The 121,896-nt window shown below is 43.0% G+C and overlaps 2 protein-coding genes across 9 annotated transcripts; one reads left to right on the top strand and one right to left on the bottom strand.

Moving 5' to 3' along the window:
- Positions 1 to 622: 622 nt before the first annotated feature.
- Positions 623 to 2,224, bottom strand: RAG2 (recombination activating 2). The gene has a single exon (XM_065686160.1). It carries the CDS (start codon positions 2,222 to 2,224, stop codon positions 623 to 625), a length of 1,602 nt encoding a protein of 533 aa, XP_065542232.1.
- A 346-nt stretch (positions 2,225 to 2,570) lies between these two features.
- Positions 2,571 to 71,375, top strand: IFTAP (intraflagellar transport associated protein). Of its 8 annotated transcripts, XR_010613585.1 has the most exons (11): positions 2,572 to 2,674; positions 3,272 to 3,347; positions 14,752 to 14,904; positions 29,405 to 29,562; positions 30,968 to 31,039; positions 32,480 to 32,534; positions 38,200 to 38,327; positions 47,692 to 48,377; positions 55,839 to 55,897; positions 59,038 to 59,125; positions 59,214 to 60,377. XR_010613585.1 is itself a non-coding variant. In XM_065683483.1 (9 exons), the coding sequence occupies exons 3-8, from the start codon at positions 14,799 to 14,801 to the stop codon at positions 45,607 to 45,609; spliced, it is 540 nt and encodes a 179-aa protein (XP_065539555.1). In that variant the 5' UTR covers positions 2,571 to 2,674; positions 3,272 to 3,347; positions 14,752 to 14,798; the 3' UTR covers positions 45,610 to 45,645; positions 47,692 to 47,781. The 8 variants fall into 8 exon arrangements, 3 of the variants coding, with proteins under 3 accessions (XP_065539555.1, XP_065539554.1, XP_065539556.1); XR_010613584.1 differs by having other exon boundaries at positions 59,038 to 60,377; XM_065683483.1 differs by lacking the exons at positions 55,839 to 55,897; positions 59,038 to 59,125; positions 59,214 to 60,377 and adding an exon at positions 45,589 to 45,645 and having other exon boundaries at positions 2,571 to 2,674; positions 47,692 to 47,781.
- Positions 71,376 to 121,896: the final 50,521 nt, after the last annotated feature.

Below are 121,896 nucleotides of genomic sequence, written 5' to 3'. Positions count from 1 at the left end.
CTTCTTCTGAAGTCAATAGGAGCATAGGGTGGATGTGAAGCTAGACCACTTACCAGGCTTCAGATGGACCTCCTAAGCACACATGCTGTCCTTTCGTATATTTTGGGATTTACAGTGCTTGATTTACCCGATGTGTAGGTGAAAAAAATGCAATAACTTGTATTTAAACTTTATTAGCTTACTAGCTTTTTAAAAATACAAACACAAAGCAGTTGTTGAGCACAGTGGTTTAAAAAAAAGAGTTTGATTTTTATTATGAGATGATATTCCACAACTGTAGTCAAAACTGACATATAATCTTTCAATACATGGGGTAATATCTTATCCTCCCAGCAGTTCCATTAAGCTCACTGGGGATAATGAGGGGGTAATTTGTGCCATAAAACACAGAACACAGTTACCAGCATCTGGCTGTGTGTTTGCACAATGCCCTCTGTGATGGGGTTCCTATCTGGATGTTATAAAAATACAGACAAGAGACAAAATAAATTCATGATCTTTGAAATGCAACTGAAATATTCAGATAATTGAAATCAAATAACCAGTTCTATTTCAACCATTATCAGCTGTCTCTGCGATTTCATTTCCTTCCAGGTGAATACAAACCAGCAAAGTAAATCTATTAAAACAACCTCCGAAGAAAGGACTTTTTCGCTGGTGATGTTAACTTCATGGTTGTCTTTTTGTGCAGTGGTTTCATGGATTGTTTTTTCAGGGGCACCACCTTTTTGGGAGTTTGTAGCCCTTTATTAATGTCAATGTGCTCATTGCAGAAGTACTTGATATTTGCTTCTGAGAGATGCAGAAGCATGGTCTCTGAGAGATCCATACATTGAGCATGGACCCAGTGGCCAGCCCCGCTGGAACACAGGATCATAGCAGGCTTGTTGAATTCTGTTGAATAGAAAGGGACCCAGGTGTTATTGTCAATATTGCAACTGGCAGAACAGGTGATCCAGTAGCCTGTTTCTGATTCATCTTCTTCATCATCTTCATTGTAAGTGTCAGTATTATCAACATCAAATCTATTGGCTTCAGCACTGAAACAAAACTCTTCAGAATCTTCAAATGGAGTGGAGTCTCTCGGGTCTTCAGCTGATGTCTGACTGCAAATTTGTGCTGTCAGTTCTTCTTCCTTGTCCTCTTCTCCTTTGCATCTCAAAATGTAGAAGTAGTTTGCATCTGAGATTAACTGTTTGTTGGCCCCTGGAATGCCCAGCAATACAGACCCTTTGCCCATATCACTGCCAAACCACATCCTGCAGTGTTTAATATCTGGTGTCCACTCTGGGCTCTCCCTTTCAACAATCTGTATATTATTGTCTTCCAGAACTATGGTGTTACATACCAACCGTTTCAGGTTGTCAGACTGGTATCCCCCAACAAGGACAAATTCGGTATCACTGGTTTGAGTCACTATAGCACTCGACACAGATATCCCCCCTGGCAAGATGGTGCAGGTCACAGCTGGGCTGCCCAGCGGTAGATCAACTTTTAGCTTGTACAAGCTGGGGGACCTGGTGTTATTTTGAAGTGAATGGCCTCCCAGAATATATATTGTGTCATTTCTGGCAACTGAAACATGGAAAGCAAGTCCTTCCTGAAGCTCTGGAAGTATGTATGATGTACAGCATCCAAACTCAAAATCAACCAGAAACACAGATGGCAAACAGTCAACTACACTGTTCCATTTTTCAGTGGTTCTTTGTGCAAGAGGGGTATACGATCTCCCTCCAAATATAACGCTCATGCTTTTTCCCTGGCTATGAACTATGTTAATTGTATGCCCGTATCTAGCTTCAGGGACATCTCCATCCAGGTCTTTCTCAATACATTGAAATGTGGTTTTCTTACTATTTTTGCTTATCAGACTCATAACGTAAATCTTATTTGAAAGGTCATTATTAGGCGTTTTTCCACCATGGATGATATACTGGTACTCATCAGACTCTGCATTGCCTCTGAGCTTGCAAATAGCAGGGTAGCGGAGAGGGGGCAGGTAACAGGAGTCATTAGAGAAGAAGGCAGGTTTCATTTTGAGCTCATTCTCCTTTATATCGAGGAGAAAAACACCAGTAGGACAAGACCTCTTCGGCCATCCTTTCTGCCCAAAAAGGAAAGTATGCCCATCAAAATTCAGGAGAGAGAAGCCTGGCTGAAGCAGTGATGAATTACTGACAGCTGATACCACCTCCAGCGACATTTTGTCTGCTGACTGGGCCATATTCGGGTCAGTTGCTGAAGAAAATAAACACAAAGAAGCAGATTAAATATGCTTTAGACACTGTTGTAAGAGTTGTTTAGCAGCGCTTGAATAGTGAGTTGTTTAGCAGGACGCAGTGTTGAAGTTATCAGTTCACACTTTGAGGCCCTAAAAGACACCCCTTCCTACGATTCACGGCATGAATCAAGGTGAGACGTGCAGTTCCGCAGGATTTTGTAGGAACTACAGCCCGCTAGCCCCCAACAGTCTAATGCCGCAGAGCCCGCCGCCTCTGCCCTCCCCTCGCGGCTCTGGGACGGAGAACCGCCCCTCTCCGGGCCCGCCTGCTGCCACGGAAACGGCGGCCCCGCGGCCTGCTGGGGCTGGTAGTTGTCTGAGGCAGCTGGCGCCTGAGGCCGGCCTGGCTGCGGTCGTCAGGAAACGAGGCTGGAGGCGGTTAGCGGGCAGGAGGTGGGTGAGTGTGGCCCCGGAGCGGAAGGATTAAAAGTCTGGTGGGACCGGTGACACAAGGCGGCTTTTCCCTGCCTTCTCTCTCCCCGAGGATGCCGGCGAAGCGGGGAGGAAAGGCGGGGAGGAAAGTTGAGCAGGACCGCTGGGGCCGTCTGTGCTCCGCAGGCTGTCTCAGCAGGCAGCACAGGATCTGCAAGGGAAAGCAGCCGGGGTTGTTGTTGAGCCTGGAGAAGAGAAGACTCCAGAAGACTTTAGAGCAGCTTCTAGTGCCTAAAAGGGCTACAAGAAACCTGGAGAGGGGCATTAGACAAGGGCCTGTAGGGACAGGCCAAGAGGGAATGGCTTTAACCTGACAGAGGGGAGACTGAGATGAGCTCTTAGGCAGAAGCTCTTCCCTGTGAGGGTGCTCAGGCGCTGGCACAGGGTGCCCAGAGAAGCTGTGGCTGCCCCATCCCTGGCAGTGTTCAAGGCCAGGTTGAATGGTACTTGTAGCAACCTGGTCTAGTGGAAGGTGTCCCTGCCTGTGGCAGGGGGTTGGAACTGGATGAGCTTTAAGGTCCCTTCCAACACAAACCAGTCTGGGATTCTGTTTTGCAGGTTTACAAGAAAGATACTGAAATTTACTGAAGACATGTAAGAGCAGGCAGTGCTAACTGTATTTCTAACCACATAGGTAGGTATTTTGAAGCAGCAGCTTTTAGTGCTGGCGTGAATCTTGCACACCTATGCTGAACTGCATGTTTGAAGTGAATTTGTTGCTTGGGAGTCTTGCTGGCAAGTGTTTTGAGTGTGAACAAATTCTGTATCGTTGATATTTGCTGTTCACTTATGCTTTCATGAGTAGGTTTCAAGGGGTATCTTTTACCTTTTTTTACCTCTGTTCAAAATCTGAAAGAGTTTGTAGTAGTCAGCCTGGATAATAACACTGGAGGAGCTTCGGAAAGCACATACACAAGGGAGGGAAACAGCTGGCCGTTGGCACAGTCTGATGGTGACAGCTTAGTTGTGCCTTTTAGTAAATGTCCAAGTTCACTGTCCCATCCTTTGCCAAATCCCTAGAACTTAAAGACATGCACTAGCTTTCAAATACAGTATTTGAAAACAAACAAACAAAAAATCCCAACAATCCTCACATTTTAAAATACAGTTCCATGTTTTGAAATCTGTAGGATTCATATTTTCCTTGCTCCTGCTTTTCATTTTGCTCTGACAACAAAAACAGGGCACATAGTGTTTCTTTTTTGAGGCAAGATCGATGTCTTCTACTTAAGTGACATCAAAACCTGAGGACTGTGGAAAAACAGTGTACAGTGTAAAACCATGAGAGCTCAGGACACTGACTATATCAAATTGCCATCAGTGCATGTTCTTGTGCACAGCAGGAACTATTGTGCCATGTTCCTGTGCTGCCTGCCCAGAAGCTGACATGCAAACTGCTGTGCTAAAATACAGTTCTGTCAGTATACATGTCAGGTTTTGTTTTTATTATTTGCATGAAGAAAGATTTGCCCAGTTATTTACTGTCAGGTGATATGCTAAACAGAAATCTCTGCTGCTTGTTTCTTATAAACCATTAAAAAATGGTGTTGTTAGAGAATCTTGCACTAAATTTGTTTTGCTGAGTTATATTTTCTTTTTCTCTTCTTTCATACCGAGTGATTACTTAGCTTCTTTGTGTTTACAAGACCTTTCTAAAAAGTAATATATCTTCATGCTGAAGATGCCACAAGTGCATGTGTAAATTAGTGCTCTGTGTTTTGTAATACTAGTATTCTACATTTGACGGCTGGTTTATATTTAAGGTCTAACAAGAGTATTACAAATGTCCAGCAATTTAATTGGAATGCTGGCATTCATCTTATATTCTTACAGATATATAAATAATCTCCACATATGACAATTATTAGTGTCCACAATGTCCCAAACTATTTCCCAAATCTAGAGCAGTACTCAGTCCAGAGTATACTGTCTGAAGAGACTGATGCATATAGACAGTGGAGAAGTGACCCGTGAAAATGGTGTTGGGTTTGATAAACACACAGAAGTTGCTGGTTACATAAATTTATTTAAACACACTTCCTCCTTGCCATCCCTTAGTATTTCTTGAACTTTACATAAGCAAGCAGTTCAGTAAATAAAGGAGAGAATGTTTATCCTAGATTCTCTGACAGGAGTAGCTCCTTAGGCACTTGCTGGAATTGCTTTATCTTCCCAGGTTGTTTCATGCTAATTATGGTGTATTAATACAGTGTGGTTGATACTTGGTTATGCTGTCCTCCACCTCTAACCTTCCAATACCACTGTTTCCTCATCTGACCCTGAACAGCTTCAAGGAGGCCAAAAGGTGAAAATCTAAATTTAAAACAAAAAAAAATTAAAGTTTTTTTTTGGTGGCTTTATGCTCAAAAGCATGTCATTGTGGAGTCAGATTAGCATAAGTTAAGACAGAGGGGAAAAGCCACTATCAGAATCAAGGATGGATAAATAATGGTGGAGTTACATAGACAATTACCAGTTAAAGTGACTTCAGTCATGCTTCATCATATTTGTTATTTTTATAAAAGGCGAAGCTCCAAGGATTACACCAATAAGTGAGAATTCCAGCATTGTTTTTAAAACCTCCATATTTGAGAAGTGAACTGTAGAGATCTGACCTGAAAGCTAAGGTTTTTTAAACCGAAAGAAGAAACTTAATATTCACCTTTATCTTATTTTAAAATCAAACATGATTTTGAGCTGGGTGTTTTCAGGTGATAGTTGTTTGTGCGGCAGGAAGAGATTACAAGGTATTCACATTTAGATGAATTTGTTGAGAGATTTACTTACAGATTGATCGGATAAAGAGAGGTGTTTTTTAAAGGCACTAACTAATTTAATTGAAGTGTGCTTGGTATGGAAATAGATGGATGTACTTCCAATTTTGTATGTAGGGTATTATTTCAGAATGTGTTTTATAGGATGAATGTGTTTTAGAAACAAAGGGTAGGATTCAGGCACCTCAATATCAAGTGACATTTCATATGCCAGGGGATATTCTTATCTTCTATGGAAGGCAACAAGTCTCCCATAGGTACTGTCTCCTAGGTCCTAGTAAATTTAAGGCTTATAAATGTCACTACATTACTATGTTTTGGCACTGAGTCCCTCCCAAACTGTGTTTACTACTTACTGTTCTGGTTGACCCTTTGTAATAATGTTGACCTCTGTGCTGTGGCAGTTACCTTATGAGGCAACAAAATAATTTTAACCAGGAGAGCAATAAATAATCAGGTCTGTTGTATAGCACGATTTTTCATCTTAATATTTGTTACCAATATGAAAAAAAAGCTATGTTCATTGTAATTTCACAGTAATCTGAATGCTACAAAATAGTGAATGATTTTATCTTATGAACTGTAGCAAAGCCTAACCACATTTAATTTACACAGAGATAAGGTGTTTGAAGAGCACTGATTGGACACTGAGAGAACGGATTACAGGATAGCACAGTCATACTTGCTAAATGCTCACTGCTGACCATTAAATTCTGTCATTAGTTTGCAGTTATTTTTAACTTGGCTTAAACACAGATATCTACAGTAGAATTAAATTTGTTTTGCAAATTAATTTGCAGTGTTCTATATATATGTAAATTTTTTTCTTTTACTGATCTGCAGGGTATCCCTTTGCAAAGTGAAAAAGCATACCCCTGAAAAGCAAGTGCTGTTCCCAACTTATGCACAATGAAAATAATATTCAGACACAGAGTTTTGAAGTCCTCCTTAATCAGACTTAGGAAAAGAAATCTTTACGTAGTATTTCTGAGAACATTTGCTAAGTGTATCAACCAAGTTTGCTTTGGGCAAAACAATAAGTTCAACGTACCTGGCTGATAGGGGTTTATGCGTCCTCCGAAATCTTTGTATGTAATTTGGATTCAAATGTGAGCACTTTGAGGAATCTTCTCAGACAGCACAGGGAGCTTGTGGCATAGAGACACAGCCTGATGGAGGGGAATCTATCTGCTGAATTTGCAGATGTGCTCTTGAGAACTTGGTCTGCTGTGGCTAACTGGCTGTGGCAGGTTTTTTTTACCTCTTTCCTCTTGTCTTCAGATGGAGCAGCAAGAAACCCATTAGCCTCTAGAAGTTTTAACTCTTTGCAGTAGAACCAGACCAGAGTGACAGTAGATCCCTGGTAGTTAGATTGTAAATGTATGCATCATATGCTGCATTTGCTGCATTATAGTTTAATTTTTTACACTGTCAACCTCATGATCTTTTGGGGACTTTTCAGTGCTATTGTAATATAAAAATGTTATCTTTAGGTTAAAAGATAAAATAATATCAATAGCTAGTAAAATAAAACAACTCCTGTTGATGGACATACTACTGCTTTTCCCAGGAATGCTCCACTGCAGGTGGGTAGTGACATTGAAACAGAGCAAAGGAAATGACAAATATATGCAACCTGTTGAGCGAGGGCTGACTCGAAGTCCAATTCACAGTCCACTGAGGTAATTAGAAATGTCTTTTTTCTCCTTCAGTGGCCTTCTCATCAGACCTTAAAAGACTAATAAAATTTTGCACCCTTCTGTGGCATTCTTACCAGTTTCCCAGTGCTTTTCTCCAACAAAAAATTCTTAGACTCCTGGGAAGTCCTCTGGGAACAAATCCTTTCAACAGCTAGCAGTGCTGGGGCACAGAGGATAAGCCATTTGCATAATATAGCACAGCAAGGAAACAGAGAAACCTGGAAAACAATTCACTCTTCATAGCTCCCTGCTTTTGTTTTCCTGGCCTTACTTCACCCGCTCCCGAGTTAAAACATCTGCTGCAGAGTGTTCTAGAAATACCTCATCTCCCATTTGAAACTGCTATGAAATAGAAAGAGCTTGAAATGGAATTTGGTTAGTACAGCAAAGGAAACATACCGAATATTTGCAAAAATTGCCTTGAGACACTGAATAACTGTGGTGCAGAGAGGATGTTTCTCATCTGAGATACAGCAGCTCTAAGGCACTGTGCCCTGTAGCATCCGTATGGGCCTATTACTTCTCTACTGAAACAAGGATGAAAGACTATGCTGCAGAGTTGAATGCTGAAGAAATGAGCTTGCCCCAAATTTAAGAGCATTCGGATTACATCGATTTCTGTCTTCAGTAGCACCTAGATGATATATGACAGCTTCTTATTCGAGTGCTTCTTATTCATATTCTAACCATCGTTTGGGTCTGTGATAAAAGATCTACTGGCAAAAGAGGTATAAATGTTTATGGAAAATGTCCAACCCCCACAGTTGTGTCTCGCTGAATATTTCACATTAATTTTATTCTCATTTTGCCAGTTGACATGCCTTATCTTTAGAAATTCTTTTTGCAATTACTGTGGTTGAGAAGATGGAGAAATTAAGTTTTTTGACAACAACATGTTGGTTTTGGAGGAGGACATGGTATGTACAAGCCGGTCTTTTGTAACTTTCAGTAACAAGCTGCTTTGGAGGAGCTGCAGCAAGTAGCTTCAGAATAATGTATGTACAAGGCAGGAAAATAGTGTTTGGAACTGCCCAGGTCATAGCAAGAACATCTAGGATTTGCATTCTAAATTTATTTGGAAGAGAACTTGTGAAATGAGTAAGTAGACTTTTCCTTCGTAATTTCTTTTTTAATAGCACTGACATAGGTAATATGTTTTCAGCAGATTGCTTGCTGCTGTGGAAATGCTTTGTTCTACTTGATTTTCTTCTTCCACAAGTAATTACTTAAAATAATTTGTGGTTTACATCTTCTTCATATAATTCAAAATTGCATGGAGTTTTTTAGTCAGACTTTTCAGTGTATTTTCTGCCAGAAAAACACAGTAATCTCAGAGCTGGAATGTAGCTCACTCCCTGTGGGCTGCAATAATGCATTCCAGCAGGGAAAGGGAAGGCTGCCTTACTCATTTGTGCAGGGTTAGCCAGCCAGAATGCAGATATGCTGGATATTTAGCCAGGGTGCAAAGGCTGAAACCTATGGAAAAATGGCACAGGGAGTCCAGCATCCCACAATCTGCGATTTTATGTCTCACCTAAACCCATCAGTAACCAGTATTTAACATGTGAGGGACAGGCCTTGCCTAAAATAGTGGATTGAGTCCAGCTGTGCTTTGACTATCAAATGCAGGATAACTGCATTGCAGGCTGCGATGTCTGGGAGGAGTGTTTTGTGCACAGAAAATGTTACCATTGTCAGAGGCCTCCAAGTAGTCTTTAAAGGGACAAGCCAATGGAAATGCATTGTAAAATACTTGTGATCATCTATGGGGCTGATACAATAACGCTGAAATCAAACAGAATCAATGTGCTTGCTTGCAGTTAAAGCCCTTAGACATATATGATGAAACCTCATGGAGTTCAGCAAGGCCAAGGGTAAGGTCCTGCCCTAGGTCAGGGCAATTCTAAGCAAAAATACAGGCTGGGAGACTGGATGGAGCTGCCCTGAGGAGGAGGACTTAGGTATGTTGAGAATATATGAGAAGCTTGTTGAGAATATATGAGAAGCTTTCCATGGCCTGGCTTCAGTGTGTACTGGAGCCCAGAACCATCCCCCATGTCCTGGGCTGCATCCCCAGAGCATGAGCAGCAGGTTGAGGAAGGGGATTATCCCCTTCTGCTGCGCTCTGGGGATACGTCCCCCTGCAGCTCTGCATCCAGCTCTGGGGACAGCAGTACAAGAGGGACATGGAGCTGTTGGAGTGAGTACAGAGGAGGCCACTGAGATGCTGCAAGGTCTGGAGCAGCTCTGCTCTGCAGCCAGGCTGAGAGTGTTGGGCTGTTCAGCCTGAAGAAGAGAAGGCTCCTTAAAGGGAGACCTTAGAGCAGCTTCCAGTGCCTAAAGGGGCTACAAGAAACCTGGAGAGGGGCTTTTGACAAGGGCCTGTAGGAACAGGACAAGGAATGGCTTTAACCTGACAGAGGGGAGACTGAGATGAGTTCTTAGGCAGAAGTTCTTCCCTGTGAGGGTGGTGAGGCGCTGGCACAGGTTTCCCAGAGAAGCTTTATTTGTCCCCTCCCTGGCAGTGTTCAAGGCCAGGTTGGATGGGGCTTGTAGCAACCTGGTCTAGTGGAAGTTGTCCCTGTCCATGAAGGGTTGGAACTGGATGAGCTTTAAGGTCCCTTCTGACTCAAATCTATGATTTATGTGATTCTATGGTATGTGCCTTAAAAGCTTTTAAAAGCTGAGGACTAGAGGCACGTGTTTTCAACCATTGCCAAGGTTTGCTCTGAGGCTCAGTAATGCACTCATGCCAGCAAATGCAGCTTCTACCCATGCAAATTGCTGATGCATTAAGTGTGTGCCCTTAAAGTGTCCTGCTGAAGGCAGTGGCAAACATCCAGTTGATGCAAACAGGGTTAGCTGTTACACATCACATTGAATTGAGAAACACTTCAAGGAACCTCATCTGGAAGTTTCTTACTCCTTTGTAATTGTCTTTCAGTTTGTTTCCCTAGTACAGTTGACCCACACCTGTTTGTGGCCAGAGCTTGGTGCTGTTGAGTTTGCTGTAGGAGCTCTGTCTCCCTGCAGGTGGTGAGGAGTGGGGAGGATGAGACAGAAACGTAGGGCAGGGTAGTACGGAAAGCACAGAGGGCTTTCTTTTGTAACTGTAGCTTTGCAGATGTGTGAGCAAGAAGGAAACGGTTGACTGCTTTCTGGAAAGGGGGTAACCTTCCATTGCTGTCCCACTGCAAAAGTGTGTCTTTCTGGGAGCAGGAATTCCCAGAATCACTCCGGTTGCTAGGCCCACTTTCACAGTGCCATCCTGGGATATTTGTTAAGGTAGTGACCGCAGTTGTGTTTAGCTATACCACAAACAGAGGGGAGATGTGATGAAGTATTAGGAAAAAGTCCTTCCCTGTGAGGGTGGTGAGGCGCTGGCACAGATTGCCCAAGAGAAGCTGTGGCTGCCCCATCCCTGGCAGTGTTCAAGGCTAGGCTGGATGGAGCTTCGTGCAGCCCGGTCTAGTGAAAGGTGTTCCTGCCTGTGGCAGGGAGTTGGAACTCCATGAGCTTTAACATTCCTTCCAACTCAAGCCATTCTATGTTTCTATGAAATTCTTTTGGAAAAAAAAGTTGTGACCAGTGTAGGTACTGTGTTAGCTCCATAAGGAAAAAAAGGATTAGACATTGTCTAGTGATAACAGAGTATAAGATGTAAAAATAATGTGCTTATGTTCAATCTTATTTTTGCAGACATGCATTATAAAATCTAGAGAACAGGTGTATCTAGTGATGTTTTCCATGAGACTATAAGTGATCTGTTGGGAGAGCAAATTTATAGTATGGAAACCTGACTTAAACCTATGCCAGAAATACTAGTAAAGTTGTTTTTTCCTGCCTTAAAATAAAATTATGCCAGGTTTTTGTGAGTTTGTAGAGAGGATTAGCTTATTGCTCTTTCCATTTAAAATTTATAATCTTGATTTTTCTTTCACTGCCTATATTATAAATAACCAAAATAAAGTCCTCAAAAATGCAGTGTAAACCAGGAAGCCTGTATTCCACCACATTTTTTATTGTTTAATAGAACTAATAACTGTATAATTCAAATCATGCTGGTACTCACTTAACCTGCATCTGTGATTCAAGGCAGAGATTTCTCCTTTGGCTTAAACTGATGGGAAGAAGACTGTATTTGGAGAAATAAAACTGTTTTTTCACAGTCTGCTCATGATCAGCAAGGCTTAGTGAATGATCGCCTCAAGAAACCTCATTATGGTATTTTGGATGGAAAAGCAAGAGATGCAAGAAGAAAGTACAGTTGTTGCTTGAATGCGTCACTTACTGATATTTGACTCTGAAACCATCCAGAGCCAGCATGGGGAAAGGATCAGATACCCTTGCCTTACTTGCCTTTTTGAAACCTCCAAGTTAGTTTCATGCCTTTTGGGAAAAAGAAGATGAGTTTTGGTGTCAGGATTAGTTACTCTCTAGCAGAGCAGTACAGTCCTTGCACTCAGAGAGATGTGGTGTTATCCAGTTCATAAACTGTGAGTGATTCCAATCAATTATTGTACCTTTTTTTTTTTTTTTTTTTTTTTTTACTCATGACAGTTCAAAGAAGTCGTTGCCTTGAGGCTGGGAATTAGGTGGTTGCTGAAACCTTTTACTGAATGTAGAACCTACCAGTTAGATCTTTAGCAAGCATAAGAGTCTTCTGGTCACCCTGGCTTCAGCTGTTCACATCACCAGACTTCTTTGCAGCTCACCTAAGCATGGTGTTCATTTAAGAGATACTCAGGAATAAAATAGGTGGCAAGCAGCAGAAAATCAAAGTGGAGTAAAAAGGAAAAACTCAAAAACCTTGATAGGTTTCAATAAGTTTCTGAACACCTCTGTTGTACCATGAATCATTGAGTCATAGAACCATAGAATGGTTTGGGTTGGAAGGGATGTTAAAGCTCATGTAGCTCCAGCCCTTTGCCATAGGCAGGGACACCTTCCACTAGACCAGCTTGCTCCATCCGCTGTCAAGCCTGGCCTTGAACACTGACAGGATGGGGCAGCCACAGCTTCTCTTGGGCAACCAGTACCAGCGCCTCACCACCCTCACAGGGAAGAACTTCTGCCTAAAGTCTTACCTCTGTCACATTAAAGCCATTCCCCCTTGTCCTGTCCCTACAGGCCCTTGTCAAAAGTCCCTCTCCAAATTTCTTGTAGTCCCGTTTAGGCACTGGAAGCTGCTCTAAGGTCTCCCTGGAGTCTTCTCTTCTCCTGGCTGAACAAGCCCAGTTTTCTCAGCCTGTCTCTATAGCAGAGGTGCTTCATGAACTAGGGAATCCCCTCCCTTGAGCTGCTGCTCATGCTCTGGGGATACAGCCCAGCACACAGTAGGGTTTCTGGGCTCAAGTGCACACTGCTGGGTCATGGGGAGCTTCTCATCACCCAACACCCCCAAGTGCTCTACTCAGGGCTACTCCATCCAGTCTCCCCAAGCCTGTATTTGTGCTTGGGATTGCCCTGAACCAAGCGTAGGACCTTGCACTTGGCCTTGTTGAACTTCCAGAGGTTCACACGGTGCCACTTCTCCACCTTGTCCAGGTCCTTCTGGATCCCATGCCTTCCCTCTAGCATGTTGACTGCACCACAAAGCTTAGTGTCATTGGCAAACTTGCTGAGGGCACACTCAGTCCCATTGCCCATGTCACCAGCAAAGATGTTGAATCATGCTGGTCCCAACACCAACGCCTGAGGAACACCACTTTTTGCTGGTCTCTACTTGGACATTAAGCTGCTGACCACAACTCTTTTGAGTGTCACCACGTGGTCCATCTGTCAAATTCATGCCTCTCCAGTTCAGAGACAAGGATCTTGTGCAGCTCAGTGTCAAAACGCCTTGCATCTTGATGCCATCTATCCTACCTGAAGCATATGTTCAGTTTCAGGGATAGTAGGTGTTCTCCAAATACCTTCCTCTGTGCTTACTTTTATTTAAAAGGATGCAGCAGAACCCTGCAGTTCTTCAAAATAATTAAAAACAGGGGGAACACAAGTAGTTCCAGCTGCCAGTCTCTCTGAGTGAATGCTGTTCTTCTGACAGAACCTAGGCTTTCATTAGAATGTGGCTGTTTTTCCTTTCCATGAGGAGATGATTCTGTAGATGTCAATAACAGCTGTGAAAGGAAGATTTCAGGGCGGTGTTGGAGTAGCACCTCTCTAGTCCATTTGGCGTTCTATTTCCTGCTTTAGATTTTTGAAGCAGAGCCATGAAGTTCTTATAAAAAACAACACAAGAGGGATGTAGAGCTGTTGGAGCAAGTCCAGAGGAGGCTTTGGAGATGCTGTGAGGGCTGGAGCAGCTGTGCTCTGGGGCCGGGCTGACAGAGCTGAGCTTGTTCAGCCTGGAGAAGACTCCTTAAGGGGAGACCTTAGAGCAGCTTCCAGTGTCTAAAGGGGCCACAAGAAACCAGGAGAGGAGCCTGTAGGAACAGGACAAGGAGGAATGGCTTTAACGTGATGGGGTATTGAGATGAGCTCTTAGGCAGAAATTCTTCCCTGTGAGGGTGGTGAGGCACTGACACAGGTTTGCCAGAGAAGCTGTGTCTGCCCCATCCCTGGCAGTGTTCAAGGCTAGGTCGGATGGGGCTTGGGGCAAGCTGGTCTAGTGGAAGGTGTCCCGGCCTCTGGCAGGGGCTTGGAACTGAGTGAGTTTTAATGTCCCTTCCAGATCAAACCGTTCTGTGATTCTATTATTTACACAGCTTTTATAAGTGAGGGGCAAGTTAATTTCAGTATATTTTACTGAGGGCCATGTCAGGACTGTTAACTGTTTCTCTTAGAGTCTGGTAAAGTGACGGGGTTAGGCTAGAAAACTGCTGTGTGACATGGACAGTGGAGCTTTCAAGTCCAGAGAAGCTTCTATGGGATTCCTTCAGCTCTCAGCATTTGTTCCTTTCTTGAGAATGTCCGTTGCATTCTTATGTGGCTGCCCAGTCCCATCCTACCCTTCCTATCCTGTGTGCTGTTTCAGCATACACACACGTCGTCGTGATTTAACATGCCCTCCAAAATCTGGGTTTAGTGGCTTTGATGGTGCAGAGATGTGCACCTGCAAAATGATGGCTCCAGTCCAAGTTTTGAATGTACGGGTGTCACTGTTGTGAAATCCATCATGCAAGTGACTGTTGGCACAGTTTCTGCAAAGAAGGCAGGTGTTGTAAGACTAAACAACGCCAGGTTGGATGGGGCTTTGAGCAACCTGGTCTAGTGGGAAGTGTCCCTGCCTGCGGCAGGTCATTGGAACTAGATAAGCTAAAAGTTCCCTTCCAACCCAAACTATTGTGTGATTCTGTGACTCTGTGAAAATGAGAAGGAGTGAGCACCATCAAGAGAGTTTTTCACTTCTGTGGCTCATACTTCCCAAGGACAGAAATTTCAGGCATCAGTTTCTCCCTTTGTGTTTAAAAGTACTATGTTCACTTGAATTTTGGGGGAAATGTTAGCAAGATCAGAACTTCAAAGGAGAGGATAAAACGTGGACATCCTGGTGCTCATCTATTTGAGTTAGGTACTCTTGTTTTCTGCCTGCAGATTCATGCGGCTTTTCTTTCTTTTGCAGAAACAGCCTACTAAAGCACATATACCTGTTCGACTGTCAAGGTGTGGATGATGGGAGGACAACTGTTGAACAGCAGCATCCTTGATCAATTCATTAATAGCCATGAGCAGTCATATGAAGAGTTTCTAAGCACATTTACTTACCTTTTGGAAGGTATGTAACTTTCCAAAGCTCCCATTAGAAATCACAGCCAGAAATGAAGGCAAGAAGAGAAGCAGTAGTATTTAGTGTCATTCTGCTACCCACTTGTTTTGTGACCTTAGGCAAATTCTTGTGATACTTTTGTTTCTCCTATCAGTGGAATCCCTAAGGATAACTTTCCTTAGCTTGGTTCACAGACTGCTAAGTTAGGTCTCTGTGGGTGGTGAACCATGGTTTTCTTGTGCTATTTGGACGCATAGGCTTTTCCTAAGTATGTTCTGCATTGTTTTGATGGAGAAGTTTCCATAAACAAAGAAGAGTCTAAGGGAAGTCCTTAATAGTATCAGATGGCCTAAGATAAGGGCTATGCAATTTGGATACTTTCACAGGTTTACTAAGACTAGCTTGCTGTGCTGTGCTGTTGTGTGTGCCAAACTAGCAGATAACTTGGATGAAGGCACATCAGGACATCAGATTAGGATGATCAGTCTGAAAAGGTTTCATACTCTGCAGATGAAATTAAAGGTGGGGCTTAACACTGATCTGAGCATTGCTGAATTGCAGGCAGTTTAGAGCTGGGGCCAAAATCTGTAGCTAAGGTTCATTTCTTTTGTTCATGTTAAGTCAGGTGCCATAAAAATAAATGCTAGCTACATACAACTCACTTACAATTCTCTTTACCACAGCTTTGCATTAAAAATGATGTCCTTATGCTACTGCAGTAGCACTGTATTTTTCATTTACAGCATGTGGCATGCTCCAGTGATTGGCACTCAGAAATCTGTTGTGTCCTTCAGGCAGAACCAAGTTACAGGTGTTGAGGAGAAAACTGATTGGGGGAGTTGAAGCTGCCATTGAAATAATCTTGTGGCAACCTTTTGTCTCTCCTCCCAGTAAAAAATAGAAGAGAAAAGAGACACTGGGGGATGAGACAGGAGGACTGAAAATCAGGTTCTGGTCTTCTTTATGTGTGATGGATATACTGGAGATGATAGCTCCTATCTTAGACGCATGCTGCATATCATGATGCTACTTGCAAAAAGCCTCAGCATGTATTTCAGTCACTTTCATTGTCACTATAGTGTCTGCCACTAAAACTGCATAAAAGCTAGAGCTTCAGCTGAATCAAATACTTAGAAATGCAGTTGCCTATGCTGGTATAAACAAAGCAGCTCAGCTTGTTTTCCTCCCGCCTTCATTTTCCTTAAAAAATACCACAAGGTGCCGGTTTGCGTTATGAACTAATGACCCGTGCAATTCCACTTAAAGCATGAGGCATTTTAGCATCAGAACAGTGCAAAATAGTTTATAGAATATCACATTCTCAGTTTATTAGACCTTAGGGTCTTCTGCTGATGAAAGAGTTCCGTTGTTGTAAATAAGGGAAACAGTATTACTGAATTTTTGCATTCCTGACTTCCATTGACTTTTTAAGGATTTCTAATATACTAATCAATAAAATTGCATTTTTAGAATGTTGTCTTTTTATGTCTGAATGTGTGATATTATCTTTGGCTAACTCCTATTCTTCCTTGTGCTATTTGAAAAGATGCTGTCTTAGCTCAAGTAGAACAAGATTTGCAGTCAAAATAAGGTCTTTCTAAATTCTTTGTAGTTGATTTAGTGATATGTGTATAACTTAAATAGCACACAGATACCTTATAAATTAGTTGAATCATAAAATTTTATCTTTGATATAGGAATTTGATCTTCCTAATTGTAGTATTCCTGAAACCCCCTAATGATTCTCTTTTTAAAACTGTGCTTGATGCTGTGACAGAATGAGAATTCATAGGCTAATTGACAAGTAAATCCTAGAGTAAGGCTTTTACTTCACTTCTGTGATATCTGATGGGACCTAGATAAACATACTTCTGTGTAATTTTAAAACTCTGAGCTCAGCTTTTAAAACCTATATATACTCTAACAAACAGGGCCTATATATCTTAAATGTATAATATTTAAAAAGTATCTAAGCACTTATTCCATAACTGGAAATTTTTAAACCATTTGTATTGATTCTGTAATGGATGGATACTTGGGGCTAGTTTAAGATTCTGTAAGTCTCTTAGTTTTCCTACTTAGAGCATCCAAAGTAGGTTTGGTTTTTGTGTTTGTATTTTTGGTTTGTTTTTGTTTGGTTTTTTTTTTTTTTTGCCAAAAGAGTAATATTAACAAAACTAATAGATAGATGAAGGGCTTGGTGAACCCACTGGAATGTAATTTAGTGATTAGAGCCCCGGTCCAGAAATGAAACTTTCATGCTCACTGTAAAGTTTTGCAGAAGTTTTCAGCATTTGTGAAAAAACAAACCCAAAACCACCTCTTGTGCAAATCCAAACCAAACGTGTTGGTTAGAGGAATCATTTCATTAGTCATTTATTTTAATACATTCATATATGCTGCATTTAGAATCACTGAACCCCCTTATGCATATGCCCAGTTAATATTTAGTTTTTTTAGCTTGTTCTTTTACATTTGAGTATAAAACCAAGAAGATAATAGAACAGGTAACCAGTGCTTGCTTTGAGGTATTTGCTGTGTTTTATTAAGTCCAGAAAAAAATCTTAAGAGTCAAAGATTTCTTGACTGTGCAGTTGAAGAATCATAGAATCATATAATCCCAGTCTGGTTTGGGTTGGAAGGGACCTTAAAAGCTCATCCAGTTCCAGTGCCCTGCCACAGGCAAGGACACCTTCCACTAGAGCAGGTTGCTCCAAGCCCCGTCCAACCTGGTCTTGAACACTGCCAGGGATGGGGCAGCCACATCTCTGTGCAACTTGTGCTGGTACCTCACCCTCACAGGGAAGAAGCCTTAGAATAGTTTGATTTACCAAGGAATCTATGACACAGACTTATATAGATGTGTCCAATGTGTGGTCTCTTCAGAACTAAACACTTTCTAGAACAACTCTGGATGAAAATCTCATGGAAATAAATCGAATCCCCACTTGCCATACAGGGCAAGAGACTCTTTTAAATCTTAGGAAGAGTGTTCAAAATCTGGTGGAGAGAACTACAATATCCAGAATTAGAAAGCAGCATCTGCTTGTTTTTCTAAACTCAGAGGAACATTGGGAAATTCCCTGGAGCATAAAACATCTTATTTGACCTTTTACCAAAAAGGAAAAAAGAATTGTCCAAGCTTCAAATTTTTCATCTAGATTTTTGATTAGTCCTCTCCCACTTCTAAACATGCAGGATCCTGGATCAATCAGCTGCATAGAAAAATGCTTCCATGAGTAAAATTCTTACCCAAACCCAAGTTTAGATACATATTTTTTTCCATGGTCTGGGACATTTGACCACTGGGATTAAATTCAGTCCATTCCTGCTGTTAGCTGTGTTTGATCTCATATACCTCATACTACATGGCAATGCCTTAAAGCCTGAGGATGGTGATCAGCCCCATCTCTAAGCAAACTGAACCTTGGATATATACTTCATAGCCTCAGTGCAGTTGTTTTGATGCCCCTGTGCCAAGCAAGCTGTCAAGCAGAGGAAGTTGGAAAGTGGCCGACCATGTCTCTGCTTCCAGGTGGCATGCAAAATCTGTATTCTGGGTTGTTATTAGACTAAGTGAATTCCCCAGTGAAGGCTGAGCAACATGTTTAGTTCACAGTCTGTTTGACAGTACTTATCTCCTTTTTTTTTTTCATTAACCACATTTAGGAAAAACAACAACTTTCAACTTCCTATATACGTGTCAGTGGGGGCACTTTCACTTTACAAATGTGAGTCTTAACAGCAAAAGCATTGCAGAAAACTATATAAGAAATGACAGTAAATTTGCTTTTATTTTAAAAATGGACCGGTAGGACAATGCTACCTGAAGAGGAATTTGCAGCCTTTTTCCTATGAATGGATTTGTCAATAAAAGCAACTATATAATTCAATATAATTAATGAACTGCCAGAGAGGGACTCTTCATCAGGAACTGTAGTGATAGGACAAAAGGTAACAGGTTTGAACTTAAACAGGGGAAGTTTAGGTTAGATATAAGGGGGAAGTTCTTTACTGTAAGGGTGGTGAGGCACTGGAACAGGTTGCCCACAGAAGTGGTAATTGCTCTGTCCCTGGCAGTGTTCAAGGCTGGGTTAGACAGAGCCTTGGGTGACATGGTCTAGTGTGAGGCGTTCCTGCCCATGGCAGGGTGGTTGAAACTAGGTAATATTAAGGTCCTTTCCAACCCTAATTATTCTATGGTTATATGATCCCCTGGGAATTTGAACAGGGCATGAAATAGGGAAACAGCATCAATTCAGAGCTTTTTATTACTGTGTAGTGCTAGATCACTGGAAATAATTGTTTGGGGGAAAATATTGGCATTTTTTTCTATTGATCATAAATTTGATAGTTATTTGTATGTAACATTCACTTAATGTAGTATGAAATCAAATATTGTACAGAGCCCCTAAATGTAGAAAACCGAACAGACATAGGAATGCAAACATAATAGATTATTTTTAAATAATAAGAGCTGATCTGCTTTATGGATATTTGTTGTCCTTAGATCTCAACAGTATTTGCCATGCAAAGTCCTTCATCTCCATTGTATAGACAGAAAAAAAAATGAGGTGTAAAGAAGGGAAATAATTTGTGTTTGTGTGCACAGCAGCTCACTGGCAGCAGCAGATAAGGATAGTCACTTGGACTCCTGGAAATGCTGACAGCCCTTGAACACCAGTGCTGCCCTGAGACATTCTTTTCTGTGATGCCTTTATTACAAAACCATTTCTAAAGATTGTTTCCGGTGGAAAAAAACATATTTTCATTCTGTTGCATAATGTAAGATTTTCTAGAATGTAGAAAAAGGGAAATATTTACTAATTTTGCTCCTCATGCTTTGGTACAGATTTCATCCTATTGGATGAAGTGGCCCTAGCCACATACTGGCTATGGCTGAATTCTGTAGTACTACACAAAGCAGTAACACAGAATGAACTCTTGCTCCAGCTTGTCACTTTGCCTTGAAAACATCCAAGGGTACTAAATGCAGCTGTTGGCTACATTTCGTGTCATTGCACTGAGATGAGGAAGTCCTATTTTCCAGTGATGGAAATGACACAAAGCAGTATAAGGAGGAATGGCTTTTAAGCTGAAAGAGGATAGATTTAAATTAGACATAATGTCAAAGACGTAAGCTGTGTCTTTTCTGAGCAATCTGTGCCAGTGTCTCACCACTTTCACCGAGAAGAGCTTCTTCTTAAGATCTTAACCTCTGTCAGGTTAAAGCCATTCCCCCTTGTCCTGTCCCTACAGGCCCTTGTCCAAAGACTCTCTCCAGGTTTCTTGTATGTCTCTTTAGGCATTGGAAGCTGTTCTAAGGTCTCCCCAGAGACTTCTCCTCTCCAGGCTGAACAAGCCCAGCTCTCTCAGCATGGCTCCAGAGCAGAGTTGCTCCAGCAGAATCTCTGTTCTGGTTTGAAGAGCAAAGAATTCCTGAGGCAGGAGTGAGTTACAATGAGGAAACACTATAGTGAAGGAAACACTGCAGTGAAGGAAACACTACAGCAAAAATCCTCTTAAGTGGAGGTGAAGTGTAGAAAGGGAAGGCCACAATGTTTGACATACTGGACTTTCAAGATGTGTTACAAAGACTAATTTGCACACTTACGCAAGTAAGTTCTTTGCTGTATAGATCAAGGTATGTTGGCAGAAGAGTTCTGCTTGTTCAATGCTATTGCAAGATTACTGTCATCGGAAGTAGTGAGGGTTTTGATTGAGTAAGATTGCACAAAGGACTTCAGGAATTCAGATAACTAGGGGTTAGACAATTGAGGTGCTTAAGGTTGGCAGATAGGGTATGGTATCTATGGAACATACACTGTCTTTGTGGGTGGCAACAAGAGGCCATGTAGTATGCCCTAAGACTCTTAAAGGAGGACTTATATAACGAAGTTCAGGTGCATCTGGATTGCTCTTATGTACTGGCATGTAGGAGTCTAATACTGAAATCCTTCAGATACTTACTATTGGGGATACTTGGACTTTTTGTCATGAAAACTCGTCAAATGGCATTCATTTACAGAGATTCATGGCTTTTTAATACATGGAAAAAGGAAGATAGCTTGAGAATTTAAATCAGAGTAGGTTTTCTGGACTAAGTAACTTGAAAACACTACCTACTATTATCAGCTGAGCAATACACAAGCAGAAGGAGGCTGTAAGTTTTGATTGGGTTACTGCATCTGGGAGTTGGTTTGATTCAATTATGAAAAAGAAGGCTTTAAAAATTATCTTCCCAAACAAATTGTATTTTCAGCCTTTAAATCTGTTTTTTACGCTTACAGCTTGTCATTTATGGTACATGAACTCAGCATACAACAGTGTACATAGTTGTAAATATGTTGTAATATAGGTATGTTTTCATCTTGTGAATATGGCACAGTGATATTTTATGGAAATATGTCAGTGATAGGGTTTCATCTGGTTTTAAAAGGTGTCTGCTGATGATTTGCTTGAAGAATGGAGATGGTGAACGAACAGGAGATTTGTACTCATGATCTTTGTGCAACACAGTTACCATGCTACTATGAGTAGAATAATTTTTTGTTTGGGAGTCCTGCTCTAAGTCACTGTATTATTCTTCCCCACTACACTGCTCTAGTGAAACACCTGCTGCAAATCCTGCTTCCAGCTCTGGGGACAGCAATGCAAGAGGGATGTGGGGCCTTTGGAGTGAGTCCAGAGGAGGCCACTGAGATGCTGCAAGGGCTGGAGCAGCTCTGCTCTGGAGCCAGGCTGAGAGAGCTGGGCTGGTTCAGCCTGGAGAAGAGAAGGTTCCTTAAGCAGGGAGACCTTACAGCAGCTTCCAGTGCCTAAAGGGACCACAAGAAACCAGGAGAGGGGCTTTTGACAAGGGCCTGTAGGAACAGGACAAGGGGGAATGGCTTTAACCTGACAGAGGGGAGATTGAGATGAGTTCTTAGGCAGAAGTTCTTCCCTGTGAGGGTGGTGAGGCGCTGGCACAGGTTTCCCAGAGAAGCTTTATTTGCCCCCTCCCTGGCAGTGTTCAAGGCCAGGTTGGATGGGGCTTGTAGCAACTTGGTCTAGTGAAAGATGTCCTTGTCAATGGCAGGGGGTTTGAACTGGATGACCTTAAGGTCCCTTCCAGCCTAAACCAGTCTATGGTTCTGTGATTATTTGAATCCCAGGTTTTCCATCAAAGCATAATTTGGAAGAGATTTAAGAGGTTCACAGGCCTTCTGCTAGCCCTTCCCTAGTCCAGCATTTTGAGGACAAAGGAGTAAATTGGAACTTAAAATAGCAGCTTTGCTGTATTATTTTTTCAGTACGTAGTTAAAGGGGCCTATTTTTTATTCTCACATGATTTGTTTTTGGTGGGGAATGAATTCATTCAATTTAAAAAGACAGGAAATACGTGGTAATTTCTATTGTTTTGCCCAGTGTTTTCTGTAGGCTTTTGCGGAAGATCAACGGACAGCATGCTGATTAATGTGATCAGAAACTGACCTTTATTCACTTCAGAGCACTGCCTTTTATAGTTTCCAAGCTTGGTCACGCGCTTAAGATTTACAATGATTGGTTTCTACACATAATGCAAAGACAGCTGATTGGTCCCTTCTTCAGCATCCGGGAGGTGTTGCCCTCCTGCAGAACTTCCGCATAAGTGGCCACAACTTTTCCCTGAAGTAACCTGAACTAGGCCGTTAATCCTTACTACAAACTCTAACTGATGGCAAGAGTCCTGGATGCTCACATGCCCATTGTTTGTTAAAGAGCCCTCAGCAGGCTTTTGTTATTGTTGTGTGTGGTCTGGCTTTGAAATGTTTCAGACCATGAGACTTTTATCATTCCTCTGGGGCTACTATTTCATCTAACAGATTTCACTGATGGGATTTTTTTTTCTGCTAATCCTGGTAGCAGTTTTCTCTGGCTTTGTAATAAGTGAGTTCATTATTCTTTGAAATATGTGGGTGATCAGTGGACATTTTCAAAAGATTCCCTTCCAAAATGGAAGACAAAGGGAATTTTAATCAATATACAGGATACATAGCAGGAGAGAAAAAAGATTTATCCAGCTGGATATACTTTCTGAGAGAAATATTAATACGTGGGTTGACTCCACAACTCGTTAAAGTTGTAAACTAGGTATGCTTTTTATTCAGCGCTGAGGTGCATGGGGATAGCTCCTCCAAAGTATGCACAGCCAGGGTAGTTTTTCCCTTTACATTTATTCTCTTAAGGTATACATATGCATTGGATTACTGATACGCTTATACATATTTAGTATCTATCCCCGCTTCATATTATAATGAGCTAGAAGGTCCTTTGCGCCTGCGCAGTGCCCCCTTCTGGTCATGGGCAGGGATCTCAAGATGAAGTAAACGAGTCTTCCTCTTAAACTTTTCGCCTTTTAATCTTTACGCATGGCCTCAGGGTTTGGTCGGTATCCCAGCCCTAAACCATCTGCTTCTCCCCCTTATCAATAGACTCAGGCATCCCCTTTTCCTTGTCAGTAGTTGCTTATCAGTAGAACCAGGCCTCTGCTTCCCCCCTTATCAGTAGTTTGTGCCTTATTCTGCTTAGTAAGCGTCATAGGTGTTTACAACAGACAATACTTTTGTTTAAGCAAGTGAATTCTTCTAACCCCTTTATACACTCCCCTGTATATTAGTCAGATTTCCCTGTATTATTCCCCTTGTACATTTGTTAACCCTGTATCAATATGTTTCTGAAGTTTGCAACATACTTTTCAGTGACACACACTTATGATAGATAACTAGTGTTGAGGAGCTCAGGTATACTTTTCTAGAGACCTAAACTAGATTATTTCATTGTAAAGGTACTGACAGTGGAATTTTTAAAAAGTAAGATTGAAAAACTCTGTGCAGCCTGAATATGTGAATCTTTCCGTCCATCATTTCAACCTCCTTCTTCTGCTACTTTTTGCTGTGTTTGCATACCTTATTTTGGACATTTGTCACATATTGTAAAGACCAGTGTTGTACATCTGGGTCCTGGTGGGTTGAGAACTGTGACTAGTAAATCAGTTAGCAGTTAGGCAGGGGGAAGGCAATGATCCTCTTTCTGGCTTGAATGTGACCCTCCCTCCTTTTAAAAGTAAGGACAGAAATGATTGAACTTCAGAACTCTGTCAAAGGAATACAACTGTTATATTTCTCTGCACATTGTAGTTTCTTTAGATTTAGAACAATTTATGTGTGTTAGTTTTGATAGTATTTTTTAAGATCACGACTGTTACTACTTCAAAAAAGCCAGTTATGTGGCATGTGGATTGAGAAACTACAGGTATCAGTAGTTACTTTGGACATCTGAAGGTGGATCTTACTGGCCCTAAGGGACGTAATGTTTGATTCTCCTTTTGCCTCCATTTTATGTGGTGTAGCCTCATTATGCACATGATCGCATAATTGATACTCTGTCCACAGAATCAATTTCAAAACTGCTTTGGGTTTAGACTTTTTTCCTTAATTTTTCTTCACTTGCAGTCATGAATCTAGTATTACATTTCAATTGTGAATGTTTCATCATCAAATACAATGTTTATTATTCTATAACACAATGACTCTGCAATGGTCTTAAGCAGAGACAAGTTTCTGACAGCAGTTTATGACTGATCTCTTAGGAAAAGGGATAGTGCTTCTAGCTATAGTCTGAGATTGTTAAATGACACATAAACTTTCTCAGCAAGGGCATTCATATATTTAAGAGGGAAAAAAGAAGCTTATAAAAGGTGGAAACAGGGGCAGGTAGCCTGGGAAGAATACAGGGATGTTGTCTGGGAAGCTAGGGACCGGGTCAGGAAAGCTAGGAACCAGGTCAGGAAAGTTAAGGCCCAGATAGGCCCAGAGTCTGGCCAGGCATGTCAGGGGTAACAGGAAGGGCTTGTATATGTGTGTCGCAAGCAAAAGACAGACTAGGGATAATGTAGGCCCTCTCCAGAAGAAAATGGGAGAACTAGCTACCCTGTCTTTGGGGAAGGCTGAGTTTCTCAATGATTTCTTTGCCTCAGTCTTCACCAGCAAGTGAAGGAAGTGGTGGATCAACATGCTAAGCCACTGTCATATTTGAAAAATCACAGCAGTGAGGTGAAGTTCTCAGCAACTGGAAAAAGGGAGATATAACCCCCATTTTCAACAAGGGAACAATAGAAGACCCAGGGAACTACAGACCAGTCAGTCTCACCTCTGTACCTGGCAGAATCATGGAGGAGATTCTCCTGCAAAGCATGCTAAGGCACATGAAAAACAACAAGGCGGTTAGTGACAGCCAGCATGGCTTCACTAAGGGGAAATCCTGTCTGACCACTTTGGTGGCCTTCTATGATGGGGCTATAGAAATGATGGACAGGGTCACAGCAGTTGACATCATCTACCTGGGCTTGTGCAAAGTGCTCAGCACTGTCCTGCATGACATCCTTGTCTCTAAACTGGAGAGACATAAATTTGATGGATGGACTAATTGGTGGATAAAGGATTGGCTGGATATCTGGATGCAGAGAGCTGTGGTCTACTCCAGTGTTCAACTAGAGTTGGGTGACAAGTGGTGTCCCTCAGGAGTTAGTGTTGGGACCAATCTTGTTCAACTTCTTTGTCGGCAACATGGACAGTGGGATTGAGGTGCCCTCAGCAAGTTTGCCAATGACACTAAGCTGTGTATTTTGATTGATATGCTGGATGGAAGGGATGCCATCCAGAGGGACCTTGGCACACTTGAAAGGTGGGCCAATGCCAACCTCATGAAGTTCAACAATGCAAAGTGCAGGGTCCTACACCAGGGTCAGGGCAATCCCAGGCACAGCTACAGGCTGGGAAGAGAAGAGATTCAGAGCAGGCCTGCGGAGAAGGACTTGTGGGTGTTGGTTGTTGAGAAACTGAACATGAGCCAGCAGTGTACACTTGCACCCCAGAAAGCCAACCGTATCCTGGGCTGCATCAAAAGAAGTGTGACCAGCAGATAGAAGGCAGCGATCCTGCCCCTCTACTCTGCTCTCATGAGACCCCACTTGGAGTATTGTGTACAGTTCTGGTGTCCTCAACATAAAAAAGGCATAGAGCTCTTGGAACAAGTGCAGAGGAGGGCCATGAGGATGAGAAGGGGGGATGGAGCACCTCCCATATGAAGACAGGCAGAGAAAATTCGGGTTGTTCAGCCTGGAGAAGAGAAGGCTGCATAGAGACATCATAGCAGCCTTCCAGTATCTAAATGGGGCCTAGAAGGATGCCTGAGAAGGACTCTTCATCAGGGACTGTAGTGATAGAACAAGGGGTAACAGGTTCAAACTTAAACAGGGGAAGTTTAGGTTAGATATAAGGAGGAAGTTCTTTACTGTAAGGGTGGTGAGGCACTGGAATGGGTTGTCCACAGAAGTGATAAATGCTCCATCCCTGGCAGTGTTCAAGGCCAGGTTGGATCAAGTCTTGGGTGACATGGTCTAGGGTGAGGTGTCTCTCACCACAGCAGGGGGTTGGAACTAGATGGTGTTAGGGTCCTTTCCAAACCCTAACTATTCTATGATTCTATGATTTCTTATTAGCTCCTTTAATCTATCCAGGGTTTTATCTATGACAATAGCTCAGCTGTCCAGAAAATACATAACCTCAGAAAATAAGTTTGCCAGCTCCTGTGTGCTATCTAATTATTACTGCCCAACTATGTGTCACAGGTCTTTTGATGCTAAAAGTGATATTTTATTTGGAGAATTCAGAACCTGTATTTTGGAGAAGGATGACATGATTTATATCCCAGAAGAATGAAAACAGTGGTATCCAAGATAGGCATGGCCTTGTGCGAAAGTATCATGTTTATTCAGAATTTTTGGCCGTATGAATTATGTTGCTGATTATGCCAGTTGATGATGCCTTTTGTCTCTTTGTTGACCTGACTGAGGAAAGTGTATGGCTTCCAGAAACCTTTCCTCACTTCTCATGCACAAAGGCTACAGATGTGCACAGGAAGGTTGGGGGGTCCTCAGTCCCTGTTTTTACTCTGTAAGTCTGCACATGTTTGTCTGCATAATTTGCTAATACATACCTTAAAATACAGTAAATATCCTTTTGTGTCTTGTCATTCCTAAATATAAAACACTTGTAACTTCTTTGTATAAAACAGGAAGCCCATCCTGTCCTACTAACACTAAATAACAAAAGATTGAAGCTTTTTTGGTTAGTAATCCAGTTTTCCTATAGAGAAGGCTGTCTGTAAAAATATCGTCAAATAGTAGGTGACCATGTTACCTGTCAAGAATTTAAAAGAGGGTTTCTTGTGTAATACTGCTTCATTTCTGTGGCTTGACAAAGAGTGTGTAGGAGGAGGAGCAGCTTGCCCATATGTACTGATGCTTCCAAATGCTGTTATAAGAAAGGACGTACTGAAAAGGGAGGTAGAACCCAGAAGTTGTAGCAAGAGACCTGTAATTTAGGGATTATTCAGAGGATCCATCTGTGGTCTGAGCGTTAAAATCTGTTTGCTCTATTCTGGTGCAATTTACTTTCTATGAATCTCGACTCTTTTGAGTGAGGACTTGACATTACACCCAGACTGCGAGCCTTTCTGGGTGTCAAAGTGACTGCAGCACAGAGCAGTCCCTGGGGATTAATAATTCTTTAGTAGATAGCTCAATGTAGTAATCCCAAGAACATCATTGAAACTTTCCACATCAATCACTTCAATGCCTGTTACATATAGTTACGCTTTAGAAACGCACTGCAGTGTTTCTTACTGCTACAAAGTAGATTTTTGAAACTAAGCCAAAGAAACTCTGTTAAATGAGTATTTATTTTTCATTAAGAACATGTGGTGTGAAGTTCATTTGAATGATTTGTCCTATAGCTGCTTCATATTTGATAATGGGATTTTTTGAAATAAAAAGTCCTGCACTTTTATTTTTCATAATTATTTTGCATAATTCTTGTAGGTCTCCTTTGGGTACTGGAAAGTCTGCTATAAGGTCTCCCTGGAGTATTCTTTTGTTCAGCCTGGAGAAGCAGCTTCCAGTGCCTAAAGGGGTCAACAAGAAAGCTGGAGAGGGGCTTTGGACAAGGGCATTTAGGAACAGGACAAGGGGCAATGGCTTTAAACTGACAGAGGGGAGATTGAGATGAGCTCTTAGGCAAAAGTTCTTCCCTGTGAGGGTGGTGAGACACTGGCACAGGTTGCCCAGAGAAGCTGTGACTGCTCCATCTCAGGCTGTGCTCAAGGCCAGGTTGGATGGGGCTTGGAGCAACCTGGTCTAGTGGAAGGTGTCCCTGCTCGTGGCAGGGGTTGGAACTGAATGAGCTTTAAGGTCCCTTCCAACCCAAACCAGTCTGGGATTTTATGATTGTGTGATTATGTGATGCTGTGATTTATTTTGGTCATAATTGACATACTTTTTGGCCTGTTGTGGGAAAATAAAACCCTAATAACATTCAGCATAGGTTTGGAAATCTCTGACAAGAGCTGCCAAGGTTCACTTCTATCCTAGGCAACATGGACATTTGCTCTAATGGTTTTGAGGTTTCCTGATGGTCTAAACAGGGTGACAACCAAGATGTTGAGATAGAAGATACAAGAACTACTCCAATTTTGGACCAGGTCATTGCTGTACTGTGATCAAAATCATAGTCCTGTCTTGTGCTTGGTAAGAAAGTACACCACTGGTTTGGTAATGTGAAGAAAAGGAAGGTCCAGAGAGGTTGTGTGCCCATGGAAGCTGTGGCTGCCCCATGCCTGGCAGCGTTCAAGGACAGGCTGGATGGGGCTTGGAGCAGCCTGGTCTAGTGGAAGGTGTCCCTGCCCATGGCGGGGGTTTGGAACTGGATGAACTTTAAGGTGCCTTCTAACCCAAACCAGTCTGTGGTTCTATGATTCTATGAATATGTGCACCTGAACTTCTGAAGATATCAAGTGATTTTATGAGGAGAGATTCCACATAAGCACAATTGTTGGACTTTTAAAAGTAGACACAGAGTGTTGAATGTGTGTGTTGGTTTTGGGGAATGAGGGGGAGTTTTGGCTTTAATTCTAAAAATGTGTAACTGAAATAGCTGTGCTGAGCATGTGCAGGTGCTAGGGGGTTTGTAGTGGTGTTGCAAAGAAGATACTTTTCACATGTCTGGTGTTTGCAAGTTCCAGATGAAGGCATGGGCAGAAATGTTATGTGCCATTTTGTGCAGATTTCAGAAAGTGATTAAACAAAGTTTTAAAATAAAACCTGATGTGTAACTTTCCTCATTGTCTTGATTTTTTTTTAGTTTTCAGCTTTCATGTTGTTTTGTCAAGTTTTCTATATATTTCATAAGCTTTTGAGGCAATGAATTGTTAAATATTGAGGAATAGGTGATACTCTGCACTTGAAGTTCAAACTGCGTATTCGGTTTTGTGATAAAGATTGCAAAATGCATGTATACAACACACACAGAAGCTCTGAGCATGAGAGGAAAAGTGTGTGAAATAAGTTAATATTAGATTTAATGAAATTCACATTTTTCTTTTTCTTGGATAGTGCATTATATTATCTGATCTGGTATGGTTCTCCTTGCAGAGGAAGAGAGGAAGACAATTCATGGAAGTAAAGTTGACTCATTAAGGAAAATATTTTATACTTCTGAATTACCAAACAGAAATAAACGGGATGGCTCATGTGGAAGAAGCAAGAAAGTTGGGGTGTCTCTTCTAACACAGCTGCCAAATGAAAATAAGGTAATGAGTTAACATTTATCCATGTGAACAAGCACCATATTCAAACAGATGGAAATATGTGGAGATACACTGTCCAAATATTAAAGGCTAGTGGTATTTATCCCATCTGATGCAAATATTTAAAATGCTACCTTGATGTGTAATGCTTACAGAGACACCTGCAGGGATCACATTTGCCTGTGGCATTTGCTCTACTGAAGAGCTGCCATAATCTGACTAAAAAATAAGGCATCCTGCAAGGACCTTTGCTATGCTTTCACTGAAGACTACAGTTAGTTGTAGGGTTGGCAAAAAGGAAAAGAACTTGAGTGTATGAATGCCAGCATGCACAGATTTATTTTGATTTTGGGGGATTTTAGCAGGTCCTGAGTTCTGTGTTACTGAAGCTGGATTGCTTCAGCTACCTAAGGTAAAGAGTAGGCAGGCCAGCAGCATTTTTAATCTTCTGAAACATATGAGATTAGGGATTTTACTGTGTAGGTTCAGGAAAAAAACAGACATCATCTGGAGAGAGCAAGGTGGAAATCTTCGTCCACTTGTTAAGGACTTCTGATGTCCTACCTGAATGACAAATAGCTAAGCTGTGATCCAGCCTGTACTATTCCCTTCATTAAACTTTTTATTAAAAAAGAAGTAGTAGCTGATTTTGTGCAATACGCAGAGTGATATACTTAAGTGCCTTCAAGTGATGGGCCTGACAGGCCTCATTTTCCTCACTACTAGCATGTGTGTTTGAGATGGAGTCAAGTAAGGCTTTTAAAACAATCACATTCTGCCAATTGATTGTATAATAAATAAGAATCTTTTTGCCATTCTTCTCATGAAGAATATGGTTACCTAATTGGGATAGACTGCCTTATTGTCTTGTACTTTGGCCCCTTTGAATTGTCTTTCTACCCCATAAAGCAGTGGGTAACTTCCCTTATTCTTCATATAATGGAACATCTTAATACTTTGTTGCTATAGAACAAAAAAGTTTCAGGCATGGCTGCACATTTTTGTCACATTAGCAGCTTTAAGAAACAAATACAGTTATAGTAGAATACATTAGAAAAATTGCTAGCAGGAGGAGGTTGTAACACAGTAAGTTGGCCAGTGGAACCTTTAAGCCTGCCCTGAGGAAAGAGGAAAAAAACCTGCTATTGAAAACAATGATTCTGTTCTAAATGCTGCTTTTTAGGTGTATTATGATTTCTCGCACTGTTGTTCCAATTGATTCAGTCTAATCCTGTGTATGACTTCAGAGGGTTACCTGCATCTGTTCTATTTTCAGGAACATTGCATTCAATTAAAAAAAAAAAAAAAAAAGTACACTGTAGAAGATCTGTATATACTAAGCCAGGATCTTTGACTGTGGTATGGTTTTGTTTCATGAATGTAAGTATTTCCACCTGTCTATCTACAGCCAGTGATGAACAAGAGCTGGAAAGCTGGTAGCCCTGATGGAACCAATCTCAAATTGTCTGAAAGAGTGAAGGTTAGGTTTTCTTTGTTTTTCTTCAGAGTGGAGAAGATGAGCAGAACATGCCTGATTTTTGCTGTATTCATTTACAAAGTACTTGCAATTCTTTGATGGGTTTTTTTCCACAGGTGGGAAAGAAGAATGAGCGCATTACCATCCAGGATTTCTTTTTCTCCCCAGTGTGAATGAGTATGTAAAGGTTATGTAGGTGTGGATGAGAATGGTGTCAAATCAATTCATAAAATTATCTAGGAGCATTTCTAATCTATGGAAACACAGCATGTAGTAAGTCTTCCATGTTCACATAGGCAGGGAAAGGCCTTTGGCTCCCACCTTACACATCAGTTCAGATTGCTACCTAAAATAAGAAACACGGAATCAGAATCACGGACTGGTTTGGATTGGAAGGCACTCTAAAGCTCATCTAGTTCCAGCCCCCTCCCACCACGAGCAGGGACACCTTCCACTAGACCAGTCCTTGAACACTGCCAGGGATGGAGCAAGTCACAGCTTTTCTGGGCAATCTGTGCCAGCACCTCACCAACCTCGCAGGGTGGAACTTCGTAAGAGCTCATCTCAATCTCCTCTCTGTCAAGTCAAAGCCATTGCACCTTGTCCTGTCCCTACAGGCCCTTGTCAAAAGCCCCTCTTCAAATTTCTTGTTGGCCCCTTTAGCCACTGGAAGCTGTTCTAAGGTCTCCCTGGAGCCTTCTCTTCTCCAGGCTGAACAAGCCCAGCTCTCTCAGCCTGGCTGCAGAGCAGAGCTGCTCCAGCCCTCGCAGCATCTCAGTGGCCTCCTCTGTACTCACTCCAGCAGCTCCATGTCCCTCTTGTGTTGGGAACTCCAGAGCTGGATACAGTCTTGTGGTACATTTTAGATAGTTTAGATCTTTTTCAAGGGACTGAAATCAGCCTGAGAAAAACAGTGGTGCAATGTCCCAGATGAAATATCAAAAATGTAATAATTCTTAGCTTTTTTGTTTTCCATTCTGTTCACCATTAGTAGCAAAAGCCTTTCTTTGCCTGCAGCATGTGTTATCTCTGTGCCATATGCAGTGAGCTTGCAAAACTGCAGAGTAACTTGTCATATGTACTTTATTTCTCCATCTTCCCGAAAGTTCCTGAAAAAGTTGATGTACAGCTTGAGGGTCTTTCCCATTGCAGTAGTTGATATGCAGCAATTTCAGCAGCAGTTCTTTGCTTTTACAGGTAAAATTATTTCCTTTGGGCTACACATTTCAAAGAAAATTTATATGCTTTCTTGGAAAAATGCAGGGGAGAATGGAGAAGATGAAGCAGACTGTACTGCTTTTTTGCTTTGTTTTGGATTATAGAATCATAGAATAGTTAGGGTTGGAAAGGATCTTAAGATCATCTAGTTCCAAACCCCATTTCATATATTATGAAATTAATACATTAATCTACTTTCCTTTTTTTTTTTTTTTTTTATGACAGGTAGACAAGGCCGTATATTTGGAAGATACTGACACAGATGAAGAGACGTACAGTGGTAGGGTCCCTCCCCTCACTTCATATTTACTATCATTGTCTGTCTTTGGATGCAAGTGTATGGACTTCAAAGAACTTTTTCTCCTCTAAAAAAGATATTCTTCCTCAGTTCTATTGTTAGAAAATTCTCCAAATCAAAGGCTTTATTTACTCACTCTAGGAGGTAATGAGATAATAAATTATAAGGAATATTTATTATACTGTGTTTGTCCTGGTGAGCAGAGCTGGGGATTTTTTGTTGTTTTTTGGCTTTGTTTGCTTGGGTTTTTTTGGTCAGGGTTTTTTTTTTTTTTTTTTTTTTTTTTGGGTTTTGGTGCACTTATTTTTAGCATCATTTCCACATTTTTTCTGCACTTCTATTTTATATTGAAATTATTTTGATTACGAAGATTTCTCCACAAAGTATTGTGGGTGCTAAGAGAGTTCTATAAAGTGGAAATATTTAATAAAAATGTCTCTACCTATTAAAATTATTCTATCCTGGGGTTAATAAATGAGACTTATTTTGAATTTACAGTGAACTCTAAGAATTCCAGTTAGGAGCATTTGGATTTCTGTTCAAGTGTTCTGTATATCTATAATAATTATAACTCTCCCACCTCTAACAACTAAAGAGAAACCTAGTGTCCGTAGTTATTTGTCTGTCATAGTTGCTTGTGTGGTCTTTATTACCATCAGCATTGATGACCTTTTAGTGATTAAATTAATTTTCCTCATCTATAGCTGTTACTGTTTGTGCAACCAAGTTACACAGATGGAGGGATTTGCTTAAGATCGCTGAAAGAAGCTGGTACAGAACACGACTTTGGTCCTTAGTTACTGCTATTTGATGAGTCTGTCTAATATATTAAAGATTTGTTTAGTCTTTCCTTGCTGTAGGTGCAGTCAGAGGGCTTAGAGATTTTTAAGCCCTCTAAACTTCTAGTTGATGTAATATTTGGAGTTTGACTATAACTCACAAGAAAATAATAAATCAGCGTGTCAGGTTTGCAGCAAATATTTTCTCCAACGTGGGTATCTCAGGAAGGAAGAAGTAAGGTAGGAGTCCTGTATCAGGTACAAAGATTTCTTTTGACTGCTGTGTTCAAATGTACCGATTTTTCCCTTTGTAGGACATTGTTTTGTGTTTATGCTTTAATTTCTGGTATTATCTATATTTTCCCAGGTCTTACTAGTGGAAGAATAAACCTACAGTTCACTTGTATTGTAATGAAATGAGAATTGAATCTGTCTAGTTCGTGAACGTATAGTTAGATAGCTCTAGTTCAAAACAGGCCAAAAGTTGGATCATGAGAAATAAACCCCACGCTAAAATATCAAGCAGGGCAGTGAGGAAAGAAGAGCTCTGCTTGAGCTTGGTAATAGCTCACCACTATCTGGACCACGTTTCTCTCTAGGCTTTTCAGTCATCTCCGTGTACTTTTTGTCTGCAAGAGTAAATGTTAATCACATTTAGAAACTCCTAGTAAAACAGACTGTGTTTGAACAAGATGAGAATTACAAAAATGATCCTCTGCTTGTAGTATCTGAATAGCACTTTATGCAAGCCACACTGGGAAAACTTTTCAGTTAGTGCTTTTATAGATGATTATAAAAACAATAAACATAACATTATACTACCACTACTGTAGATCAGTGTGCTAACTACTCGCTTTTTATGTGAAATTTGATTTGGCTTTGAATCTCTGCTCTCCTCAGCTCTTCTAGGAGACAGCACTCCCTGCACAAACTCTGCACAGACTGCTTCAATGCAGAAAGAAGCAATTTCAGAGAATCATAGAATCCCAGACTGGTTTGGGTTGGAAGGGACCATAAATCTCATCCAGTTCCAACCCCTTCCACTAGACTAGGACACCTTCCACTAGACCAGGTTGTTCCGAGCCCCATCCAGCCTAGCCTGGAACACTGCTAGGGATGAGGCAACCACATAGAAACCATAGCAACAAAATGCTAATCAAAATACAAAATGATGTTGCTTCTATTGTTTGTAGTAATAAAGTAATATAAAAAAATTATCCGTACTAACCACTTCAGTAAAGGATTAATTCTGAGTAATTCCAGTTAATTTATTAGTGAAGCAAAGTGTGACAGAATTTGAAAGCCATTCTGTTGTTGGCCTTTTTAAATGCTGCCACCTGTATGTCAGAACAAATGGTAGATTAAATACTTCTTATTGAGAAAACAAGCTAGGACACCTAGCAAAAAATATCTTACCTGGCTAGTATAATTACAACAAGCTTTTATCTCTGCTTGTCATTGGCAGTAGTTGAGTATCTTAATTTTTCATTTAGCTCTAAAGGGCAGATCAGTAAGCTTAGTCAGCAGTTGTACATTAGTACAATATTCACACTCAAGGGTAAGTGGCTCAAAGTTTACAGTGTGAGAAGCATGTTACAAAACAGAATCATAGAATGGTTAGGGTTGGAAGGGACCTTAAACCTCATGCATAGGCAGGGACACCTTCCACTAGACCAGGTTGCTCCAAGCCTGGGAGAGGGCGTTGGAACTAGATGAGCTCTAAGGTCCCTTCCAACACAAACCAGTCTACGATTATATGATATCAGTTTCATCCTAATCCAACTTGGAGTGCTGATGTACTGTAAACTTTTCTTTTCAAGGTTTCAGTTCTCTGTTACCCTGCAGAGGTTGCGGAGAATCATAGAATCATAGAATAGTTAGGGTTGGAAAGGACCCAAAGATCATCTAGTTCCAAGACCCCTGCCATAGGCAGGGACACCACACACTAAAGCACGTCACCCAAGACTCCGTCCAACCAGGTCTTGACCACTGCCAGGGATATCCAGAAAAATCATGTTGAGGAAGAGGATTTAGTTAAGTTATGTGAATTTTTTTTCAAGTACAGGGTCCCCTTCAACTGGTAAATCTCTCCCTTTTTTATTTCTCCTTTCTTTGCGATCATTTAACACTGCCTTGTTGATTTCACACTAGGTAGGTCTTTGGGGCCAACAGCCTCTGAGAATCAGAGGAGACAAGAACATTTAGCTTTTAAGGTTTTTTCTTTATCACTGCCTCTGTCCTCAGCTCCCCATCAACAGCATTTTCATGCAATGTAGTGTCTGAAGGTGGTAAGACCAGTGTTTTACCAGTTGAGCATCATTTGGCTACAGTAAAGCTAAAGATACAAACAAAACTTTGAATTTCACTCCTGAAAGTTCAAATCAGATTTGTGTCAATAGATTTATGTTCCTATACTTGTAATTAATGTCAATGGTACAAAATGAGGAAAAAACCCCAACTGAGTAGTGTTCACACATTTAGTAATCACTTCTTGTGGGTCTGTTTTGTGTGTGTGGGGGGAAGGGGACTGAACAGAAAAGAATTGCTCGGTTTCAAAATATGCCCTCATTAAAGTGTGCTGGACATGGGCAAACCATTGGAGTTTGCTGCTGTGTCACCAGGAAGTTCATTCTTCATGGTGTGAGAGGTGTGTTCCGAAATCTCAGATTTTTGGTATCGCTGCCCCCTGTTATCTCTGTATGTGGTGCCATTGGCAGTATCCAAGGCTTTCCAAGGATTTAATTTTCCTTTCACCTCCACAGAGAACATAATTAGCAGCTTAATTAGGATCATCATCCACTAGTGCTGTAACATCAGGCTAAACCAGCTGTGAGGTACTGGCCAGAACTTACAGTAGTGTACAGTTCCTTTAGGAGCTTCTGCTAAGAAGGAAGAGTGTCAAAACTCCCTAATCTTTCTGAAGGAGTTTCTTGATTAAACATTATCAGGGAAAGCAGAATTTACCAATTAGACTTTCATATACTGTCATGCAGCCAGGGTAGAGAGATAAAGTTCATCTCTAGCATGTCTGCTGGCAAACAGAGATTGATTACCACATTCTTACGGGGTGATTGAAAGGAATCTGAAACATTGTTTGCTAATGAGCCTTAAAATAGTGGAGTTGACATTCTGAGTATGACAAGTAGTTCTTGCTAAAAGCAAAAATACCTTTCCTTCTGTTGTCCTAATTTTTAAGGGTTGTCTTTCTGAGCCATTGCCAGCCTGTTGTGTAACAGTGCTTCCTCCTCATTTTCTCTCCACAGGTTGGTTTGTTGAGGGGGTGAGCCCTCTCAGTAAAGAAAGAAGTGTTTATATCAAGAGGTGATACAAACCTCCTGATGTCCAGGCTTTCCTTCCTTCAGTGGTGGTATATATTTATTTGTAAACAGCAGTAGAGGATGCAGTTGCCTTTAAAGGAGCATTTAAATTGTCCTTCTGTCCTACAGATAGTTTTGGCCCAAGTTATAAAAGATGGAAAAAAGGAGTTGAAGAGCGTGTGAAGACATAGCATATATACTTGTGGGCTGCACTGTTCTTTTCAGAAAGCTTTCTCATATAACTGATGCAGGGTAAGATGCTATGCTGAGAACAAGGACTGTAAGCACATATGTGACTAGAGATAGATAAAAGCAATCAGCGTAATAGGGATGAAAATGAAACTACTTATACATGAGTCATGAACTAAAAGACAAAACCCCAGGAATGGAATACCCCAAGGAATGAATTCATTTTGCATGAGCTCTATTTTAAAGAACATTCTACTATGCAATTCCAAAGCCCTGCTGGCTTTGAAATACTGTGCAGTTCCCAGAAGAAAACTAAATGAAGAATTAAATAATGGATTTTTTATGAAGGCCTAGCTAGGAAATCATTATGGTCAAATGCAGATTTATAGGAGAATGAGAAGTGTGTAACTCCGCTACTGTGGTAAAAGTGTGCAGGTAAAGGTAAATAGCCATTTCTTCCTTTTAACCCTGGATCTATGTACCATCTTACTGCTTCCTTTAACTAACATTTAAGCAACACTTTGAAAATTTATTCTGAGATTTCAAGAGGAAATCAAGCTACTAAAATGTACTGCAAAGCTGTAAAGAAACTGGTGTATCAGCCAGAAAAAATAGTAGGTAGTTTTACATAATTCTTTGAATAAATTGCAAAACATACGGTCCTCTGAAGTACCTTCATAAAAACATTACTGAGACAAGATAGACACATCTGTTCTGTAGCAGAGCTGAGATTGGTTCATGTTAAAGGATATTTCTAAACCTAAGGCATATCCCTCTGAGCTGTCACAGAAAGCAAACCCACTGTTCCCAGTAGACACATTTTGCTTAAGTATGTAAAGAAAAAGTGATTCAGAAAGTCTGTGCATTTGTAAACAGTGGACCAAATCCTGACTGTGTGGGAAGGTTATGTGTTCCCATGTCCCAGGTGTAGGGAAGTCCTCTCAGGTACCTCTTTTTTTTTTGACAGCTCTTGGAGGAGCAAACATCCATGAAATATCCTTGGACAAAAGAGTCATCCAGCACTGCAGTGGAGAGTATTAGTAGTTCCACCAGTGGAACTGGTGTCTACATCCTGATTTTTAATTCAGTGTCCTCAAGAAAGAAAAGCTACCTGCTTATTTTCAACCAAGTTTGATTTTTCCTTAGCATAGTGTACTTTACTGTCTAGCTTTTAGCTCAGGACTGCATGGATCTGTTTTAAAGATAGCTGCCTATATTATGCAAGAATAAGTACAGCACACTTTGAATAACAAGCTGCTGCCTATGTCTGAGCACTACAGGCTTTTACATAGGATTTTGAAAATTATACATTGAATGGAAGGTTAAAATTGATTTATTATTTTTTTTTTTTTTATTCAACAGGGTCATTACTTCTCCCAGGAGAGGTGGAACAGACAGTGACTTATTGTACACCCTTTTTTGATAAACCCATGCAACTGAAGTCCAGGACATTGTCAGTTCCCCAGCCATCGGACAGCAAAACCCAGGAGGTATGAGGTCAAGTTTGTTTATTTAAATATTGGCTTCTAACATTATTTCCACAAAAACAGAGAGATAAAGATGGAGGATGTGGAACTGCAATAAGTTAACAAGTCACATTATTGATTTTTTGCATTAAGAATGAATTAAAAAATACATTAAGAACTGAGATAAAAAACTCTTAACAGAAAGGTACTATTTTGTCTTGCACAGTGCTACTGTACAATCTGACATTTTCAAAATGTGTACTTCAATACTTTAAACTGTGTGTGGGATTTTTAGTATTTAGTTGGTGCAACTCACAAAATACTCAAGTAAACTCTTGCACTTCCTGACTTTTTAACAAATCATTACTCATGTAGAATGATGGGCCATGTAATTTTCCAGTGATCTCATGATTTTATGACATAATACAATTTTCATTGGCCTGAAGATAGGAAACATATTTTGCAACAAGGAGTTAACGAATAATCCCTTTAACATGACATTTAAAAGTAAAGAAGATTTTAGAATATATTGTGATCAGAATTGGTCATTTTCCTCTTGGAGATGAACAGTAGGAAGATGCTGCTGAGAATCTGCATTGTCTAGGTCTGATGTGGAGAGGTTTGCTTTATGGAGTCTAAGTCTTTTAATCAGTCACAATCGCTACGTGAAAATGGCCATTTTTCCTCATAACTTCAGTTCTCTCCAAGCTTCCAGAAGGTGTGGATGGCTTACAGGCTGATTTTAAGTCATTAAGTTTCCTATTCAAGTAGAGTGTGAGCATTAAGTTTTGGGGATTTCTATTGCAGAGTTCTTCACCACTCTTTTTGCCTGCCTGATCATTGTAATAGAAGCTGAAGTTAGGTGCTGGCTGAAATGGGCCAGTTTTGATAGTTTCATATGCCTATTGATGTCCCAGGAGGCTTAAATCAAGTTTATAAATGCTACATGACCAGTGAAAGTTCGATGTTACAGCAGTGCATATGGTACCTCCTTTCCTGAGCTCAATTGCATTTAGTTCTTTGCAATAAACTCTTTACTATAAGGAAGAAGTCTGCTTTGGGAAAAAGTGAATGTTCTAAAATGACCTTTCAAGCTTTAATATCCACCATTTTGTGAATAAAAATGCTGACCCTTTTCCCTAAGGACTGGCATAATTAAAGGTTTTTACCTTGAGAAGTATCCTTTGGCACACAAAAAAAGCAACCCAGAATGAGGTTTTATAGTTTTCTTATCTGATAACTTCTGTATAAAACCAAAGGAGGGTTATAGCAGCCTGCAGTGTTCATAAAGGATTGCATGTGACCCTTTAAACTATAATTCATGAAAAATGGATGAAGATCCCACTGCATGCAAAATTCCTTTGCATTTGAGTAAAAGTTGCTTTATAAAAGAGAAACTGAGTACTATTACATTGCTTAAAGTTTCATAGAATCCTAGAATCACAGACTGGTTTGGGTTGGAAGGGACCTTAAAGCTCATCCAGTTCCACTCCCTGCCATAGGCAGGGACACCTTCCATTAGACAAGATTGCTCCAAGCCCATCCAACCTGGCTTTGAACACTGCCAGGGATGGGGCAGCCACAGCTTCTCTGTGCAACCTGTGCCAGTGTCTCACTGCTGCATTTTTCAGGATGAAGGACTTAAGATTTCATAACCATTTGGGTGGTGCCAAGCTGCTCAAGATGAAAGCAGTCTATTCCCTAAATAATACATGTATTTGTGGGTTCATTTAGATGATATAACTGTGGCCTGATTTTTAGAATGTCAAGGCTGAAGAGGTCCATTTTAAAATCATTCTGTGCTTTAAATTGTCATTGCCTTGGAAGTTAAGGTTTGTATTGCTTATGGCAGGACTAGTTTAGAAGGAGAAAAATATTTTCCCTGGAGACATTCCTACTTTGAAATGAGGCTGTTCTCTGCCCATCAAAGCAAATCTGTTAGGGAAGGGCAAAACTATTCCCTATGAAAAACAAACAGGCTTCAAAAATAGTTTAATGTAGGATGTCAAATGTCTGTTACAGATGTATCTGTAAAGGACTTTAGGGCAAGGTGTGTATTGCTGAATGTATTGCTAGGGGAAGTTTAAAAAAAGAAGCTCTGCTAAGACCCAGTGTCTGACTTGGCTAATTTTTAAAGAACAAATTGTCTCCCTGAAAATGTTTTTCTGTCAAAAGCAGTTGAAAAGAGGCTTAGTGAATGACACAGCAAATTATTTGTGTTGTTCACCAATGTTGCTTCATCTTTCTTCCCTGGTTTTAGCATAAATATATTCCTGAATTTCAATATCAACAGTGCAATATTCATGACTTTCCACAGGCCACTGAAAATTCAAACAGCATTAACTCCATTGTTGAAGTACGTTATCACAGAACATTTACGTTCCCTACCCAGATATTTATTGTGTCCTTTATTTCTACTTAATACTTTATTTCATAAAACACATTAGAGTTTTTGCTTGCTAGGGTCTGGATTTGTCCTTATTTTCCCTCCACCTCCCATACATATGAGTGCCGTTGAATGCGTATTTTCCATCCACTCATTATAAACATGCATTCAAATTGGGGTTCATCTCACCTACCTTCAGCTTTAAATGTAGTCTAATTTAGTCCTTCTGTCATCAGGGAGATAGGCACTTCCAGTGAGTGATTCATCCCACTTGCTATAGTTGTTTGTGCTATGATGGTAGTATGTATCTGTCCACAAGCTGACTCTCACCTGAGTCTTTTTTTGCTAATTGGCCATCTTAATCTGGAAGCCTAATTTTTATATGGCTGGAATTAGGAAAAATTAATTCTACCCTTCTACTATCTTTTGTTTGTCTTTAGTTTGAGCTTTTAAAAAAGTATTTACCATGCCTATCATTTTATCTTTTGACCAGACTCAGAGGAGTCTGCTGCCTCCCTGGGTCCAGGGTAAGGGACTTCACCAGAAAACTCAATCATATGGTATGGCCCTCCAGCTACTATCCTTTATTAGTCTTCCAGGTGGGCAATGAGGAAATCTCTTCCAAGAAGCCTGAGGGGACTCAAGAAGGGCTTCAGAGCCTTGGGGCAATTGGTTCACGGTTCTGGAGCGCAGGTAGTGTTCTCATCTCTCCTGCCAGTCACAAACAGTGACAATGATAACATCGGAAAAATGGCATTAAGTAATTCCTGGCTCCATGACTGCTGTCAGTGCCAGAATTTTGTTTTTTTTTGACCATGGGTCAGTTCATACAGCACCAGGCCTGCTGGTGGCAGATGGGTTATGCCTGTCCCAAAGAGGGAAACAGGTCCTAGCCCAGGAGCTTGCAGGGCTTATGAAGAGAGCTTTAAACTAGGTTTGAAGGTGGAAGGGAATAGCACTAGGCTCACTAGACATGAGCCACAGGGTAGCATGCTGCTGTTGTAGTCGAGATCCATAGGGCAACTTAAATGCATTTCTGTCAATGCCCACATCATGGGCAACAAACAGGAGGAGCTGGAAGTTCTATGGAGCTGGATGGGTTCCACCCAAGAGTGCTGAAGGAGCTGGCCGAGGAGCTTGCTAAGCCACTCTTTATCATTTATTAGCAGTCCTGATCTAGTTGTCAGGTCCCAGAGGTGTGTAGGTCAAAAAGGGCAGAAAGGAAGACCCAGAAACTACAGGTCTGTCAGCCTGACCTCACTACTGGGAAATGCTGTGGAGCAGATGATCCTAAGTGAGATCATAAAGCACGTGTGGGAAAATGGAGGGATAAGGCCCAGTCAGCATGGGTTTATGAAGCAGGTGATGCTTGACCAACCTGATCTCCTTCTATGATAGGGTGACCTGCCTGGTTGATGAGGGAAAGGCTGTGGTTGTTGAATTTGGACTTAAGTAAAGCATTTCACACAATTTCCCACAGCGTTCTCCTAGAGAAACTGGCTGCTCATGGCCTGAATAGGTGGATTCTTCTCTGGGCTGGAAACTGGCTGGATGGCCAAGCCCAAAGAGTGGTGGTAAATGGTGTCACATCTAGTTGACAACTGGTTGCTAGTGGTGTCTCTCAGGGCTCAGTGTTAGGGCCAGTGCTGTTCAGTGTCTGCATTGATAACCTGGATGAGGGGATTGAGTGCACCCTTGGTGAGTCTGCAGATGACACCAAGTTGGCTGGGAGTGTTGATAACCTGAAGGATAGGAAGGCTCTTGCAGTATGATCTGGACAGGCTGGATTGATGGGCTGTAGCCAGTGGGATGAGGTTCAACAAGGCAAAGTGCAGGGTGCTGCACTTGGGCCATCACAGCCCCATGCAATGCTACAGACTTGGGGAAGAGGGGCTGGAAAGCTGCTTGGTGGGAGAGTGCCTAGTGGTGCTGATTGACAGAACTAAACATGAGCCAGCTTGTGCCCCAGCAGCCAAGAAGGCCAACAGCATCCTGGCCTGTATCGTAAATAGTGTGGCCAGCAGGACCAGGGCAGTGATCATCCCCCTGTACTTGTCACTGGTGAGGCCCCATCTTGAATCCTGTGTCCAGTTGTGGACCCCTCATGACAAGAGAGACATTGAAGTGCTGGAGTGGGTCCAGAAAAGGGCAACAAAGTTGAAGGGTTTGGAGGAAGTCTTAGGAGGAACGGCTGAGGGAACTGGGGCGTTTAGTCTGGAGATGAGAAGGCTCAGGAGGATCACTCTCTACAACTACCTAAAAGTGAGGTGGGGGTTGGTCCCTTCTCCCATGTAGCAAGTGATGAGACAAGAGGAGATGGCCTCAAACTGTGCCAGGGGAGGTTTAGACTGGGTATTAGGAAAAATTTTTTCATAGAGTGTTCAGGCATTGGAACAGGCTGCCTGGGGCACTGGTGGAGTCACCGTCCCTGGAAGTGTTCACAAACTGTGTAGACGAGGCCCTGAGTGACCATGGTTTAGTGGTGGCCTTGTCAGTCCTGAGGTGATGGTTGGACTCGATGATCTTAAAGGTCTTTTCCAACCCAGTTGATTCTGTGACTCTGTGGTTCTGTCTTTCTGTGCGGAATGGCAGTACCTATCACCTGAAGTACAGCTTCCATTGAGTTTCTTTGGCTTAAGGTTTTACTTACAGGCCTCAACTGAGCTTTTTTTCTGCTACATGCTATGCATAAATGCAGTAAGAACAAGGAAAAACTGAAAGATAGGGTTGACTAATAGCAGACGTAAGAGTTACATCTTCTCAGAGGTCAGTAAGACACAGAGATCGAGTGACTTGTCCAGAATGATGAAGCAGAAGTGAAAAATTGGTCAAGATTTATTGACTCCCAATGCAGTGCCCCAAGCTCAAGACATATATTAATTTTATTTTTTTTTTTTAATTCTTACTGATTTAGTAAGTTTCCCCTCGAGTATACAGTGAAATCATTGGTGAGTATATGTGCATACTTCACATAGTTTGAACAAGTGAATCATAGAGTGCCATAATTACACAGAAATAAAAATTCTAGGACAGAGACAAACTGTTCAGTTAGCTCTAACTCTGCACAGATTAATAAAGAGAACTGAGTTGCCAATTATCAATAGACTTTTGAAAGTCTCAACTTTAAGGTATTTTATTGACAAGATTACTTTGAAAACCAGCCTGTAGCAAAATACTTTAGTTATTAATAGGAATATTACAGTCTTCTGCTTTAACTTAGACACCCACAAACTGTTAATGAAAATTATTTGTTTTCTTCGAGTTAAATTACTAGAGCAATCTTAAGCTATTGTCATTTTTCTAATAGAGCAAATTTCTGTTCCCAGAGAGCTCTCAAAAGGATTTCAATTAGATGTTAAATTAGACACCTGAAATTCACATATTTCTCTCAGCTCCTTAGGCAAAAGTAACAAGATAATAACTTGATCAGCTCAGAGTATTCAATGTTCTATGGCAAAATGTCTTACTTTTGAAATAGATCAAAATTGCAGTTTGCAGTATGAAAATTTTAGACCACTTGTCTGTGTGGAAGGTTGAAATGAATGGCTTTTTGGGAAAAAAAGTGAAAAAGAGACTCCCTAGTGCACTGAGCACTCATTTGAAGGATGAAGCACACTGGTAAATATGCAGTGTGAGCAAACTTTTCTAATGTGCAATGAGTGGGTAAGAGAAAATTGTTAGCAGTGAAGTTGGGTATGTTCTACTTTGGCATCTAATTTCTGTAAGCATTTGGGGGTCAAGTTTTTAAACAAAGGTTTTTCTACTGTTTTTCAACACATGCATAAAGCGTTCCTGGAATGACAAGGTCAACACAAGGGCATAGTGAATGTGTATACTTTCGGTAACTGTGTTCGTAGAGGAAGCGTAGATTTGGTTTTGTAGAACCCTCATGAAGACTTACTGTAGTTTAACCTCTTCTTAGCTTAGTTACCTATAAATGTGGTAACAAATGTTCATAGAATCACTGCATGGTTTGGTTGAAAGAGTCGTTTAAAGTTCATCTTGTTCCAATCCGCCCTTCCACAGGCAGGGACACCTTCCACTGGACAATGCTGCTCCAAGCCCTGTCCAACCTGGCCTTGAGCACTGCCACGGATGGGGCAGTCACAGCTTCTGTGGGCAACCTGTGCTAGTGCCTCCTCACCAACCTCGCAGGGAAGAACTTCTGCCTAACACCCGATATAAATCTCCCCTCTGTCAGTTTAAAGCCATTCCTCTTGTCCTGTCCCTGAAGGCCTTCTCAAAAGCTCCTCTTCAGCTTTCTTGTAGGCCCCTTTAGATACTGGAAGCTGCCCTAAGGTCTCCCCAGAGCCTTCTCTTCTCTAGGCTGAACAAGCTCAGCTCTTTCAGCCTGTCTCCGTAGCAGAGGTGCTTCAGCCCTCAGGGCATCTCCGTTGCTTTCTCTCTAGACTGTCCAGGGTTCTCTGGATGGTTTCCCTTCTCTCAGGTGTCTTGACTGCACCACACAGCTTGGTGTCATTGGCAAACAACATTTGTTGTTGTTACAACCAAACAAACCAAAAAATATTTGCACCTTATATTGTATTTTATAAGAGTGTTTTGGATTTCTGCTAGGGAAAGACAGGTAGTGACGAACCAGTTGCTGGTACCATTACTAGCAAGGAATTTTAAGATGTTTTGCCTGTGGAAAAGATGAAACTGGACATGAATATGGTGAGGAGGTCGAGGAGTTGACCTTAGCCGTAATAGGAAAGAGAACTTGTTTTCAGGCTTTGTCTCACATACACATTTCTTGACCATGCTATTTCTAAAAGTTAATGGTGGCTTACCTTTTATTGTCTATGGACATAAACAGGATAATATTTGCTTTCAGAATGAATACTGTTTTCTAGACCAACTCTTATCTAAAGTTTGTTTTTCTCATTTATAATTGCCTAGGGTCTCAAGGTCTGCATCTAAGATGGTTTATATGATCCAGCAACTCTCGAAGCCAATGTAAGCCAGGCCTGTAGTACATTAAGCCATTAAGCAATACAGATGATTAATAAAATTGTACAAAACTGGGAAAATATTTCCTGATCAATCAGGAACTATTAAAGTTTATTAATAAAAGATGTAGATACTTGCAGGGCACTTGCTGCCATCTCTGTCAGGTTACTGGTCACTGAAGAGAAATCCCACTACCACTTCTCTGATTTATTAGATGGCATTAACTGTGTCAATGCAGCTTCTTAGAAAATGTTACCAGAAACTGGGCCTTCTAAACTGGGCGGTAAGATGCTTAGTGTCCTTCTTGCCTTTCAGAAGAAAAAGAAGTGTATTTTTAACTTCAGATGTGTCAGTAGTCCTTGGCTTCATTGAGGATTTGTCAGAAGTTTATAAAAATAAGCATGTGTTTAAATGTTTTGCTTACTTGGTACTCAAGACTGGGCAAAGAAGAGATTCAGAGTGGCCCTGCAGAGAAGGACTTGGGGGTGCTGGTCGATGAGAAAATGAACATGAGCCGGCAGTGTGCGCTCGCAGCCCAGAAAACCAACCGTATCCTGGGCTGCATCAAAAGGAGCGTGACCAGCAGGTCGAAGGAAATGATCCTGCCCCTCTACTTTGCTCTTGTGAGACCTCACCTGGAGTATTGTGTGCAGTTCTGGTGTCCTCAACATAAAAAGGACATGGAACTGCTGGAACAAGTCCAGAGGAGGGCCACGAGGATGATCAGGGGACTGGAGCACCTCCCATATGAAGACAGGCTGAGGAAGTTGGGGCTGTTCAGCCTGGAGAAGAGGAGGCTGCATGGAGACCTAATAGCAGCCTTCCAGTACCTGAAGGGGGCCTATAGGGATGCTGGGGAGGGACTCTTTGTCAGGGACTGTAGTGACAGGACGAGGGGTAACGGGTTAAAACTTAAACAGGGGAAGTTTAAATTGGATATAAGGAGGAAATTCTTTCCTGTTAGGGTGGTGAGACACTGGAATCGGTTGCCCAGGGAGGTTGTGTGTGCTCCATCCCTGGTGGTGGTCAAGGCCAGGTTGGATGAAGCTTTGTGTGGGATAGTTTAGTGTGAGGTGTCCCTGCCTATGGCAGGGGGGTTGGAACTAGATGATCTGGAGGTCCTTTCCAACTCTAGCTATTCTATGATTCTATGATTAAGTACTTAAATCTTTGAAACACATAGCCCTTAAGGAGATGCGCTGTTTTTCATGGTTGAAATTTCTAGACTTCTTGAAGGATAGGGGGCATTCCTGTCCATTTTGGGCAGCAAGGTTGTGTCTCCTGTGTAGCTCTGGAATTAATTTTATGTAACTGCTGCCCATAAATCTTATGCCCCTTATACAGCCTGCCACAGTTGTTTTCATTATTTTATTTTATAGGCAGATTGTTTATTCTAAATTATTTCAATAAGAAGCAATAAGGAAATGCTTTACACTATGTCAACAAAGCAAACATTGGCAAATGCAGTACAACTCTTACAGTCATCATGCAAGAAATCCAAACCAGCCAATTGCATATTTCTGAGATGGTGAAAAGAATTACAGTTTGAAAATTGATTATGTGTCATTTTGCTCATTCGAGGCATTTCCTTTGTTGAAACTGTGTTCTGGGAAGCGTGTTACATTAGTATCAGATGCATGTATACCCAAGCTCTGTGTGATGTTTGCTCAAATTTTAGGGATATGGGGTCTGTCTTTGAAATTTAACATAGCTGTATGTAACTGTCCGTATCCCCACAGCCCTGCCAGTACTAGTGTCAAGAATGTAATAGATATGTGCAAGGGAGGTTTTTAGATTCTTTGCCTTGGGCAAAATTGGCTAATTATATTAATTCAGATACAGTGCAGTACAAATGGAGCACATTAAATGGCTTAAATTAGGTCAAATTGAATAATTGAATTTATTCTTTTACTTAAAAAGAGCTTAATCAGCTGACAGTGCTAGAGTCAGGAAATATAGTTTAATTAAGTATTAATTAGAAGTTTGTATTTTGAGCTCCCTTATCTTCACTTGCAGCAATATTACTTACGTATCTGTTTCTCTGCGTTACAGCTACTAGGAGATGATGTTCACCCATTCTCACTTGATGAAGAATTTGATTATGACAGTGTGGCACTGACCCCGAAGTTCTCTGAAGCTGAGCTCAAGGCCATTATAGACTTGTCTGAAGAGAAGAAAACAGGGACAGATGTAAAGTCGGCATGAGCTGAAGACTGGGTTGAAGGCATTCTGAGCAGTGCTGCTAAATAACATTTTAGGGGGTAAATCTAGCACTTCACTGTATCCTTATTTAGTGGTTTTATCTGTGTGGCCAGTAAATGGCATCCTCAATACTTTTTTGCCTGTTGTACCAATGTGCCTTGGAGCCTTTGGTTCCTTTCCCCTGTATCTCCTCCTTCCAAGTCCTCATGAGAACATGGAATAGGAAGATGGTGCTTGCTCAGAGTTCTTGTGTAATAACCATTCAGCTACTATATTATATGTCTGTACAATGATTTGCTTAGGCATTCAGGTTGACTGAAGTCTGCATTTGTTCCTAACCCAAACAGGATTTTTGTATAATAATAATAATAATGTATAGAAAATATTTATATAGATAATATTTTTAGTGTACAGTGTTCAGCTATGATGTTGTTTTCCAGGTGGTACAAGGCATTTGGAAGGATGTATCCAGTGACAACCATGAATTCCCTTTTGTAGAAAAATCCTTGAGCAGGGTGCATCCTGTATTGTTTCAGGTGAGGTATGCTGGAGTAATTGCTCCATAGGACCAAAGCAAGCTGGTTGAATTCAAAATAGCACTATGGCTACTATTGCTTCTCTTTGGTACAGACTCAGGTCCTGACTAGTGCTAAGCTAGTCCTAGAGCTGCCTTTTACCTACTTCTTTCAGTAATGCATATAAGAGCTTTCTGCAGCTGACAGATCAGTCTATATAAACTCTTTCACTTCATTATAAGGTTTAAATGTACAGAGTTACATGAGTGGATAAATATGGGAATCTTGTTTTGTTTTTTTTTTCTCTGTTTTTTGAACTACTTCAGTTCTGCAGACAAATAAATATTCCTGTTTCCAATAAACTTGTTGAGTTCATCAAAATTGACGTTGTACAACTCCTAACAATAGGAACACATGCCTTCCACACAAAGTAAAAAATAATCATCTCATCCATTAAAAGAATTGGCATTGAAAAGACAAATTTCAGTTGACATTGAAAATTGGCATTGAGGTGATTCCAAATTCCAGCTTATGGCTTACACCAAGCATCACTGAAATACAGCATATTCTGGAGTTGAGTAAAGGTCAGGTGGTAGGGGTGGGAGAGAAGAGTGTGTATCTTTGGCACAGGGTAGTATGTACTCTTGCTATGAGGTTTTTAGAATTATTTTTTTTCCAGCTTACTGTGGAAGCTTCGCCATTGACGTTTGGTTTAACATCACTGCACTGAATTGTATTATTCATTGTTTTCTGGTAAAACTACATTAGCTAAAGTCTGTTGACCAACATTTTGTCCTTGGCCTATCTATCTCCATTACTTCTGAAGTGGGTGAATATATGTCGTGGTTTAAACCCAACCACAAACCTCTTTTGCTCACTCCCCCCCTTCTTGCCCTCCCCCTGCTTCTGGAGGGACGGAGAGGAGAATCAAAAAGAATGCAACTCCCACGGGTTGAGATAAGAACAGCCCAGTAACTAAGGTATAACACAAATCACTACTGCTACCACCAATAATAATAGTGCTAAAGGAAATAACAAGAGGAAAGAATACAACACCTCAACACCAGCCGACCAATAACTCACCCCACTCCCCCCAGCCAAGCACCGACCGATACCTTCTCCAACCCTGCAGTCCCTCTACCCCTTCCGGGTCACTCTAAGTTACATCCCTGGGCATGACGTGCTGTGGTATGGAATACCTCTTTGGTCAGTTTGGGTCAGGTGTCCTGTCTCTGCTTCCTCCCGGCCTCCCCTCCTCCCTGGCAGAGCATGAGGCTCACAAAGTCCTTGGCCAGACCAAACATTCGAGCAGCAACTGAAAACATCCACGTTATCAGCACTGTTCCCAGGCCAAAAGATCAAAACACAGCACTGTACTAGCTCCTAAGAAGGAGAAAACTGACTGCTGCTGCTCAAACCAGGACATTATCCACCCCTTATTCCATACCATTCACGTCATGCTCAGATCCCACATCTTCAATATGCCATCACTCTTACATATATATATACATCTACATACACACAGAGAAAAAGATCATTTCTTAGTGCATGGACCTATAAAGCTGCTGAGTCCATCTGGTCCATGATGTCAGGCGCCATCTCTTGTAACAGTCTCTCAGAGCAGGAGAGGCTGTGTGCAGTGTTCACACTAGTGAATAACCTGGGCAATAGTGTCCATTGCTAAGTCCACCCCTCGATCATGAGTCCGTCTCTGTGTCGCATCTCTGCCCTGATGGCCTGAAGTGCCATGGGCCCACCAGGTTCAAAATAATTCACTGTCCCCTTCAGCAGTTTCTGCAGCTTGTTGCTGGGGACTCCATAGAGCTGCCTTCCATCTCCAATGCTTCCAAAGCACTGGAGGGGCCCAGTGGACCAGGTACTCGCTCATACTGTCCCACACACCCTGCCACTCATGGCTGTCCAGCCTTGGGGAAGATCTCTTGTTCCTCCCATATTGTTGTCTAACCCCAAACAAGAAGCAAACCTGACTCTGCTTAACTTCTGAGATCAGACAAAATGGTCGTGGGTAGAACACGCTCTGTGTGTGTGCCAGCATGCTGATCCCCATCACAATCAGCAGGCAGGTCCCAAGGGTACCCACAGGCCATTCAAACCCTTCAGAACTCTCCAATGACGCTGCTGTGCTTGTCCCTGGGGCTGGTGCAGCTGCTGTGCTTGCCGGCTCTCCCACCGCCAGCTTCTCTTTCCCTGGGTGCAGCTCTTCCTCCTCTGCCTTGCTGGGAAACGCTGCCTGGGCTCCTGCATCCTCCTGCGGCTCGGCGGGCGGCTGCCGGGGGACGCTCTCGGCCGCCACGAGGCTCGGCTCCTCCGCGGGGCTCGGCTCCTCCGCGGGGCTCGGCTCCTCGGCCACCTCCTCCCGCTGCTCAGCAGCCGCCTTCCTCCCGGCCTCGTGCCCCGCTCCCGCCGCCGCCTGGTCCCCGGGGCCGCTCTCCCGGGCCGCTTCGGCCGCCGCCGGCTCCCGGGGCCGCTCCCCCTCTGCTCCCCGCAGCCTCACGAAGACGGAGGCGAGGACAAGGGCCAGGGCGGTGAAGAGCAGCGGGACGGCCGGGTACAAGTCCACGGCCACGTCCGTCTCTCCCTGCTGCTGGAGCCCACCCGTATTACAAGCCATTGCCATAAAGTACAGTGAAACAAAAACCTTAGCCCAAGCCCCACACTTGATAAACACTACCACAGGGAATACCGGCTCTAAGTAATGTACTACATTCTGAAGCTCTGAGAGCAAGAGAAACAACTTTGAGAGCCAATAAATCAGCACTGTGACGACTATTAATCTGATCATCTCCGTCGTTATCTCAACCCTTTGTGCCCCACGTTGGGCACCAAAAAGAACTGTCGTGGTTTAAACCCAACCACAAACCTCTTTTGCTCACTCCCCCCCTTCTTGCCCTCCCCCTGCTTCTGGAGGGACGGAGAGGAGAATCAAAAAGAATGCAACTCCCACGGGTTGAGATAAGAACAGCCCAGTAACTAAGGTATAACACAAATCACTACTGCTACCACCAATAATAATAGTGCTAAAGGAAATAACAAGAGGAAAGAATACAACACCTCAACACCAGCCGACCAATAACTCACCCCACTCCCCCCAGCCAAGCACCGACCGATACCTTCTCCAACCCTGCAGTCCCTCTACCCCTTCCGGGTCACTCTAAGTTACATCCCTGGGCATGACGTGCTGTGGTATGGAATACCTCTTTGGTCAGTTTGGGTCAGGTGTCCTGTCTCTGCTTCCTCCCGGCCTCCCCTCCTCCCTGGCAGAGCATGAGGCTCACAAAGTCCTTGGCCAGACCAAACATTCGAGCAGCAACTGAAAACATCCACGTTATCAGCACTGTTCCCAGGCCAAAAGATCAAAACACAGCACTGTACTAGCTCCTAAGAAGGAGAAAACTGACTGCTGCTGCTCAAACCAGGACAATATATTACTTCTGAAGTGGGATCAATATAGAAAGAGAGCAGACATATTAGAGACCAAAACACAAGTTGCTTAAAGGCTGTGAATGAAATCCCCATGCCTGGTTGGCCGATCCATTATTGGCAATTTAGAAGAACAAGGAAAGGTGCTTTGATTCTCTAAAGCAAATGTTCTGGATCAGTAATTTTGTAGATCATAATCACACACCACTGAAATCTGAATAGCATTTGTTTTGAGAAATGGTGTTTACCTTGATTAGGGGGATATAGTGCAAGAGTGAGATTCATAGACTCATAGAATCACAGACTGGTTTGGGTTGTAAGGGAACTTAAAGTGCATCTAGATCCAACCCCCTGCCACGAGCAGGGACACCTTCCACTAGACCAGGTTGCTCCAAGCCCCATCCAAACTGGCCTTGAACACTGCCATGGATGGGGCAGCCACAGCTTCTCTGGGTAACCTGTGCCAGCATCTCAGCACCCTCACAGGGAAGAACTTTTGCCTAAGAGCTTATCTCAGTCTCCCCTCTGTCAGGTTAAAGCTATTCCCCTTTGTCCTGTCCCTACAGGCCGTTGTCAGAAGCCCCTCTCCAAATTTCTTTTTGGCCCCTTAAGGTACTGGACGGCTGCTGTATATATCCCCAGAGGTTTCTCTTCTCCAGAAAAGAAAGGGGTCTCAGACAAGATATTTAAAGAGAGTGATATAAAACTGCCAGCGTATTGTATAGAAAAACTAGTCTGTATAGGTTCTTGCTTGTAGGAGATAATGAGAAATTAATTTTTCAGATTTACACTAATAAAGATGCCTGTGCTGTAGTTTTTGAGATAATTTGCTATGTAGCAGATTCTACTGTTGTTTGGGAAGCAACTTTTATTATTTTTTTTTCTATTTACAGTCTTTTCTAAACATTTATCCTCTTTTCCAGAAGAATTAAAGGCAAAACTCACACATGGAACAGGAAACTTAAAAGTGCTACTTGGTATCAACTTAGGAGCTGGTGCAGTAGGGAATGTGATTTTATCCCTAACACACTGGCAAGGATTTAGAACTGCATAATCTTTCACATTGTGTCAACCCCTTGGAAGCGAAGGCTGGGTGATGCATCTCTCTAATCCCTTTGTGTTCGTGACTTCATTGATGTCCAAAGTGCAACAGATATGCATCCATATAATTCAGAGAGCTCATCTGTAGGCAGGCAAAAAGAGCTGGGCTTGTTCATCCTGGAGAAGAGAAGGCTCTGGAGAGCCCTAAGAGCAGCTTCCAGTGCCTAAAGGGACGTATAAGAAAGCTGGAGAGAGGCTTTGGACAAGGGCCTGTCACGATAAGCCAAGGGGTAATGATATAGCGGAAGGTGTTACCAGACTGTTTCTTTCCACAGTCTTGATGGATCCTGAGCTGTGGGGAGGAACTCCTGGAGTTTTATGGAAAGAACAGTATTCCTTCCACTAGGGTAGGAATCTGAATGGTTGTTACCTTGGCTGGCTGTGGCACAAACTTAGATATTACTGATGCTCAGAGTTACTTGTGGGCGTAAAAGGAAGAGTAATTATTTGCTGAGATAATGGTTGTGAAAGAGTAAGATAAAAATGGAAGAAATTAAGAAATGCAGACAAATCTGACTCAGACATGGTTCTAAATATATTTCTATTAATGCACAAAGGTATCACTACATTACATACAATACATACATAATTTTAGTATAGAGAGTACTCACCAGATAATTCAGAACCTCTTGAAGAAGATGGCATGGAAACAAATCCCTGCTCTTATGGAGGGGACCCTTTGATCCTCTGGCCTTGATTTTCTGCTGCTATAAACTGGCAGAACTCCACTGAGGCCATTTGTATTCATACAGAGCAGATGGGACCCAGGTATTTACAGTCTTAGATGAAAGAGTGTGGAGCCAAACCAGTTCCTGATTTAACATTACTGAATATATAGCTATGTATATGACCTGTTATCATGATGGGAAAATATTAAAATGCACAGCCAATGCAAATATGAAATATTAAAAACGTATCTTGAAATGTAAAAATCATCTTTAACAATTCAGTTACTAGTTTTACACTGGTAATTTTGGAGTTTCTGTAGTGGCCTGTGCTTAGAACATTGCTTTTTTGCTTTAACAAAAATATCACATGTATTTTCAAGTCCTGTTCAAATTGCAAAACTTGATTTCACACATTAATAAAGTTTACCACCTGCTTTAAAGTTTGTTTGGTTTGGTTTGGGTTGTGTTGGGTTTTTTTTCTTTTTTCCCTCTGCATCTTGGCAAGGCTTGGAAGTGAACTTTGCTTTGTCTTGGAATTAATTTAGAAAAGTCTGATATTCTTTGTGAACACATATACATTCTTATAAACGCAGACTTTTATGGTTAGTGATGCAGAAATAAGAAATAACGGCTGACAAGAAAGCTGGAGAGGGGCTTTTTACAAGTGCCTGTAGGGACAGGACAAGGGGGAATGGCTTTAACCTGGAAGAGGGGAGATTGAGATGAGCTCTTAGGCAGAAGTTCTTCCCAGAGAAGCTGTGGCTGCCCCATCCGTGGCAGTGTTCAAGGCAAGGTTGGATGGGGCTTGGAGCAACCTGGTCTAGTGGTAGGTGTCCCTGCCCATGGCAGGGCACTGGGACTGGAGGAGCTCGAAGGTCCCTTCCAACCCAAACCATTCCATGATTCTGTGATTTTATGACCTCATGACTTTCTTGGACCATGCTGAACAAGTGGCTTACTACCCCCCTTCACAGGCTGAAGTTCAGACTTGGTGTTTTCATGCCACCCAGTGAAATGAGGAAACCCATGATAAGGGTTCCCTCTGGCCTCAGGAGGTGTGCTCCCTTCACCACAGAGCTGAGCACTTGCAATAGCGCATGGTATTCCCATCATGGTGTGCTTTCATGTGGCAAGGTGTCAGTTAGCACAGGTGGGTATGAGGTATCACATGTGTCCTGGGCTCTTCATGGAGGGATGCACCCTCTCACTAAAAGGCAGCTGCCTTTGCCAGTCTTGGGCATATGCAATTCGCCTGGGTGCTAAATGTCTGCCTATCCCTTGGGAAAACAAGACAGACAGTTTTCTCTGACATAGTATTAAGTTGTACCTCATCTCAAAAGGTGATGAGTTTGATAAGTTTGGGACTGCTGGCTGTTGGAGGTGACACCTTATGTTTTGATGCCAAGGTACTCTAAGCCGATTTTGCAGGTGCTGTGAAATGCCACAAAGTTAGACTGAAGATAGTTTTAGTGCTTGTTTATGACAAGTTTGCAGGAAGAAAAGCAAATCTTAAGAGGTGCTGTCATTTTTATAGACAGGTTACTTTATTTGCAACTGCAGTGCTCCACATTTAAAATGGAAATCAATTTTAATGCCCTATGAAAAATTCAGAAATATTTGTCTCATTTACAGCACTTCCAAAAAGGACAGGTAATAAAATTCCCCTGATTAATCATCTATAATTTTTTGTGCTCTGGGGTGTCTTGTTCAGTACACCTATCCACGTAAATGTTTCCAAATAATAAGCAAAGATAAATCTGAACAAAGTTCCTAAATCTAACTTCACACTGAATAAAGCCCTCTTTTTCTGAATGTTCCCAAAGTCTGGGGAAGCAGATACTCTACTTGAAAAATCTCTAACCAAACCTTTCTCAGGCAACCATTTAGTACCCATCTGGACTGCAAAATACAAAGCAGTCAGGGACCTGCCCATAGAAAAAAACTATGGAACATGACAGTTGGAATAACTGTATAGGAAGATAATGGATAAAAGGATTCTAAAGGTAGTACCATTAAGTGGAAAAATACATTTTTTTAGAGAATAAACCATACTAAAATATTCTGTTAACTTCACACAATTCTTGAGAACCTTTGAATGCCCAGCTGAAAAATTAGTGTAATGATTTTGTAATTCAAGTGGATTTACAACCCAGTTATCTCTTGAGCCATTAAAATGAGATTAAAAATTGTATAGGATTCTTCAGTGTATTTTGTGGCAGTGCTAACACTATAAATTAAAGTTTTAGCCTCATTCTATCATCTTTTACAGCAGACTTCGTTCTTTTGTGGCTATTGTGGTTGAGGAGTCTGGTAGCACTTTCTGGAGTGCAGGTGTGTACTTGCAGCAAGTAAACCTTAATTTTAATAAGTTCTATTGGATCCATCTGCTTTCTATCTGTATGTATAAATCCTTGTAATGTGCAATATGATATGCATAATTCTTAGAAAGAGGCAAGTGTCATTTGTCATGTTCCTTATACTCTTCAGACTGACTTAGCTAGTAGACAAATTTTACTGATTACTTGGAAGTGTTGCTTCTGCCATTTAGATTTGCTGCAGGTTGCACATTTGTTCTTTGAGAGAGAAATGTTGAGATGCATTTTTTCATCCTCTTTTCCTTATTTTTGTTTTTGTCTTTCCTATGTCAAATTTGCAACTAGCTTTCCTAAACTTAACAAGACACTACATTAATGTGATGAGCGACTTTCCTGATGGATAAATTTTTCAAGTAAAAAAGGTGGAAGGCTGCTGCCTGGGCCAGGAAACATCAAAGCACCGTTAGAATTTCATGCACAAGCTTAGCATTTGCAAAGCCATTAAAAACAATCATTCAGGAAAATACAAATACTGGCCAGCGTGCTTACTGAATGAAAATTTAATTACAAGCTGCCTGTGCTTAAGTCAGCTGCTTACAATTCGACCCCTCTGCCCACCAAGGGTTCTGGTAACATATTTCAAAATCCAGACTGTCAAAAGTACAGACAGCTCTCACTAGCTGAATAGCATTTCCCAGAACCAAATTGGGATCCATTTAAGACTTTTTGTTTTGGATTTTGAAACACTTCTGGAATTCCACAGATCTATTTCATGTTCATAAACATTCATAAAGTAAACTGTACTTGATAATGTACATTATCAGTAAAAAAGATAGTGGCCCAGTGAGTATCTTTCTGCTGACAGCCGGAAGAAGGGAGCTAGTGGAAGGAGAGTTTCGCTGAGCAGCCAAATATTGCTTGTGCTCTGAATGTGGCACTTGATTTTTTCTTTTGATTCTTTTACAATAGTTGTACAAGAATATTCCTTGTTAAAAGAGTTGGCTGAATAAAACCCCACTACCAAACCCACAAGTATGAATGTGCTGGAAAACAAGCTATTCAAATTTAATTGCCTACTGTTCCAAGGGTAATAGTATTCATTACAGGGTGTGTTTTGCAAGGTGCTTGCAATTAAGAGCATTTCTGATCAGAAATGTTGAAATAAGTGTTTATCTGGTACTGCTTGGAATCCTCTACTTGTCCAAATTTCATTTTCGAAATATGTTTTCTTTTCATACTTTTCACTCACTGCCTCAGAACCAACAGATTAAAGTCGTCCTTCAGAGATGATACTGAAAAAACATAAATTAGAGTTCTCGTAACAGAAGTGATGAAATAAGGAGCGAAATAAAATTAACTTATGTTAAATTTAGGAAAAAAAACAACTTTCTGAAATTCAGATATAGAATCATAGAATCACAGTTTGGTTTGGTTTGGAAGGGACCTTAAAGCTCATCCAGTCCTAACCCCCCCCCGGCCTTGAATATATATTATTCTCTGTTGTGAATATATGCTATTTTATATACTAGGCTCTGGAACTACCACAGAGGTAAGTTGGTGGGCTAAGGTTAAGTAAAATAAATCTGAAAAAAATGGTGAAGAATATGCTATAGGAACAAAGCACTGCATCAGCTAGGAGCTGGATTTGATTAATATTTTCCCTCTAAGATTAAGGCATGTGAGGACAAATGGTTGAAGTCTAGAGAATTTTGCTTGCTATGATTGTTATTGTCTTGGGATTCCAGTTCTGAAAGTGGTAAAAAGGATGGTACATTTTAGTGATGTAGGTTTAGTCTGACTTAGTTCCAGGGCATCTCTATAAAATCTTGATTTGTACACAGGATGGCAACCCATTTATGAAGCATCACTGCCAGCATCTGCAAAATTCAAATGATGTATTATTTAAATATTCTGCTTTTTTGAGTAGTCTAGTTGTATTACATTTGCACGCTAGTATAGGAGAGATGGCTTTTATTTTTTTCTGCTTTTACATAAACTCCTTAATTCAGAATTTTGAAGGGAAATGTTGGATTGGAACCACATTAGGGCTTTGAGAAAACCTGTGTCTGTATGTAGATCTGTGGCTCATGACTTATAGCTCAGCCTTGAACTCTTTGCCTGAGTAAATTACATCACATTTGATCTTACTTTGGAATATATGGAGTTAATTTTTTTTTCCAGAATTCAAAACCAGTAACAAATCTGTATTTGTAGGGCATGCTTCGTGTACTGTTTTTCCTCCTTGCCTTTACTGGTCTTAGCAGCCACACTATACAGCAATAAATATAATCAGAGAATCATAGAATGGGTTGGGTTGGAAGGGACCTTAAAGATCATCTGGTTCCAGTGTAATATACAGATAACAGGGTGTGGGATTGCTACATTTTTCAATGGGAAAGGGGAACCTTCTCCACATCAAGAGCCTGAGAGGCTCCCTTTGGATGGCCACTTTTCAATTTAAATAGATGTGTATTACGTTAAGCCCTTATTTTTAGGAAGCATTTGTATTACCAAAGTCAGGGAGGTGCTGCTGGTTGAAATAGTTCAGAAGAAAACTCACTTCAATCAACTTCAAAATAGTTTTTCTTGTGGTCACTATAAGTTCCTCTTGATACTCCCATCCCACAGTAGCTCATAATCAGCATCCCACAGTAGCTCGAATCAGCATAGGAAACATGCTGACTTTCACTGCCATCTCTTGCGTTTCTGTGGGAGCTTTCCAGGGAGCTGCAGCTTATCAAGAGGCTTCCCAGGGGAGAGTGTAATTTTAATTTCTTTTCTGTTCCAAAACATGCTTCACCCTCACCTAGGAATAGCTAGGGGAGAATACCAATGCCAACTGATGATGATGATTATGATTATGATTATGGTTGTGGTTATAGTTATGATTATGAGGCTGGGCACCGGTTTCCCATGGAAGCTATGGCTGCTCCATCCCTGGCAGTGTTCAAGGCCCAGCTGCACAGGGCCTCGGACAACCTGGTCTAGTGGAAGGTGTCCCTGCCATGCAGGGTGTTGGAACTGGATGAGCTTTAAGGTCTCTTCCAACCCAAACCATTTTGTGATTCTATGATTATCACTTGTTGGTTTAACTGAGCTTTCGATTTTTTCAGTTTCAAGCTTTTCAGTTGACCTTCCCTAACCTTTCTTTTCCAGATGGAATTTTACTTCTGGTGCCAGCACTGAGAAAAAAAACCAAACCCATGTGTTTCTTCAAACCACCCCCATCAGTAGCTACCTCACAGTAAAGTTTCTCTGTTTAAAACATCAGTTGTTTTAGTTTAAGCATTCTGGATTTTTCTGTGACCTCAGGTCATTTTTTTTTTTTAAAGAACTATTGATACAATCTCTCAGAAGAAAAAGAGAAAAAGAAGTACTTTCCTGGCCTAGTTTCAGGTAACCTCTAAAAGTTCATGTGGACCAATTACACATAAAAGAACAACAAGCTTTTGTAAAGCTCTATTTGAATCGCAGAGGGGAAAAATGATAGAAAATCAATTAACTTTTCACATGAAAATATAGCTCATATTGCTCAGCTTTCCTTGCACAGTTTCTTGATTATGTTTGTAAGCAAATTGCTTTGATTATACCTTTGACAGGGAGGAAAGCCTTTTAATTAATTCAATACATGCTAAATTGTATCATGGAACAGTTAATTGGGCCTATATGGATATTTTTGTCCTGTTGAAAATGGATATTGCTCACTTAGTGAGTCATGCTCTTGCTGGGTTGACGGAATTATCTGTTAATTGCAGAGCATGTGACAGAAAAGTTATTAGGGCCTTATATACGGAAGAGAGGCTTAAATGGAGTAAAAAAGGCAGTTTCAGTGAAAAGTCTGAAATGTCTCCTCTAGTAAAAAAATTGGTGAAATTTGAGCTGAACTTCAGAGTCTGTACCCACCCTGGGGACTGAAGCAGCCCCCCACACCTTAAGGCAGCCACTACTTGGGGAATATTCAGGCTTCAGATCTATTTTCTATTGGTTCTGTACTGAAATGAGGAGTGGAAGTGATTCTTTGTTTGTTGTGTACTGACAGGTGATATTCAAACTCTTGTGCAACTATGAGCTATTGGTAGCACATCAAATTTGCAGTAGCATCTACAGTAGCTGCTGCACTAGCTGCTGCTTAAAACAATTTTTGCCTCAAGCTCTTAGCCAAAAACAATTACATTTGTTGTGTTTGCTGGGAGTATGATTTTAAATGACACTTATCACTCAAATGTTCTAAATATAACAAGAAACAACACATTCAGATTCTTTTTTTTAATTATTATTAAGAATTCAAATAAGCAATATGAAGAATCTTCTTGATTTATCTCTGTTGATAATGTACATTTTCTTGTCTCGCTAAACTAGTACAAGTGGGTCTCTTGACTTTCCGTGATGGATCTTGCCTGTTGAGAATGTATTCATCTCCACCATGTTTTTCTGTCTGATGGGTCTTTCCGGGTGATCAAATATCCAAGAACTGAATAATAAAATTAAAGAGTCCATCACCAGAGAATCTGTCTTACAAATTCACTCAGAACTGTCTAAACTCAGATAAAATTTTATTACACATTTTTCTAATATCCCAAGGCCATAAACAATGAAAACTAAAAGCCTATATATGTGAGGAACAATACTCTCATTGCATGCTCCTGATTTCTCAGAGAAGGACCTTAGAAGTCCCTTTCTTAAAGAAGTTGTTTCTGAAAGGAAGCTAGTAACTATGGTTAGGGGAAGAATCAAGATGGGAGAGGAAGCTTTCTTGCAGAAGTGTGAAGATGAATCTATACTAGAAATGAACCTCATAGGTGCAGAATTGTGGCTGTGAGTGCTATACCACACAACTGGTATGTTCTGAGCTAGTGCATTCTTCATTTTTTAGGGATTGAATTTAATTAGAAATCTTAGATTTCATAATTAACATTTTGAATTATGACAGAATTGGGCTGGAAAACATAAGTATGGAAGGAGCACTGTCATATGTGCTCTCTAGGCTTGCGTACCAGTAAAAATATTGAGTATGACCACAATGGCAAAGCCCAATAACCAGAATGGCTGCATGTCATGTTACCTTGCATTGGGTGCAGTTTACACCACCTAATTCAGTGAAGATTGGCTTTCTTAAGGGTAGGTTTCCAATGTGCTTGTGGCTCACTGAGGGAACCAGTGTGATGAACAGAGTAACTCAGTAGTAGCCCCTCCAGTCTTTTGGACCAACTGGGGACTGTAGTTTCAGTGACCTTTGTGGGGAGTGAAGGTGATACAATTTGCGTGAAGAACAGTTTGGGAATATGCTCTGAGGCCTTGGTGCTTTGACAAGCCCTGGGGTGATGAGTTGGGGTATTGGAGGCCAGAGGATGTGGGGGTTGTGAGAGGGTCTGCAGCATTGTGATTGAACTATTTACCTGGAGAGTTTTACAGGGGCCAATGAGATTGAGATTGAATGTTGTATCTATGTGGAGGTTGGGAAAGTAACTGAACAGGGGGATGAAAAGGGCTTGGTTGCAATAAAGCTGGATTTGAGTCTCTGTATCAACTTGAGTCCATGTTGTGAAATGCCACAACCTTGACTGTGATGATTAGGCTTAACTGACTCAGTGCAGTCAGTAAACATATCTTTGAAATTAAATGTATTTGTTTTCCACACTGCTGGTACAAACACACATTTGCTTTGCACATGTGTGGCATGAGTGGTTCAGTATAGCCCACAACCTTCCCATCCATAGGCATTACACAAAAAAAAGACTTTTTCCTGGTTTTGTTATTTCATAGAATCATATATTCATAGAATAGTTGGGTTGGAAGGGACCTTAAAGCTTACCCAGTTCCAATTTAAGTTTGTCTTTCCTATCATCACAGGTGCCATACATTTGTGTACTTTTTAGTTCTTCAAAGTGAAAAATCACAATCATATGCATTCACAGTACTGTATTCTGCTTGCATTAAGGTTCTGATTTTAATGTTTAGCATTCTTCATCAAGAGGAAAAAAATACATTCTGATCTTGTCGAAAGGCAAAGACAGATGGTTTAGGAATTCTGTTCGTGCTGGGACCAACATCACAGATAGCCAAGACCTACCTCTCCGAATGACAGAAGAATGTGTCAAAGACGGTTGAACATGTCACTGATACATAAAGGCAGTCAGCATGCATAGCATGTATAGCAAATCACTCCCACTTTAACTGGAATGTGATTTCCATTGGGTTACTTTAGGAAGTATGCTGTTTGACTGTTTCACAGAAGTGTTAAAGAAAGACACTATTCTTAGGAAAAAACCCCAAACAATCCTGATCTATTTCAGTTCTTGACTTTTCCACTTAGGCCTCAGGTTATTAATTCCTGACTCAAGTTTTACTCCACAAGAACAAAAGACCAGTAAGAGACTCTCAAATGTGCTGCTAGCTGGTTGAATCTCTTAAGAGACTAATGTATGATATGCAGGGTTTGAGAGAAAGCTGACAAAGGGAGAGATGAAAGGTCACTAACTAAAAAGGTTTTTTCTCTTGGAGAAGAAAGACTAAAGGGGTGATAGCAAAGGCCAGGTTGGACGGGACTTGGAGCAACCTGATCTAGTGGAAGGTGTCCCAGCCCGTGGCAGGGGGTTGGCACTGGATGAGCTGTAAGGTCCCTTCCAGACCAAACCATTCTATGATTCTGTGATTCTATGAAATTTATGATTCAGTTGTGAAATGGGATTAAGAAGATCAGTGTAGGATTTGCTGAGCATCATGTAATAGTTCCAAAATAATGCTCCAGGTGCTGTTTCCCAGTACCTAAGTCTACAATAAGAAAATGTTTTACTGGGGAGAAATCGTTCATTTACCTTTTTTTTTTTTTTCTCATTTTTCTAAACTAATGGGCAAAGGAGGGTAGCGGTATTGACACCGTAAAACAAGTTCTCGCTTCAGAACACATGATGGCAATGTTGCACAGCTCCTGAAGAACTGTCATGTGGCACTTACCCAGCCAATATTAGTTTACTGAGCAATAAACAGGTAGATGCAGTAGAGTGATGCTTTACCCGGGGAATACTATACTTGCACATGGTAGCACTGATTGTGTTTTCTATTAAAATAACAGAGTAAACTGTAAGAAAAATACTCTTTTTCCTTTCCTTTTACCACTCTTATATTGTTTATATGCATCCTAAGCACTGATACAGTTTAAGTTTTGCAGAAATAATGTAGCTGATATTGGAAAAAGATATGACTATTTAGTTTTATTCCGTAAACCCAAATACATCTGCCTTAGAGGAGCACTTAGATTAATAAAAACCTCTACCCATTGTGCACAGAGATAACACAAGAGCTATGAAGCTTTCTCCTTCTCAAATTTGAGCTTTACTGCTCAAATAAGCTAGCCATGAACTTTCAAAAAGATCTCTAGCCTAAATATAAGCTTCCCTAAATGTCTACAAAGAAATGCTGGCATTGCAGAAGAACTTAAGAGGGAAAAGCTTCAGGCACATGTAAGTGTGGATGGCTCTTGACACCAAACTCCATGAAGCTGGTGTTCTTTGATGGAACCCTTCAGGTGATCACTGCAGCAGAGCAGTGTCGTGGTTTAAGCCCAGCTGGTAACTCAGAACCACGCAGCTTCTTGCTCAATTCCAACCCCACCCACACACCCCCCCCCCTTCCTCCCCCTGCTCTGGGAGACATGGGGACGAGAGTCAAAAGAGTGTAACTCCCATGGGTTGAGATAAGAACAATCCAGTAACTAAGGTATAACACAAACCACTGCTGCTACCACAAGTAATAATAATGATAAAGGAAATAACAAGGGAAGAGAATACAACTGCTCACCACCTGCCAACCGATACCCAGCCAGACCCAAGCAGTGATCTATCCCTTCCGGGTAACTGACCCCAGTTCATATACTGGGCATGACGTGCTGTGGTATGGAATACCTCTTTGGCTGGTTTGGGTCAGGTGTCCTGTCTCTCCTTCCCCCCGGCTTCCGCTCCTCCCTGGCAGAGCATGAGACTCAGAAAGTCCTTGGTCAGAGTAAACATTACTGAGCAGCAACTAAAAACATCGGTGTTATCAGTGCTGTTCCCAGGCTGAAAGTCAAAAACACAGCACTGCACCAGCTACTAAGAAGGAGAAAAATGAGTGCTGCTGCTGAACCCAGGACAGTATCCACCCCTTATTCCATACCATTCACGTCATGCTCAGATCCCACATTTTTCAATATACAATCACTCTTGTCTCATATATATGTATATATATATATATATATATATATATACACAGTCACACATACACAAAGAGAGAGATACCATTCCTTAGTGCATGGACAAATCCCTATAAAGCTGCTGAGTTCATGCAGTCCATTATGTCAGGCTCCATCTTCTGTAACAGTCTTTTAGAGCAGGAAAGACAGTGTGCAGTGTTGCATTGTTGCCTGCTGATGACACCATGGAACTTGTCACTGCTGAGCTTGTCTGGTTTCATCAAAGTTCATTCTTCGTTGGGATGATGGTAAGAGGGAAGTCAGGGCCTGTCACTGGTGACTTGAAGACATCTAGTTTAAGTTTTAACTAACTCGTTACCCCTTGTCCTATCACTACAGTCCCTAATGATGAGTCCCTCCCCAGCATCCCTATAGCCCCCCTTCAGATACTGGAAGGCTGCTTTGAGGTCCCCACGCAGCCTTCTCTTCTGCAGGCTGAACAGCCCCAACTTTCTCAGCCTATCTTCATACGGGAGGTGCTTCAGTCCCCTGATTCATCCCTGTGGCCCTCTGCACTTGTTCCAACAGTTCCATGTCCTTTTTATGTTGAGGACACCAGAACTGCACACAATACTCCAAGTGAGGTCTCACGAGAGCTGAGAAGAGGGGCAGGATCACCTCCTTCGACCTGCTGGTCACGCTCCTTTTGATGCAGCCCAGGATACGGTTGCTTTCTGGGCTGCGAGCGCACACTGAAGCCGGCTCATGTTCATTTTCTCATCGACCAGCACCCCCAAGTCCTTCTCCGCAGGGCTCCTCTGAATCTCTTCTCTGCCCAACCTGTAGCTGTGGCTGGGATTGCCCCGACCCAGATGTAGGATATGGAAGAAATGTATGTTGGTGAAATGTGATCAGTACTGGTTTGAAATGTCAGCAATACAAACGTGCACCGTTTCTTTCTATGGTTGTTTCTCTGCAGCTGTTAGAAAAAGACTATTTCAGGAACATTTCAGATAATTTTAAGTAATTGTGTGACGAATTTTCTAACCCATCAAGTAAAGCCAGGTATTTTAATAATTTTGACTGAAGCAGCACAGGGCTCAGGATGTCTCACAACATCCTTTCTCAAATTCCTTTTTTCACTATAGCAGTGTCATGACATTATATTTGTTGTTTCTGCCCATTACAGAGTTAAAAACAAGTTCTAGGAAGTTGCAATTCTCCTCTTTCAAAAAGGATAAAAAAATCTGATTTCTGACCCATCAAGGCAGTGATACAATGGCCATAATTTTTATGGTTCAGAAACCTATCGCTGGCCCTACGCTCTGTCTTGATGGCTTTGGTGGTTGTTCCCTTCTGAGGGAAGAGGAAAGACATACTCTGTCAGAGAGATTTTAAAAGATGTGGAGGGTCCTTTAAGCTGCTCAGGGGGCTGGAATCATTCATTTCTTCACATGCTAATGTATTCTGGAAAAACAGAACGAAATATGTAGAGATATTACTTTGCTCAGGAGTAATTTGTGAGGTACATGTAGTAACTGGTTTACAGTGCATAGACATATGATGCCCAGCAGCTTAGGGCAAAAAGAGAAAAATATCCTATATCCAGCTGAAAGAAACATACTTTAATATGTATATGAAACAGTGTAGTAGCTTCAATGCAAATTTGTCTTTGCTCTTCCTCTTTCTCACAGGCTAAAGAACATAGTACTGTGTGTGCTGAAAGTCATGGCTGATAGTGTTTGTTTATTTACAACTTGGTGCCTTCTGATAATTTTTTATCTTTGATCCCAGGCCTTGTAAATTTGTAGGGCTTTACTTCACCCCTTGTTATATGTCTTCATCTCCTCAGCATTAAAGAGAAGTTGGCTGTACAGGCAGAGGAGGCAGTACGCTCTCTATTTGGGCAAATGCCTCTCTTGCACTCTCAGGGAAGACTGCAGTATATTCTGAGCCCTGTGAATATCTCAAGCCAAGAAAATCTTACAAATGAAAGATAACAACAGTCTGATATGAATTTTGTGAAGCTGCCAGCAACATTCGTCTTTCAACTTTGTGAAAACACAGAGAAATACAGAATGGCTTCTGTCTCTCTGCTGACGAATAATTAATAAGTTTGAAAGAGATGGACAGGCTAGAATAAATCTAAGATCCTCTGAGCCTGAGTGTCAGTGTGAAGGTGGAAAATACTTCGAATGCTCAGACAAAATAGTGCTACCTGAAGGCAGCAAATTTGACCTCTAAGAGCTTATACAGCAGCTCAGCTCAAAAAAACCCAGATAAATGTTAATTTTGCCACGGTGAAGATCAAGCTCAACAAATTAACTGTTGTCATCTAGGGAACGAATATGTTGAAAAGGCATTATACTTCAGTCCCCCCAAAAATGCCCCAGTTTTCTACTACTGTGTTATGCACTTGAGAAGACCATACACCCAATATGTGCATGACTGAGCTCGTTACCCAGGGAGTCACAGCATATATGGTGAGGAAGATCCTGCCTCTGCTTCCAGCTTCCAGAACTTTGACCTGGTGGCAGCTCCCTGTTTTCTGCCACGAAGTTTGATTTAGCTATCTTGACATACTAATTTAATTTGATAGCACAGGAAAGATCTAATTTTGATTCAACTTCACTGCTTCAAAGCAGGCATAAGACCTTTGTAAGTGATGTTACTTCCAGACCAGGCATTTGACTTTTTCCTCTGTGAAAGGCATGTGTGTTTTGATTTATTATTAAAAATAAATAGGTACAGAAATAGACAAATAGATGGATAAATAAATAAATAAAGCCAAACTCTTAACAAGTAAGGCTGTTCCACGAGCTGTTTAATAAACATGTGGTTTGTCTATGCAGTATGACAAATATCCCAGGAACCGATGTTGCTCTCTAAGCACTCTATAAAAAGTTGCTTTATCTGAAAAATAATGTATCTAGATTTAACCTAGCCTCTCCAGCAGACAAAATTAAACAGAGTAAATCTGCCTTGGGATATGAGCTTATTATTGATACAGATCTTCTAATTGTATGTAAAAATACTGTTGTGCTCCTTGACAATTTCAGTTCTATTTGCATTATGGAAAGCTAATACATAAACTTGGCAATAAAAATGCATGGCGTTCTGCAATGAATGGATTGTGTGAATGATTTCTGCTGGTTCCATGCACGGTCTCAACACACTGCTGGCATGCCCTTGTTATTTGCAAGGGTGAGTAATATAAATAGTCCCATGCTTGGTAGCATATTTTGCAAGACTCATTAAGAATAATAAACCTACAGTGAATTCACTATTTTGCAGACATCTTCCTATGCAGAAATCGACTGTTTGGGGGGTGGAGTGGGGACAACGTTGTATCACTTTCTTCCTTTTAAGGTGGCATATGGGGTTCAGTCTTTTAAAATCTCTTCACTGTTCTGTTATAAAATACGGCAGATCTCAGAAACCTCTTTAAAAATGATTGTTCTTCACAAGCTCTGCTTTCAGTCTACAGAAAGGTTTAAGATATTTCAGCAGCTCTGTTCCAAGCTGTGATTGTCCAGGAAACTAGAAACAAGACACATTTACTGTCTAATGTTCACTGCATCTCATCTTTTTAGATTCACTTCTTCACTGCCTGTTGAGTTCTTACATTTCAGCATATGCCCTTGAGAGCTTTTGAATGAATCAAAAACATTAATGCAGCAGGGCCTACTGATGTGCATCTCCTGAAAGTGTATTAATGGACTTGTATGTACATCTCCATACAAAGTTCTAGCTGACATAAACAACTCACTTGACTCTCCAGATGTCAGGGTAAATGGATACTGAACAAAAGACCAAGCATTTGTTACATCTGAGCTGTAACACTAAAACTGGTTTTAAAGGCTACAAAGCCTGGCTGTATGAAAATTGCACACTCACGGATCTAGCCTGGTTTTACTGCAGTCTCCTTATCCTAAAGGGCAACTTGCACCCAGAATTTTCCCTTTCACATGCTTTTTGCTCCACAAAAGTGCAACTTTGGTGTTAAAGCCACTGCTGCATAAGTCACCAAGCTCCTAGATTTTATCACAACCATGAATTGTTAATGGCAAACTGTTGGCCCAGGTATACCTCTTCTCTCAATTTATTGCCTCAGCTTCTTTGCTCATAAGACTCAAGTAGTTCCTCATCACATTTAGGGTAAAGTACAAAGAGGGAAAGCAAATTATACCACGGCATACAGAAAATGTATTTCTAAATAGCAGCTACAAGTTAATTCAAACTGTCCAGCTCGCCTACCCTTTTGGTGAAGAAATTATTCCTAATATCCAGTCTAAACCTTCCCTGGCCCAATTTGAGGCCATTTCCTTTTGCCCCATCACTTGCCACTTGGGAAAAGAGACTGAACCCCACCCTGAACAGCCTTTCAGGTAGTTGTAGAGTGTGATAAGGTCCCTCTCAGCCTTCTTCAGAATAAACAACCCCAGTTCCCTCAGTTGCTCCTCACAGGTTTTGTTCTCATACAGCATCTCAGAGCTTAACATTTCAGAGACAAGTCTGTGGAAACAGTAAATTAGCCGCAGTCTTGTCAGTGGGCTGCATGCAAATAGGAGAGGCTATCCAGCACTTATTTTTATATGTTTAGTTTGGACCATCCAATGGCATGTGCTGGACAGTGAGATGCGCAGGAGTGAAAAATGTATCTGCTGAAAACTGGATCACAAAACTCCATGGGTTTTTTTTGTGCTCTTCACATTTCCACACTGATGCTATCCATCAGTGCCATTTCCCAGTGATGCTTTTCACTGCATCCCTCCATCTCCTTTCCCCACCCACCAACTCTGTCACAGCCTTTGTACCCATCTGTCCTTACACCATTGTGCCGTTCGTTGGACTATATGTTTCCCAGTAAGGATTAGGACTGAATTTCAATTATCAGCTTTGTGCCTATAACTGCAGTTAACAAACCCCTGTTTTCTTTTGTGAGTGTGACCTTCTTCTGATGTTAGTGCTGGAAAAGAGATAATCTCTGGAAGAAAGAGTTGAAAGGTCCATCCCTTTCCCTTTCTCTTTCCCTTTCTTTTTCCCTTTATATTTTCCGTTTATATTTTCCCTTTCCTTTTCCCTTTCCCTTTTCAGTTCCTTGTGGAAAAGCACAGCATTCAAAAGCCATGACACAGGCAGTTCCTTTATACCCTTACATGAAAGAACACTGTACTATGAAATGCATCAGAAAGTGGCTGTCCTGACACTTACTTGACCCAAATTCTGTGTCTTTCTTCATGACAGCCTGATTCCTTTTTGAGCTAGAGGGATTTTGCAGTAAGGTTTATAGCACTCTACAATATGGGAGGGAGGGGACTGAAACATAACAGTAGGGATATACGTTAGACTCTGAAATCTGTTTGTTAGATTCCAACATCTGTTTGTCTACTGGTAATCACACTTATTTTGAATATTTTGAACACTTGTTGTGAATAGCAGATGATCCATATTTAATTTTTAAAGTTCTTAAAAAGAGACAGATTTGTAGCTAGTTGCAGATCTGGCTTCACCCCAAAAAGATGAAAGAATCCTGTAGCAAAAAGGGGTGGTGAATGGACGTGTTTCACCACCCACTTGTGCAGGATAATCACAGAAATATCCTTCCCAGGGATTAAGATTTCTGCCTTGTGCCTGGCTTTCTTTCTGCAATTAGGAGATTGTAGAGAATGTCACCCCCCTTCCTATATCCCTTATGCCTCACCTATGTGGAAAATCTCCATCATCTCTATCATCTCCTTTATCTTTCAGAAACATGACTCCGAGCATTCTCTATGGCTTCTCCATTTTTTTTGTTTGAAGAGAAGAAAGATGATGAAAGAAGGAGACATCTCATGTACAGCCCACTTATTTATGCTGAGCCCTATCCACAGTGGGGTACCTGTCAGCACCTTTTGGCATGTCAGCAGAACTCCTGACAGGCAGTTTCAGAGAGAGGAAAAAAAAAAAAAAGGCAATGAAACCAGGAAATGTCATTCATAAAATTTCCCTTTTTATGTGGATGCTGCTTTATTTCAATGCCTTCAAAGTCAATCCAAGAACTATTTAAAATAGTAAACCAATATGGCTCAATTTCTGGCTATAAGACAAATAACATGAAAAAATAATTACACAGCTAAATGGAAGAAATACAGACAGTATTGGTCCTCTGGATATATGTGAACAGAAACAAATGGGACTTAGGTATATAGTTATCTCTCAAGGGTTCATTTGAAGGCAATCGAAGGGATTCATCAAGTAATAAGATATTTACCTGAAGAAGTTTTTCTCTTCTTAGCAGAAAAAAATTGAGATAATTTAAATAAAAGATCATGAAATAAAATTTTCTTCCAGTATTTTTAACTATCATTCCTCAAGAAACAGAAAGAACTGGTGAATAACTACACCTCAAAATTCAAATGAGCCACAAATTGTGGAATAAATACTATGCAGGCCTGGTGTGCAGTGATGCTATTGTGGGTGCTGATTCAGTTTACAATGGACATAGCTAAACATAGTGAGATCAAAAGGTTAAACATCAGAAAAATAAACAGAATTAATAAAGCTTTATCAAATAAAGTTATAGCATTCATTTGTTAACTAAATTAGAAAAAATTACAGTACATTTACTGAATAGAAGATAAAAGAAAATAGTATTTTTGCTCATTGTTAACCTCACCACTATGAATGACATCAGATTTCACAAAACGAGTGAGAAGGAAATTGATACCAAACACATGGAACTATATAACCAAACCCAGAGGCTGTTCCAAAACTTATGGGTAGAAATGTCTAATTGGTCTTTAAATTCCACCTGTTAAGCGCTGTCTTATTTCTTTAATGCAGATATACTCTCATACATATTTTGGTCCATTTGTACGTCCCTGTAGCCTTGTTAGAAGAGTAGCTACTTGATCTACATGCCTCTCTGCCCCCTTAGCACACTGTGGAGATCATCTAGCATTGTGTGCCACGGGAAAATGAAGGAAACAGCCCATCCCCTGAGCTCAGTATAAATCCTTTGAGTGTTTGTAAGACACTAGAAAAATTGAAAGCCATGCAAACAAAATAAGATAGGGTCCTTTCAGCTAAACTTGCCTGAGTGGTCTCAGGGATGGTTTGCCCTTCTCAAGAGGACTGAGTGGTTCCACTACAGTGATTTGGAGCAAGACACTGGAAGCATCAGGCAGCTGAGTGAGTCCCCATTCCTTCTTTTGAGTCCTTTTTCTGATTCTGTTTTTCTCCTTCCACTCTGCCTACAGCCCAATGTGAAGTTTACGGTGCTCTTCACAAGACAGCCTGGTCACAGCTGGACTCCAACCACTGCCCGCTGAGGCAGCAGCACTGCATTTTTAGACAGATTATCAATAGATGTACATTAATAAAACATATCTGATTTTCATCTATTACTTGTATTTGTCTTAATTCACTTTATCTGTTTTTCCCAGTAAGAGTCAGAAGTAGATTCCTTGAACAGCCTTCTATATCCTAAGTAGAAACAATAATAACTGAAAAGAGTTTAAAGCCAGTTTAAGAATTATTCCAGGAAGAAGGATACAAAAAGAAAACGTGAGGTAAACAGGCTCTAGATAAAGTCAAAAAGTAGGTACTTTTTGAATGCTTTCCTTTGAGAACTATCAGGCAGTGTGGGTATTATGAGGTTACTGTGGGGAAAAGAAATGAGCCAACAAATCTCTCCAGATTGCTGGAAGCAAACAATGCTTAGCACTATTGTCAGCAGAGCTTCTTCCTTGTGGCTTGAGCAGTGCTTCAAAATTACGACTAGATACAATCAAAAAAGCCAGTGTACACAACAAAAAGCAGGAGACAAGGCATTGCTAAGAGAAAGCCAATTAATGAGTTTCATGATGTTGAGGCAAAAGGTAGCCTTGGAAGTGTATTTAAGAGTAGCATGACCTATCTCTTTGCCTAATATGCATACAAACTTTTGAGACATGTTAGCTGAGTGACAGCTGTGAGTGAGGGATACATGGAATTTTTTAACTTGTGTGGAAAGAAAAAAAACACATAAATTACTTCCACTAAAGGGACTTCCTTGATTCTTGAGCCCAGAAATGGGCTGATTATAAACTTCAGACTCAGTGTCAGACATTTATCAATGTGACTTTTATTCCTGTTCATCCACATGAAAGCCACTTTAGTAGCTACTGTTCTTCACTGATGTCATCTAAGTTTCTGAAGCAAAGACAGAGCAGAAGATAAGGGGTTTTTACATGTGATTTTCTTATTTCTCACTATTTTTCAGTCATGCTTACACACACAAATAAAAGCTTTTTACTATTTTGTTTCAAAATTAAATGTGTGCTATAGACGTTTTTGAAAAGATAGAAACTAGAATGCATTCTTTCTTTTACCAGGAAATTATATAGTATGGGGAGAAGTCAGTCAAAAAAGATGATGTTGTATTTGCCTCTTAAATTTGGGGGATATTTTCAATATATTTGATTTACTTTAAATTAACATGAACCACAAAGACTTTCAGAAGAAGGTATTGTGCATTTCAGTGTAGCAGGCAGCATCTGTTCTGTCTCACAGAACGGCAGCTACCTCTGCAGACTGCCAAGTCCCATAAATTCAATGGTGCAGCCTACAGGAAACAGGATGATTATGTATCTATAAGCAGAGATTCATGGTGCTAGAAAGGCCCATTCAATCATCTAGCTGGCTTTCTTATGCATTGAGGTGCTCTTAAGTTTCCCACTGTAGCCCACAATGCAGGAGTAAATACGTATCTAGTCATCTTTATCACCTATGGCAATTTGTAGTGAGCTTCAGATCCATACTAGCAGAGTCGGCAGTGTACACAGGGAGGGACTGCCACAGCTTCTAGGGCAGCAGGGCATCAACCAGAATGGATACTTTTCTCTAAACCTGTTTTTTCAACCTCACATTTTTTCATGTTTCTGCTGCTTTGACATAAAAGCCCTTCAACCATGAAAATTTACTGAAATAGAGATAGGCTTCTTCTGTACCCTAAAAGGCTGTAGCACTTGAGGCCAGAAGTACTGGGGATAAAAACAGAGTCAGGCATTATAGGAAGAGAGAGTAATATGGCAGGTCTGTGGTGGGCTTTTTAAAATTCTGATGGCCTTCATTAAAACTAAGCTAACTATTGAGTGTAAAGACTGAAATTATTGTGTGCCAATCATAGTCAATAGAATGGTGGGTAGTGTTAACACAGAAGATATCAAGCAAAATTCTTTTCAATCTGATGGGCATTAGGGAAAATATTTTGAAGTTCAGCTAGTAGTTTGAATTTTAATATACAAGTTTACTACCACAACTCCTAGAGATGGTCACAAATTCTAAGAAGGATAAGAAAATGTCACTGCACTATGAGATAAGGAGTCAATCTTCACTCTCTTACTCCTTCCTTGGTTCTATTTTCTTTTATTAAGACAATAGCAACAGATTTGTTTACGCCATGAAGTAACCTTATTTATTTTGCTTTGCTGAAGTTCAATTCTGTAATGAAAAACTGGGTGTTTCAGCAGTGCCTGTCATTCTTTGCAATCAGCTGTTGCAATAGGAAACTAAACAAAGAGTGAGATCTCAATATATGAAGTGAGGAGAGCTGGGCTTGTTCAGCCTGGAGAAGAGAAGGCTCTGGGAGGACCTCACAGCAGCTTCCAGTGTCTAAAGGAGCTACAAGAAAGCTGGACTGGGGCTTGGGTGAGGGCCTGTAGGGACAAGACAAGGGGCAAGGGCTTTAACCTGCCAGAGGGGAAACTGAGATGAGCTCTTAGGCAGAAATTCTTCCCTGTGAGGGTGCTGAGGCACTGGCACAGGTTGCCCAGAGAAGCTGTGGCTGCCCCATCCCTGGCAGTGTTCAAGGTCAGGTTGGATGGGGCTTGGAGCAACCTGGTCTAGTGGAAGGTGTCCCTGCCCATGGCAGGGGGTTGGAACTGGAGGGGCCTTGAGGTCCCTTCCAGTCCAAACTAGTCTGTGTTTCTATGATAGCAGAGCTATTGTCTTCACTAGCCATTTTCTGGTCTGTGCCACTTCATATGAGGACAAACTGGTTTTAACTGCGAGACATTCTGGGGGCTGGGCCATTGCATTTCCATGGTCCTGTGTGAATTACTCATGATTTATTCCACCCACACTTGCAGAATTAAATGGACAATCTCACCCTCTGCTTCTAAGAGAGCTTATATTACATCTGAAACCTTTTCACGGAAGAAAATATGTATGAGGTACTATGGATTTTGGTGTTTGTTACCATCAAACCTTAACCAAGTAAAACATTATCAAGGCAGTATAATAAAGGTACATCAGCTATGAACTAGTAATGAGTGTTAAATATCACAATCTCTGTAATTTTCTAGCCCTCAATCAGTACTCTACAGTGTCTGCCTTTACTACATTCTCTTACCCTCCCAGCCTCCCCCGCAGACCGTTTGCAGCATCATTTGAGAGTTTTGAAGTTTTTGAATGGCCTTTAAATACTCTTGAGACCTGTTTGCTGATTGTGATGGGGATCACCATGTTGGCACGCATACAGAGTGTGTTTTGCCCACGACCATTTCTTCTGATTTCAAGAGTTAAGCAGAGTCAGGTTTGGGTCTTGTCTGGGGTTAGATGACAATAGACCAAGAGATTTTCCCCGAAGCTGGACAGCCATGAGTGGCAGGGTGTGTGGGTTAGTATGGGCAGGTATCTAGGTCAGTGAGCCTCTCCAGTGCTTTGGAATTTCACCACCAAACAAGTGCAAAATCCAGAAAAATTAGTAAAACACTTAAATGAGGTGTGTTGTCATTCTGGCCATACCAGAGATGGACAAATCATGGCAATGTGCTGGGGCTTGGCCTATGCTTACAGGGCCCTGTTCAACACTATCCATCCAGCACCTTCAAAAGAAAAAAAATGTCCCTGGATCTGAGGGCAAAGCAACAGTCAGTGCAGCTACTCCAGCTCCAAGCACAGCAGCTACACCACCCCCAGCGACAAGTACAGCAGCTACTCAAACTTCGACTGCAACAGACAGTGCGGCTACCCCAGCTCCAATCACAGCAGCTACACCCCCCCCAGTGACAAGTACAGTCGCTACTCAGACTTGAAGAAGAAGAAGAAGAGGAAGAGGAAGAGGAAGAAGAGGAGGAAGAGGAAAGAAGAAGAAAGAAGAAGAAAGAGAGATTTCTTAAACTCAGACCTCAACCGAGCTACGGAATATGTGAAGAGATTTTCCCCATCAACCAGGGGAGCACATCATCACATGGTTGCTCTGATGCTGCGACATACAGAAGCCAAGCAGCTGGGACTGCTTGCTAGAGAAGGGGGAATTGACAAAGCAATTGCAAGAGAGAAAAAGCCCCTAGGTCTTTGAAGGCGGCTCTTGGCAGCTGTGAAAGAAAGGTTTCCATACAAGGGCGATGTTATGAGTCGTTCGGCCAAGTGGACTACTTTAGACAAAGGCATCCAGTCTCTGAGGGAATCAGCCGTTGTAGAGATGATCTATCACATCAAGCCGAATAACAGGGATATGCCCATAGACCCAGATGAATTCAATGTACACGACCCATGTGGCAAAAACTTACATGGAATGCACCGTCATCATATGCCCATTCATTGGCAACAGTAACCTAGAATGACATAGCACCACTAACAGTGGATGAAATGGTTCACAAACTCCGAGAGTTCGAAGACAACCTCACCCCTTCCATCATCTCAGCTGTGGAAAAACTGTCTGAGGAGCCCAAACAACCGAGAGACGATCTATCTGATTTATCCAGCTCCTCATGTGTACCAACACACATCTCAGCTATTAACAAAAGGCGTCCTATTGTTCAAGAGAGAAGATATAGAAGGTATATATGAGGTATTAGAAAGTACCTTATAGAAGGTACCTTATACCTTATACCTTATAGAAGGTATCTAAAGGTGGCCACTGGCCACCCTATGGTTTTACCTGTGGGATCATGGAGAAGACATGACGAAGTGGGATGGAAAACCTACTTCAGTTTTGGAGGAATAGGTGTGTGAAGATGAGAACAAGGTTCAAGGCTGGTGATCCCATGAAAGCTGCGGCTTCAGTCTCTGGTGAGCAGGTTCCCCGATGGAGTGGAAGAGCTGATTTTACTCCACCTCCTGTGATAAAGAAGAATAATCCCTTTCTACAAAACTTGAGTTCAGAGTTGTGATGACTATTAGAGAGGGGCCCTGCCTCCAGCCAGGTGGATTGTAGGGGACAATCGGATTTACCGGACTGTGTGGATCAGATGGCCTGGCACATCAGTCCCACAGAAGTATAAGGCTCTAGTAGATACCGGTGCACAGTGTACCCTGATGCCATCCAGCTGTCAAGGGGTGGAACCCATCTATATTTCTGGAGTGACAGGAGAATCCCAAGAGTTGACTGTACTGGAGGCTGAAATCAGCCTAACTGGGAGGAAATGGCAAAAACACCCCATTGTGACTGGTACAGAGGCTCCATGCATCCTCCGCATAGACTACCTCAGGAGAGGGTATTTCAAAGACCCAAAAGGGTACTGATGGGCTTTTGGTATTGCTGCTTTGGAGACTGAGGAAATTGAGCAGCTGTCCACCTTGCCTGGTCTCTCAGAGGATCCTTCTGTTGTGGGGTTGCTGAAAGTCGAAGAACAAGTGCCAATCGCGACCACAACAGTGCACCGGCGGCAATATCGCATCAACCGAGACTCCCTGATTCCTATCCATCAGCTGATTCGTAGACTGGAGAGTCAGGGACTGATCAGCAGGACCTGCTCACCCTTTAATAGCCCCGTATGGCCAGCGCGAAAGTCTAACGGAGAGTGGAGACTAACAGTAGACTATCGTGGCCTGAATGAAGTCACACCACCATTGAGCACTGCTGTACTGGACATGCTAGAACTTCATTATGAACTGGAGTCAAAGGCAGCCAAGTGGTATGCCACGATTGATATTGCCAATGCATTTTTCTCAATTCTTTTGGCAGCAGAGTGCAGGCCACAGTTTGCTTTTACTTGGAGGGGTGTCCAGTACACTTGGAACTGACTGCCCCAGGGGTGGAAACACAGCCCTACCATTTGCCATGGACTGATCCAGACTGCACTAGAGCAGGTGCAAGCTCCAGAACACCTACAGTACATTGATGACATTATTGTGTGGGGCGATACAGCGGAAGAAGTCTTTCAGAAAGGGAAGAAAATAATCCAAATCCTGCTGAAAGCTGGTTTTGCCATAAAACGGAGTAAGGTCAAGGGACCTGCACAGGAGATACAATTTTTGGAATAAAATGGCAAGATGGACGTAGACAGATCCCCACAGATGTGATCAACAAGATAACAGCAATGTCTCCACCAACTAATAAGAAACAAACACAAGCTTTCTTGGGTGCTGTGGGGTTCTGGAGAATGCACATCCCAAATTAAAGTTTGATTGTAAGCCCTCTCTATCATGTGACCTGCAAGAAGAATGATTTTAAATGAGGCCCTGAGCAACAACAAGCTTTTGAGCAAATTAAACGTGAGACAGATCAAGCAGTAGCCCTTGGACCAGTCTTGACTGGGCCAGGTGTCAAAAATGTACTGTACACCACAGCTGGGGAAAATGGTCCTACCTGGAGCCTCTGGCAGAAAACTCCAGGGGAGACTCAAGGTCGACCCCTTGGCTTTCCGAGTAGGGGATACAAAAGATCTGAGGCCAGCTATACCCCAACTGAGAAAGAGATACTGGCAGCCTATGAAGGGGTTTGAGCTGTTTCGGAAGTGATTGATACTGAAGCACAGCTTCTCTTGGCACCCCGGTTGCCTGTGCTGGGCTGGATGTTCAAAGGCAGGGTCTCCTCTACACATCATGCAACTGATGCTACATGGAGTAAATGGGCTGCACTAATTACACAATGAGCTCTAATAGGAAATCCCAGTCATCCAGGCATTCTAGAAGTCATCATGGACTGGGCAGAGGGCAAAGATTTTGGAATGTCACCAGAGGAGGAGGTGATGCGTGCTGAAGAGCCCCCATCATATAATAAACTGTCAGAAAGTGAAAAACAGTATGCCTTGTTTACTGATGGGTCCTGCCGCATTGTGGGAAAGCATCGGAGATGGAAGGCAGCTGTATGGAGTCCTCAATGACAAGTTGAAGAAACTGCTGGAGGAGAGGGCGAATTGAGTCAATTTGCTGAGGTGAAAGCCATCCAGCTGGCCCTGGACATTGATGAAAGAGAAAAGTGGCCAGTACTTTATCTCTACACTGACTCATGGATGGTGGCAAATGCCCTGTGGGGGTGGCTGCAGCAATGGAAGCAAAGCAACTTGCAACGCAGAGGTAAACCCATTTGGGCTGCTGCACTGTGGCAAGATATCGCTGCCCAGGTGCAGAACCTGGTGGTGAAGGTATGCCATGTAGATGCACATGTACCCAAGAGTTGGGCCACTGAGGAACACCAGAACAACCAACAGGTGGATAAAACTGCTAAGATTGAAGTGGCTCAGATGGACTTAGATTAGCAACATAAGGGTGAATTATTTTTGGCCCAGTGGTCCCATGACACTTCAGGCCATCAGGGCAGATATGCAAACATATAGATGGGCTTGTAATTGAGGGGTGGATGTAACAGTGAACACTGTTGCGCAGGTTATTCACAACTGTGAAACATGTGCTGCAATTAAGAAAGCCAAACAGTTAAAACCTCTTTGGCATGGATGACAGTGGCTGAAGTATAAATATGCAGAGGCCTGGCAGATTGACTATATCACACTCCCACCACCCCGCCAAGGCAAGCGCCATGTGCTTACCATAGTGGACGCAACCACCGAACGGTTGGAAACATACGCTGTGCCCCACTCCACTGCCCAGAACACTATCCTGGCCCTTGAGAAACAGATTCTGTGGGGACACGGCACCTCAGAGAGAATTGACTCAGACAATGGAACTCATTTCCAGAAAAACCTTACAGACACTTGGGCCAAAGAGCATGGCATTGAGTGGGTATATCACATCCCCTGCCATGCACCAGCCTCTGGGAAAATCAAACGGTACAATGGGCTGTTAAAAACCACACTGAGAGCAATGGGTGGGGGAACTTTCAAGCATTGGAATACACACTTACCAAAGGCCACCTGGTTGGTCAACACCAGAGGATCTGCCAACAGAGCTGGCCCAGCCCAGTCAGAACTTTTACATATTGTAGAGTGGGACAAAGTTCCTGTGGTGCACATGAAGAATTTGCTGGGAAAGACAGTCTGGGTTATTACTGCTTCAGGTAAAGGCAAACCCACTTTTGGGACTGCTTTTGCTCAGGGACCCGGATATACTTGGTGGGTAATGCGGGAAGACGGGGAAGTCCGATGTATACCTCAAGGGGATTTGATTTTAGGGGAAAACAGCCAATGAACTTAATTGTATGCTGTTGCCTGCTGTGTAACACTTTTATAGCCCATCAACTAGATGTCTTCAGGTCACCAGCAACTGGCCCTGATTTCCCTCCAACCATCATCCCAGCAGAGAATGAATCTTGATAGAACCAGATGAGTTCTGCAGTGAAGGAACAATCAGCATCAGCAGGCAATGATCCAACACTGCATACAGACTCTCCTGCCCTGAAAGACTGTTACAAGGGATGGAATTTGACATCATGGACTGAATGGACTTGACAGCATTATAGGGATTGGTCCATGCACTAAGAAATGATTTTTTCTCTATATCTGCGTGTGTATGTGGATATAAATATATGTAAGAGAGATGGTATATTGAAAATGTGGGATCTGAGCATGATGTGAATGGCATGGAATAAGGGGTGGATACTGCCCTGGGTTCAGCAGTAGCAGTCATTTTGCTCCTTCTTAGTAGCTGGTGCAGTGCTGTGTTTTGGCTTTTGGCCTGGGAACTGAGCTGATAACACAAATGTTTTAGTCTGACCAAGGACTTTCTGAGCCTCATGGTCTGCCAGGGAGGAGGGAAAGCTGGGAGGAAGCAGAGACAGGACACCTGACCCAAACTAGCCAAAGAGGTATTCCATATGGCAGCACGTCATGCCCAGGATGTAACTGAGTCTTACCCGGAAGGGCACGGGCTCTCTTCAGGGGGGTCGAACTCGTTCAGCGATGGTATTGTATTCTCTTCCCGTTTTATTTTCTCTTATTATTATCATTGGCGGTAGCAGTAGTGATTTGTGTTATACCTTAGCTACTGGGCTGTTCTTATCTCAACCCATGGGAGTTACATTCTCTCAATTCTCCTCCCCATCCCTCCGGAAGTGGGGAGGGGGTATTGGGAGAAGAAGGAAAAGAAGGGGGAGGAAAGGGGGGGAAGTGAGTGGACGAGCTGTGTGTCTTGGTATAAACCACGACACGGATGAGCACAGCAGAGTAGAGCACGAATGTTTGATGTTTGGCACCTGCTCCCACAGCCGAAGAGGCAGGAGTGAAAGATGTTGCTGGGCAACTTCAGCACACAGTGAGCTCTGGAACGGTGACACACACATTGCTGTCACTATTCACTATCAAAACTCAAAGTCTGTCTGAATCCAACATCTCTGGCGCCTGCTCTTGGCTGAGCACAGCAGAGTAGAGAACAAAAGTTTGGCATCTGCTCCCACAGCCGAAGAGCCAGGAGGTAAAGATGTTGCTGGGCATCTTCAGAACTCAGCGGGCTTTGCAACAGTGACACACATTGTTGTTGCTCCTCACCTCCCTACCTCAAAGTCCATTTGAATCCAACATCTCCGATGAACGCTCTCGCCTGAGCAGAGCAGATTAGAACAAGAATAATGGCTTTTGCTCCCACAGCCGAAGAGCCAGGAGTGAAAGATGTTGCTGGGCATCTTCAGCACACAGAGAGCTTTTCAATGGTGACAAACACATTGCTCTTACAAATCACTTTCCTACCTCAAAGTCCATTTGAATCCAACATCTGGGATGCCTGCTCTTGGCTGAGCACAGCACAGTAGAGCATGAATGCTTGTCCTCTGCTTCAACAGCCGAAGAGCCAGGAGGGAAAGATGTTGCTGGGCATCTTCAGCAAACAGTGAGCTTTGCAATGGTCACACACACATTGCTGTAGCTCCTCACTTTCCTACCTCAAAGTCCATTTGAATCCAACATCTCCTGTGGCCTCTCTTGCTTGAGCACGCAGAGTAGAGCATGATGGTTTGGCATCTGCTCCCACAGCTGAAGAGCCAGGAGGGAAAGATGTTGCTGGGCAACTTCAGCACACAGAGAGCTTTGCAATGGTGACACACACATTCTGTCGCACCTCACATTCCTACCTCAAAGTCCATTTGAATTAAACATCTCCGGTGCCCACACTTGGCTGAGCACAGCAGAGCATGAATGTTTGGCATCTGCTCCCACAGCCGAGGAGCCAGGAGTGAAAGACGCTTCTGGGCATCTTCACCACACAGTAAGCTTTGCAATGGTGACACACACATTGCTGTCACTCCTCACTTTCCAAACACAAAGTCCATTTGAATCCAACATCTCTGGTGCCTTCTCTGGCCTGAACACTCATAGTAGAGCACAAAAGTTTGGCATCTGCTCCCACAGCTGAAAAGTCATGAGTGAAAGTTGTTGCTGGGCATCTTCAGCACACAGTGAGCTTTGCAATGGTTGCATGCACATTTCTGTAGCTTCTCAATTCCCTGCCTCAAAATCCGTTTGAATCCAACATCTGTGGTGCCCTCTCTCGGCTGAGCACAGCGGAGTGCAGCATGAATATTTGGCATTTGCTCCAACAGCCGAAGAGCCAGGAGGGAAAGATGTTGCTGGGCATCTTCAGAACTCAGCGGGCTTTCCAACAGTAACACACATTGCTGTTGCTCCTCACCTCCCTACCTCAAAGTCCATTTGAATCCAACATCTCCGATGAACGCTCTCGCCTGAGCAGAGCAGATTAGAACAAGAATAATGGCTTTTGCTCCCACAGCCGAAGAGCCAGGAGTGAAAGATGTTGCTGGGCATCTTCAGCACACAGAGAGCTTTTCAATGGTGACAAACACATTGCTCTTACAAATCACTTTCCTACCTCAAAGTCCATTTGAATCCAACATCTCCGGTGGCCTCTCTCGCCTGAGCACGCACAATAGAGAACGAATGTTTGGCATCTGCTCCCACAGCTGAAGAGCCAGGCATGAAAGATGTTGCTGGGCATCTTCAGCACTCAGTGAGCTTTGCAAAGGTGACACACATTGCTATCGCTCCTCAGTTTCCTAACTCAAATTCCATTTCAATACAATATCGACATCAATGCGACAGCAATGTGTGTGACACAGTTGCAAAGATCACTGTGTGATGAGAAACACCAGCAGCAGCTTTCCCTCCTGTCTCTTCGGCTGTGGGAGCAGAGTCCAAACTTTTCTACTCTACTCACTCTGCTGCTGCTCAGTAGAGAGCAGGCAACGGACAGGTTGGATTCAAATGGACTTCTAGGAGATAAAGTGAGGAGTGACAGCAATGTGTGTGTCACAGTTCCAAAACTCAGTGTGTGCTTAAGAAGCCCAACAGCAGCTTTCTGGCCTGGCTCTTGCACTGTCCTAGCAGACTCCAAACGTTCATGCTCTACTCACTCTGCTGCTCACAGGAAGCGGGCAACATACAGGTTGTATTCAAATGGACTTCTAGGAGATAAAGTTAGGAGTGACAGTAATGTGTGTTTCACAGTTGCAAAGCCTACTGTGTGCTGAAGGTGATCAGCAGGAACTTTATGGCCTGGCTCTTCTGCTGTTTTAGCAGAGTCCAAACATTCCTGCTCTACTCACTGTGCTGCTGCTCAGCAGAGAGCGGGCACCGGAGATGTTGGTTTCAATTGGACTTTGAGGTAGGAAAGTGAGGAGTGACAGCAACGTGTGTGTCACAGTTGCAAAGCTCACTGTGTGCTGAAATGTCCAGCAGCATCTTTCCTTGCTGGCTTTTCGGCTGTGGGAGCAGAGTCCAACATTTACTACTCTACTCACTCTGCTGCTGCTCAAAAAGAGCAGGCACTGGAGATGTGGGATTCAATTGGACTTTCAGGTAGGAAAGTGAGGAGGGACAGCAATGTTTGTGACACAGTTACAAAGATCACTGAGTGATGAGGAAGCCCAGCAGCAGCTTTCCCTCCTGGCTCTTCGGCTGTGGGAGCAGAGTCTGAACATTCATGCTCTACTAACTATGCTGCTGCTCAGCAGAGAGCGGGCACCTGAGATATTGAATACAAATGGCCTTTTAGGAGATAAAGTTAGGAGCGACGGCAATGTGTGTGTCACAGTTGCAAAGCTCATTGTGTGCTGAAGATGATCAGCAGGATCTTTTTGGCCTTTGTCTTCTACTGTTTTAGCAGAGTCTAAACGTTCTGCTCTATGCTCTCTGCTGCTGGTCAGCAGAGAGTGTGCACAGAGACGTTGGATTCATTTGGACTTTGAGGTTGGAAAGTAAGGAGTGACAGCAATATGTGTCACAGTTGCAAAGCTCACTGTGTCCTGAAGATGCCCAACCGCAGCTTTCCTCCTGGCTCTTCGGCTGTGGGAGCAGAGTCCAAGCACCCGTGCTCACTTGTCACTGCTGCTGTTCAAACGAGAGAGGGCACCAGAGACGTTGGATTCAAATGCCCTTTTAGGAAATAAAGTGAGGAGTGACAGCAAAGTGTGCATCACAGTTGCAAAGCTCATTGTGTGCTGAAGATGTTCAACAGCAGCTTTGTGGCCTGGCTCTTCCACTCTCTTAACACGGTCCAAACATTCATGCTCTACTCACTCTGTTGCTGCTCACAGAGAGAAAGAATCAGAGATATTGGATTCAACTGGACTTTGAGTTAGAAATTGAGGAGCAACAGCAATGTGTGTGCTACATTTGCAAAGCTCAGTGTGGGCTGAAGATGCTCAGCAGCAGCTTTCCCTCCTGGCTCTTCGGCTGTGGGAGCAGAATCCAAACTTTACTGCTCTACTCACTCTGCTGCTGATCACAGAGAGCGAGCACCGGATATGCTGGATTCAAATGGACTTTTAGGAGATAAAGTGAGGAGTGACAGCAATGTGTGTGTCACAGTTGCAAAGCTCAGTGTTTGCTTGAGAAGCCCAACAGCAGCTTTCTGGCCTTGCTCTTCCGCTGCCTTAGCAGAGTCCAAACATTCGTGCTCTGCTCACTCGGCTGCTGCTCAGCAGAGAGCGAATACCGGAGATGTTGAATTCAAATGGCCTTTTAGGAGATAAATGGAGGAGTGACAGCAATGTGTGTTTCAAAGTTGCAAAGCTGACTGTGTGCTGAAGATGCCCAGCTGCAGCTTTCTCTCCTGGCTCTTCGGCTGTGGGAGCAGAGTCCAAGCTTTACTGGTCTACTCACTCTGCTGCTGCTCACATACAGCGGGTAACAGACAGGTTGGTTTCAAATAGACTTTTAGGAGATAAAGTGAGGAGGGACAGCAATGTGTGTGTCACAGTTGCAAAGCTCACTGTGTGCCGAAGATGCCCAGCTGCAGCTTTCTGGCCTAACTCTTCTGCTGTCTTAGCAGAGTCCAAACTTTCGTGCTCTACTCACTGTGCTGCTCAGCAGAGAGCTGGCAACGGAGATGTTGGATTCAAATGTACTTTTAGGAGAAAAAGTGAGGAGTGATAGCACTGTGTGTGTCACAGTTGCAAAGGTCATTGTGTGCTGAAGATGCCCAGCAGCAGCTTTACCTGCTGGCTCTTCGGCTGTGGGAACGTAGTCTAAGCATTCATGCTCTACTCTCACTGCTGCTGTTCAAATGAGAGAGGACACCAGGGACGTTGGATTCAAACGGACTTTTAGGATATAAAGTGAGGAGTGACAGCAATGTGTGTGTCACAGTTGTAAAGCTCATTGTGTGCTGAAGATGATCAGCAGGAACTTTTTGGCATGGCTCTTCTGCTGTTTTATCAGAGTCCAAGAGTAAGTGCTATATTCTGATGCGGATCACAAAGAGCAGGCACCGTAGGTGTTGGATTCAATTGGACTTTCACGTAGAAAAGTGAGGAGTGACAGCAACGTGTGTGACAGTTGCAAAGCTCACTGTGTGCTGAAGATGTTCAGCAGCAGCTTTCTGGCCTGGCTCTTCCACTGTGTAAGCACAGTTCAAGTATTCGTGCTCTAATCACTCCGCTGATGCTCACATAGAGCGGGCACTGCAGAAGTTGAAGTCAAATGGCCTTTTAGGAGAAAAAGTGAGGAGAAACAGCAATGTGTGTGTCCCAGTTGCAAAGATCGTTGTGTGCTGACATGCCCAGCATCATCTTTCCCTGCTGGCTCTTCTGCTGTGGAAGCAGAGTCCAAATTTACTACTCTACTCTGCTGCTGCTCACAGAGAGCCAGCAATGCATAGGTTGGAGTCAAATGGTCTTTTAGGAGATAAAGTGAGGAGTGACAGCAATGTGTGTGAGACAGTTGCAAAGCTCAGTGTGTGCTGAAGAAGCCCAACAGCAGCTTTCTGGCCTGTCTGTTCCACTGACTTAGCAGAGTCCAAACATTCATGCTCTACTCTGCTGCTCAACAGAGAACGGGCACCGGAGATTTTGGATTCAAATGGCCTTTTAGGAGACAAAATTAGGAGTGACAGCAGTGTGTGTGTCACCGTTGCAGAGCTTACTGTGTGCTGAAGATGATCAGCAGGAACTTTTTGGACTGTCTCTTCTGCTGTTTTAGCAGAATCCAAACTTCAGTGCTATACTCTTCTTCAGGGAAGAGTTGTGGCCACGTATGCGGTGGTTCTGCAGGAGGGAAACAACTCGTGGTTGCTGAAGAAGGGATCAATCAGCTACTGTTGCTCCCGGATGCTGAACAAGGAACCAATCAGCTGCGTTCATTATGTGTAGAAACCAATCAGCTGTCTTTGCATTATGTGTAGAAACCAATCATTGTAAAGTTTAAGCACGCGACCAAGCTTGGAAACTATAAAAGGCAGTGCTCTGAAGTGAATAAAGGTCAGTTTCTGATTATATTAATCAGCATGCTGTCTGATGATCTTCCGCAAAATGTTACTGCTCTACTCACTCTGCTGCTGCTCACAGAGAGTGGACACCAGAGAGGTTGGATTCAAATGAACTTTTAGGAGATAAAGTGAGGAGTAACAGCAATGTGTTTGTCACAGTTGCAAAGCTCACTGTGTGCTGAAGATGTTCAGCAGCAGCAGCTTTCTGGCCTGGCTCTTCTACTGTGTAAGCACAGTCCAAATATTCGTGCTCTACTCACTCTGCTGATCCTCCCAGAGAGCGGGCACCGGAGAGGTTGGATTCAAAAGGAAAAGTAGGAAAGTGAGGAGAGACAGCAGTATGTGTGTCACAGCTGCAAAGCTCACTGTGTGCTGAAGATGCCCTGCCGGAGGTTTCCCTCCGGGCTCTTCGCTTGTGGAAGCAGAGTCCAAGCGCTCGTTCTCATCTTTCACTGCTGCTGTTCAAACGAGAGAGGGCGCCAGAGACGTTGGATTCAAATGCACTTTTAGAAGGGAAAGTGGGGAGCGACAGCAATGTGTGTGTCACAGTTGCAAAGCTCACTGTGTACTGAAGATGATCAGCAGGAACTTTTTGGCCTGGCTCTTCTGCTGTTTTAGCAGAGTCCAAACTCACTACTCACTCTGCTGCTGCTCACAGAGAGCGTTCACTGGAGAGGCTGGATTCAAATGACCTTTTAGGAGAAAAGTGAGGAGTGACAGCAATTTGTGTGTCCCAGTTGCAAAGATCGTTGTGTGCTGAAATGCGCAGCAGTATCTTACCCTGCTGGCTCTTCCGCTGTAGAAGCAGAGTCCAAATTTACTACTCTACTGCTGCTCACAGAGAGTGGGCAATGCACAGGTTGGAGTCAAATGGACTTTTAGGAGATAAAGTGAGGAGGGCAGCAATGTGTGCCTCACACTTTCAAAGCTCTACATCTCTGGTGTTCGCTCTCTGAGGAGCAGCAGAGTGAGTAGAGCAGTAACGTTTGAATCTGCTGCCACAGCTGAAGAGCCAGGAGGGAAAGATGCTGCTGGGCATTTCAGTGCACAATGAGCTTTGCAACTGTGACACACACATTGCTGTCACTCCTCACCTTATCTCCTAAAAGTACATTTGAATCCAACATCTCTGGCGCCCTCTCTCGTTTGAACAGCAGCAGTGAAAGGTGACCACGAGCGCTTAGACTCTGCTCCCGCAGCCGAAGAGCCAGGAGGAAAACTGCGGCTGGGCATCTTCAGGACACAGTGAGCTGTGCAACTGTGACATACATATTGCTGTCGCTCCACACTTTCCTACCTCAAAGTCCAAATTCAATTCTACATTTCCGGTGTTCGCTCTCTGCTGAGCAGCAGCAGAGTGAGTAGAGCAGTAATGTTTGACTCTGCTCCCACAGCCGAAGAGCCAGGCCAGAAAGCTGCTGGTGAACATCTTCAGCACATAGTGAGGTTTGCAACTGTGACACACACATAACTGTCACTCCTCACCTTATCTCCTAAAAGTACATTTGAATCCAGCATCTCCGGTGCCCTCTCTCGTTTGAACAGCAGCAGTGAAAGGTGAGCACGAGCGCTTGGATTCTGCTCCCACAGCTGAAGAGCCAGGAGGAAAAGCTGCAGCTGGGCATCTTCAGGACACAGTGAGCTGTGCAACTGTGACACACATATTGCTTTCATTCCTCACTTTTTCTCCTAAAAGTCCATTTGAATCTAACCTCTCCAGTGCCCGCTCTCTGTGACCAGCAGCAGAGTGAGTAGAGCAGTAACGTTTGACTCTGCTCCCACAGTCGAAGAGCCAGGAGGGAAAGCTGCGGCTGGGCATCTTCAGCGCACACTGAGCTTTGGAAGTGTAAGACACACATTGCTGTCGCTGCTCGCTTTCCTACCCCAAAGTGCAATTGAATCCAACATCTCTGGTGCCCACTCTAGGTTAGGAGCAGCAGAGTTGAGTAGGGCACGAACATTTGGACTCTGCTAACACAGTGGAAGAGCCAGGCCAGAAAGTTTCTAATGATCATATTCAGTACCCAGTAAGGTTTGCAACAGTGACGCACACATTGCTCTCACTCCTGACTTGATCTCCTAAAAGTGCATTTGAATCCCAAGTCTCTGGTGCCCTCTCTCGTTTGAACAGCAGCAGTGACAGGTCAGCACGAGCGCTTGGACTCTGCTCCCATAGCTGAAGAGCCAGGAGGGAAAGATGCTGCTGGGCATTTTAGCACACAGTGAGTTTTGCAACCATGACACACACATTGCTGTCACTCCTCACTTTATCTCCTAAAAGTGCATCTGATTCCAACGTCTCTGGTGCCCTCTCTCGTTTGAACAGCAGCAGTGACAGGTGAGCAGTAGCTCTTTGTTCCCACAGCCGAAGAGCCAGGAGGGAAAGCTGCGCCTGGGCACCTCATCGCACAGTGATCTTTGCAACTGTGTCACACACATTCCTGTCGCTCCTCACTTTTCTAACTCAAAGTGCAATTGAATCCAACATCTCCGGTGGTTGCTCTTTGTGAGCAGCAGCAGATTTTAGCAAGACTGTTTGGACTCTGCTAAAACAGCTGAAGAGCCAGGCCAAAAAGTTCCTGCTGATCATCCTCAGCACACAGTGGGCTTTGCAACTGTGACACACACGTTGCTGTCACTCCTCACTTTATCTCCTAAAAGTCCATTTGAATACAACCTGATGTTGCCCGCTTCCTGTCAGCAGCAGATTTTAGCAAGACTGTTTGGACTCTGCTAAAACAGCTGAAGAGCCAGGCCAAAAAGTTCCTGCTGATCATCCTCAGCACACAGTGGGCTTTGCAACTGTGACACACACATTGCTGTCACTCCTAACTTCATCTCCTAAAAGTCCATTTGAATCCAACCTGTCCTTTGCCCGCTCTCTGCTTAGCAGCAGCAGAGTGAGTAGAGTAGAAATGTTTGATCTGCTCCCACAGCCAAAGAGCCAGGAGGGAAAGCTGCTGCTGGGCATTTCAGCACAGTGAGTTTTGCAACCGTGACACACACATTACTGTCACTCCTGACTTTATCTCCTAGAAGTGCATTTGAATCCAAAGTCTCTGGTGCCCTTTCTTGTTTGAATCGAATCAGTGACGTGTGATCACAAGCGCTTGGACTCTGCTCCCAGAGCCAAAGAGAGAGGCGGGAAAGCTGCAGCTGGGCATCTTCAGGACACAGTGAGCTGTTCAACTGTGACACACATATTGCTGTCGCTCCTCACTTTATGTCCTAGAAGTCCATTTGAATCCAACAACGCCATTGCCCAATCTCTGCTGAGCAGCAGAATGAGTAGAGCAGGAATGTTTGGACTGTGCTAACACAGTGGAAGAGCCAGGCCACAAAGCTGCTGGTGAACATCTTCAGCACACAGTGAGTTTTGCAACCATGACACACACATTGCTGTCACTCCTCACCTTATCTCCTAAATGTCCATTTGAATCCAACATCTCCGGTGCCCGCTCTCGGCTGAGCAGCAGCAATGAGAGTAGAGCAGGACTGTGCTCTCAGAGCTGAAGAGCCAGGTGGGAAAGCTACTGCTGGGCATCTTCAGCGCACACTGAGCTTTGCAAATATAACACCACATTGCTGTCGCTCCTCAGTTTCCTACCTCAATGTCCAATTAAATCCAACATCTCTGCTGACCGCTCTCTGTGAGCAGCAGCAGAGTGAGTAGAGAAGGAACGTTTGGACTCTGCTAAAACAGCAGAAGTGCCAAGCCACAAAGCTGCTGCTGAATATCTTCAGCACACAGTGAGCTTTGCAAGTGTGACACATACATTGCTTTCACTCCTCACTTTATCTCCTAAAAGTGCAATTGAATCCAATGTCTCTGGTGCACTTTCTCATTTGAACAGCAGCAGTGACAGGTGAGCAGGAGTGCTTTGACTCTGTTACCACAGCTGAAGAGCCAGGAGGGAAAGCTGCGGCTGGGCTTCCTCATCACACAGTGATCTTTGAAACTGTGTCACATACATTGCTGTCGCTCTTCACTCTCCTACCTCAAAGAGCAATTGAATTCAACGCCTCCGGTCCCTGCTCTTTGGGATCAGCAGCAGAGTTTATCAAGAACGTTTGGACCCTGCTAAAACAGCAGAAGAGCCAGGCCAAAAAGTTCGTGCTGGTCATCTTCAGTACACAGTGAACTTTGCGACTGTGACACAAACATTGTTGTCGCTCCTCACTTTATCTCCTAAATGTCCATTTGAATACAACCTCTTTCATGCCTGCTCTCTGTGAGCAGCAGCAGAGTAAGTAGAGCACAAATATTTGGACAACCCTAACACAGTGGAAGAGCCAGGCCAGAAAGCTGCTGGTGAACATCTTCAGCACACAGTGAGCTTTGCAACTGTGACACACACATTACTGTCACTCCTCACCTTATCTCCTAAAAGTACATTTGAATCCAACATCTCCGGTGCCCTCTCTCGTTTGAACAGCAGCAGTGAAAGGTGTGCACGAGCGCTTGGACTCTGCTCCCACAGCCGAAGAGCCAGGAGGGAAAGCTGCGGCTGGGCATCTTCAGGACACAGTGAGCTGTGCAACTGTGACACACATATTGCTGTCGCTCCACACTTTCCTACCTCAAAGTCCAAATTCAATTCTACATTTCTGGTGTTCGCTCTCTGCTGAGCAGCAGCAGAGTGAGTAGAGCAGTAATGTTTGACGCTGCTCCCACAGTCGAAGAGCCAGGAGGGAAAGATGCTGCTGGGCATTTCAGCACACAATGAGCTTTGCAACTTTGACACACATGTTGCTGTCACTCCTCACTTTATCTCCTAAAAGTGTATTTGAATCCAACGTCTCTGTTGCCCTCTCTCGTTTGAACAGCAGCAGTGACAGGTGAGCATGAGGGCTTTGACTCTGCTCCCACAGTCGAAGAGTCAGGATTAAAAGCTGCAGCTGTGTTGACATGGGAGTCATGGACAATGTGGAAATGATCAATGTGTTCAAGCAATTGCCAAAGTTTATTGCGCATACACTGGGTTATATACCGATCTCGTTCTTCCAGCTTGCGTCGTTTCCTTAGATACAGCAATTCCATTGGCTAACATTCAAAGGCTAACTTACATCACAAGCCTAGCAACAGCAATTCCATTGGCTAGCATTCTAACATTCAGAAATTAATAATGTCGACTTGCTAAATATAGCTTGCCGATCACAACTTTATAACATCATAACTATAAAGCATCAACAATCTTACTTCCCTAATATGCCTCCCCAGATGCTCTGGTTATGTTAAGGCCCAAGCTCTCTTTATTTCAATTAAAGGAGCACAAGTTCTGTCCATGGCCTCTTGCCTCTGCTCACAGACATGACAAACCTGCCCACAGAGGCTGGGCATCTTCAGCACACACTGAGCTTTGCAACTGTGACATGCACATTGCTGTCACTCCTCACTTTATCTCCTAAATGTCCAATAGTATCCAACATCTCCGGTGCCCGCTCTCTGCTGAGCAGCAGCAGAGTGAGTAGAGCAGGAACGTTTGGACTTTGTTAAAACAGCAGAAGAGCCACGCAAAAAGTTCCTGCTGATAATCCTCAGCACACAGTGAGCTTTGCAACTGTGACACACACATTACTGTCACTCCTAACTTTATCTCCTAAAAGTCCATTTGAATACAACCTGTATGTTGCCCGCTTCCTGTGAGCAGCAGCAGAGTGAGTAGGGCAGTAACGTTTGACTCTGCACCCACAGCCGAAGAGCCAGGAGGGAAAGCTGCTGCTGAACATCTTCAGCGCACACTGAGCTTTAGAAGTGTAACACATACATTGCTGTCGCTCCTCTAATTCCAATGTCAAAGTCCAATTGAATCCAACATCTCTGCTGCCCACTCTCTGTGAGCAGCAGCAGAGTGAGTAGAGCAGGAACTTGTGGACTCTGCTAAAACAGCAGAAGAGCCAGGCCACAAAGCTGCTGATGAACACACAGTGAGCTTTGCAACTGTGACATACACATAACTGTCACTCCTCACCTTATCTCCTAAAAGTGCATTTGAATCCAACGTCTCCAGTGCCCTCTCTCGTTTGAACAGCAGCAGTGAAAGGTGAGCACGAGCGCTTGGACTCTGCTCCCACAGCCGAAGAGCCAGGAGGGAAAGCTGCGGCTAGGCATCTTCAGGACACAGTGAGCTGTGCGACTGTGACACACATATTGCTGTCGCTCCACACTTTCCTACCTCAAAGTCCAAATTCAATTCTACATCTCTGGTGTTCGCTCTCTGCTGAGGAGCAGCAGAGTGAGTAGAGCAGTAACGTTTGAATCTGCTGCCACAGCTGAAGAGCCAGGAGGGAAAGATGCTGCTGGGCATTTCAGTGCACAATGAGCTTTGCAACTGTGTCACACACATTGCTGTCACTCCTCACCTTATCTCCTAAAAGTGCATTTGAATCCAACATCTGTGTTGCCCTCTCTTGTTTGAGCAGCAGCAGTGAGAGTAGAGCATGAGTGATTGGACTATGCTCCCACAGGTGAAGAGCCAGGAGGGAAAGCTGCGGCTGGGCATCTTCAGCACACAGTGAGCTTTCCCACTGTGACACATATTGCTGTCACTCCTCACTTTATCTCCTAAAAGTCCATTTGAATCCAGCCTCTCCAGTGCCCCCTTTCTGTGAGCAGCAGCAGAGTGAGTAGGGCAGTAATGTTTGACTCTGCTCCCACGGCCGAAGAGCCAGGAGGGAAAGCTGCTGCTGGGCATCTTCAGTGCACACTGAGCTTTGCAACTGTGTCACATACATTGTTGTCACTCATTGCTTTCCTACCTCAAAGTGCAATTGAATGCAACATCTCCGGTGCCCGCTCTCTGCTGAGCAGCAGCAGAGTGAGTAGAGCAGGAATGTCTGGACTGTGCTAACACAGTGGAAGAGCCAGGCCAGAAACCTACTGCTGAACATCTTCAACACAGTGACACACACGTTGCTGTTGCTCCTCACTTTCCTACCTCAAAGTCCATTTGAATTAAACATCTCCAGTGCCCACTCTCAGCTGAGCACAGCAGAGTAGAGCAAGAATGCTGTGCATCTGCTCCCACAGCCAAAGAGCCAGGAGGGAAAGATGTTGCTGGGCATCTTCAGCGCACAGTGAGTTTTGCAGCGGTGACACTGTGATTGCTGTCGCTCCTCACTTTCCTACCTCAAAGTCCATTTGAATCCAACGTCTCCAGTGCCCGCTCTCGGCTGAGCGCAGCAGAGTAGAGCACGAATGTTTGGCACCTGCTCCCACAGTCGAAGAGCCAGGAGTGAAAGATGTCTCTGGACATCTTCAGCAGACAGTAGATTTTCAACGGTGACACAGATATTGCTGTCACTAATCACTTTCTAACCTCAAGGTCCATTTGAAACCAACATCTGCGGTGCCCTTTCTTGGATGAGCACAGCAGAGTATAGCACGAATGTTTGGCATCTGGTCCCACAGCCAAAGAGCCAGGAGTGAAAGATGTTGCTGGGCATCTTTAGCACACAGTGAACTTTGAAATGGTGACACACATTCTCAGCCTGAGTTGCAGCCTCTGAATCCCAGCCTCTTAGCCTGAGTCCCAGACTCTGAGTTCCAGCCTCTGAGTCCCAGCCTCTGAATCCCAGCCTCTCAGCCTGAGTCCCAAACTCTGAGTCAGAGCCTCTCAGCCTGAGTCACAGCTTCTCAGCCTGACTCCCAGCCTCTGAGTCCCAGCCTCTCAGAATGAGTCCCAGTCTCTGCGTTCCAGCTGCTCATCCTGAGTTCCAACCTCTGAGTCCCCACCTCTCAGCCTGAGTCCCAGCCTCTGAGTACCAGCCTCTCAGTCTGAGTCCCAATCTCTCAGCCTGAGTCCCAGGCTCTCAGCCTGAGTCCCAGCCTCTGAATCCCAGCTTCCCAGCCTGAGGCCCAGCCTCTGAGTACCACCCTCTGAGTCCCAGTCTCTCAACCTGAGTCCCAAGCTCTCAGCCTGAGTCCCAGGCTCTGAATCCCAGCTTCCCAGCATGAGTCCCAACCTCTGAGTCCCAGCCTCTCAGCCTGAGAGGCTATACCTTTATACCGTTGCTGAGCTCACTCTTTGCTGGTGATGCCCAGTACCATCTTTCTGATCTTCATTCTAGGTTGCATGTGTATTAGCTGGACATTTGCAATTTGTGAATCTTGGTACTGGATCTCAGGAGAGAACATAAAAGATGCACTGTACAGAAATGGACTTTGTAAAGCTAGGATGGAGAGGGATGTTGCTGAGACTGTAGCAGAGCCCAATGTCGGCAGGTGATTCTCAGCATGAGGTGTCTTTCCTAGCTCCTCCACAGTGCGAGCAGGGTTTAGACTCTTCACTTTGGGAATTGGACATCTGAGAGAAGGCACCAGAAAGACAGGAATCAGAGAAAAGTTTTAGTGAACAAAGCGAAGGAGGGTTGCTCTGTTTGCTCAGAGTTTGTGGCTGAATTTACAGTAGCAGCCTTTTTATCTGCTTCCTTGGTTATAAAAGAGGAGCAGGAATTTCACATTTTGTGAGACTCGGTCCTAGGTTTTATTCAGAAAAAGTAGGGTGGATAGAAATGTTGGTTGTGCCGTTGCTGTGCTCACTCTTTGCTGGTGATGCCCAGTACCATCTTTCTGATCTTCATTCTAGGTTGATTGTGTATTAGCTGGACAGTCGCAATCTAGGAGCCTTGGTGCTGAATCTCGGGAGAGAACATGAAAGAGGCACTGTACAGAAATGGACTTTGTAAAGCTAGGATGCAGATGGATGTTGCTGAGACTGCAGAAGAGCTCTCTGTGTGCTGGTGGTACTCAGCATGAGCTTTCTTTTTTAGCTCCTCCACAGTGGAAGCAGGGGATAGACCCTTCACTTTGTGAATTGGATACCTGAGAGAAGGATACAGAAAGGGAGGAATCAAAGAAAAGTTTTAGTGAACAAAGTGAAGGAGGCTTGCCTTGTTTCAACATTTGAGAGCTCAGAGTTTGTGGCTGAATTTACAGTAGCAGCCTTTTCATCTGCTTCCTTGGTTATAAAAGAGGAGCAGGAATTTCACACTCTCTGAGACTTGGTCCTAGGTTTTATTCAGAAAAAGTAGGGTGGATTGAAATGATGCTTATACCGTTGCTGAGTTCACTCTTTACTGGTGATGCCCAGTACCGTCTTTCTGATCTTCATTCTAGGTTGCATGTGTTTTAGCTGGACATTCGCAATCTGTGAGTCTTGGTGCTGGATCTCGGGAGAATAGATGAAAGAGGCACAGTACAGAGATGGGCTTTGTAAAGCTAGGATGGAGAGGGATGTTGCTGAGACTGTAGCAGAGCCCAGTGTCAGCAGGTGATTCTCAGCATGAGCTTTATTTTTTCGTTAATCCACAGTGCGAGCAGGGTTTAGACTCTTCACTTTGGGAACTGGACATCTGAGAGAATGCACCAGAAAGGGAGGAATCTGAGACAAGGGGGACACAAAATCACAAAATGGAATATATAAACCTTTAGAATCAGTTTTAAGTAATGTTAAGTTTGATGGCTTTGTAACAGTAGCAATGGAAAATTGCTAAAGTGCATGATACATAGAGAAAAAAAATAGAATGCAGCTAGAGAACACACTGAGCATTCTTGTACAAGATAAATTGTTATAGTTGACACAGTTTTAAGAAAAACAGTCTAGAAGAACAGGACACAGGAATAAGGAATATCTGGGAATGGCAGGTGTCCAGGATGGGCTATGGTTAAACTAACTGATAAGTAGGAGAATAGGAGGATTATTATGTCTCTGGTGCCAATGGACCAATTAAACTGGTATGAGCATCTAATGCGTATGCTCCAAAGGCTGCCAGAAGTGATGAAGATTGTTGGAAGAAGTAAACGACCCTCAGAGACCACCACCACAATTCTGTCCGCATGCGGGGAACTTTCTGGAAAATGACGTAATGTATGTATGCCCAGGGACTATATAAGGACAGCTTGTGTAGCAACAGGGAGACACACGTTAGGAGGAGCTATCCCCCGTGTCTCCCGGTGCCACAATAAAGAAAACCTGCTTGTCAGCTTGAAAACTTTGCTGGCAAGTTTGTTCCTGGAGTTTTCTCTGAATCAAATAAGAGAAAAGTTTTAGTGAATAAATCAAATGAGGATTGCCTTGTTTCAACATTTGGGAGCTCAGAGTTTGTGGCTGAATTTACAGTAGCAGCCTCCTCATCTGGTTCCTTGATTATAAATCAGGAGCAGGAAGTTCACAGTCTGTGAGACTTGGTCCTAGGTTTTATTTGGAAAAAGTAGGGTGGATTGAAATGATGCTTATACCGTTGCTGTGCTCACTCTTTTCTGGTGATGCCCAGTACCACCTTTCTGATCTTCATTCCAGTTGCATATGTATTAGTTTGACATTTGCAATCTGGGAGTCTTGGTCCTGGATCTCGGGAGAGAACATGAAAGAGGCACTGTACAGAGATGGACTTTGTAAAGCTAGGGCTTAGAGCGATGTTGCTGAGACTGTAGCAGAGCTCACTGTGTGCAGGTGATTCTCAGCATGAGCTTTCTTTCCTGGCTCCTCAACTGTTGGATAAGGGAATGGGGAATTCACTTTGGGAACTGAATACCTGACAGAGGTCACCAGAAAGGCTGTAATAAGAAAATGTTTTAGCTAATATAGCTCAGGCTGAATGCCATGTTGGAGTCCCTGTTGGGGAGCTCACTCTTTATATGTGGTGTCCAGCAGCAGCTTTCTGATCTGGCTCCACAGCTATTTAAGCAGGAGCTGGATGTTCACACTCTGAGAATCAAGCCCCTGCAGTTTTAGTCAGAAAAGCTAGGGTGGATTGACACTTTGGTGCCACGGTTGCTAAACAAACTCTTGGTGTTGCCCAACTCTAGGATTCTTACCTGTCTCCTCAGCAGTGTATATATTTCCCTGACGTTCGCAATCTGTAAGAAGTCCTTCTGGATGTCAGGAGCGATATCGACGAGGCACTGTATGGAGACGTACTTTACACTGTGTAGCTAGGGAAGAGAGCCATGTTCCTGACACTATAGCAGAGCTCACAATGTGCAGGTGATTCTCAGTGTGAGCTTTCTTTCCTAGCTCCTCCATAGTGTGAGCAGGGTTTAGACTGTTCACTTTGGGAACTGGACATATGAGAGAGGCACCAGAAAGACAGGAATCAGAGAAAAGTTTTAGTGAACAAAGCAAAGGAGGATTGTTCTGTTTGTTTCAATATCTGGAAGCTCAAGAATTTGAGGATGAATTTACAGAACCAGACTTCTCGTCTGATACATCTAGTTCTTGTGCTGCATAAGCAGGATCTGGATTTTCTTACTCTGAGAGCAGTGGTCCTAAGTTTTATTCAGAAAAAGTAGGGTGGATTGAAAGGTTGGTTATACCGTTGCTGAGTTTGCTCTTTGCTGATGATGCCCAGTACCATCTTTCTGGTCCTGTTTCTAGCTTGCATGTGTATAAGCTGGACATTCGCAATCTGTGAGTCTTGGTGCTGGATTTCGGGAGAGAACATAAAAGATGCACTGTACAGAGATGGACTTTACATTATAAACCTATTGTGGAGAGGGATGTTGCTGAGACTGTAGCAGAGCTCACTGTGTGCAGGTAATTCTCAGCTTTCTTTTTTAGCTCCTCCACAGTGCAGGGTTTAGACTCCTCACTTTGGGAATTGGACACCTGAGAGAAGGCACCAGAAAGAGAGGAATCAGAGGAAAGCTTTAGTGAACAAAGCTAAGGAGGATTGCCTTCTTTCAATATTTGGGAGCTCAGAGTTTGTGGCTGAATTTACAGTAGCAGCCTATTCATCTGCTTCCTTGGTTATAAAAGAGGATCTTCATTCTAGGTTGCATGCATATTAGCTGGACATTCGCAATCTGTGACTCTTGGTCCTGGATCTCATGAAAGAAGACACAAGACGCACTGTACAGAGATGGACTTTACATTATAGAGCTAGGTTGGAGATCGATGTTGCTGAGACTGCAGCAGAGCTCACTGTGTGCAGAACAGGCCCAGCAACAGCTTTGCCTCCTTGTTCTTTGGCTGTGGGAGCAGAGACCAAACGTTCGTGTTCTATCCACTCTGCTGCTGTATTGCCGAGAGTGTGCTCTACAGAGTTCAGATTCAAATGGACTTATAGGTGGGAAAGCTTTGAGCGACAGCAATGCGCATGGCAGAGTTGCAAAGCTCAGTGTCTGCAGAAGAGGCCCAGCAGCAGCTTTCCCTCCTCGCTCTTCGGCTGTGGGAGCAGAGGCCGAAAGTTTTTGCTCTACTCACTCTGCTGCTGAATAGCCGAGAGCGGGCGCCTCAGAGCTTGGATTCAAATGGACTTTCAGGCAGGAAAGCCAGGAATGACAGCAATGCAGGTGACAGCATTGCAAAGCTCACTGTCTGCAGAAGAGGCCCAGCACCAGGTTTCAATGCTGGTTCTTCAACTGAGGGAGCAGAGGCTGAACGTTTGTGCTCTATTCACTCTGTTGCTGGACAGACGATACCGGGTTCCTCAGAGCTTGGAGTCAAATTGAATTTTAGGTGGGAAACTGAGCAGCGACAACAATGTGGCTGGCACCATTGCAAAGCTCACTGCCTACAGAAGAGGCCCAGCAACTGCTTCCATCCTGGCTCTTCGGCTGTGGGAGCAGAGGCCAAACGTTCATTCTTTACTCACTCTGCTGCTGAACAGCCGAGAGTGGGCAATGAAGAGCTTGCATAGAAATGAACTTTGAGGTGGCAAGGAGAGAAGTGACAGCAACACGGCTGGCACTGTTCCAAAGGTCGCTGTGTGCACAAGAGGCCCAGCAACAGCTTTCCCTCCTGGCCCTTCGCCTGAGGGTCAGAGGCCACACGTTCGTGCTCTACTCACTCTGGTGCTGGACAGCCAAGAGCAGGCGCCGCAGAGCTTGAATTGAAATGGACTTTGAGGCGGTAAAGCCAGGAGTGAAAGCAACGCAGGAGGCACCATTACAAAGCTCACTGTCTGCAGAAAAGGCCCAGCAGCACCTTTCCCTCCTGGCTCTTCGGCTGCGGGTTAGAGGCCAAACGTTTGCGCTCTACTCACTCAGCTGCTGGACAGCCAAGAGCGGGAGCTGCAGATCTTGGAGTCAAATGGACATTTAGGTGGGAAAGCGAGGAGTGACAGCAATACAGGTGGCACATTTGCAAAGCTCACTCTCTGCAGAAGAGGCCCAACACCAGCTTTCCCCCCTGGCTCTTCGGCTGTGGGAGCAGAAGCCAAAGGTTCGTGCCCTATACACTCTGGCTCTGGACAGCTGAGAGCAGGTGCTGCAGAGCTTGGATTCTAAAGGAGTTTTAGGTGGTAAAGACAGAAGCAACTGCAATGAAGGTGGCACAGTTGCAAAGTTCACTGTCTGCAGAAATGGCCCAACACCAGCTTTCCCTCCTGGCTCTTTGGCTGTGGGAGCAGAGACCAAACGGTCGTGCTCTACTCACTGTGCTGCTGGACAGCCTAGAGCGGGGGCAGCACAGCTCGCATTCAAATGGACTTTTAGGCGGAAAAGCCAGGAGCAACTGCAATGCGGTTGGCACAATTGCAAATCTCACTGTCTGCAGGAAAGGCCCAGCACCAGCTCTCCCTCCTGGCTCTTTGGCTGTGGGAGCAGAGGCCAAACGCTCGTGCTCTACTCACTCTGCTGCTGGACAGCCTAGAGCGGGGGCATCACAGCTCGCATTCAAATGGACTTTTAGGCGGAAAAGCGAATAGCGACAGCAATGCTGATTTCATCTTTGCAAAGCTCACTGTCTGCAGAAGAGGCCCAGCGCCAGCTTTCCCTCCTGGCTCTTTGGCTGTGGGAGCAGAGGCCAAATGTTCTTGCTCTACTCACTCTGCTTACAGTGTTTCTTTCGGTGTGCTGTTGAGGGCATCCTGGAGCAAGGCTCAGGGAGAGTGAAGGTTGAGCCTCCTCCAAGAGCCAAGCAGCCAGATCAGAATGCTGGTGATGGGCATTACCACGAGAGTGTGAGGTCTGCAACAGTGCCACCAACAGGGCAATCCTCCTTAGCTTTGCTATCTACCATCTGCATACAGTGCCTCTTTGATGCTCTCACTAGAGTTCAGGAGCAAGGCTTACAAGTGCAAACATCCAGCTCCTGCTTATACAGCCTATGAGCCAGATCAAAAAGCTTGTGCTGGGCATCACCTATACACTGTGAGCTCTGCAACAGTGTCACCAGCATGGTTATCTAAATCTGCTATCTAAAATTTTCAGCTAAGGAGCCAGGTCAGAAAGCTTGGGCTAGACATCACCAAAAAAGTGAGCTCTGCAGCTGTGCCATCAACATGTCAATCCATCCTAGCTTTGCTGCCCAAAACTGTAGGAGCAAGGCTCTCAGAGTGCAAACATCCAGCTCCTGCTTATACAGCCAAGGAGCCAGGTCGGTACTTGACATCACCGTTAAACTGTGAGCTCACAACGTTGCCACCAACATGGCCATTAGCCCTTGCTTTTTTAACTAAAATTGCATCTGCATACTGTCTTTCTGGTACCCCAACTCAAGCTTCCCAAACCACGGTTCACAAAGTGAAGCCTCTATCTCCTGCTCCCACAGTGGAGGATCCAGGACAGAAAGCTGGCACTGGCAATTACCTACACACAGCGAGCTCATCAGTAGTGTCTACAGCATGGCAATCTGCTCCAGCTTTGCTCCCACAATCTCCATCTGTCTTCAGTATCTCTTCAGAGCCCAAGCGCGATCATTCTGGAGCAATTATATGGGTGTATAGGTGATGCCTAGCTCCAGCTTGTTGACCTGGCTCCTTGGCTGTATAAGGAGGAGCATGATGTTCATACTCTGACAGCCTTGGTCCTGGACGTTCAGAAGGTGCACGGAAATATAGTTTTAGGTAGCAAAGCTAGGGTAGTTTGCCATATTGGTGGCATTGTTGCGGAGTTCACATTGCACAGGTGATGCCCAGCACCAGCTTTCATACCTGGCTAGCCTGGAAAACAGATATTCTGTTCTGACCTGAAACAAATAAATTATGTCTTGCTGGTGAAGATGTCTAAGACACCAGAAGTGCTCCTTTGTCACCAGAACTGTTTTAGTAAACCAGGCTTCCCACTGAGACCTCACAAATTTGAATACCTTCATTACATAGAATCATAGAATCATAGAATGGTTTGGATTAGAAGGGACCTGGTTCATTCACGTGGGAAAAATGAATGCTGCATATATTATATATTATTTATGAACTGGATGATTTTAAGGTCGTTTCCTATTTCCTAGTTTCCTAACTATTCTATGATTCTATGATTCTATGTTCACCTCGTAAAAAGATTGCAAAAACAACATGCACATAATCAATCTATCATCAATACTTCAGTTTAAAGTGCACCTGGGTCCCAGGCTGTGCTGATAAGTAGCTTCTGCCTCTCTTCACCACCTCTTTATTTCTCTACATTATAAAAACCACCACCAAACCCAAGCAAGCAACACACATTTGAATGGATATAATGTATCTGGATTGATTTATGACTTTGCGTAAGGTGGCAGTGACTTTTATCCACTACCAAAGCCTAATACAGTGCCTAGGGAACAACAGCCTAAGGTGGTCAGCACAGAATCACAGAATCACAGAATGGTTTGGGTTAGAAGAGACCTTAAAGTTTATCCTGTTCCAACCCCGCTTACATCTGATTTCTACTACTGGAAAGATACTACTGGAAGGCAAATGATGGTACATAGCAAAGTACTATGAGCTCTTTGTCTCATACTTGAATAAGTGCATCAAAATTGCTGATATATTTGATGTAAGACAGTATTTGATGCTAAATATCTCTAATTAAAAATAAGTTAAATTGTATTCCTTTACTCCCAACTACTAGAAACACACATACAGAATTTCAGTGATATCTTCTTTTAAGGCTGAAGGGAATTCTTATAAAGGATGAGTCAGGTGGGAATGAATTACTGAACACTTTTGTCACTAGGAATAATTTAAGGAAGCTAATTTTAGTTTAAAGGCCTGCCTTCATGAAGGCAGAAGAAGCTACATGTTATCTTGGAGGCACTGTGTCAGTGAAGCCAGAGTTCAGTAATGCTAGGCACCTCCAGGTAAGGCTGTACATAATTACTGGTAGACTAGAACTAATTTTTTTTTTTTTTCCTTCAGAGAATAAAGTTTAAGAGTACAATAGAGTTCAAAAGCCTGAAAGACACTACAGCAATAAATTACCATTTAGAAACAAGTAACAAGTCAGTACTGACAGGAGCTTTGCAGGGTTATAGAAATATGAAGATGCACCTGTGGTTATTATTGTTGAAGTTTAAAATCAGATTTCTTCTATTTTAGTTTTTCATTCTTTCTTAAAACTGTTTTAGGTAGATTTTTGAAAAATACTCAGAATATTAAAAAAAAAAAAATCCCACCTGATAAACTTCATAGTAAGTCTGTTATGCTTGATCATAATTGGGGCTCTTTGGCCATTTTTATGGGCATTTGGTACTCTAGCCCCTCTGTGTTACTATTATAAAGCAGTATATTCAGTGGCTTTTAATGTGATACCCAAAGTTTGCTGTTTTCTCTCTTAATAAGGGAACCAAAAAATGGTGTACTTCATGAATGGTCCTCTTCCATCTCAAAAGCCAGGGTTTTCCACTCTTGTAACACCGATAATTTTTTGTTATTGTAGTCCTATACATTCACATATAGTGAAATTAAACCTCTATTTCAGCTACATTAGCAGTTCAGTAGTTTCACTGAGTTGACTAGAATTACAGTTTGTGACTCAGTAAGCTCTTCCACATTTTTTCCACATATTTGAATTCTGGTGTTGTATAGTTAGCATAAACTTATTCATTACTTAGTATCTTCGTACTTACAGCAAGTTGTATGTTCTTATCTCTCATGTAAGCTATTTTACAACCCTGTTAGTATACTAAATACTTAAATTATGGTGGGTATCATTAAAGTCTAAAACTTCATAATTGCAACTGACAGTCTCAAAAAGTTCGGCTAGTTCTCTTTCACTGTAGCATAGAAAAAATTGTGCACCAGCTAGCCTAGGAAAATGGAAATCTCAGAAACACTTTGTTAAAATTTAATATGAAGGAATAAAGTAAACTACATGAATTTAATTTGCAAAAAAATAATGTTGTATTAACAAATAGATGTTTAGTAAAAAAAAATCCTCTTCCAAAAAGTAAATGAAAAAAGTGTCATTGAAAAATAGACTGGCACTGGTCTAATGTTCTTTCTTCAAGGAACATTATGCATTAGTGAGCTCAGAGCAACAAGCTGGAATTATTTTGAGATGCTACATATTATTTCTTTAGAATAATACAATCAACTATTCTATCTCAGGCAAATTGGCCCCTTAAGCTAAAATGTATCCTGATTATTTATCTCATAAGCAGCCAAATGGAATAGAAAAAACCAGGAGTTGTACTTTTCAACTGAATTTCTCATATGTGGTAAACACGCTTGCAGAAACAATTAAGCCCCCTGAAAAGAACATCTTTCATTTCCTGTGATGCATAGCTGAATTTGGGAATCAGCATCTGGAACACAAGAAAATGGCTGCAATACCTGGTTAGCCTCTACATATTTATGAAGAAATTGTCATTCACAGCAACCTTCATTGTGTATGAAACACGATCATGTCTATTAGGCAATTTTATGTTGTTTTCAGTGAACTATATAAATAGATGAAATATATTGTATGCTATATTTTAGGAACATGAGTCTTATTGGCATATGTCTGTTTAGGCTGGATGTTAGCCTACTTATGTATTTCTGCCTATTTTATAGTAAAAATCAATGGAAAAATATAGTAAAAGTTGTAAAAAGTATTTTATAGTAAAAATCTATGGAAATATTCCTATTCATGGTGGAAGCAAGAAATGAACACCTCCTTGTTACTCTAGCACTGCACTTCCTCATTTCAAGGGATTTTCCAGTTAGAGCATAGCTGTCATCCCAGCTGCTCTCTTCAGCTCCACAGTCTGAGTGTGGCTGAGAAGAGATGTGAACTTATTGTAGATGAGCTCAGCCACTGCTTTGGTGCAACAGTGAAGAGTTCTGGGGTGCGCAGTGCACAGCACAGTCTTTGGAAATGCAGCGAAGTTAGGACAGAATTGAAAAGTACTCACTAAATCTCTGGAACCTTTTAATTTTTGACATAAAGCTCAACCAATTCCACCTCCCTGCCATGGGCAGGGACACCTTCTACTAGACCAGGTTTCTCCAATCCCCTTCCAATTTGGCCTTGAACACTGTCAGGGATGGGGAAGTCACAGTTTCTCTGGGCAACCTGTGCAGCGCATCCCAACCCTCACAGGGAAGAACTCAGATTTCATCTCAGTCTCCCCTCTGTCAGGTTAAAGCCATTCCCCTTTGCCCTATTCCTACTGGCCCTTGTCCAAAGCCCTTCTCCAGGTTTCTTGTAGACCTTTTAGTCACTGGAAGCTGCTCTAAGGTCTCCCCTTAAGGAGCCTTCTCTTCTCCAGGCTGAACAAGCCCAGTGTTCTCAGCCTGTCTCCAGAGCAGAGCTACTCTAGCCTTCCAGCATCTCTATGGCCTCTTCTGGACTCTCTCCAACAGCTTCATGTCCCTCTTGTGCTGTTGCCACAGAGCTGGATGCAGGACTGCAGGGTAGGGTCTCACCAGAGAGCAATAGAGGAGGAGAATCCGCTTCCTTGATCTGCTGCTCAAGCTCTGGGGATGCAGCCCAGCACATGAGTATTTCTGGGATCAAGTGCTCACTGCTGGGTCACGGGGAGCTTCTCAACACCCAAAACCATGAAGTTCTTCTCCTCAGGGCAGCTTGAATGGGCTCATGTATAGTGAGATTTTTTTCCCAGAATTTTCTGTCTTGGGTCATGAATCACAGAATCACAGAATCCCAAGGGTTGGAAGGGACCTCAAAAGATCATCTAGTCCAACCCCCCCACAAAAGCAGGGTAACCTACAGTACATCACACAGGAACTTGTCCAGGCGGGCCTTGAATATCTCCAGTGTAGGAGACTCCACAACCCCCCTGGGCAACCTGTTCCAGTGCTCTGTCACTCTTACAGTAAAGAAGTTCTTCCTGATGTTAACGTGGAACTTCCTATGTTCCAGTTTACACCCATTGCCCCTTGTCCTATCACTGGATATCACTGAAAAAAGCCTAGCTCCATCATCCTGACACCTACCCTTTGCATATTTGTAAACATTGATGAGGTCACCCCTCAGTCTCCTCTTCTCCAAGCTAAAGAGACCCAGCTCCCTCAGCCTCTCCTCATAAGGGAGATGTTCCACTCCCTTAATCATCTTTGTGGCTCTGCGCTGGACTCCTTCAAGCAATTCCCTGTCCTTCTTGAACAGAGGGGCCCAGAACTGGACGCAATATTCCAGATGCGGCCTCACCAAGGCTGAGTAGAGGGGGAGGAGAACCTCTCTTGACCTACTAACCACTCCCTTTCTAATGCACCCTAAGATGCCATTTGCCTTCTTGGCCGCAAGAGCACATTGCTGGCTCATGGTCATCCTCCTATCCACCAGGACCCCCAGGTCCCTTTCCCCTTCACTACTTTCCAGCAGGTCAACCCCCAACCTGTACTGGTACATGGGGTTGTTCTTCCCCAGATGCAAGACTCTACACTTGCCCTTGTTAAATTTCATCAAGTTTCTCCCCGCCCAACTCTCCAGCCTGTCCAGGTCTCGCTGAATGGCAGCACAGCCTTCTGGTGTGTCAGCCACTCCTCCCAGTTTTGTGTCATCAGCAAACTTGCTGAGGGTGCACTCAGTTCCCTCATCCAGGTCATTGATGAAAATATTAAACAGCACCGGTCCCAGCACCGACCCCTGAGGAACTCCACTAGTCACAGACCTCCAGCTAGATTCTGTGCCATTGACCACAACTCTCTGCCTTCTTCCTTTCAACCAGTTCTCGATCCACCTCACTACTTGATCATCAAGCCCACACTTCCTTAGCTTATCTATGAGGATGCTGTGGGAGACAGTATCAAATGCCTTACTGAAATCAAGAAAAACTACATCTACCGCTCTATCATCATCCCTCCACCTAGTCACTTCCTCATAGAAGTCTATAAGGTTGGTCATACATGACTTCCCTCTCATAAAACCATGTTGGCTGTTCTTAATGACCCCCTCATCCTTGATATGCCTAGTGATGGAGTCAAGAATAAGTTGTTCCATCATCTTTCCAGGGATGGAGGTAAGGCTGACCGGTCTATAATTACCTGGGTCCTCCTTCTTGCCCTTCTTATAGATTGGTGTGACCTTTGCCGTCCGCCAATCCTCAGGCACCTCGCCCGTTTCCCACGACTTACCAAAGATGATGGAGAGTGGCCTAGCAATGACCTCCGCCAGCTCCCTCAGCACCCGTGGGTGCATTCCATCCGGACCCATCGATTTACAGATGTCCAGATTGCATAGCTGATCCCTAACCCAATCCTCATCTACCAAAGCAAACTCCTCCTTTGTCCTGACTCCTTCTGGGGCTATAGAAATCCGGGGCCCTCGGGGAGAGTCTGCAGGAGTAAAGACAGAGGCAAAGAAGGCATTCAGCACCTCTGCCTTCTTTGTATCCTCTGTCTCCAGGGCACCCACTTCGTTCAGCAGTGGGCCTATATTGCCTCTTGTGTTAGTTTTATTTGCTATGTATTTGAAGAAGCCCTTTCTATTGTCTTTAACCCGACTAGCAAGATTGAGTTCCAAGGAGGCCTTAGCTGTCCTAATTGCCTCCCTACATCCTCTAACAACTGTCCTATATTCCTCCCAAGCGGCCAGCCCCTCCTTCCATAATCCATAGATTCTCCTTTTCCACTTGAGTTTGCCCAGCAGCTCCTTGTTTAACCACGCCGGTCTCCTAGATCCCTTACTTGATTTCCTACTCATTGGGACATTCCGATCCTGAGCTTGGAAGAAGCGGTCCTTGAATGCTAACCAACTATCTCGAGCCCCTTTACCGCCTAGTACACTTTCCCATGAGACTTCCCTTAGCAGTTGACTGAAGAGGCCAAAGTTGGCCCTTCGGAAATCCAGAACTGTGGCTTTGCTAGGTATATGAATGTTGTGATTTTCCTTACATCTGAGAACCATTTAGCTCTCTGTCTCACCAGTTTGCAAGAAATAAATTAAATACTAAAATTTTTAGCAGGCAGCTGAAAAGCAGCATCACAAAACTTCCTGTACTTGCACAGAACCAAAGAGAAAGAGCACTTCTATGAAGTGTTAAAAATGACTGCTGTAAAGTTTATTTGCTTCCAGCTTGCAAATTCACACCTTGTCCCAGCATCTTGCTGACTGCACTCATTTGTGTGAACTCATTCAGAATTTTTGAAGCACAATAATTTGTTGAAGAATAGCTGAAAAATGCTAGTTTCTTTGCAGAGAAGACATAAATGGTGTTTATCCATTACTCATAAACAATCAGCAGAATTTACCTAACAGTGTTCAAATTTCTGTGTTCGAAACCAGGCAAAATGACCTGCAGAGTCAGCCCTGGACACTAAACACTGGCATCACTTTAGGCAGCATGTTGTTCACCCTGTCACCTTGTGAAAAGGCAATGTGAACAGATACATGGGAAGCTGGGGAAGAGCTGGGCTTTTACATAAAAGTTGTAAAAAGGGTATACAGAGGGTTTTCTTCTTCTCACTGAAGCATTTCTAAGCAGCAACAAAAAGGACAGCTGCTGAATCAGTGCCCTGTCACCTTGATTGCAATAGGCTGATGCTGTCACCAAGTCTTTTCACCGGTTTCTTGTCTCTCTCATCTGCAGTCAAACCATAGAACCTTTTCCCTCACTTCTAGAAGGTGCTGTAAAGCTTAATTAGTACAAAACCATTTGAGCAGTGATTAAAGGAGAGCAGTGGTGGATATTCTCTCTTCCTTCAGCTTCAGGGCTGAGGCTCATACAGAGCGTTGCCCTTTGTCAGCTGGTGCTACTCACGTGCCAGGTAAGGGCACAGGCTGCCATTGGAGCAGCTGTTGGATGGTCAGGAGTTTCAACTGCATCCAGCTTTGGCCTGGATCCATTTCAGCTGTGTCCAACTGTAAATGTCACATTGGTAAAAAAGTGCAAAATGAAAGCACATACTGAATCCACCTGGACAGTAAGAAAAAGTGTTGGATCTAAGAGATTTCCTGATGGACACCCTTGGCAAAGAAAAAATCCAACCCACCTTTCTCCTGTGGCAGGAAGTCATTGCATGTGTTTTCATAAGAAACTCCCAAATAAATAAATAAATAAATACTTTACTCTCACAAGCTTAAAACCTGTGAAAAATTTGTGAATAAATTCCACAAATAGTTCAACAAACCATCAGTCGTAGGACCAAGTTTCTGCAGGAAAATGGAAATTTAGTGGTAATTTCCAAAATTCTGAAATACTCTTCAGAAAATCAAGAGACATCTTCCCTGCTAGATTTTCCTGCATGACCAGTTTAGCTTTTAACCTGCAAACAAATGGCTCGATCCAAACACCGAGAGATCAGGACATCTGTTACCTCCACATCCTTCTCACAGAAAAAGAGAATGATGTTGCCCTGTGAGCAGTATATGCAGCTGATCAGAGGATGGTGCTTCTCGTCTATTACAGACTGTCTAAATTATTTTTTTTTAGACCATCCCAATGCCTGTGCAGTGTTGCTAAGCTCAGCTCAAAATTATTGTATAATAAAGTCAGTGGATGTGAAAATTTGGGCTGTTAGTTCCTATTGGTGAATGAATAGTGTAGAAAATACATTGAAAGGTCCTAAAAGAAAGCAAGCAGAATAATGGAAGTTGTCACATCTGCGTAAGCATCACAGATGGGAGGCTGAGAAAAATTCTGGTCTTATTACTTTAACGTAAGTCATGAAAAATTCCCATAGATCATTACTGCTACATAGGTAAATACCAGTGAGGTATCAGAATCAAGCCCAGGGGTGCTGGTTACCTCCATCCCTGGAAAGATGATGGAACAACTTATTCTTGACTCCATCACTAGGCATATCAAGGATGAGGGGGTCATTAAGAACAGACAACATGGTTTTATGAGAGGGAAGTCATGTATGAGGAAGTGACTAGGTGGAGGGATGATGGTAGAGCGGTAGATGTAGTTTTTCTTGATTTCAGTAAGGCATTTGATACTGTCTCCCACAGCATCCTCATAGATAAGCTAAGGAAGTGTGGGCTTGACGATCAAGTAGTGAGGTGGATCGAGAACTGGTTGAAAGGAAGAAGGCAGAGAGTTGTGGTCAATGGCGCAGAATCTAGCTGGAGGTCTGTGACTAGTGGAGTTCCTCAGGGGTCGGTGCTGGGACCGGTGCTGTTTAATATTTTCATCAATGACCTGGATGAGGGAACTGAGTGCACCATCAGCAAGTTTGCTGATGACACAAAACTGGGAGGAGTGGCTGACACACCAGAGGACTGTGCTGCCATTCAGCGAGACCTGGACAGGCTGGAGAGTTGGGCGGGGAGAAACTTGATGAAATTTAACAAGGGCAAGTGTAGAGTCTTGCATCTGGGGAAGAACAACCCCATGTACCAGTACAGGTTGGGGGTTGACCTGCTGGAAAGTAGTGAAGGGGAAAGGGACCTGGGGGTCCTGGTGGATAGGAGGATGACCATGAGCCAGCAATGTGCTCTTGTGGCCAAGAAGGCAAATGGCATCTTAGGGTGCATTAGAAAGGGAGTGGTTAGTAGGTCAAGAGAGGTTCTCCTCCCCCTCTACTCAGCCTTGGTGAGGCCGCATCTGGAATATTGCGTCCAGTTCTGGGCCCCTCTGTTCAAGAAGGACAGGGAATTGCTTGAAGGAGTCCAGCGCAGAGCCACAAAGATGATTAAGGGAGTGGAACATCTCCCTTATGAGGAGAGGCTGAGGGAGCTGGGTCTCTTTAGCTTGGAGAAGAGGAGACTGAGGGGTGACCTCATCAATGTTTACAAATATGCAAAGGGTAGGTGTCAGGATGATGGAGCTAGGCTTTTTTCAGTGATATCCAGTGATAGGACAAGGGGCAATGGGTGTAAACTGGAACATAGGAAGTTCCACGTTAACATCAGGAAGAACTTCTTTACTGTAAGAGTGACAGAGCACTGGAACAGGTTGCCCAGGGGGGTTGTGGAGTCTCCTACACTGGAGATATTCAAGGCCCGCCTGGACAAGTTCCTGTGTGATGTACTGTAGGTTACCCTGCTCTTGCAGGGGGGTTGGACTAGATGATCTTTTTAGGTCCCTTCCAACCCTTGGGATTCTGTGTGTCCTCATCTGGAGTTGCTCCAACAGTTTCATGTCTTTAATTATGACCAACCTTATAGCCTTCTATGAGGAAGTGACTAGGTGGAGGGATGATGGTAGAGCGGTAGATGTAGTTTTTCTTGATTTCAGTAAGGCATTTGATACTGTCTCCCACAGCATCCTCATAGATAAGCTAAGGAAGTGTGGGCTTGACGATCAAGTAGTGAGGTGGATCGAGAACTGGTTGAAAGGAAGAAGGCAGAGAGTTGTGGTCAATGGCACAGAATCTAGCTGGAGGTCTGTGACTAGTGGAGTTCCTCAGGGGTCGGTGCTGGGACCGGTGCTGTTTAATATTTTCATCAATGACCTGGATGAGGGAACTGAGTGCACCCTCAGCAAGTTTGCTGATGACACAAAACTGGGAGGAGTGGCTGACACACCAGAAGGCTGTGCTGCCATTCAGCGAGACCTGGACAGGCTGGAGAGTTGGGCGGGGAGAAACTTGATGAAATTTAACAAGGGCAAGTGTAGAGTCTTGCATCTGGGGAAGAACAACCCCATGTACCAGTACAGGTTGGGGGTTGACCTGCTGGAAAGTAGCGAAGGGGAAAGGGACCTGGGGGTCCTGGTGGATAGGAGGATGACCATGAGCCAGCAATGTGCTCTTGCGGCCAAGAAGGCAAATGGCATCTTAGGGTGCATTAGAAAGGGAGTGGTTAGTAGGTCAAGAGAGGTTCTCCTCCCCCTCTACTCAGCCTTGGTGAGGCCGCATCTGGAATATTGCGTCCAGTTCTGGGCCCCTCTGTTCAAGAAGGACAGGGAATTGCTTGAAGGAGTCCAGCGCAGAGCCACAAAGATGATTAAGGGAGTGGAACATCTCCCTTATGAGGAGAGGCTGAGGGAGCTGGGTCTCTTTAGCTTGGAGAAGAGGAGACTGAGGGGTGACCTCATCAATGTTTACAAATATGCAAAGGGTAGGTGTCAGGATGATGGAGCTAGGCTTTTTTCAGTGATATCCAGTGATAGGACAAGGGGCAATGGGTGTAAACTGGAACATAGGAAGTTCCACGTTAACATCAGGAAGAACTTCTTTACTGTAAGGGTGACAGAGCACTGGAACAGGTTGCCCAGGGGGGTTGTGGAGTCTCCTACACTGGAGATATTCAAGGCCCGCCTGGACAAGTTCCTGTGTGATGTACTGTAGGTTACCCTGCTCTTGCAGGGGGGTTGGACTAGATGATCTTTTTAGGTCCCTTCCAACCCTTGGGATTCTGTGATTCTGTATGAATAAGAAATGAGAGCAAGCAGATAAACATTAAAGGGTGTACGTTTTTAGCTGGCTGTGCTAATGTGTTCTAAGTAACAACAGTAATAGGATTCACACAGCTAGATCCCTGTACATCACACTGAAAATTTTGCTCCTGATGTCTACCTGCAAGGAGATAGCGGAGAGGGGGAAAATAGAAGAATAATAAAAATTACATTTCACACAGCTCTTCTGGAGGAATTATCTCCTAATTACTGAGCAGGATTGGCAACTTCTTTTAATTCTAGACTTCTGGAGAGGGCTCCCTTTCTTTTTTTCTGTGGGTGGAGTAGCTGGGAGGAAGGGAGGGTGAAGCAAAGGATTAACTTACTATGGTAAAAAATGAAACCTAAATCTGGACAATTTAAACCTCAGGATAATCCTAGCAAGTTGGGAGCTATGCAGTGGGATAATTTGAAATCCAGAGGTGACATTCTTGTCAGTAAATTAACAAGACATGACTGCAGGCTCTCCTTGTTACTGCAGTCACATTCAAAGAATCACTTGCTCTCTCTCTTCTCATCTAATGCTATGACAATAGGCAATCACCAAGAGCCTTCTTCAAGTAAATATAAAATCAAGCTTTTACCATATCCAGAAATGATCATATGAACAGAATTTTCTTCTATACATTTTGTGCAGAATCTTGTTGCTATAAATACCATATTACAAGATGTAGCTGGGATGCCATCTCCTTTCTCACATCCTCTTAAAACCACTTTATTGCACATCTCCATAGGATGAAAGTACCTAATTTATGATTTTGAAGCATAGATTTAAATTTCATTAGGAAATTGCCTAATATAAAATGGTGAGGATTGATCTTGTTTTGTTCCTGAACATCTTGAGGGCTTTTTAAAAATTAGTATTCTATTACTTTAAGAAATATTGGAAAAATGCCCTCACCTAACATAAAAATGCTCTGGCCATAACATTCATAACTGATACTATTTTATCTATACATTACAACTCCTTCAAATTCAATCTGTCCAGAACAAGGAGACATGTTTTCTCATTCAGATAGAAATGGATGGTAATGTTTGAACTGTTAGTGTAGCTTCTTTGTTGCTTCCCATTTTCTCATGGGAGATCTGGGGAAGGGAATACTATGGAGATGGCTCTTCCTCTGTGTTACGTCTCAGTCTTACAGCACTTTAGTGCAAACTTCTCTACAATTCTTCAAGAAGGGTCATCAGGGCATGCGCTTACCACAATGCCTCTGTACTCTTAATCTTTTTTGACTCCAGCGTGCTTTTTACACTCTTTCAACCTCCAGCTCACCGTTACTCTATCTTCGGAGAAGTGCCAGAGTGTGGACACCTAGGTTTTACAACCAGCAATCCTTAGTGGTAAGGGTTTATACTTCAGAAGGTTTGCAGGGCTCTTCTCTTATTAATAAGTGTGTAGACAGTGGAAGAAGGATTTTCTCTGTGAACTTGATCAGTAGCTCCGCAGTAGTGATATCTCAGCATTTCAGAGACAAAATATGTTTTCACAGAAAACATATATTTTCCTCTTAACCTGAGACCTGCCTCACTGTGTTGGTTATAACCCTCAGGCTGTCCAGAGGAAGCTTCTAGCCAGGTTTGCTGCATTATCTTAGACAGCCATGCAGACATTTCTTCAGTCAACCCTCCTTTGAACTTGTGACATAGGGGGTGCACTACATGGTCAAGCTTGGACATCCTCATCAGAAATAAATGCTGATCTTTGTAAAGCTCTAATGAGCATTATTCTGGTTGCACACATCTGCAGAAAGGAGATAGCTATTTTCTGCCTATGGCATTGGTATTACTTTTCACATTTATTTTAAGAAGTATGCCAGAGATCAAGGTGTCTGAGAATAAATTCTCAGAAAGAACCATTACCAATGCTTCAGCACACTCATTAACCTCTCAAAGCTAGATTGCTTCACAATAGAAGCTGACCAGTTATCAACAGCAATCCTTTCCAGAAGCTTTCATGTAACTTAAGCTTTGCCCATATGCTTAAATCTCTCCACTTAAATAGTATTTTCCATGTGCTAGAACAAGTTCTCATGTATCTAAACAGACTTTTTATTTTGATTCATCCCATTGGTGATTTTATGGACTCCCATCATAGTTGTGCTTCCAGTTTGAAAGTGAAATATACATTCTGTATTGTGAATGAGTGATCTAAACAGTACAAGCTAACATTTAAGCTTTCTAAATCTTTCATTACCCTGCAATTTATTACAACATGTACCATTCAGTGCCAACTGGAAGATGAAGGGTTTGAAAATTAAGGTAATCTCATTTCCTGGCCTGGTTGGGCGAGGCAGAAAAACAATCCCGTTAAAAAATTTACCATAAAATCTCTTTTGTCAGGAGAGTTACAGTCATAGTTTCAGTGATGCAGAAGAGACAGTAAACTAGTGTCTTCTGACTTCATTATCTGATCAGATGCTACTTAAAATTCCCTTGATGTTTTCTCAAAGGGAAGACACAAGTTTCTGTGTTTATGTTCCTTGTCAAAATAAGTGGGTACTTGTGGTTTAAGCCCAGTTACTTAGAACCACACAGCTGCTCTCTCACTTCCTTCTTATCTCCAGCTCCCAGTGGGATGGGGAGGAGAATTGGAAGAATGTAAACTCCAAAGGTTGAGATAAGAACAGTCCAATAACTAAAGTATAGTACAAAAATATTACTACTAGCACCAGTAATAATAATGATAAGGGAAATAACAAGGGGAGAGAATATAAAACTAAAAAAGGAAGGGTGAAAATCTCCAGTAAATGCAAGTGATGCACAGTACAATTGCTCACCATCTGCTGACTGAAACCCAGCCTGATGCGAGCAGTGATCTGGGCCTGTCGGGTGATTCCCCCCAGGCTGTATACTGGGCATGACGTGCTGTGGCATGGAATACCCCTTTGGCTAGTTTGGACCAGGTGTCCTCCCAGCTTCTTGTGCCCCTTCTCACTAGCAGAGCATGAGAGACTGAAAAGCCCTTGAACAGGGTAAACATTACTTAGCAGCAACTAAAACAATGTTGTTTTATCAACACTGTTCTCAGACTAAAGCTGAAACACAGCACTGCAGCAGCTACTAGGAAGGAGAAAAATAACTGCTACAGCTGAACCCAGGAGAGTGCTAGAGATCTGCAGTGGTTCTGCTGTTTAAAGAGGACATAATGAAATGTGACTTTGAGAGTCTGTTCCTAGTCCTATGGTGGCTTATTCAACAGCTCGCTCAGAACCCACCCTGTATGCTCCCGAGTGCCTCACTCAGATGTGGATGATGTCGTGAGAGCTTAGCTTCTCAGTGAATCTGCAGTGTATTCGGAAACTGAGTAATTCTGCTCTTTCTATGTAAGGCTGCTCAGCACAGTGCTGTCCAAAGTGAATGAGGCTGCCTGATAAACCTGTCTTTATTTCATATTCACATGATACATGGCTGTGGTCAGTAGAATCACAGACTGGTTTGGGTTTGAAAGGAGCTTAAAGTTCATCCAGTTCCATCCTCCTGCCACAGGCAGGGACACCTTCAACTCATCCATGTTGCTCCAAGCCCCATCCAACTTTGCCTTGAACACTGCCAAGGATGGAGCAGCCACAGCTTCTCTGGGAAACCTGTGCCAGCACCTCACCATCCTCACATGGAAGAACTTCGGCCTAAGAGCTCATTCCTCTGGCAGGTTAAAGCTATTCCCCCTTGTTCTGTCCCTACAGACCCTTGTCCAAATCCCCTCTTCAGGTTTCTTGTAGACCCTTTAGGGACTGGGAGCTACAGGTCTCCCAAGACCTTCTCTTTTCCAGGCTGAACAAGCCCAGCTCTCTCAGTCTGTCTTCAGAGCAGGGCTGCTCCAGCCGTCACAGCATCTCCATGGCCTCCTCTGGACTCATTCCAACAGCTCCACATCCCTCTTATGTTGCTGCCCCCAGAGATGGACACAGGACTGCAGGAATGGCATCTCACCAGAGCACAGTAGATGAGGAGAATCATCATAGCCCTTCTGGTTTATAAGACCATACTGACCCTCTGGGCCATGCTTTACCTGTCTTTAACAGCATTGACAATACCACAGAAGCCATATACTGTGAGTCTGAACTAATGCACATTTGTGAATATGAACCTTGAGCATCTGAAGAGACAAAGAGCTTATAGAAATGCAAAGCAGAATAGCCTGGCAGTAGCCACTATCGTTAGTTCCATGACTGATTTCAAACACAGCAGATTTATTTCATTATTTAAATTTGCCCTTGTGTTTGACAGGCAATTGGCAACACCAGGGAAGGCATTGAAGTTGCTATGTGCACCTCCTACTGAAACACGCGGGTCGACAAGTTGCTTTAGAATTCAAAAAGAATTTTTAATTCAATGACCTTACACGCTAGTGGATTCATATATACTGGCTTGTGATTTGCAAGTTAAAAATGCTGATTTGCTATGATGCAAGAATGCTTTAAAGTAGAACCCTTTGTTTTCTATATTTTTCGACAGATACAAAGTAGTTGTTGGATAACATTTGCATGATTTTTCTGTCTCATATCCTTCATCAAATTAAAACATTTAAAGGATTATGTATTATTAATAATGTTTTTTATGTAACAGGGTTTCATCTTGGCCTTAGCCTTATTTTTATGTTTATTTATGTTAAATATAGATATTTTGATAGAAGCTGGTACTGTCCAAAACCTGAAAAAAAAGGACAAATATAGTCAGGAGTACTTAGTAGCATCTCCTTGACACTGTCGGAGTATAGAAACAGCAGCAAGAAGAGACTGCTGAGGAGCTACCTTTGACAGATATTTCCTCCTCTGCAGTCTTTTTCCTCACATGTGCTGCTATGTTGCAGCTGAAAGTTTTTTGCTTCCTCCACACCATACAAAAATGACAGCTGACTGATGGTGGAATTAATTTTCGCCTGGGATATTGGACATAATGATCAAGTGATGATGTTAAAACCAAATTAACATATAGAATGTGAGAACAAATGCCATAAGTATCAGAATCAAATGAAAAGGGATTCTCTAGGGCTTTTCAAAGAAATAGACTTGTCCTCAAACACTGTGTAAATGGTGATATTGCAAGTGCATGAATAAATCTTTTTGTCATTAGAAAGATGGCATGAATTGTAAAATTAAACATTCATTAGCTTTGGTCTGCAAGACCATCGAGTAGCCTCACTTAATCACATTGCAAATCATCTCTCCTTGCATGCCTGGATGGGCTTTCATCAGTTTTCTTATTTTTATTTTTTTAAAAATGGTTACCTGTACTATGTATCACACCATTTGTATAATGATTTACAAATTTTCACCAAAACAAATGCCTTTTTATTGACTTGTACAGAACTTTAATATTGATATGGCTTCATTCAATTTGGCTTGGTTTGACCTATTTTCTTCTCCTGTCTCCCTCAATGCTTAAAGCCTGTCAGATTTAGTGACCATTGGGCGAAACGATTTGATTTGACATCCATGTTCCAATAAATATAATACTGTCATTGTTGGTATAATACTGTCTTTTTTTTTTTGTTTTCTTTTTGTTTTTGTTTTTTTTTTTTCTCTTTGTTTGTTTGGGGTTTTTTTCCTTTGGACAGCTGAAAAGAAAGATATTAATCCTATGACAAAGTGTCACTTTGGGGTCAGGAGGACACATGAAGTATTTAGGACTGTATCAAGAGCAAAGACATATGAGAATACAATCATATTCAAAATACAAATGAGGTTACCTACACTGCAGCACTATACACAAGCCAGTCTCCATAGTGCTCAGTCATAAGACCAGCCGACTTTCTTAACTGCTGTCACAGGAAGTACTTTACACATGAGGTTCTTCATGGTGTACATGAGTTCCTTCATGGCCTTCTAAGATATCAGGTTCTATACGGAAGTTGTACTGGCAGTTAACAGTTTGTTATGCATGATCTTGCTTTTTCCTTGTATTCTTATTAGATGTAACATCAGCAAAAGCACCAAGAACCTGCCATTGAAAATGTAACTACCACTCTGGGAATGTGTCCTGGGTTCAGCAGTAGCAGTTATTTTTCTCCTTCTTGGTAGCTGGTGCAGCGCTGTGTTTTTGATTTTTGGCCTGGGAACAGTGCTGATAATGCCGATGTTTTTAGTCGCTGCTCAAATGTTTAGTCTGACCAAGGACATTCTGAGCCTCATGGTCTGCCAGGGAGGAGGGAAAGCTGGGAGGAAGCAGAGACAGCACACCTGACTCAAATCAGCCAAGCAGGTATTCCGTACCACAGCACGTCATGCCCAGGATGTAACGGAGTTACCTGGAAGGGCTGTGGGACTGCAGGGTTGGAGGAGGTGTCGGTTGGTTCTCGGCTGAGGGGAGTGGGGCAAGTTATTGGTCGGCTGGTGTTGAGGTGTTGTATTCTTTCACAGAATCACAGAATCCCAAGGGTTGGAAGGGACCTCAAAAGATCATCTAGTCCAACCCCCCCACAAGAGCAGGGTAACCTGCAGTACATCACACAGGAACTTGTCCAGGCGGGCCTTGAATATCTCCAGTGTAGGAGACTCCACAACCCCCCTGGGCAACCTGTTCCAGTCTTGCTATTTCCTTTATCATTATTATTATTGGTGGTAGCAGTAGTGATTTGTGTTATACCTTAATTACTAAACTGTTCTTATCTCAACCTGTGGGAGTTGCATTTTTTTCGATTCTCCTCTTCGTCCCTCCGGGAGTAGAGGGAGGGAAAGAAGGGGGGGAGTGAGAGAACTAGCTGCGCGGCTAGCACAGCTAGTCAGCATCAGAATTAACAAGCGTCAGAACTTCAGGAGCAGCAACAACAGCCTGATGAGCACGCACAGGCTCTTTCTTGGGGTCAGTAGGGTCCGGGTCAAGAAGACTGTCTTCATCTCTGTCCTCAGTCTTTGCAGACATGGCGGCAACTGGCAGAGGCTCAGGGGTGGCCAGGGGTGGGGGGAAGCAATGTGGGGGGCTACTTGTGTCATCACGCGGGTCCCCCTCACGTTCTGTCCTCCGTTTCCCTGTAGTCTTCGGCAAGCGGCAGGGCAGTGCGCAGCAGATTGGCATTGAGGACACCAGACTGCTCCGGCGGGGCAGTTTCGCTGGAGGTGGCCCTGCTGGCCGCATCAGAAGCAGCGGACTCTCAGAGCTTTTTGCTGGTACTGGTTGGCTGGGCGAGCGGACAGCAATTTCCAATCTAACGGTGTGATACTAGCTGTAAGACCACCCTGAGGCCCCTGCTGACAGGTCACTGGGAATGCCTGTAACATATCAGCGGCAGCCCCAAGATCCCCCTCCTGGGCAGCCTGTGCGGCTATCTTTTTCCATATACGTTCACGATCAATACCTATGCCCTTGTTGCCAATTTGCAGGTTTCCCTCCTCCACCAGCTCACCCACGTCCCCAGATTCTGCGTTCCCGGGGGGGCAGCTTTTCAGCTGGACCCCGGGAAACAAGGACCGAGGAGGAGGGAGAGCCGGTGGGCGGTTTTTCAGCCGGACCCCAGGAAACAAGGACGGGGGGGGGGGGGGGGGGCGCGGTGGGCGGTATATAAACCGTATTGGTGAGAGGCGGCAAGGGCCACGGGTCTCCCCCCCACCCTGAGGTGTTAGAGGAGACCGCGCTGAGCCACTCAGTGATGGCTTTCGCCGCCTTCTGCTCGGCATGGTGCTGATCTAACGAGTTAGCAACTACCCGCCAGGTTTTTCCCAAATGCTTTGCCGTTTTATCACCGTCAAGGGTGGCTGCCCACAGCTTATCTCCTAGTTTCTGCCACTCGTCACGGTCAAAGATCGTATTCGGGTCGAGGAAACAACCTTTCGCTACTCCATAAGCTATCACTCCCGCTAACTCCTTCTCCTTAATACCACACTTTTCTAAAAAGCAATTAAATTAATTCAGGGCAGCTTGCCTCTCCATACCCCCTTTTAAGGTACTCGCGCTTCGTTGCCCTACGAGGCTTCGGCTGCTCCTCCTCCTTGGTGCAACGCTGCCGATGCAGCCACTGCAAGTCCGGCGGCGCCCAGATCCCATCTATATGGTCGTCCTTTCGCGCGATGCGCCGCTTTGACCCTCCGGGGCAAGATAGGAGCCAAGTGCCACTTTTTCACGGCCGTGGTGTCGGTACCCTCCGCTCCGTGTTCGAATCACGTCGGGGTCACCATTTGTCGTGAAAGGAAGACTTGGACGACTCAATATGAGTTAACAGTAAGCTTCGTTTATTGGGCTTCTACCTTTGGTTAATATAACAGTGAATATGCAAATACTAGGCACTTGATTGGTTCTGGCACAAATAAGGCATTGTGTAAGCTCTATATTTTTGCAGCTACACCGTGCACCCCCCCCACCATCCTCCTTCTCATGCACTTATCACTTAGTGTCCTTGGCTGTGATTGGTCATAGTATGTTGCTGTTTGCCGGTGTCCTTCATTTCCTCATTATCTGGTTTGAGAGGTTTGCACCATGTTCTACGCAGGTGTCTTGTTTCAGCTCGTTGATGGGAAGGTGACCTTTTGACCTTTTTCGACAAGCCAATCCTCCACAGAAAATAAACTGGATTAACAGAAGCTTGCTGATTGCTTTGTCTCACAAACAAGACTATGAACAATGTTAACGAATTCACTTCTGTAATATTAAGATTGTGTCATAAGATGCAATACAAATTTTTGGGCTGTTTTGGGAGTGGGTGCAAGCAAACAAAGCCAGAGGTGCTTTTTGAGCTTGATGTGCCTTCTGAGTTTTTTTGTGGCACAATAGAAATGGTTTGGTGAGACACCATCTATTTATCTACTCTGCTGAGGAATCTGTAAAGTACTTACTGTGCTGGTGAATTATAGCCAGATACAGGTTTGAAAATATTTATTACTGCTATGAAAAGACTGGTGTCTGCACTGGCAGAAATACATCATGTAGAATATGCATAGATAAGTGTCCAAGAGAAAGGACTATTACACATACCTTGTGTTCCACAGATGTACTTACACCCTGCTGTTTTAAGATTACGTCTTCTTAGACTGAAGTGTGTTATATTTTGAAATAAGACGAATAGACAGAAATAAATAACTGAAATAAATTAATAAAAAGGATGGTAACATATGGGTTTTCATTATTTTCAGCACTAGGGAATTCTAGGGCTGACTCTTTGCTGAATGTGCTCCTCTGCTTAATACACAAAAGTTTTACTTTGACTTCCAGTGGCTATAAAAACACTGATTTTGAAAACGTTTTAAAATACTGTAGTGTTTGCTTTATGAATGTATTCGCATTTAATGGATCATGAGATTACCCTGCTGACTGCACTTCAGAGAAGTCTAAACCTATCTCCAGCGTGTCCTGTCTCCTGCCTAAGTAAGAAGTGTTCCACATATTCAGTTTGTTGTTGTTTTTTTTTTTTTTAGTTTCTTTTGGGATTATTTTTACATTTTGGGTACTTTCCTTCATGAGATAGGCTGAGACCACAGGCTGTATTTAAGAGTGGCCTCACACAGAGTGGCAAGAAGTCATTCTAACAACTATTCACTGATAGGCTGCACATTAAAAAATTGCTTAGAAATATTTTCTGTGTTTGCTTTAGTAAAGCAACTTCCCACTATTTTCCTGAAGAACATAAAAATGCAGAGTTTGCAATGGAGTGCCACTGTGTCAAAAAAATTGATCTCATAGGCAATGGTACGACCAAAACTCAGTCTTAAGCTCAGAACTAATAATTAAAAGCAGCTCTGATTTTCAAAGTCACCTAAGACCCAAAATACTGTGACTAAGTGTAATGGCTTGAAGGAATATAAAATGCTAAACAAGAGAAAATAAAATACTATTTAGGTAAATCTGTAAAGAGAGTTATAAAAGAAACATGTTCTCATTATTGGACATTTCATGTTGAGAGGATTAATTAGTTGAGCTTTTCCCCCCCTTTGAAGAACTGTTAAATCTAGTCCTCCAATACCATGTGTGCTCTGGAATTCATCCTTAACACAGCAATTGCTAAAAACCATTTTAGTGTCATCTCCAAACTGATTTTCTGGAGTGTTGAGCAGTTCTTCCTCCCCTGAACTGTATTGTCTACCACACTAAAATTAGATTCCTATTTCTGGGCAGAGACTTACAGAAATAGTCTGTTCCATTGTAACTGCAAATGAATGAATTTTGAAAGGAAAATTACTCATTTGGAATTTAAAATCTGCCTAACTTAGACATCCAGTGATGAAAATGCGGACATAAGCACATAATTGATTTCTGACAAATGGCTAAATAAAACGTCCTGCCTGAAATTTATATTGTTAATGTTGCCATTCTAGTGTAATTTTCTTCTCCCTGTGGGATTGAATCCTGCATCATAAAACTGGAGGTGACAATGCCTTCCCAAGCCTGCTGGCAATACCTTGAAGAAACTCTGAAATGGTCAGTTTGCCTGAAAGACTGTCCTGGGTTCAGCAGTAGCAGTTATTTTTCTTCTTCTTAGTAGCTGGTGCAGCACTGTGTTTTGACTTTTGGCCTGGGAACAGTGCTGATAACGCCGATGTTTTTAGTTGCTGCTCAAATGTTTGGTCTGGCCAAGGACTTTGTGAGTCTCATGGTCTGCCAGGGAGGAGGGGAAGCTGGGAGGAAACAGAG

The sequence above is a fragment of the Lathamus discolor genome, chromosome 6 (genome assembly GCF_037157495.1).
Source record: "Lathamus discolor isolate bLatDis1 chromosome 6, bLatDis1.hap1, whole genome shotgun sequence".
In the NCBI taxonomy this organism is placed as follows: Eukaryota; Metazoa; Chordata; class Aves; order Psittaciformes; family Psittacidae; genus Lathamus; species Lathamus discolor.
Note: the sequence above shows the minus strand (reverse complement) of the source record. Positions and strands in the feature narration are given on the sequence as shown.

What these genes read in the sequence shown, in the direction of transcription:
- RAG2 (XM_065686160.1), bottom strand. Translation starts at nt 2,224, where the DNA reads ATGGCCCAGTCAGCAGACAAAATGTCGCTGGAGGTGGTATCAGCTGTC.
- IFTAP (XM_065683482.1), top strand. Translation starts at nt 14,799, where the DNA reads ATGATGGGAGGACAACTGTTGAACAGCAGCATCCTTGATCAATTCATT. An exon ending in AGCTGCCAAATGAAAATAAG is followed by an intron (nt 29,563 to 30,967) that starts GTAATGAGTTAA and finishes GTCTATCTACAG; the next exon opens with CCAGTGATGAACAAGAGCTG. An exon ending in AATTGTCTGAAAGAGTGAAG is followed by an intron (nt 31,040 to 32,479) that starts GTTAGGTTTTCT and finishes TTTTTATGACAG; the next exon opens with GTAGACAAGGCCGTATATTT.